The sequence below is a fragment of the Salvelinus fontinalis genome, chromosome 30 (assembly GCF_029448725.1).
Source record: "Salvelinus fontinalis isolate EN_2023a chromosome 30, ASM2944872v1, whole genome shotgun sequence".
NCBI classification, from domain to species: domain Eukaryota; kingdom Metazoa; phylum Chordata; class Actinopteri; order Salmoniformes; family Salmonidae; genus Salvelinus; species Salvelinus fontinalis.
In genome coordinates this window covers 32,282,441-32,404,336 of record NC_074694.1, presented here as the reverse complement: position 1 = coordinate 32,404,336, position 121,896 = coordinate 32,282,441, and the positions used below count along the sequence as shown (strand labels likewise).

Genomic DNA, 121,896 nt, shown 5'->3' with positions numbered 1-121,896 from the left:
ACTTCTTCACCCAAACTCTTTAAAGTTCAAAAGATAAGCCAGGGCTACCATAGTTCACACAACACTGACAACCCAAATCCTTTGTGCTCTGATTTAGGACTGGGAGTAGGGAGCCCAGGGACTGGGGAGGCCCTGGTAGCAGTAACCTGCCTGAGTAGTTTTAACTGTCTCATTCTCTATTGAGTGAGGAGGAGGTTTACAGCATGCAAATAGCTTCACTGGCCTCCTCTGTCCACTGCTCCTCTGCCTGTTGCTGAGAGACGAGCTAGAAGTCACCAGGCTCTCTGAGAGGATAACACAGGCCTTTAAAACAATATGGCCTCCCCCTCCTCTTTCTGCTCCGCCAACCCCCCTAGAGATAGGGAAAAGGGCAAAGGGAATGAAACAATTGTGTTAAATGTGGGGAGAGCTCCTGTTTCTGAGAGAGAGAGAGAGAGAGAGAGAGAGAGAGAGAGAGAGTGTGAGTGAGTGAGTGAGTGAGTGAGTGAGTGAGTGAGTGAGTGAGAGACAAAGTGAGAGAATGAGGGACAAACCCCACTACACAACATTAAACTAGTGGAAAGGAGGGCGGAAGTGGAGTATGACAAAAGGTTCAGAGAGAAAACAAGTGACATGATGAGAGGAGGAGGGCCTATAGTAGAGGGAGCTACAGAGTTAGAGGAACATATAGAGAGACGTACTATATGTGGGGGCCAGGCCGTGAAATGGAACCCTTTGCAGCTGTGATCAGCTCCAGGGTTCTGCTAACATAGCCTCCATTCCTCTCCATTCACCTGGGAGTATGACTCACTACAGAAGATGACAGAGATGACAGCTATTGAAAACCTAGCCCTGATCTGGAGCCTGTGGACGGCAGTGATCTTCGCAGCTGGAGTTGGTGAGGAACTTAATTTGATATCACCCTCCATTACAGGGGGGTGAGCCATAGACAGCTTTATGTATTTCTATGGGGTAAGCTTCACTTACTTTTTGACTTCTCTTCTAATCAGATGTTTGATGCTGAACATTAATCTGGTTTGCTTTGGATTAGAATGTATGTGTTTTTCCCCCCAATACTAAACAGAAAGGGATATAGGCTATCACATAAAACAATAATCTGTTTGTGAGATAACATGTGTGCTTGACTAACAAATACCTCTTCCAAATTGTACAGAATTGACAAATTAGCAATGGTATGATTAATCATGTTCATATTAATTGAATTGGTAATCAAGTGGCAATGGTCAATGTTGTTCCTCCAGATGAGCACCTTTGCCCCAAAGGAGCCCAGGTCCATCTGGCCAGTCTGCAATGCTATTGGCTGTCAGAGTCAGCGACATCATGGCTGGAGGCGAAGGGTATCTGTTGTCAGGTGAAGGGTGGGGATCTAGCCACAGTCCGAAGCACTGAAACTCAGACATTCATCCGCAACTCCTTCCCATCGTGAGTAAACAGTTTATGATCTTTCTAACAGATTTATACATTATATTCTGTCACCTGACTACACTAATTCACTTAATTCCCCACCATTCTCTCTTAAATATTTGGGTATACGGTACCAGTCAAAAGTTTGAACAGACCTACTCATTCAAGGGTTTTTCTTTATTTTTTACTATTGTCTACATTGTAGAATAATAGTGAAGACATCAAAACTATGAAATAATACATTGAATTATGTAGTAACCAAAAAAGTGTTAAATAAATCAAAAAATATTTTATATCTTATATTCTTCAAAGTAGCCACCCTATGCCTTGATGACAACTTTGCACACTCTTGGCATTCTCTCAACCAGCTTCATGAGGAATGATTTTCCAACAGTCTTGAAGGAGTTCCCACATATCCTGAGCACTTGTTGGCTGATTTTCCTTCACTCTGTTGTCCAACTCATCCCAAACTATCTCAATTGGGTTGAGGTCGGGTGATTGTGGAGGCCAGGTCATCTGATGCAGCATTCCGTTACTCTCCTTGGTCAAATAGCCCTTACACAGCCTGTTGAAAAACAAATGATAGTTCCACTAAGCGCAAACCACGTGGGATGCCGTATCCCTGCAGAATGCTTTGGTAGATATGCTGGTTAAGTGTGCCTTGAATTCTAAATAAATCACTGACAGTGTCACCATCAAAGCACCCCCACACCTCCTCCTCCATTCTTCACGGTGGGAAACACACATGTGGAGATCCTCTCACAAAGACACAACGGTTGAAACCAAAAATCTCAAATTTACTCATCAGACCAAAGGAAAGATTTCTACCAGTCTGATGTCCATTGCTCATGTTTCTTGGCCCAATCAAGTCTCTTCTTCTTATTAGTGTCCTTCAGTAGTGGTTTATTTGCAGCAATTCGACCATGAAGGCCTGATTCATGCAGTCTCCTCTGAACAGTTGATGTTGAGATGTGTCTGTTACATGAACTCTGTGAAGCATTTATTTGGGCTGCAATCTGAGGTGCAGTTAATTCTAATGAACTTATCCTCTTGCAGCAGAGGTAACTCTGTGTCTTCCTTTCCTGTGGTGGTCCTCATGAGAGACAGTTTCATCATGGCGCTTGATGGTTTTTGCAACTGCACTTGAAACTTTCAAAGTTCTTGAATTTTCCGGATTGACTGATCTTCATGTCTTAAAGTAATGATGGACTGTTGTTTTATCTTTGCTTACTTGAGCTGTTCTTGCCCTAATGTGGACTTGGTCTTTTACCAAATAGGCCTATCTTCTGTATACCACCCCTACCTTGTCATAACACAACTGATTGGCTCAAACGCATTAAGAAGGAAAGAAATTCCACAAATGAACTTTTAACAAGGTACACCTGTTAATTGAAATGCATTCCAGGTGACTACCTCATGAAGCTGGTTGAGAGAATGCCAAGAGTGTGCAACACTGTCATCAAGGCAAAGTGTGGCTTTTTTGAAGTATATTTTGATTTGTATATTTAGATTTTTGGTTACTACATGATTCCATGTGTGTTATTTCATAGTTTTGATGTCTTCACTATTATTCTACAATGTAGAAAATAGTAAAAAATTAAGAAAAACTTTTGAATGAGTAGGTGTGTCCAAACTTTTGACTGGTACTGTATGCATCTTTTTGTATAGAAAATCCACTGAGTGGGTCTGGCTGAGGGATGGCAGGGGAGAAGGGCCGGATAGAAGCGAGGGTTTGGGAACAGAAAGTCACCCTGGGTGGGACAGGGACAGGGAGAGCCTGGGGGGCTGTACCCAGATGGCCCTAGGTTCACCAGGACAGAGGAGGAAGACAGTGTGTGATGGACAGTACCTCTTCCTCTGTGATAAGGTGGTTACAGGTGAGACTACATGGAGAGTTTACTGCATTAATACGACATTGCAAACTATAATTCAGAATGAAATGTGTTTGTTTTCTTCATAGGGAGACCTAAGGGGTGTAACATTGTCACAAATGAACACATTATATTGCAGTGTGCTAATGGATGTGTGTATGTTTCCTCTGTTTCCTGTAGTTTCCCTGCCTTCGTTAGACAGCTACCTCACAGGTGTTCCTCTCATGTCGGGTGTGTACGCCAGGTCACAGCTACAAGTCCTCCCTACAGTCCCAGACCCTGACCAAAAAAGAGTGGAGGTGAGTGACATAATATTTCACACTGAGGGAACCGATTCGGATACTCTTTTTGTTGTTGATTGACCTACTGGACTGCATTCATATTAGGATGTCGTCAGATTTCAGGCCAATTATTATTATATATATATATTTTTTTTTTTCGGGGGGTGGATCAGCTTAATATTGCGGAAAGAATGTTGCTTCCAATGTAATTGTCTGCATCATTTCCAATCCCCCATATTTTCTTGGGTAAATATATATATCCATTCACGTATGCATACATATACACATATATACATACACATACCTACATAGACATACATACTTTTTTTAAAGAGTATACCTTTATTATTATTCCCCGCAAACCCTACCACCGATCCCCCAATTGGAGTAAACTGATAAACATTTCTGTTTTTACCTTCAATTTATACATCTTATACACATTTTACAGACACAGTCTACTTTATAATAGTTCTCTCTTGTTTGTTCTTAGTCCTTCCTCTATTTCTGTTGTCCATCGAGTTTGATTTCCACTTGTAACTGTGCTATTTCACAATAGCTCCGCACCTATACACATTTCACAGATCCCGTATGCCCTACATTGTTTATCTTGTTATTAGTCCCACCCTTCAGCTCCACTCAACCTTTCCCATCTATCTTCCAACATCATCCATTTCGGATTTTTATTTGCTATATATTTTTCAACTGTGCTGTGATGCTTCACAAAAGATTTGAATCTTCCTATTCTCATAGCTTCCACGGATTGTAAATTAAAAATAAACATTTTTGCTAAAATAATTATTATATTATTGATTGATTGACTATGGCTTTTCAAATCCCCCAGTATTGCTATCTGTAGCGTTAGTTCTACGCAAATGTTGCAATTCTTCAACCATTCCTGGACCTGTGACCAAAAACGACAATACCAAAATAAATGGTCTAATGACTCTGCCTCCTCACAGCAGAATCTACAGAGCTGGGAAGATTGTATCCCCCATATATATAACATTCTATTAGTTGCAAGAATTTTGTACAATAATTTAAATTGAAAAATTCGAAGTTTTGAATCCGGCGTTGTTTTGCGTATCAATTCATAAACCATGTGCCATGGAATGGGTACATCGAAAATCTCTTCCCAACTATTTTGCAATTTATATGGCACAGCTGTACGTTTTTTGGTCCTTAAATGAAATTGGTATATGTTTTTATTTATCACACTTTTCTTTAACCATTTATGTTCTTTAATATAAGGCCGACATACAAGTTCCTTACTTTTATCCCCTTCCACCTGCCTCTTCCATTTTTGTGGTAATGCCGCAATTAATTGGTTGTAATTTTGGGTAGAGCAGACATTTCCATATGTCTGTTTTAGCTGCATGTGTGACATTACTCCACCAGTCCTATTTATGATATCATTCACAAAAATTATACCTTTTTTAAACATTTCTTCGATAAATACATTTTTTTTTATCAATTACTATATTTGAATTTAACCACAAGATTTGTTGTACTATTTGTTCCGTCCTTTCAGGTGGATTAAACTGAAATTGCAACCAACTTTCTAAGGCTTGTTTAAAAAATAAAGATATTTTGGAAATTATTTCCTTTTCAAGCAACCGAAAGTGAGCAGGTGTAATCTGAATAAAGGGAAAAAGGCCCTTCTTGAACATAGGATGAGACATTCGTACCAATCTACTAGAGAACCAGTTTGGATTTAAGTATAACTTTTGTATGACTGATGCCTTTAGTGAGAGGTCTAATGCTTTAATATTTAATAATTTCTGCCCTCCGAATTCATATTCGTTATATAAATAGGCCCTTTTAATTTTATCTGGCTTGCCGTTCCAAATAAAATTGAATATTTTTTGTTCATATAATTTAAAAAGCAGGTCACTAGGTGTAGGCAAAACCATAAGCAAATAGGTAAACTGTGATATGATTAAAGAGTTAATCAGGGTGATTTTCCCACAAATAGACAGGTATTTTCCTTTCCATGGTAGCAAGATCTTATCTATTTTTGCTAACTTTCTATAAAAATTTATTGTAGTGAGATCATTTCTTTCTTTTGGGATTTGTATACCGAGTATGTCCACATCACCGTCAGACCATTTAATTGGTAAACTACATGGCAATGTAAAATGTGTATTTTTTAGTGATCCAATACGTAATATGGTACATTTATCATAATTTGGTTTTAATCCAGAGAGGATAGCAAATGTATCTAGATCCTCTAAGAGGCCGTGGAGAGTTTCTAGTTGTGGTTTTAAAAGAAAACATGAATCATCAGCGTACAATGACACCTTAGTTTTTAGGCCCTGGATTTCTAATCCCTTAATATTAATGTTTGTTCTAATTTTAACAGCTAACATTTCGATGGCAATAATAAATAGATATGCCGATAGTGGACAACCTTGTTTTACTCCTCTAGATAGTTTAAAACTTTCTGAGATGTAGCCATTATTTACTATTTTACACCTAGGGTTACTATACATTATTTTTACCCATTTTATAAGAGATTCCCCAAAATTGAAATATTCTAGGCATTTATATATAAACTCCAGTCGTACTTTATCAAAAGCCTTTTCAAAATCAGCTATGAAAACCAGGCCTGGTGTCCCCGATATTTCATAGTGTTCCATTGTTTCCAGTACTTGCCTTATATTATCTCCAATGTATCGTCCATGTAAAAAACCTGTCTGATTAGAATGAATAATATCTGACAAAACTTTTTTTATTCTATGCGCCAAGCATTTTGCTAGGATTTTTGCATCACAACACTGAAGTGTAAGAGGTCTCCAATTTTTTAAATGGACTGGATCTTTATATATACCACTTGGGTCCTGTTTCAGTAATAATGATATCACACCTTCTTGTTGCGTGTCTGATAATCTATCATTTATATAGGAGTGGTTAAAACAAGCTAATAATGGTCCTTTGAGTATATCAAAAAAATGTTTGTATACTTCCACTGGTATGCCATCCAGTCCTGGAGTTTTCCCATCCTTAAAGGCCCCAATTGCATCAAGTAGTTCCTCCTCTGTAATTAGGCCTTCACATGAGTCTTTCTGTACAGATGTTAATTTTACATTATTATTAGGGAAAAAATCCATACAATTAGTTTCAGTTAGTGGAGATGGAGGAGCCTGAAACGAAAATATATTCTTAAAGTACTTTACTTCCTCTTTCAAAATATCATTTGGTGAATCATGCGTGACTCCATCATTTGTAACAAGTTTTAATACGTTTTTTTTGGTAGCATTTCTATATTGACGATTGAAAAAGAATTTGGTGCATTTTTCCCCATATTCCATCCAGTTCGCTTTATTTTTGTAATATATTACACTGGATCTTTCTTGAATAAGTTCCTCCATTTCTTTTTGTTTTTCCTCTAACTTATTCTGTGCCTCTATGGTACCGTTTTTATTGTTATCTAACTGTACTGTTAGTCCTTCAATTTCCTTTGTTAATATGGACTCTTTTGATCGAAATTGCTTTTGTTTTATAGATGAGTACTGAATTGCATGGCCTCTAAAGGCACACTTAAAAGTGTCCCATACAATATGGGGATCTGCTGTACCTATGTTATGTCTAAAAAAGTCAGTTATAAATTCTTCTGTCCTAGTTCTAAACAATTTATCATCTAGTAGGCTTTGATTAAATTTCCAATATCCTCGCCCACGTGGAAATTCTGTAAGAGTAATATATATGCCAATTATGTGATGGTCCGACCGCATTCTGTCCCCTATCAAACACTTTTTAACTTTTGGTGCCAGAGAGAATGATATAAGAAAGTAGTCAAGGCGACTAGCTTGATTAAGCCTCCGCCATGTATATCTCACTAGGTCAGGGTATTTAAGTCTCCATATATCCACTAATTCCAATATATCCATGACATTCCTGATTTCCTTAAGTGCCTGAGGGTGATAGTTTGTAGTGTGATTTCCTTTCCGGTCCATAGAGGTATTTAAGACCGTATTAAAATCTCCCACTATAATAATAGAGTCTAGTGTTGCTTGTAGAGTTGATACATTCTTATATATATTGTCAAAGAAGCTTGGATCATCATTATTCGGACCGTATAGGTTAATAAGCCATATATGTTTATTGTCCAATAACATATTTAAAATAATCCATCTACCTTGAGGATCTGTTTGGACAAGTTGCACATTTGGATCAAAGTTATTATTAATTAAAACCATCACACCTTTTGAATTTCTTTGCCCATGGGAGAAATATATTTTGCCCCCCCAGTTCTTTTTCCACAAAACTTCATCTAAAACTGTCGAATGGGTTTCCTGTAAACAGTAGATATTATAATCCTTCTCTTTTAGCCAGGTAAATACTGATCGTCTTTTCTTATTATCTGCTAAGCCATTACAATTGTAACTGGCTATACTTATTTCACCACTTACCATAATGAGACACACCTTTCAATTATTTTTATCAAAATATATGTTTGTAAACGTCCTATTAAAAAGTAACATAATGATTGAGTGTCTATATAGTTGTACCATGACATTTGCATCTCCACTAAGCAAACCTCCAATTGGTCCCCACTATTCCACCCGCCAAAAGCCCCCATCTCGAGTTGGGTGGTCATGCCAATGCCCGGCAGACCACCCCCGACCCCCCGCATCGCACAGCCCCGGACCGACTGGGATCCATCCTTCGAAAAGTGCACACAGCACCATCCACCGAACCGAAGCAGATCCATTGCCAAATGCATTTCCATCGCCCTCACCTCGATTTTTATTACATATTGCTGTGAATCATCCTCTATAGTCCCTAACATCTTTTACTTCTTCCTTCGCAACAGTTGTGGGATACACACATACACCCACACACATTCAGCCCTTACCCCCACACAACCATAAGCTCACCCTCTCAACAATTGCACCATCCCAGAGCCCAACTCAAGATGGGTCATGATTTACAAATGTACTTGCAGTTGCAGCTGCATGAGAAGGCCTGCAAGACCGCGCAAAAAATGAGCATAAATGTAGAGATTTATTTACCATTGTCACATCCTAGATGATGGAGGTCAAATGTACACCTTCTTCCTGAAACACCCACAATACGGTCATCCATTTTGACCATGTTCCCAAGCATCTCCATGCAGTCCGATTGGTTTCGTGCCACCAGGGCCACAATAATATACCCCCTCTCTGAATGTCCGAGTGTGACCCCCTCCCCATGGGTTACTGCAGCTAGTGTTGCCAGCACTGCCACTGCCTGGGTGGGGGCACCCCACCGGAATCCCCACAGGCTAGGTACAAGGTCGTCAAGGTTCTCATTAGCAGCTTTGAGAATTTCCTTGTTTATTATGCTCTCCCTTTAGGGGGCTTTGGCTTTGCAGGACCAACCCTGCCAAGCAGGCTCAGAATCTTGAGGGGGCAGTGCTGCTCATCGTCCCTGTCCTCATTTTGGCTGCATACAGACCGTTTACAGCATGCACATAAAACAGTTAGGGACTTCTCCTTAGTATCTGGGCCATTCATGTGGGTGTCTAGGGTATAGGGCCATGGACCGTACCATTAAAATAGGATAATAAATAATTAGATATAATTTATTTTAAAAATGTAGTTCCCCATGATAGGACAATAAATAAATAAGACGTATAATTCATTATAAAAGTATATCCATCATTTGAACAACATTGAAAGCCCTCTCATACCCGGCCCACAGCAATACACTGGCTCTGGGATATGCAACTATTTCATTACTCACTCACTCAACTTTCCAAACATAACAATAAAAATAAACACACACCACACCATCCACACATACTGTGCCTTCTGTTTACTTAGTTTTTATCTTCACTATGTAGAAATAGTGCTTGTGTTCAATTAGTTATATGTGAAGATTTATAGAAAAGCTATATTTTGTATTGTATTGTTACAATCAGTAACCGGGCTTGAATTTTGTTTATTTTCCTCATCTATGAGAACTTTGTAATTTTTAAAATAACCATGGAGTAATCTTTGTGTCTCTGAACAACTGGTTATCAATATATAGTTTATCCACGACGAGAGCTACTCGTTTCGCTTTTAATCTATTTTCTTTGAAAATTGGATACAGAACTTTGCGCCGTTCTGCAATTTCTTTCGGAAACTGATCATTCATGCCAATTTTGGTCCCAGCAAGTCTTTTACCCAGGCTTTTAACCATTATTTTATCTTTAAATGAAGCAAATTTGGCAACGATTGGGCGTTCGTACCTCTGCCCTCTCTGTCCGAGGCGGTGTACACGTTCAAGTTGGATCTTATCGATAACTTCGGTGGAATCTGAAGCGCTGCAAAAAGGAACTCTCTAACTACAGATTCAGGAACCTCTCCTTCTTTCTCTTGGATACCTGTAAGTACCAAATTCTCTCTCATGGATCTAGTTTGTATGTCCAGTAAGCATTCTTTCAGAACGTTGTTCTCCTTTTTAAATTCATTCATTTCGGTTTCAATCTTATTGACCGTCACTTTTAGCGCGTGTGTTTCCTTCTCCAATGTTGCAGCTTTTTCATCACTCATCTCTAGGCTTGCCTTCAAGTCTTTTATATCTTTACTAACTAATTCAAGTATACCCAGTTTGTCATTTATTGATTTTAACAGATCGGTTTCGACCTTTACCATTGCTGGTGTTGAGAATATTAAATCATCCGTGTCGGTTGAGGAGTCACGTTTTCGTTTTTGATTCGGTTCCCCTGTCTTATTCTCCGTCATGTTTGGGTGTTGCTTGTTTTCGTAATATTTGTCGATAAATGTCTCTAGTTTTAGGATTTGTTTTGTGTTATTATCCAGATTGAAGGTTATCACCCACCAGATTATTTAGTGCTAATATTTTAGTCTAATTTAGCAGATATTTTGAATATTATGTTTCATCTTGAGGTGCTCTACATAACTTTGTTCAGTCCGCCATTACCTTTACGTCCGCCGTCTACGTCCTACGTCCTCCTAGATCAACCCAGGCAAAACTCTTGATATGGATGTCGCACTCATGGCATCACCTTGTGTCGGCTTTGACCACAGCCATGCTAAAATCCAATTTACAACCCCCTCCCCACCTTGTGTCTGATTACTTTATCATCCTCCCCTCAGATGCTGCTGTTTCCTGGGCTGTGGTTCAGCCATGCTGGCCAGGTGGTATCAGTGGAGATGGTCAGCCAGCCCAGAGAAGTGTCCACCTTGGTCAGAGTTCAGATCCTCCGGCCCTACTGCAGCCCCCACCATCACCTGGTGCCCCCAGGTAAAAAAAAAACACCACCTTACAGAGGAGGAAGTTTTTGGGGTAATTAAATATTATCAGTCTGGAAAAACACCAGAGCTTGATGGTATACCAGTAGAGGTATATCAGACCTTTGTTGATGTACTCATAGATACATTATTAGCATGTTTTAATTACTCCTATAAAAATGGTAGACTTTCAGGTACTCAATAAGATTATTTTATTTCATTACTACTGAAACAGGATCCAGGTGGTAAGTATAAAGATCCAGTCCATTTAAAAACTGGAGGCCTCTTACACTTCAATGTTGTGATGGGAAAATCCTGGTGAAATGCATAGCACATAGAACAAACAAGGTTTTACCAGATATTGTTCATCCTGATCATACAAGTTTTTTACATGGACGATATATTGGAGATAGTATACAACAATTACTTGAAACGATTGAACTTTATGAAACAGCAAAGATACCAGGCCTGGTCTTCATAGCAGATTTTGAAAAGGTGTTTGATAAAGTACTAGAATTTATATATACAGTGCCTTTGGAAATTATTCAGACCCCTTTACTTTTTCCAAATTTTGTTACGTTACAGCCTTAACCTAAAATGGATTTAAAAAAACGAATCTTCAGCAATCTACACACAATATCCCACAATGACAAAGCCAAAACAGTTTTTTTGAATTTTTTGCAAATGTATTTAAAGTTAAAAACAGAAATACCTTATTTACATAACTATTCAGACCCTTTGCTATGAGACTCAAAATTGAGCTCAGGTGCATCCTGTTGCAACTGAACAATCTTGAGATATTTCTACAACTTCATGGGAGTCCACCTGTGGTAAATTCAGTTGATTGGACATTATTTGGAAAGGCATACACCTGTCTATGTATGGTCCCACAGTTGACAGTGCATGTCAGAGCAAAAACCAAGCCATGAGATCGAAGGAATTGTCTGTAGAGCTCCGAGACAGGATTTTGTCGAGGCACAGATCTGGGTAAGGGTACCAAAAAATGTCTGCAGCATTGAAGGTCCCCAAGAACACAGTGGCCTCCATCATTCTTAAATGGAAGAAGTTTGGAACCATCAAGACTCCTAGAGCTGGCCGCCCTGCCAAACTGAGCAATCGGGGGAGAAGGGCCTTAGTCAGGGAGGTGACCATGGTCACTCTGACAAAGCTCTAGAGTTCCTCTGTGGAGATGGGAGAACCTTCCAGAATGACATCCATCTCTACAGCACTCCACCAATTTATGTTGGAGTGCATATGAAATGCATATGACAGTCCGTTTGGAGTTTGCCAAAAGGCACCTAAAGACTCTCAGACCATGAGAAACAAGATTATCTGGTCTGATGAAACCAAGATTGAACACTTTGGCCTGAATGCCAAGCGTCACGTCTGGAGGAAACCTGGCACCATCCGTACGATGAAGCATGGTGGTGGCAGTATCATGCTGTGGCGATGTTTTTCAGCAGCAGGGACTGAGAGACTAGTCAGGATCGAGGCAAAGATGAAGAGAGCAAAGTACAGAGAGAATCTGCTCCAGAGCGCTCAGGACCTCAGACTGTGGTGAAGGTTCCCCTTCCAATAGGACCAAGACCCCTAAGCACACAGCCAAGACAACACAGGAGTGGCTTCGGGACAAGTCCCTGAATGTCCTTGAGTGGCCCAGCCAGAGCCCGGACTTGAACCCGATTGAACATCTCTGGAGAGACAAGAGCCCAGAGCAGCGACACTCCCTATCCTACCTGACAGAGCTTGAGAGGATCTGCAGAGAAGAATGGGAGCAACTCCCCAAATATAGGTGTGCCAAACTTGTAGTGTCATACCCAAGAAGACTCAAGGCTGTAATCGCTGCCAAAGGTGATTCAACAAAGTACTGAGTAAAGGGTCTGAATACTTATGTAAATGTGATAGTTCCGATTATTTTCAATTTTTATAAATAAGCAAACATTTCGTGACGCCAAATTGTTGTGCAAAAAATCTTACACAGGGACATTCAAAGTCAATCTTAAATTAATCATTGTTTATTGTCAGCGCGCTGGAGAGGTTCCAACCAACTCAATGCACCATAGTACACATGTCAATCAGGAACTCTGCCTGGGCTGTACCAGCATTTGTCTTATATACAGCTGTACACAGACAAGTTATATTTGCATGATTTAGCATAACTAATTAATCATTACAGTTTTGTTTCATTCATGTGACCGACCAATGCTGTTTCATAACATGTGACAGAGCAACACCTCACAAGGCTTTTTCTCTCTAAGCTGAGACCTTGGAACTGAGATATCTTTCATTTCTTTCTCAAAACAAGGTCTGGGCATACTGCCAAATTGCAGCTCCTGATAAGTGAGGATAAGTGAGGATTTGATAAGTGAGGATTTGTACAGTCAGCCACTTGCATGAACACAGAAATAAAAACAGGGGATAAGAACTAAAGTGTCAATGTTTGCCGATGACTCAAGTTTTTTCTTAAGACCACAATCTGGATCCTCACACAGTCTCATTGAAGATCTTGATCACTTTTCTAGCCTCTCTGGACTAAAATGTAATTATGACAAGTGTACCACATTACGTATTGGATCGTTAAAAAACACAGTGTTTACACTACCTTGTAGTTTACCAATAAAATGGGCGGATGGTGAAGTAGACATACTTGGCATTCACATCTCAAAAAATATAAATTAATTGACCACAATCAATTTCAGTTGAAAGTTTGCAAAAACAGATACGATTCTGTAACCATGGACAGGTAAATACTTGTTGTTTATGGAAAAATCACATTGATTAACTATTTGATGTTATCACAGTTTACTTACTTACTAATGGCGCTGCCTACTCCAGACAACTCGTTTTTTAAATGATATGAGCAAAAAATATTTCATTTTATTTCGAATGCTAAGCCAGACAAAATTAAATGTGCCTATTTATATATGAGTTTAAAGCTTTAAATATTACAGCTTTAAACCTATCACTATACATGTGTGATACCCCAAAATGATTCTGTAGATTATTAAGAAAGGCTCATCCCTTGTTCAACATTTTTATTTTTGCCTTTATGCAGATTACAACTTCTCATTTACGACTAATTGAAAATTTAATTTTGTTTAAAGTATCTCCCTTTCTTTACCAAGCCATACAAAGCCGGTTACAATTTCAGGTTTATCCTCCAGAAAATATAGAATCAATATTACAACAAATATTATGTTTAAACTCAAACTTACTGTTTAATAAAAAATATTTTTTTTGAATTTTTTTAAATTATATTTATTAATGATATTATGAATAGAAACGGTGGAGTTAAGTCACATATGCCGCTATCGAAACTATATGTGAATGTCTGCTCAATTCAAATGTATAATCAACTGATTGCAGCATTGCCACCAAAATGGAGGAGGCAAGTGGAAGAGGGAGAAGGTAAGGAACTTGTTTGTCTGTCATATATTAAAGATACAAATAGGCTGAAAGAATTGGCATAAATAGAAATTTAAAGTTTAATTTGAGAACAAAAATATTGACAGCTGTGCCATACAGGTTGCAAAATAAATGGGAAGAGATTTTCGATGTACTGATTCAATGGCACATGGTCTATGAACTGATACAAAAAACAACACTTTAAGCAGCACTTCAAGTTTTTTAATTTAAATTATTATACAAAATTCTTGCCACCAACTGAAGGCTATATAATATGGCCATACAACAATCTCAGCTCTGTACATTTTTCTGCGATGAGACAGACTCACTAGATCATTTATTCTGGTATATGTAAAATGTACATGTAAAATGTATGTATGTATGTATTGCAGAAAAGCTGTAAAAAAACTAAAAGGATTTGTGTCCTCCGAAGAGGGGATGGGTTAATAAGAAAAAAGGAAAAAAGAAACACCACCTCAGGTTATTAATAAAGATTGTTGTTGTATCGGAAGACTTGCCCTGTGTGCGTTTGTGCTGATTCATTCCTGTTTGTTTTTGTGTTTCCCTGATGTATGATGATCGATCTTTCAGTATACATAACTGGTACTCACTCTCATTTCTCTCTCTCTTTCTCTCAATCCCTCTTGTTCTCTCTCCCTCGTTCTCTCTCTCTCCCTCGTTCTCTCGTTCTCTCTCTCTCTCTCTCTCTCTCTCTCTCTCTCTCTCTCTCTCTCTCTCTCTCTGTCTCTCGCTCTTTCTCTCACTCCCTCTTGTTCTCTCTCTCTCGCTCTCTCTCTTCCATCTCTCTCCCTTATCCATCTCTCACTCTCTGCAGGTTGCAGTTCTCTCCTGAACCCGTTCAGTTGTTGCTCTATCACCCCTCTGTGTAACACTACGGGAGGCTGTGCCCTGGGACAGTACTGGTGCCACCTGTTGGAGGCCTGTGTCCCTGTCACCAGCCCCTGCAGTCCCTACAACCAGTCCCCCTCTACAGGGGAGCGCAGCTACCCCCTGCCCCCCAGATACCCTGACATACCCCCCTTTTACCACCTGGTGGCAGACCTGCCCATGAGAGTGGCTCCTTGCTTAGAGCCTGCTCATATTAGTGTATGTGTGAGATGTTCTTATTTACCGAGGGTTTCTTATGTATAGTTCTTGTTTACATGCTTTATGCTTTGGATAAGTCGAATCAATGAAATTCAAATAACTTTGCTTCATTCTCTCTCTGTCAGATCCTGCCAGAGAGGGAGATCAGTGTTTACCCCGATGACATTCTGTCCATCCAACACACCGGGAGACCTGGAACCTTCCTGAGTTGCCGCGACAACGCCTCCTCATCCTCCTCCCCCTGGCGACAAAGCTACCTCTCCCTGCAAGGGGCGGAGTGGGGGGGCTGGTGGGAGGGGGGCCTCTCGTCCCCGCCGGATGGAGGGCAGTGGGTGGACGGGGTGGTGTGCGACCTACGGGTGCTGTACGTCGACACACTGCACGGGCATGGCTATATTTCAAGTACGGGCAAGAGTGAACTTAGTGGCTTCACTCACATTGGGAACATCAGTACGCCCATAAGTATGACCCCTGAAACCTCATCTCCTGCCCCAGCAAAAAGTCAAATTTCTGGCCTTTGTATGATCCATCCTCTGCCTGATGGAGACAACCAGATCCATATATTGGTTGACACTCCTATACTCATTGTGGTTAAAATATTCTCTGGAAAAGGGGCCACCAGCTCCTGGTTGGCTCCGGTGCTCCAGACAGGGGTCCCCTTCCTCCCGTCCTGCCCAGGAGAGTTACCTGACTCCTGGCCTGGTTGTGAGAGAGACTACCTTGACAGCTGGTTCTCCCACATGTCCCTGGTGCTACCCTCAGTGGGCGTCCACACCCTAAACGTCAGTGCTGTGAATGGAGTGAGTGAACAGAGTACCTGTGTACAGGTGTGTGTCTATGAGCCGGTGGCTGGGCTCAGTGTAGAGCCACATGGACATCTGAGGATGCTGGTGGACTTGTCACAGGTGAGTTAGCCCAACTTCATCAATAATATAAAGTTGTATTGTATTTTATAGTATTTATTTGAAAATCTGTGTTTTCTTTGTGCATCTTTGAAAATAATCAGATTTTCTTTTATTTATTTGTTCTGCTGATCACGTCCCTGCTACTGTATTGAAATTAGACATTGTCACCGTTACCTGTTTTTTCTAAGGCATTTACAGCCACGTCAGAGACTGGTTCCTCAGTAAAGTACACCTGGGTGATTGACGAGCTGGATAACTTTTCCTATGAGGGAGACACCTATAGTGTGATGTTCAAGAAGCCAGCTGAGTACAAACTGAAGGTACTAAGCTCATCCATTTCATATAATTTATATTAAGATAAAACAACCTTGTTTTTAATATAATACCCATATAACAGAGTAAAGTGGCCCATAGAGCCTCACTAATAACTTGTCTGTGTTCCTCCAGGTGACTGCAGCCAACCCTGTGAGCTCCCAGACCCTAGAGGTCACTCTGACTGCTGACACCATGACCCCTCTGGCAGACCCAGAATTTCTCTCTGTCAAGGAGGTTATCGCTGTGGCCGCACTGCGTCTCTACACTTTCAGGGTCAAAGTTGATGTCTCCCTAGGCGTCACTTTCAGGTTAGGGTCATTTTCTGTTTTCACAGAAGTATTCGCTTGGAGTGATATTACATCAATGAGGGTAGCATATCTGTTTACTCCATATTTTCTCATTAACTACTGCTGGAAGTGGTGTTGGAGGTCCAGGACGGGCACTCTTCCCTCTGGTCTAAGGAGATCCCAATGCCCCAGGGCAGTGAAGGGGACATTGCCCTACATAGAGTGCTATCTTTCGGATGAGACTTTAAAAAACCCTAAGCTAATGAATATTATTTCCTGTAGGTGGTCTTTTGGGGATGGCAGTGCCCAGGAAAACCACACCTTTCCTGCCCTGTCTGAGTCCCAGGACAGGCCAGTGGAGCGAGGAGTGAGACAGGTGTATGTGCAAGACTCTGTGAGCCACGTCTACCTACAGCCAGGTAAACATACCTCTACCAATGTGTAAATTATTGTAATTCATTCTAATAGTATAGATGCTTGCATATCACTCCTCTTTCCATTCAATACAATAGGGTATGTCTCCATCAATCTACAGTGCCTTCTGAAATATTCAGAGCCCTTGACTTTTTCCACCTTTTGTTAGGTTACAGCCTTATTCTAAAATGTATTAAATACATTTTTCCCCCTCATCAATCTACACACAATACACCATAATGACAAAGCAAAAACATTTTTTTAGATTTTTTTAATCATTTATATAAAAAAAACTGAAATATCACATTTACATAAGTAGTCAGAACCTTTACTCAGTACTTTGTTGAAGCACCTTCGGCAGCGATTACAGCCTTGAGTCTTCTTGGGTATGATGCTACAAGCTTGACACACCTGTATTTGGGGAGTTTCTCTCATTCTTCTCTGCAGATCCTCTCAAGCTGTGTCAGGTTGGATGGGGAGAGTTGCTGCACAGCTATTTGGTCCACTCAAGGACATTCAGAGACTTGTCATGAAGCCACTCCTGTGTTGTCTTGGCTGTGTGCTTAGGGTCATTGTCCTGTTAGAAGGTAAACCTTCGCCCCAGTCTGAGGTCCTGAGCGCACTGGAGCAGGTTTTCATCAAGGATCTCTCTGTGTTTTGCTCCGTTCATCGTTGCCTCGATCCTGAATAGTCTCCCAATCCTTGGCACTGAAAAACATCCCCACAGCATGATGCTGCCACCACCATGTTTCAACGTATGGGTGGTGCCAGATTTCCTCCAGACGTGACGCTTTGCACTCAGGCCAAAGAGTTCAATCTTGGTTTCATCAGATCAGATAATCTTTTTCTCATAGTTTGATAGTCTTTAGGTTCCTTTTGGTAAACTCCAAGCGGGCTGTACTGTGCTTTTTACTGAGGAGTGGCTTCGGTCTGGCCACTTTACCAAAAAGGCCTAATTGGTGCTGCAGAGATGGTTGTCCTTCTGGAAGGTTCTCCCCTCTCCACAGAGGAACTCTAGAGCTTTGGCAGAGTGACCATGGGGTTCTTGGTCACCTTCCTGACCAAGGCCCTTTTCCCCCCAATTGCTCAGTCTGTCCGGGCAGCCAGCTCTAGGAAGAGTCTTGGTGGTTCCAAACTTCTTCCATTTAAGAATGATGGAGGCCACTGTGTTCTTGGGGACCTTCAATGCTGCAGAAATGTTTTGGTACCCTTCCCCAGATCTGTGCCTCAACAAAGTCCTGTCTCGGAGCTCTACGGGCAATTCCTTCGATCTCATTGCTTGGTTTTTGCTCTGACATGCACTGTCAACTGTGGGACCTTATATAGACAGGTGTGTTCCTTTCCAAATCATGTCCAATCAATTGAATTTACCACAGGTTAACTCCGATCAAGTTGTAGAAACATCTCAAGGATGATCAATGGAAACAGGATGCACCTGAGCTCAATTTCGAGTGTCATAGCAAAGGGTCTGAATACTTACGTAAATAATTTATTTAGATTTTTATGTAACATTTGCAAAAATGTCTACAAACCTGTTTTTGCTTTGTCATTATGGGGTATTGTGTGTAGATTTGCTGAGGAAATTGTTTAATTTAATCAATTTTCGAATAAGGCTGTGACGTAACAAAATGTGGACAAAAGAAGCGGTCTAAATCCTGTATATCACTCCGTCTCTCACTCATACAGATGACTACACACTGACTGTACAGGTCTACAACCAATACGACAACATCAAGGGGGCCATATCACTGAAGGTACGGCCTCCATTGACTCGTATACTCATCTCTCCATCTCCTCCGGTTCCCCTGGTCAACCAGACCTTTCTTCTAGAAGCCACTTCACACCCATCTCACGACGGAATCCTTTACACTTGGAACTTTGGGGACGGTTCAAAAGAAGTCCAAGGATTCCACAGCAAAGTTAGCCATGTTGCTCGGACCACTGGGGTTTATAACATGACTGTGTGCGCTAACAACACCTTGACTGCACTGACAGCCTGGGTAGCTGTGGCAGTGGTGGAGAAGGTATCTGGTCTCCAGTTGAGCTGTAGTGGACCCAGTGAACTGAAGTCTGTAACTGAAATCAAGGGCAAAGTGGCTTCAGGTTCCAGTCTTCACTGGGACTGGACCTTTGGTGATGGGTCTGGACATAAAAACATCACAGACAACTCTGTATCCCATGTCTACGAGTCCCCAGGGAGTTACACGGTCAAAGTGACTGTGACTAACGCAGTCAGCCAGGCTAGCCAGTCCATCCGTCTGGAAATCTACAGGTTGGCCATCAGTGGAATTCTGCCATTGGAGTGTTCCGAGACAGAGAAAGAGATACAGCTCCAAGCACTAGTGAACGGAAATGTTTCCATGCTGACTTTCCATTGGAATTTCGGGGATGGATCACCTTTGTCAGTACAGAATGGAAATTCTGTTGTTACTCACACTTATTCAAACTCTGGGGTTTATAACGTTAACGTAACTGTTCTCAGTATAGTAGGATATGTCTTTTATGATGCCAACGTTTGCATTGAGGCCCCCATTACTGGGATAACCATCCACCCATCACAGGATGCTGTGGCAGTAGGAAAAGAGGTGTGTTTTAATGCAGTTGCTGCCCCCAAAAGACAGCCCACTGGATATCAGTTTCTGTGGTTCAATCATTCATCCAACAGCTCTCCTATAAGAGGACTGGCTCATCATTGCTTTGTGTATAAGGAGGAAGGGATCCATGATGTTTCAGTGATGGCAAGTAACAAAGTCAGCCAGAGCATAGCCAAAGCCACTGTTGCTGTGCAGCAGCCTGTGAGTAAACCATCCATAGCACACAGCAGTCAAAGCAACACACTGACTGTCAATGAGAAGATGACACTTTGGGTCAAGCGTTGCCCTGGGACCAATGTTTCTGTGCAGTGGGACTTTGGTGACGGCTCACCACTGGCAAAGAGTCAAAATGTTTCCCATGTCTTTACCTCTGCTGGCAGGTTTACAGTCAAGGCCACAGCTTCTAATGCAGTTAGCCTGGATTCTGTTAACCTGGAAGTGAACGTATTGCTTCCTGTGTCAGACCTGAAGCTAAAAATCAGCCAGCCATTTGCAGTAGTAGGGGAAAAGACTGTCATAACAGCCGTTGGCAATGTTTCAGGTAATGTCAATTTCTACTGGTCAGTGGATGGCACTGATACCACTGAGCTTGGGATGTCTCACTTTCAGTATGTGTTTCTTAAAGCAGGTGTGTATCAGGTCAAAGTCACAGCCCAGAACCTGGTGAGCCAACAGGAGGCAGCCATTTTGATTATAGTTTTAGAGAGAATACAAGGGCTTCAATTCTCAAGTCTGAGCCTGACATCCATTAGCTACATACCAACCAGAGAGAGTGTCTTGCTCACTGCGTCAGTAACACATGGCTCCAATGTCACTTACCATTGGCTAGCCAACCAGAGAGGTGTGACCCAAACTGGCAGTGTTGGTGAGCACTTTGTGTGGTCCACTGAAACTCCAGGTAATATATCTGTTGAGTTGACAGCTTCCAACGGACTTGGTAAGACGACCAGACGTGTTTCTCTAAAGGCAGTAGAGCGAGTTTCAGGGGCTAGAATGTCAACAGCTAGAGACACCATACCATTAGGGAAGTATATCAACATCTCTGTAACTGTGGAGACTGGATCTGACCTCCAGTATCTCTGGAATGTGAACTCAGACCTTTCCCCCTTACAGACTGATGTTCCTTTTCTTCTTTACATGTTTGAGACTCTGGGTTCTGGTTCTGTCAGTGTGTCGGTCCAGAATGTTCTCAGTTCAAGCAACGCCACCAAACATTTCATAGTTCAGGAGGAGGTTAGAGAGGCAGACTTTCAGGTAGGTGGCAAGACACATCCATTCTTTATAACGTCCAATAGTCAAGTTGCACTCTATGGATTTGTCAATAAAGGGAATGATCGGCACTGGGAGTGGAAAGTTGTTGGGTGTACTGGAGGTGCTGTGGTTTTGGACAACAATCAGTCAGTTATCTATACCTTTACAGATGTAGGGGTCTATAATGTCTCTCTGAACGTCTCTAATGATATTAGCTGGCAGGCAGTCTCACACAGAGCCACCATCCAGGATCCTATTCAGGGCTTGACTCTAAATCTTAGCAGGTCTACGGTCTGCACTGAAGATCATATTGCTTTTACACCATTCGTTTCCAAAGGAACCAATGTCAGCTTCTCTTTAGCCTTTGACGAAGTTGAGCCATCATATGACCTTGTTGAGGTAAGCTTCACCACCTCCACCCTCCCAGTTGGGTCTCACTCTGTCACAGCCCGAGCCTGGAACCAGGTGAGCAACTCCCAGGTGTCATTGACCGTCCAGGTGGTTGAGAGGATCGGGGGCCTACGACTGGTCAACTGCTGTTCCACTGCTCTAGAAGCTCTAAAGGAGGTCCCTTTCCAAGCAAATGTCATGAGTGGTTCTCCAACCGATTACACCTGGACGATCCAATTAGAAGGGATCCAGCCCTTACATGTCATTGGACAGGAAGTGATGTATATCTCACCCGGAAGTGGTTCGTTGTCTGTGGGTGTGATGGCTAGCAATGGCTTCTGCTCTGAAACCCTGAATGAGACAGCCATTGTTCAGTTACCCGTGAGGGAGGTCACGATTGTTTGTGATTCTACAGAAACCTTTAGAGGCTATAGTGTCAGATTCTCAGTCAGAGTAGATGGTGGCAGCAATTTGAGGTTTCAATGGGGCTTTGGAGACTCAAGTGAAGGAGTTGTCATCACAAAATCCAATACAGTGGACCACACATATCTCACTGCTGGAAAATATATTGTTCAAGTCACAGCTTTCAACAATGTCAGCCAGGTCTCCACACAACTGCTCACTGAGGTGAGAGAACTCCAGTGCTCACTCCCTCAGGTCACTTTAGTCCAGGGCCAATCCACAATCCTCAAGTCTAGATCCAGCTACTTTGAAGCAAGCATAGACATCAAAGGCTGCACCGCATACAAGACCATGTACCTATGGGAAGTGTTTAGGGGGAGTGGCTGTGGAGCTGACAAGACTGACAGCAATCTGGTAACCCAAAGCAGTGGGCACCCAGTAATCCAGAACAGCAGTGGACATCCAGTAACCCTGATTAACCTGGTGGGTGTGACTACACCACTGTTGTCCCTCCCTAAGCAGGCCCTGGAGGTGGGCCAGTACTGCCTGGGGTTCACTGTCTCTCTCCAGGGAACCCCTCTACGTCTGCACAGGACGTCCAGGCTGTCTGTGGTTCACAGCTCCCTGGTACCCATCATCAGGGGGGGATCACATAGACTGGTGTCAAGCCACAGTGACCTGATCCTGGATGGGTCAGAGTCCCATGATCCTGATGTGGATCTGGGAGAGGAAGGGGAGCTGAACTACCACTGGGAATTCATCACTGAGGTAATTTAAATCAGAATTAGGAACCCTTTATTTCTTTACTACTATTTAGGTAGAAAATGTTCACTTACATTTATGTTAACTTATATTGCTGTCTTACCTGGATGTTCTCATAATTGTACCAATGGTATCCGTTTCTGCCTGTAGAACCCTACTGAGTGGTTGTCCCAGGACCAGGATCAGCTTGTAGGGTATAACAGCAGCAGGTTGACTGTCCCCAGCAGGAAGCTACAGCCTGACAAGCTCTACCTCTTCACCCTCACTGTCCAAAAGGAAGGGAGGAGACCTATCTCTACTACACAGTCTGTGAGTCTCACATTATCTATACACACCACAATATCTTTATGCAACGAAGTTGGTTCAGCCAACCATGCACTGTAAATGGGTTGCTGTGAATTTGACAGTAGGCAGCTAGTGGTAAGTAAGTTACTGTATTTCATGCAATTTTCATATTGCAGTACAACTACTGTAATCTATATACAGTATCAAAGCAAGTACTGTGTAATGACACACAGTAAAATACTGTATAATTGACGTACTATACTGTATTAAATGAGATTGGTGCAAGCAGGTTGGCTGCTAGGTAATGTTTTACCTAGCAGTGTAAAACAATGACATGTTTTACACATTACAGCATATCAATTAATATTTGGTGTTTTATATCACTTGCACTTGTAGAGGCCTTAATGGTATTTTTATCTCAATATCAAATCATTTCTGGGTAACAATTAAGTACCCTACTGTGATTGTTTTCAATTAAAATTGTGAAAAGACACAAAAATAGAAAAATTGCTTCTTAGCAAAAAGCAATTTCTCAAGCAAGAATTTTGCTGGGACTGTCTGGGAGTGGTCTGAGTGGGGAGGGGGAGGGGAAAACTAGCCTTTATTGGCAGAGAGGTTTGGAACGCACTTTCTTATTGGTCTATTAACTAATTTACCAACTGGTGATATCATCCCACAAAAGGGCTTTTTCACACCATTATTCCAACCTCATAGTGTGGAAATATATATAAAACAGAAGAAAAATACATTATTTGACTGCACTGGGCCTTTAACAAAGGCTTCCAAACTGGAAGTGACTGCAGGGCAAAACAGACAAATGCTCAACCATTAAAAGTTTAAGACTAGCTGCCTCTCTAATCTGTCCTCTATACATTTTTAATTGATGGGGCACTACTACCACATACCAGTTAAACTGGTACAGCATTCTCACTAACGGGTGCAACAAATATAGCCTCTTACAAGGCACGCCTCAAAATATGTTAATGAGCCAGAGATAACAATACCATGCACCCGATAGTGGTCAAAATTACCATATAAAGTTTTCAGTTCCAGTGTGGTTGTGTTATCTTTATTTGATAGTATATTCATGTCAAATACTCCTCCATGCCTCTAGGTGGCGGTATCTAAAGTTGCAGTGCTTCCTGTAAGTGTGGAGTGTGTTTCCTGCAGTAGTCTCTCTTCTTTCCGTGTCAGCCAGAGTCGCCCCATTGTGCTCTCTGGTCGTTGTGATAAGTGTGGCAGCCATGTTCAGGTAAGTTCCCCTCTTCGTAGCTAATTGGCTGACCTAAACAACATTTACCGTTTGTGACAAATTATATAAAGTCAGGCACCATCAGCTGTCATGGCTGCTTTCTGTAGGGCTTATGACGGAAAGTTGATGTATGGTCTTTCTCTTTTCACAGTACAAATGGAGCGAAAAGGATCAGAACGGCAAGACCCTTGACCTGAACGAGGTGACCACTACGGGCAGTCTCTCTCCTGAACTGGTGGTCCGACCGGGGGTGCTGCAGGAGGGGTGTAACTATACCTTCACCCTAAATGTTACCCACCCTGCTGGGGGAAGATGGGGGTTTGCTAGCCTGACCCTCCTGCCCAACCCTCCACCCCATGGAGGGGTGTGTACTCTTACTCCAGGTCCTGGGGAGAACATACGCCTGCTGGAGACTGTGGTAACATACAACTGCTCAGGTAATAGAAAGAAAGACTCAAAGATACAATCAAATCTTCTTTTGGTGTCTTTGCCATGTTTTACTACGGTGTACCAGATGTTCTGTATCTACTCTATAGGTTGGCTGGATGAGGATAGTGAGTCCCCCCAGATTATCTATATTCTCCAGGTGGCGTCATCATGCCCAGGCTGGGGCCAAGCCTGTCCCCTTCTCACCCTCTACAGGGGTACCCAGCGTACATTTAGCAGCCTGGTTCCTCTGGGGGAGGTGGGGCCAGAGAAGGACTGGTCAATCATCTCTGTGATCCTGCAGGTAGAGGACCACCTGGGGTCAAAGGTCACAGCACTTAACAGGTGAACTGGAGATGAGTTTAAAACTGAGAATGCAGGGAAGAGGTTCCGACCTCAAGAGACCTATGGAGGTAAATTGTAAAAAAGACAATTTATGGATGCTTTTGTTTTTTCAGAACTATAACAGTGCTGAGACCTGTGGATGGAGATGGGATCACAGCGTGGCTGAGGAACAAGAGCCAAACCGAACTATCGGGTTTACTTCAACAGGGTAACCCACAGCAGCTCATTCCCTATTCCATCGCCCTCACCAGCCAGCTCAATCAGGTATGAACATTACCTTTGTCTTTACCTGGCTGTGTCTCTCGTCTCCTTAACGTCATCTTTCCTTTACCTGTCTATCTCTCTCCTCTCGGTCACAGGTGGATCAGACTTTGAGTGAGCAGGATCTCAGGGACAGGAGGGAGATCAGGGGCAATGTGACACAGGCGCTGGCCTCTCTGTCTGTGTACTCTCTACAGGATGCAGCCCAGATCAGCTTAGCCCTGGCCCAGTCCACTGTAGGTAACCTGGCCATAGTCTACACAGACAGAGTTTGTGCCATAAAAGCCTGGAAAAAAGAACCACAAATGATACAGATTTGTCCTCGATGCCTGAATGCCTCTGTGTGTTGTCTCTTGCAGGCAGTCCCAAGTGAGGTGGTGTGTGAGGGCTGTCAGGAGAATGTTCTAGAATCTGTGGGGAGAATGATCAGGGTTATGGAAGAGCAGACTGGACTAGGAGATGACACAGCCGTAGACACGGGCAGAAACATCCTCCATGTAATAGGTACTGTACCAACTTCTGACTGCGATCGACGGTTGGAAATGCAAGGATAAAAGGTGGAGGTTACATGCTCATAGAGCAAGGACAGGAATTAGTCCAAGATTTCTGACCAAAAACGGTTATTTCTCTCTCTGTCTCCAGGCAATTCGTTGGCTGCTGTGTCCGAGTCCAAGCTCGTCTCCTCTGGTCCTCACACTCACTCTAATGTATCTGAAACGGCAGTGTCAGCCCTGGACCATGCCAGGGCTCTCATGCGTATTCTGATGCGCTCGCGGCCACGCGACGAGGAACCCCTCTCTCTCTCTGCTCCACAGATCAGTGCCGTTGGTTACCATGGAAACCCCTCGGAACTCCTCTGCACCACTGATCCCTCGGTCAACACCCGCCAATCAAACCAGTCCAACAAATGGCAATTAAACCCTGACAAGCCAGAGTCATACCCAGCACATCCGCCCTGCCAGTTCCTCATTCCCTCCTCTCTCAGTGCCCAGCTCCAGCGTCAGGTCCAGGGATCTGAGGTGGTACAGATTCTCCTGGGTTTGGAAGGGGGGTCTGAGTTCTTCTCAGCAGCCAACCCACCCATTTCTACTTCTCTGGCTGCCATGGAGTTCACCACGCCCCAGGGACAGCCCATACCCATTGCTAACCTGGACACTGACAGATCTATCAGGGTTACTTTGCCCAAAATATACACTGTAGGAAGGATCGGCGCTGGGCATCGGGCTAGTGGTGGAAGTGGAAGTGGGTCTGGGTCTAGATCTGGTGGAATTGACAGAGACGAGGGAAGAGCCCCAATGGTTAACTTTACACTCCGAGCCAAAGGGTGGATGGATTTTGCAGTGAGGGCAATGAAGAATATGGATCCCAATGCTGGACTGTACATCTCCTTAAACTTCAGCCTGCTTCCAGGAGCTTCTCTGGTGGGCTCAGGACATGTGAGAATCACAGTGGCCACCCAGCCAGGTCATCCTGCCTCCCATGATTCCCTAGTCAGAGAGCTGACCCTCTCCCTCTCCAGCCAGTCATCCATGGAGGACACCATCTTCCTCTCTCCTCTGTAAGTGTTCTGTATCTAGACAGTTATGTTTTCCAAAACTTTTTACAAGTTGTTCACTTTTATACAGACATAATGTTGTGATGCCTGATTTTCTTCTATACATGACGTCTCAGTCATTTACTAACGCAGCTTGTTGTCTATTATTTCTCTTAATCTCCAGACTTAACAGCACAGTACAATCTCTCTTTGTGAACCTGACATCCAGTCTGAGTGGAGCTCCAGTCCAGGCCTCCGTGTGTGTGTTCAGCTCTCTTTGTCAGTACTACAGCCCGAGGAAGAGGCGCTGGAGCACTGAGGGCCTCCGGCCACTGGAGGGCAGCACCCTCCACTCAGCACACTGCCTCACGCAGCACCTCACCATGTTCGGGGCCAGTCTGTTTGTCCATCCAGACGCTGTGGTGCTACTGCCACCGGTATGTTTGGGATACTCCTCAGGTTAACACAAGAAATGGTATAGCTCATTAGTACACACTGGGAAAATACATGTTAGCAGCCTTAAATAGATGCACATACATGCTGAAAGTTAGAGGGACACAGAATTCCGAGACATGATCATACATTCAATATGGCCACCTGTTCACCCACCTTGGAACACAGCTTTGAATTGGAACCTCCTCTACTGATTTTACTCATTTTGTATTATATGTCCCCCTCCATCTCATCACCCCAGTCCAGTGGTCCAATGCATAATGTAGTAGTGGGGATTGTGTGTGCTGTCCTGGTTCTGATCCACTTCCTCCTGGGTCTGATCGCCCACAAACTGGACCACCTGGAGAGCCTGAGACTATGCCATGTACCACTGTGTGGCCGACCTGGACGCTACATCTACAGAGTCCTGGTCAAAACAGGCTGGCGTCGAGGAGCAGGTAAGGGACTCGCAGATCTTAGACGACTGGGTAGGTGTAAGCGACAGATCCACTTATTTTCTGTCATATTGCTGACAGTTTGACCTGTCCAGTCCTGTCCTAACATGTGGGAGTGAACGAGGGTAGAAGAGAGAGAACATCTGGCTGAGAAAGCATCTTGTTAAAGGGAAACGCAAACCTGGTTCACGCTTATTTGTAATTCCCATCAGGCACGACGGCCCACGTGGGCATCAGTCTGTACGGGGTGACTAAAAGCGGTTCACGCCACCTGCAGTGGGAGGGGGCGTTCCAACGAAGTGGTCTGGACCTGTTCCACCTGGAGACGGACAGCAACCTGGGAGAGGTGTGGAAGATACGCCTCTGGCATGACAACACAGGTAAACCATGACAACACAGGCAACTACTGTAGTCTCGCATTGCAAGACTTCGTAGTCTTGTATTCACTCGCCTACTGGAACACAAGGGAAGCAGGAGATTGAGGCTCCAGGTAGTAAGATTCCAAACAGGTAACACAACAATACCTGTTTGTGTGTATGTCTCCCAGGTCTGGACCCATCGTGGTACGTGCAGCATGTGGTGGTGTGGGACCCTCAGACAGACCACCTGTTCTACTTCCTGGTAGAAGACTGGCTGTCTGTGGAGAACGACAGGAACGAGGGAGGAGGGACAGTAGAGAAGGAGATGTTGGCCTCCTGTAAGTGCTACAACTCTCTTTATCTGTCTTTACACTCAGGGAGAGCACGATCGCCTCCAAAACAGATTTCTCTCTCTCTCTTCATCTATCTCTCAGGTCCTGAGGAGCTGTCTCAGTTCCAACGTGTTCTCTCCTCCCAGCTGGCGTTTGGAATGCTGGAGCGCCACCTGTGGCTCTCTCTGTGGGAACGCCCCGCCCACAGCCGCTTCATGCGGGGGCAGAGGGTGACGGTGTGTGCCCTCCTGCTACACCTCTACCTCGCACTAGGGGCATTGTGGTACGGAGCTGTGGGCACAGAGGGGCATAGGTGAGATGGCATTCTAACCAGAACATTCCAGGTGACAATAGTGTACACAATGGATGGTTCTTGTGAAAGTGCTCAGGTGGGAGTCAATCATTCTCGCACCGTTGACAACTCACTGAGCTGAACAACAACATTGATGTTTTGCCTGAGACTCTCTACAATTCTTTGTTACCTGTCCCACATACTCTGCATTAACTCTGTTAAGTGAAAGAATCAGCCATTTTAAGGGTGTTGTGTTTTAGTGTACCGGTTTCGGCCCGGTTGCTTGTAACCTGGGAAACGGTTGCAGTGGGGATGACTATTGCCATCCTGGTGTTTCCTCTCCAGTGTCTCCTCTGCTTCCTGTTGCGAAAGACTCACAGCCAGGTACCTCTCCTACATCTCTCTCTCCAACCATTTTTCTGTTGCCCCGTCAACAAAAATAATCCCATGACTGCCTATTAAACCACACATTGTTATCATTTCTATCAATAAAAAGCTTAGTCAATGTCAAGGTCAATGTGATAGTGTATTGTATATTTACTCTGTTGATTTGGAAAGTGCTTCCAAATCAACAGAGTAATGTGGAAAGTCCTTGACAGAGATGATGCTTGGTTCAGCTACACATGTTGGGTTGGGTTTCCCTTTCCCTGTGTGTGTTTCAGGTAGCGGTGGATATGTCAGTGCCTCCATCCCCTGTGTGTCAGTCAGTGGAGATGGGCGTCTATCTCGGCCAATCAGATCTTTCCTGCTCCTCCTTCCTGTCTTTGCCTGGAGGACCTGATCCGTCAGGCCTGGATGGAGACACACCCTCTTCTGTAAGAGTGCAAACTCTCACAGGTGTCAATGCATGCACATACACAGATACACAGCTCTTTCTGACTCTCTTGTGAAAGTTGTAAACTGAAAAGGCTGAAAGCTATCTTTTTCTTCTCTCTTAGCTGATGGGAAGCAAGGCATTCAACGCTGAGTTCTGGAATGCCACTAACCTGGCAGTGGAGAAGGATGGAGATGGCATGACCCTGTGGCCCTCCTGTGACAGCCTCACTGACCTCCCAGGGCCCTCCTGGGAAATAACCTCTGACCCCTTGGGATCATCCCTGGGTCATGCCCGTCTGCTGAAGAGGAAGAAAGCCCTGATGAAGCTATGCCTAGCCTCACCCTCCTCACCCCGATTTCTCATCTCCAACCCCCCACCCTCCTCTACTGCACCTGTGGGTCCATCCCAATCCCTGTCTGGCCTGCATCCAGACCAGAGACACAACCTGCAACCCAATGTCCTTACCCTGTCTGGTGTGTGTGTGTGTGGGGGTCCCATATGTGTTACTATGACTCCTGTGTGAATACGTCTAAAATGATTGTCTCTCATGGTGTTTCAGAGGAGGACCTGTTGAGGTCTATAGCAGCAGACACAGGAGTGTCCAACAGTCCCTCAACATCAGACAGCGGCCGCTACTCTCCCAGGACCACCTCTCTGTCCCACAGGTAAGACCTGCCTGACCAGTACACTCCAGACCTAAACCCCAGATAATACCATATCTAGCCCTGTCTACAGTATATGCTCCGAATATACAGTCCTCCTCCCCTCTTTCAGTGGAGATCAGTTGATCTGACTGGACTAGATAGCAGGGAACAACCAGTCATAGTAATTTGTATAGCACTGTTGCCTGTTGGCAAAGAATACTTCTGAGTCTTACTCATCTCTCTGTGGGTTTTAGCCAGAGCCAGGGTAGCTCCCGCAGTGGCTGGTCTGAGCTGAGTGTGGACAAACCACTCTATGGAACAGAGATCCACAACCTCCCCTGCTCTCCCATCTCTCTGTATGGGACAGGGCTGTTTAGGCCTTCCTCATCTCTCTCTGTCTACTCCATCGCCAGTACCTTCCTCCCCAGCCCCTCCCCTGACTCCACTGACTCTACCACACGCATAGGTGAGCCACTAACACTGACTTATCCTAACTTTGTTACAATTCCCTCCTCTTTATGCCAAATGTAGTACTATGTGGATGTGAGAGTTCACCATTTAAAACTTTCTAGGAATGATGTCTATTTTGCATGAAAATCCTCTGGACTATCTGAATATTCATATCAAACAACTTGATCATATTTTCAGACTATTAGAGCATAGTTTCTTCCATGTTTTTCACCCCCCCCAGGTGTGGCCCGTGGCAAGCCCAGCTGGCTGCTACCTCCCTGGGCACTGCAAGTAATTTACCCCCTGGTTGTGTTGTTGCTGGGGGCCTGCCTGGCTGTAGTAGGCCTCTATGGGAGTCACTTCTCTAGCTCAGTGGTCCTGATGTGGCTCATCTCAGCCCTGTCTGCCTTCCTCACCTCCGCTCTGCTGCTGGAGCCTCTCAAGGTAGCCAGATAGAGACATACACACGGGAGGCTCAATAGTCAATGCAACAAATTGTCAGCAATGAATGTTTTCACCATACCAGAGAGAGAGAGAGAGACAGAGATATGCAACCGTATGGCTTCTATATTTCCTGTAGACCCATGTGATTGTAAAACGTAAGTTGCTGGCTTTTAATCTATTGATATCTTTTCAGTCTAAGAGGAACTAGACAGTTATGCACCTTATAACCTTTACTAATGGTACTGGCAATTTAACCCTTGTATGTCCTCTCCTCAGGTGTGTGTGCAGGCCTTGTTCTATGCTATGGTGTTAAGGCCTGTAGACCCCGAGGTGAATGATCGGCTGGGGCAGGAGACCGTCATTAAGAGGGAGGGGGGCAAGCAAGGGGGCAAGGTGCACCCCCCTTGTGGGTTCGGCCTACTGCAAGCCAAGGAGGAGGCCAGGAAAGTGAGAGCGCTACGGTCCCTCATGAAGGTAAAACAGGAAACAAAAAAACAGCTCCCATACATCCTTATGTTAACCTCTGGAATAAACATATGTGGTGTACTGTTTATATTCCTAACCACTTAGTACCATTTGGTATTGTACTGGAATTAAAATAACATGCATCTTCATTCTTTATCTTCCCTTCTCCTCTCTTGTTCCTTCCCTCTATATACTCACTCTCTCTTTCATTTTCTCTCCTCTCTCCCCCCTTCCCAGCACTGTGTGTGCCACATGTTGTTCCTGTTGGTGGCGTTGATGGTGAACTACCAGGACAGTGTTCAGGAGACCCAGGGAAGACTGCTACACTCTGCCGTCAAACACTCACTGACCACCAACCTCAACACCATCACTGGGTAAGGGCTGCGTGTGTGGTGTGTGTGTGCATGTACCCTGTACTGATTTGTGTATTGGTGTGTGTGTGTGTGTGTGTGTGGGCTGTGTCCACATGTATCTCTCTGTGTTGGTTTCAGGTGGGAGGGGGCGTGGCAGTGGATGGACAACATCCTGGTGCCACACCTCCATCAGAACCCCGCCCTCCACCTGGTGGGGTTACCACGGATACGCTGTATACACACTCCAGACCATAATAATGGAGTCTTTCTGGGGAACAGCAGTTTTACCACACGCCAGCTTCTCTCTGGCCTACACAGAACACACTGGACCACAGCACAGTGAGTTACACACATCCGCACACAGACACACACCAGTTCCACACAAATTATCCTACATGATTCTTTGTACTCTTTTCTTCTCTCAGGTTAAAGGCTGTGTCCATTGACTTCACCCAGTACCACAGAGAGACTAGTCTGTTTGTGTGTGTGTCTGTTCTACTAGAGAAGACCCAGATACACACACTCATCTCCTCCCTCTCCATCCATCCTCTACTCATCCCCCCATCCTCCTCAGGACCAGACCTGCAGATTGCACTCATGGTAACATTTGATAAACAATTTGTTTGTATAAAACAACACTATTATTCCCATTCATTAAGGATTGTAAAAAATGTAAGATCGTCAATAGGTTCCGTTCTGAGACACTCCCCCCCCCCCCCCCCCCAGATGCTCCTGCTCCTCTCTGCCCTCCTCTTTCTGGGGGTGGAGCTATGGGCCATGGCTACTGACTGTGCCCAGTACGTGCGTCAGGGCTGGCGCTGGCTACAGTTCCTCCTCGCCTCTTTGTCCCTGGCGATGGCCGCGCTGCGATTCTGCTTCCTGTCCCAGGCTGCTTCCTGTCTGTCTCAGCACCACTCCAGACCAGACTCCTTCACTGAGTTCCACAGCGCCGCCCTGCTGGCCAGGAGGTCCACACAGATATCAGCCATACTGCTCACTCTGCTGGTACTCAAGGTACTGAACAACTTAAAGATAGTTCCTAACGAATGACATTATTTGAATAGTTCCTAAAAAATGACATTACTTGAATAGTTCCTAACTCCATGGGTTAGGAATCCACATTTTGTGCCACTACCATCAAAATGCAAAAATGTGTGTTTCAGATGGTGGGTACTCTGAGGTACGTGCGGAGGTGGGTGGTCTTTGGTCGAGTGCTTCAGCGGGCATGGAGAGAGATAGCTGCTGTGGCTCTACTACTGATCTTACTGCTGCTGCTCTTCTCTCACACTGGACACATGGTAGGAAATGGAAGGTTATGTAATGTAACCAAGGTTCTCTGCAGGAATATGCAAGACACAGCTCACTCTATGGGAATATGCATTTCCTATTCATGCATATATGTTTGTGTCTCAGCTCTTCTCCAGGTCTGTGGATGGGTTCCTGTCTGTGTACCAGGCTGGTGTGTCTGTGCTGTCTGTGCTGCGTGGTCGCCTGGTCCTGCAGAGGCTCAGCAGGGCTCACCCTGTCCTCGGACCCCTCTACGCCCTCTCTCTGCTGGGGCTGGGAGGTTGGCTGCTGGCCCGTCTCTCTGGAGCTGTTCTGCTCCGCACGTACAGGGTTGTGCAGGCTGAGATGTACAGGCCAGCCATGGAGCCCCAGGACTATGAGATGGTGGAGTTCTTCATCAAAAGACTGAAGCTCTGGATGGGACTCATTAAGGCCAAGGAGGTATGGAGGAAACTCATTCATTCATTTGATTAAACACAAATTGAAACTTCTGAAATCTCCCTCCCTCCCTTCTCTCCACAGTTCAGACACAGGGTGAAGTTTGAGGGCATGGTGGTGCCTCCCTCCAGATCATCCCAAGAATCCTGTCTCTCCACCCTCTCATCCTCCCTCTCCTCCCCCCATCCCCTGTCCTCCGCCCTCTCCCTGGGTTCCGAGGACTCGGGTATGTCCGACGCGCCGGGCTTAGACGTTCAGCTCAACCTGGACCGCCTGCTGTCTTGCGTCAACGGTCTGCTTTCACGTTTCGACCGCGTCAACCAGCTGACTGCAGATGTTCACAGTCTGGAGACCCAGCTAGAGGAGGTGCAGAGCAGGAGGAGGAAGACGAGGCCGCAGGGACTTGGAAGAGGAGAAGAGACAAGAGAAGGAAGAGCAGTAGGTAGAGGGGTGATGGGCAGGAGGACAGCTCTGCTACCCCCTCATTCTCGCATCTCCCTCCCTTCCTTTCCTCCTTCTTTCAACCCCATTACCCTTCTCTCCTGCCCTCCCTCCACCAATCCCTCCCTCCCTCGTGTTCACAGCTCCTACTCTGAGTCTGTCGTTCTCCAGCTTCACCCACACCCACCCAGGGACACTTACCTCTCTGAGGCAACCAAGCCCACACAAAGGAGCCCTGGCCTGGGCTTGGGCACCGGGCCTTCCGTGTGTCCTGGAGCCAGGCAGTTTCCTAGACGTCGAGCCTGGCACTCAGGGAGCTCTCACTCGGCTGATGCAGCTCAGAGGCCCCCCCAGGCCCCTGGTGGTGGTGGTAGTGGGGTCAACACGAAGGCCAGGCCCTGTAGCGAGGAGGGGGACAGGAGACGCGCCAGTGAGGGAGTGCCTGTGAAGAGACGGGCCTGGATCTCAGAGGGGCCTGAGACAGACATAGACTGAAACTGAGAGAGGGACTGAGACAGAGATTAAAGTGCCTATTACTGTGGATATACAGTATCTAGTGTATGAACCTCTAAGGTTCCAGCTGTGACTTGTGCAGTACTACTTCAAGAGACAAGTTTTCCCACTGTTGTCTACCACTTTACTAGTGCTTCTGCATTAGGTATTCTACATACGTATGCTGAGGTTGTATACCTTGTACTTCTTGTGTATCTACTGTATAGTAAACATTTAAACAGAGGATTATTTTGTAATCTCCAAGAACTGTGGAATATATTTTTCCTGCTGATTAATACCAGAAGTAACATTGGGTTTGGTGTTTAATATCCTCTATCTGTAACACGTAGTGACACACAGCATTAAATAATCACCAAGTTCCTTGTTTACATTGTGAATTTCCTCAAATGTCAAATCAAATCACATTTAATTTGTCACATGCTTTGTAAACAACAGGTGTAGACTAGCAGCGAAATGCTTACTTACGGAACCTTTTTCAACAAAAACATATAGTGACACGAGGAATAAATACACAGTAAATAACGAATGACAATGACGAGTAAAAATAACATGGCTATATACAGGGAGTACTAGTACCGAGTCGATATACAGGGGTACGAAGTAATTGAGCTAGCTACAGTATGTACATATAGGTAGGGTTAAAGTAAGTAGGAAACAGGACAGATAAGAGTAGCAGCAGCGGGTAGCCATTTGATTAGCTATTGAGCGGTCTTGTTAAGCAGTCTTATGGCTTGGGGCTAGAAGCTTTTCATGGCCTTGTTGGCACCAGACTGGATGCACTGGGTGTGGCATATCAAGAAGCTGATTAAAACCGCATGATCATTACACAGGGGCACCTTGTGCTGGGGACAATAAAAGGCCACTCTATAATGTGCCGTTTTGTCACAAAACACAATGCCAAAGATGTCTCAAGTTGAGGGGAGGGTGCACATGGCATGCTGACTGCAGGAATGTCCACCAGAGCTGTTGCCAGATCATTTAATGTTAATTTCTCTACGATAAGCCGCCTCCAACGTCATATTAGAGTTGGCAGTACATCCTTCCGGACTCACAACGGCAGACCACGTGGTTAGGTAGCCAAGCCGGGACCTCCACATCCGGCTTCTTGATCTGCGGGATAGTCGGGGGGGAGGGGTTCTGAGAAGTATTTCTGTCTGTAATACAAACCCATTCCGATTGGCTGGAAGTGGGTGGGCCTATGTGGGTGGGCCTTGGGTGGGCCTATGTGGGTGGGCCTTGGGTGGGCCTATGCCCTCCCAGGCACAGCAATGGCTGCGTCTCTGCCCAGTTATGTGAAATCCATAGATTAGGGCCTAATTTATTTATTTCAATTGACTAATTTCCATATATGAACTGTAACTCACTAAAACCTTTGAAATAGTTGCAAGCTAGCTTACAGAGTAATAAGTACAGCCCCTTCGATGTGGAAAGGTGGGTGCTTGTCCCTCCATCTCCTGTAATTCACAATCAACTCATTTGTCTTGCTGACGTTGAGGGAGAGGTTGTTGTCCTAGCACCACACTGCCAGGTCTCTGACCTCCTATAGGCTGCTTCATCGTCATCGGTGATCAGTCCTACCACCGTCGTGTCACCAGCAAACTTGATGAGGGTGTTGGAGTCGTGCGAGGCCATGCAGTCATTGGTGAACAGGGAGTACAGGAGGGGACTAAGCATACACCCCCAGTGTTGATGGTCAGCATGGCGTTGTGTTGTTGCCTACCTTCACCGCCTGGGGGCGGCCTGTCAGGAAGTCCAGGATTCAATTGTTGAGGGAGGTGTTCAGTCCCAGGGTCCTGAGATTGGTGATGAGCTTGGAGGAGACTATAGTGTTGCATGCTGAGCTGTAGTCAATGAACAGCATTCTTCATCCCTTTTGTCCAGGTGGGTGAGGGCAGTGTGGAGTGCAATAGAGATTGTTGATCTGTTGGGGTGGTGTGCGAATTGGAGTGGGTTCAGGGTGTCTGGGATGATGGTGTTGATGTGAGCCATGGCCAGCCTTTCAAAGCATTTCATGGCTATAGATGTGAGTGCTACAGGGCGATAGTCATTTAGGCAGGTTACCTAGGCGTTCTTGGGCACGGGGACTATGGTGGTCTGCTGAAACAAGTTTATATTACAGACCCGTTAAATGTCAGGGAAGACACTTGCCAGCACATGCTGTGAGTATGCATCCTGGTATTTAATCTGTCCCTGCGGCCTTACAAATGTTAACCTGTTTAAAGGTCTTACTCACATCGGCTACGGAAGGTGAGATCACCCAGTCATCTGGAACAGCTGGTGCTCTCATCATGGCTCAGTGTTGCTTGCCTCGAAGCGAGCATAGAAGGTATTTAGCTTGTCTGGTAGGCTTGCATAATGTGGGCTATCACTCTGTGTGCAATGGTGGCACTCCAAGTGCATCATCCAGTACGTTATTCCTACTATTCTCCTATATTTCCATCACATAACAGTTTAGAAGGAAGTGAAAATGTTGAATACTCTCACACTGTTGTATAGTATAGCCCCCTCAAACTCAACTCTGGACCTCGAAGCCAGTTCCACTGCGCTTTTTAATTAATCCCTTCAAAATCAGAGACTGACTTAGACCTGGTATAGCCTATGCTCCCATGTAGTTTATAGCAACGGTGTGACCAGAAGGTCTTGGAACTTTTACCAGACACTTTCTGGAACTGACCTGCTTGCCTAACCAGACGTCCTCCCCACAGGGTGCCGGTGATCAAGGCACCCTGTTGGGAGGACAACGAGAAGTCTTACCGAACTGGGGCTGTGGAGCTGAGGACAGGGAGCTGTGGAGCTGAGGACAGGGAGCTGTGCGAATCTGGATATCACTGGACAGATGTTAATTATTTTATTTTTGAGGGGATATGGTTCTGGTCGGGCCCTAGAAATCGAGAACATATGCCCACCCTCTCTGTATATTGTCTTGTCTGTCTTTTCCCCTCCCTATTTTGTCCCATAGTGGTAGAATCCTTTAAAGGAGTTGGCAGAGTAGAGCAAGGCCAAGTGTGGGTCCCATATTGTTTGCAGCACCAGAGTGAGAGTTCCCTTAGAATAACTGTCTTGTTGCAGTGACATATCTGTCAGATCTCCCCAAGGAGATGTGGGTGTGGAGTCAGGCGCAGGAGAAACAAGTTCCGAAGAAAAGGGCGTTTTATTAACCAGCTCAGAAATAACAGGACACCGAACTACAGCAGTAGCCACGAAACCCCACTCAGACACAGTCCAGGGAAAAACCACCTGTTAAACATGAACTAACGAAAACGCAACCCAAACTCACTGACAGTCAAACGAAAACAATCCCGCACAAAACCCCAAAGGAAATGTCGAGATAAATACCCCCCCTAATTAACCAAAATGAAACCAGCTGAAACACAAAACAGACATAACCAAAAGAAAAGGAAAAAGGATCGGTGGCAGCTAGTAGACCGGCGACGACGACCGCCGAGCGCCGTCCGTCCGAACAGGGAGAGGAGCCACCTTCGGTGGAAGTCGTGACAATATCAGAATATTTCAGTGTGCAGTGGAGTGAGATTGGTAGTGCCTTTCACCATGTTGTTGCAGTGCTATACCAGAATAATGCAGAGTTTTGCAGTGTGCCCCTTTCGATGCCCGATATTTACCTGAGGGAGTAAGGGGGAGGGTAACCTACCTGAGGGGAGGCTCTAATGTGTCGACACAATTCGGGAAATTGTACAGTCCGCTGTGGGAGGTCGGGAAACGGGGTCCAATCCATGTTAACCCATGAATTGAAAATAAAACTAAACTTGAGCATACTTACCTGTCCTGGTCATCTGTTGGGGTTGTGTGCAGGAGAACATTCAGTCCTGAATCAGTCCTGTGTTTGGGTGGACTTAATAGGGGTTCACACTTAACTGCGACAGAGATGTAAGTCATATAACATTGTTGGTGGTGTGTCACAAAGAACCAGGCATGGTCTTATGTAAATTACTTGTTCCACTACTATTCTACTAGTAACATGACTCACTAAGAACTAGAATACAACTCACACAGTATCTAGATCATGTGTGTGAAATGCTTGATAGTGTATGTGATGGAAATTGAGAGGTCTACTTTCTTGGGGACCGGAATATTGACTGTCTTTCATCAAGCTGTCCGCTCAAGAGGAAGCATCTCACTGTAACCAGTGCCTGTAATATGGTTCAGGTTATTAATCATCCTACCAGGGTGTTTACAAACACTACAGGAACTAGATCATCCACATGTTTTGATCAAATTTTTACTAATACTGTAAAACTTTGTTCTAAAGATATATCCGTACCCAAAGGATGCAGTGATCATAATATAGTGGTTATATCCAGGAAACCCAAGGCTCCAAAATTAGTGGATAAGAGATCATACAAAATATTTTTATGTGAATGACGTTAAAAATGTGTTTGTCCGCTGTGATTAATAAGGAGCATCCAGACACTGCACTTGATGCATTTATTTATGAAATTATTTATTAAATTCTTGATAAACATGCAGCTGTTAAGAAACTGACTGTTAGAACTGTTAAGGCTCCATGGATTGATGAGGAATTGAAAAACTGTATGGTTGAAAGAGGTGCGGCAAAAGGAGTGGCTATTAAGTCTGGCTGCACATCTGACTGACAGACACTGCAAATTGAGAAATTGTGTGACTAAACTGAACAAAAAGAAGAAACTGTATTATGAAGCCACGGTCAATGGTATAAAGAATGATGGAAGAAAACTTGAGTACTTTAAATCTAATTATGGGTAGAAAGACAAATTCATTTCCATCTTTCAGGAAATACCATCATATTCAAGCATAAAAAAATGACTAATGAAAGAAAAGCATTGTAAGTTTGAGTTTTGGAAAGTTAGTGTGGAGAGCTGGATTTTTGTTTTGTTATTGATCAATAAATGACAACCTCCTGGCGTTAACAACTTAGATGGAAAGCTACTGAGGATGATTTCAGTGCAGTCTATGATATTATTGACCATTCAACCTCTGCCATATCATGGATTCAGAGCTACAGTATCTAATACAACACAGAGGGTTTTCTTTAATGGAAGCTTCTCTAATGTTAAACATGTAAAGTGTGGTGTACCAGAGGGCAGTTCACTTGGCCATCTACTCTTTTCTATTTTTATCAAAGACCTACCACTGGCATTAAACAAAGCCTGTGCGTCCATGTATGCTGATGATTCAACCCTATACGTGTCAGCAACCATAGCTAGTGAAATCACAGCAACCCTAAACTAAGAGTTGCAGTCTGTTTTGGAATGGGTGGTCAGTAATAGACTGGTCCTGAACATCTCTAAATCTAAGAGCATTGTATTTTGTACTAATCATTCCCTAATTTATAGACCAGATTTGATTCTGGTAATGAATGGTGTGGTTGTTGAGCAAAATATATTGATTCAATGGTTGTAAAGATGGGGAAAGGTCTGTCTGTGACAAAGAGATGCTCTGCTTTTTTTTGGACACCACACAAAGCAAGTCCTGCATGCTCTAGTTTTATCTTATCTTGATTATTGTCCAGTCATATGGTCAAGTGATGCAAAGAATGACCTAGTTAAGCTGCAGCTGGCCCAGAACAGAGCAGCATATTTTGCTCTTCATTGTAATCAGAGGGCTAATATCAATACTATGCATGCCAGTCTCTCTTGGCTAAGAGTTGAGGAAAGACTGACTGCATCACTTATTTTTATAAGAAACATGAATGTGTTGGAATTTACAAATTGTTTGCATTAGTCAACAGCACTGACACACACTTACCCCATCAGAATTGCTACCAGGGGTCTTTTCACAGTACCCAGGTAGAGAACAAATTCAAGGAAATGTAAAGTATTTTTAGAGTCATGATTGAATGGAACTCCCATCTCACGTAGTGCAAGTGAACAGCAAACCTGGTTTCAGAAAATAAATAAAGCAATACCTCGCGGCGCAATGCCTCTCAATCAATCGAATGTTATTCATAAAGCCCTTTTTACATCAGCCAATGTAAAAAGGGCTTGTGACCTACTTTTGTGTGTATGCACTGACATGCATGTGATAGATACATGTACATACATACAATGTATTTAAATTGTAAAGTATTTTGTCTAATGTCTTTTTCGTTGTGTCAGACCCCAGTAAAACTAATGGGGCTAATGGGGATCCCCAGTAAGACTAGTTGTCACCACTGGTGTTGGCTAATGGGGATCCCCAGTAAGACTAGTTGTCACCACTGGTGTCGGCTAATGGGGATCCTAATAAAATCAAATAAGAAAACCTCACACAGCAAAAGCTGTTTAAGTCATGGTCTCTTCTCACTTAATTCCTCTCTCTCCTCCCTCTATTTCTCTCTCTCTCTCTCTCTTGTCAGAATGTGGTGAACTGTAACATTATCAAGCCAGTAATGGTCTTCCACATCCACAGACAGCCTGCACTCTCCCAGCCTCCATCTACATCCTGTAGGTGTGCGTGTGTAGAGCTGAAATAGCCCTGAAATGACTATAATATTGTTTTGACTAGTTCTCTCTCTCTGCCACCCATACAGTCCCCCTACAATGGCTGACACACTGATCTCCATCTGGTAACTCCAACCTGTGAATCCTGGGTGGTATCAGACAGTACTATTCCATCTTCAACAGAACCCAGAACATGGTGAGCATTGGCTAGATAAATCGAAGACTGATCAGCAATGGATATCCCGTAAATCCATATGAACAACATTGTGTCTCTCAAGTGCAATATCTATTCTAAAGCAAGTTTGGGATTGGAAGTGAGGCATAGGGCTTTATGTGTATAATTGATTATTAGTTCACCAAAAATTATAAACTAAGGCGTAGCATTATGAGTAGTTTGATGGTCTTCTGTTTGGTTCATACATACTTTGATTATGAATAAAGCATGCACTGCATGATCAAACCAAAAATAATGTGCACCCATTTCCTTTCCTATAGTGCCACCATGTGGCCAATCATGTAACTACTCAAAGGCCCTAAAGTCAGTGTTGCCAATTTAGCGACTTTATCTCTATATTTAGCTAGTTTCTCTGAACCCTGCAGCGACTTTTATTGGTAAAAAAAAGAGGCTAGCAACAAATTCAGCTACTTTCAGGCTGCCTTTGGGGTGTTTTGCCACCGAGAGTTTCTACGTTTACATTTTAGCCATTTAGCAGACGCTCTTATCCAGAGCGACAGACAGTTAGTTATTCATCTTAAGATAGCCAGGTGAGACAACCACATATCACAGGCATAGTAAGTACACTTTTCCTCAATAAAGTAGCTATCAACAAAGTCAGAGCTAGAAGTGTTGTATATATTTTTTTGTGGGGGGGGGGGTATTTAAGATACTCTTTGAAGAGGTAGGGTTTCAGGTGTTTTCGGAAGATGGGCAAGGACTCTGCCGTCCTAGCTTCAGAGGGAAGCTGGTTCCACCATTGGGGTAACAGGACAGAGAAGTGCTTGGACTGGGCTGAGAAGGAGCTGCCCTCACGTAGGGGTTGCTCAGGTTGGGGTGAAGGGTTTGAGCATGGGCTGAAGGTAGGGAGGGGCAGTTCCTCCATGGACGAGCACCATGGTCTTGTAGTGGATGCAAGCTTCAACTGGAAGCGAGTGAAGTGTGTGGAGGAACGGGGTGTCATGAAAGAACTTGGGAAGGTTGAAAACCAGGCAGGCTCCAGCGTTCTGGATAAGTTGCAGGGGTTTGATGGCACAAACAGGGAGGCCAGCCATCAGAGATTTGCACTAGTCCAGACGGGAGATGACAAGTGCCTGGATTAGGACCTGCACCGCTTTCTGTGTGAGGTAGGGTCATACTCTACGGATGTTGTGCATGAACCTGCATGAGCAAGTCACTGCTTTGATGTTTGCAGAGAACGACAGGGTGTTGTCCAGGGTCACGCCAAGGTTCTATGCACTCTGGGAGGGCGACACTGTGGCGTTGTCAATCGTGATGGAGACGTCTTTGAGCGGTGAAGCCTTCCCCGGGAGGAAGAGCAGCTCCGTCTTGTCGAGGTTGTGCTTGAGGTGGTGGGCAGAGATGCATGTCGCCACCTGGGTGTCAGAAGGGGGAAAAGGAGAAAAGTAGTTGAGTGTCATCCGCATAGCAATGGTAGGAGAGACCGTGTGAGGATATAATGGAGACGATTGACTTGCTGTATAGAGAGAAGATGAGGGCCTAGGACCAAGCCCTGGGGGACACCAGTAGTGAGAGTATGTAGTGCAGACACAGATCCTCTCCACATCACCTGGTTGGAGCAGCCTGCCAGGTAAGATGCAATCCAAGAGTGTGCAGAGCGTGACACTCTCATCCCTGAGGGTGGAGAGGAGGATCTGATGGTTCACGGTGTCAAAGGCAGAGGATAGATCTAGGAGGATAAGACCAGAGGTGAGAGAGTCAGCTTTGGCAGTGCGGAGAGCCTCCGTGACAAAGAGAAGAGCAGTCTCGGTTGAGTGACCTGTCTTGAAGCCTGATTGGTTAGAGTCAAGAAGATCGTTCTGAGAGAGATAACGAGAAAGTTGATCAGACAGCATGCTCAAGTGTCTTGGAAAGAAAGGAAAGGCATACAGGTCTATAGTTTTTGACGTCAGATGAGTCGAGTGTTGCTTGGGGGGGGTGACAGGCCATTTTGAAGTCAGAGGGGATGCAGCCAGTGGCCAGGGATGAGTTGATGAATGGGAGAATGTCTCCAGAGATGGTCTGGAGAAAGGAGGAGGGGATGGGGTCGAGCGAGCAGGTTGTTGGGCGGCCATACATCACTGTCACAGGATTTCATCTGGAGAGAGAGGGGGGGGGGGAGCAAGGTCAAGGCGTAGGGTAATTCTGTGTGAGTGGGACCAGTGGACTCAATAGGCTGAGTGAATGGCATCAATCTTCTTTTCAAAGTGGATGACGAAGTCGTCCACAGAGAGGGAGAAGGGAGGCGGTGGAGGATTAAGGAGGGAGGAGAAGTTGGAAAAGAGAGTTTCCTATTGTTGAAATTTAGATTGATAGAAAGTGGCTTTAGCAGCAGATACAGACAAAGAGAAGGTCAAGAGGGAGGGAAAGAATGATAGGTCCTCTGGAAATGTCGTTTTCCCCCCATTTTCACTTAGCTGCCCACAGCCCTGTTCTGTATGCTCGTAATGAGTCACTCAGCCGTGGAGCAGGAGAGGAGGGCCAAGCCGGCTGGGAGGAAAGGGGACAGTGCGAGTCATAGGATGCGGAAAGGGAGGAGAGTACGGTCAAAGAGGCAGAATCAGGAGACAGAAGGATTTAACAGGAGGGAGAAGGATTTAGCAGAAGGAAGAGATGATAGGATAGAAGAGAGTAGTGGGAGAGAGAGCGCGAAGATTGTGACGGCGCATTACCACATGGGTAGGGCTGAGTGGCTAGGGTTGGAGGAAAGGGAGACAAAAGGAAACAAAAGTGATCAGAGACCTGGAGGGGGGGGGGGTTGCAGGGAGTGTATTAGTAGTTGTATTGCCTGTCTTCTGAGTTGGAGGGGATTGGGAAAGGGTGAGGTCAAAAGAGGCAGAGGGGAAAGAGAAATTAATCGAAGGCAGAAGACAGGAGGTTGAAGTTGCCAAATACGAACAGCGATGAGCCATCGCCAGGAAATTAGCTTATTAAAGGTGTCAAGCTCATTGAGGAACTCTCCAAGGGCATCTGGTGAGCGATAGATGACAACAATGTTAAGCTTGAGTGGACAAGTGAAAATGATGGACAGGTGAGGGGGAGAAAATAATAAATCTACAGTTAGGAGAAATGAGTAGCCCTGTGCCATCCCCGCGACAACCATTTCCTCTTGGACTATGAGAGAAAACATAGTCAGATGAAGAGAGATCAGCTGGAGTAGCAGGGCCAAAAAGTAAAGAGACTGAAGGGCAGCATAGGCTGAACTCTGCGTTCTTGACCACAGATCGGCAGTTCCAAACGTTGCAAGAGACCCAGAATTCCACATGGGTTATGCGCACAGGTACACTAAATTAGAAGGGCTGCAGCCCAGGGTCGGGAGCGTCTATAAAGGTTACAGGAAGAGGAGCGAACAGGTATAGAAAACAGTTGCCAAAGCTACAAAAGAGCAGAAAATAACTAAGATACGCAAGTGAGAGTGGTGTGGAGCCTTCCTCGAACAACTACGCAGAATAACTCAGCGGAACCGTCTTTGATCGGCGGCGGTCTTAGTTGTATCTCTGTGCATTCAAATTGCCATTGATAAAACGCAATTGTGTTTGTTGTCTCTAGCGTATGTCTGCCTGCCCATACCATAACCCCACCGCCACCATGGGGCACTCTGTTTACAATGTTGACATCAGCAAACTGCTCGCCCACACGACACGTCGCCCACACGTCTTCCATCTGCCCAGTACAGTTGAAACTGGGATTCGTGAGGAGCACCCTTATTTGATGCCAGTGGCCATCAAAGGTGAGCATTTGCCCACTGAAGTTGGTTACCGAACTGCAGTCAGGTCAAGATCCTCATGAGGACACTGATGCTACAAATGAATCTCCCTGAGATGGTTTCTGACAGTTTGTGCAGAAATTCTTCAGTTGTGCAAATCCAGTTTCATCAGCTGTCCGTGTTGCTGCTCTCAAATGATCCCTCAGGTGAATAAACAGGATGTGGAGGTCCTAGGCTGGCATGGTTACACGTGGTCTGTGGCTGTGAGGCCGGCAGGACGTACTGCCAAATTCTCTAAAACAACGTTGGAGGCGGCTTATGGTAGAGAAATTAACATTAAATTATCTGGCAACAGCTCTGGTGTACATTCCTGCAGTCAGCATGCCAATTGCACACTCCCTAAACTTGAGACATTGGTGGCACTATGTTGTGTGACAAAAGTGCACTTTTTAGAGTGGGTTTTTATTGTCCCCAGCTCAAGGTGCACCTGTGTAATGATCATGGAGTTTAATCAGCTTCTTGATATGCCACACCTGTCACATGGATGGATTATCTAGGCAAAGTATAAATGTTTTCTAACAGGAATGTAAACAAATTTCTGCACACAACTGGTGTGAAATAAGCTTTTTGCACAAATCGAACATTTATGGGATCTTTTATTTCAGCTCATGAAACCGACGCTTTACATGTTGCATTTATATTTTTGTTCAGTGTACATTCAGAAATCCTTATTGATCATTCTGCACGTTATGAGCAGTCAGCAGTTCACACACCAAGTTGGCTACTGGGAAGAGAGGCAGCACCTGAAGATGACAGCCCTAGCTTGTAAAAAGATAGTGCTAGACAACAACAAATAAAGACAAATTATACTTATCACTTCAGGAGTGATATCAGGAGTCCTCCATCTATAGAACGAAGCACACAGAGATGGAGCCCGAGAAACTGGTTATGTACACTCAGAAGAGGTGAAACCACTCCCCTTCCAATACAACCACTGATTACCAAAACAAGGTCACAAATTGCCTTGCCCCTAATCCTGGTTGATGTGTAAACAATCAACTGCAAGTTATGAGCAGTCAGCAGTTCACACGCCAAGTAGGCTACGGGGAAGACAGGCATCACCTAAAGTACATGGCCCTAGCTAGAAAATAATTCAGTACTAGACAGCGGAGGCTGGTGCCTGGACCTATAGGAGACAGGATCATTGTAATGGCTGGAATGGAATTAATGTAACTGAGTCAAAAGTGGTTTCCATATGTTCGATAAGTTCCATTTATTCAATTTCAGCCATTACAATGAGCCCGTCCTCCTACAGCATCTCCCACCAGCCTCCCATGGTATTAGACAAGGACAAATGAAGACAAAATGTATACTTAGCACTCCTGGAGATATCAGGAGTCCTTTAGCTATAGAGCGAAGCTATAGAATGAAGCACCAAATTCTGACGCAAACGAGAGCGGGAGAAGCTGTCTGTGCAACGGAAGTCACACACACAGGCAAGGACGCACAAGTGGAGGAGATGTGCGGCGGGAGAGGGATCGAAAACGCTACGTCGGGGACCGCATCTGTACTGCACCAAGGCAAATTGGTGCTGTGACGTCGTCGCGGCAACGGCCAAACATAGTCTAGCGACTTCTAGCGTCAAAACAAGGAGCCAATAGCGATTCTCACAATCATAACAATAGTTGGCAACACTTCCCAAAGTCAGTGACAAAACTGTCATAGTTGGTTGGTCGGAGAGTTGCACTTGCCGTGTTAAACAAAGTAGGCAAACCTCCACTTAGCCAGCCAGCCCTTTGACAAGGCACATTGGATTAAGATGTTAAGACTCGCATGGGCACGGTCGTCGTCAAAAAATAGCCGCGTTGACCCAGCTCGCCTGCTAAGTATCGTTCTCCTGGGAGGTGACAACAAGCCGCACAGTCCAGAACAGAGTCGGGACATCAGCGGGCTCACACCACCCCCTGCCAGCGACAAGTCCCCCTCGCTGCTGAGTCCCAGGACGTCCCAATACTGCTTCAGGTAAAGTAGCTAATGAAAAGACACATAACATGACATCTTGCGACTGACTTGTCAAATTAATTGATTAATCGCTAACTAGCTAACGTCAGCTAGCTACAATAATGCAACGATTGATTAGCTGTGGATTACATCATTGTCTCGCGCCTGCCTGGGGAGCTAGCGGGTCGCCAAGTGGTCTTGTACGAGCTGTTAGCTAGCTAGCAGGCTAGATGCCATTCGTCCATTGGTTTAGCCAGCTAGCTATTTACCAAATTGTAAATAAACCTGATGATACTCTTTACAGTGTTGACACGGTTGCCAGTGAACACTCGACATAACACGGTGATGCTTTACGGTGTGTTCTGCAGTTTGGAGAACTAACTAACCATGCTAGCTAAAAGGCTAGTGTTTTTAGCATGCTTGACAGCCAGCATTGTCTGGTTTTGACAGCTGTCACTTGATAGGGCTCGTGCATGGAGGAAGTAGCTACTGTAGCTAACTAACTAGCTACAGTAGCTAACGATTATAGTAAGCTGCTACTGTCTAGCCAACATTGATATCATGCAGCACTCATACCATACATGCCAAGTATGCACGCAGTTTATCCAGCAATAACCTTTCTATAAACAAAACAACATGTGACTTAGCTAACATGAACAGGTTTGATGACATTGATAGCACACTCCACATAATGTTATTTTCAGTCAGTCATTTTGTTGTAGTTTACAAACAGTTTACCAACGATGATCAAAGTGCTACCTCTGTGTTTCACTTGAACCACCAGTATGACAAGCAGAGCCGGTCTGAGTATGGCGTCTGGGAGTGAGGGGCAGGGCAGCCCCCCGTCCACCCCCCAGAGACCCCCCAACCGCCTGGGACAGGAGAGGTCCCCTTACCTGCTGCAACACGCACACAACCCGGTGGACTGGTGGGTTAGACACACACATACACACACACACAATCCGTGGACTGGAGGGTTAGTCCACTTATTATTCTCCTTCACCAGTAGGCCTAATCTAAACCTAATGAACTACGCTGAACAGAAATATAAACACAACATGTAAAGCGTTGGTCCCATGTTTCATGAGCTGAACTATGATTTTTTTTCTCCCATACACACAAAAAGCTTATTTCTCCCAAAATGTGTGCTCACTTTTATATCCCTGTTAGTGAGCAGTTCTCCTTTTCCAAGATAATTCATCCACTTGACAGGTGTGGCATATCAAGAAGCTGATTAGACAGATCATTAAACATTTGCCCCTTGTGCTGGGGACAATAAAAGGCCACTTTAAAATGTGCACTTTTGTCACAACACAATGCCACAGATGTCTCAAGTTTTGAGGGAGCGTACAATTGGCAGGCTGACTGCAGGAATGTCCACCAGAGCTGTTGCCAGATAATTTTATGTTCATTTCTCTACCATAAACTGTCTCCAACGTCATTTTAGAGAATTTGGCAGTACGTCCAACTGACCTCACAACCGCAGACCACATGTGACCACATGTAACCACGCCAGCCCAGGACCTTCACATCCGGCTTCTTCACCTGTGGGATCCACTGAGGGTTGGGGGTGGTGCTGAGTAGTATTTGTGTCTGTAATAAAGCCATTTTGTGGGAGGAGAACATTCTGATTGGCTGGACCTGGCTCCCCAGTGGGTGGGCCTGGCTGCCAAGTGGGTGGCCCTGTGCCCTTCCAGGCTCACCAATGGCTGCACCCCTGCCCAGTCATGTGAAATCCATAGATTAGGGCCTGATGAATTTATTTCAGTTGACTGATTTCCTGATGAACTGTAATTCACCAAAGTCTTTGAAATTGTTGCATGTTGCGTTTTAATATTTTTGGTCAGTATGTGTAAACTAATATAAGATAGTGCCAGTTAAATACATGAATCTATCCCACCTCCCAGGTATCCATGGGGACAAGAGGCGTTTGACAAAGCCAGGAGTGAAGACAAGCCTATCTTCCTGTCAGTGGGCTACTCCACGTGTCACTGGTGCCATGTGATGGAGAGAGAGTCCTTCGAGGACGAGGAGATTGGAAAGACCCTCAGTGACAACTTTGTCTGTATTAAAGTTGACCGCGAAGAGAGACCTGATGTGGACAAAGTCTACATGACCTTCGTGCAGGTGTGTGTGGCTGTGTGTGTAAACATGTAGTAATCAAGTTCCCATATCTGCTGTGTTTGTTAATCTGTGTTGCTGTCCCTGGTCTCTAGGCAACCAGCGGAGGTGGTGGTTGGCCGATGAGTGTGTGGCTGACCCCTGACCTACGACCTTTCATTGGGGGCACCTACTTCCCCCCAAAGGACAGTGGCCGGAGACCTGGACTCAAAACTGTCTTGACCAGAATTATGGAGCAGGTAATAACAATGTCCAAGCTGTATTTGAACTCTACAAATACAGCACTTTACAAAGTTCATATGTGTGTATACAGTAGCCTACATGGATATGCCAAGTGGCTTGTGGGGTGTGTGAGTGGCAAAGATATTAGTGCTGTAGCAACCGTGTGTGTGTGTTCCGCTCTCTCTCAGTGGCAGGATAACCGTGAAGCGTTGGAGTCAAGTGGTGAGAGAGTTATAGAAGCTCTGAAGAAGGGAACCTCTATCGCAGCTAACCCCGGGGAAACCCCACCCCCAGCCCATGACGTAGCCAATCGCTGCTTCGTACAGCTCGCACACTCCTATGAGGAGGAATATGGAGGATTCAGGGATGCACCCAAGTTCCCCTCACCAGGTACATATGCACACAGGAGTTCTCCAGTTCTTTCTTTTTGTCTTTGCGTCTCTGTCTGTCTGACCGTTGCTCTCTCTCCTCTTTCTATCTCACGGTCTGTTTCTCTCTCTTTCCCCCTTTCTTTCTGCCTCTCTCTTTCTGTAGTGAATCTGATGTTCCTTATGTCGTTCTGGTCTGTGAACCGTTCGTCCACTGAGGGGTCCGAGGCGCTCCAGATGACCCTACACACACTCCGCATGATGGCCCTGGGGGGCATCCACGACCACGTGGCACAGGTAAACACTCTCATTCACACTAATGCGACTTTGCCATCGTTCCTAGGACATGCTACTCCACTACACACAGCACACCACAACACAGTTGGCATTAACAAGAGTAGAACGTTTATGTTGTATTTCTCATTCGTTTATTTCTTTCTTCTTTCTCTCTCTTTGCCTATCTTCCTCTCTCGCAGGGGTTCCATCGTTACTCTACTGACTCATCCTGGCATGTTCCCCACTTTGAGAAGATGCTTTATGACCAGGCCCAGCTGGCTGTGGCCTACATCAGCGCCTACCAGGTGTGTGCATGCGTGTGTTTGTGTGGCAGCCACATCTTTTAACCCCTGTCTCTACCATAATCGTTTTCCTGCCAAAAAAGTCGTAGTCAGCAGAATTAGCCTAGATTAATAAACTCTGTTAGGGGATGTCACATCATGTGAGGGGTATGTATAGCAATGCGAAACACTGCCACAAAGCGTGTAATATTTTACAGCGAGAGCTGAAGCGAACCTCTTCTTCCGCGGGAGGCTACAATAACTTAGTTTCCTGGGGAAGCTGTGAAGTGAGCTTTATCCCCCCCAGGGAAGCTGTGAAGTGAGCTTTAGCCCCCCAGGGAAGTTGTGAAGTGAGCTTTAGCCCCCCAGGGAAGCTGTGACGTGAGCTTTAGCCCCCCAGGGAAGCTGTGACGTGAGCTTTAGCCCCCCAGGGAAGCTGTGACGTGAGCTTTAGCCCCCCAGGGAAGCTGTGAAGTGAGCTTTAGCCCCCCAGGGAAGCTGTGAAGTGAGCTGTAGCATATTGTGTGATTGTTTGTGTGTCTGTATGCATAGCAATTATAAGGATACATATTTCGGTACATTTTGCTGCCAACTAACTGTCAAACAGTAAAATGATGCGACCAACAGAAAATACTACGCATGCATTCAAGAAATTGAAATTTTTCAATAAGAGCTTAATGAAAACATACAACAATAGCAAGCCTATCGTCTTACAGTCAAAAGGCTCTAGCCAATTATTGAACATGCACCTTCTGTAATGAAGCTAATAAAAGCAAGATGGCGCCGACAGAGACGGTCACCTCGCTTCTAGTCCTTAGGAAACTATGCAGTATTTCGTTTTTTTATGTATTGTGTCTTACATTGTTAGCCCAGAAAATCTTAAGTGTTATTACATACAGCTGGGAAGAACTATTGGATATCAGACTGACATCAACATGACGACCAGGAATACGACTTTCCCGAAGCATTTACATTTACATTTAAGTCATTTAGCAGACGCTCTTATCCAGAGCGACTTACAAATTGGAAAGTTCATACATATTCATCCTGGTCCCCCCGTGGGAATTGAACCCACAACCCTGGCGTTGCAAGCGCCATGCTCTACCAACTGAGCCACACGGGAAGCGCATCCTTTGTTCGCACCACCACCCAGGCCATTGGATCTCATTCCAGAGGTCAACCTAAAACAACGTCGCCGCAGAAGTGGTTGACGGAGCGGCCTCCTGGTCAGACTTCGGAGGCGTGCACCCACCTCTTCCGAGTATATTACTCTCCAATGTCCAGTCTCTAGATAACAAGGTAGATGAAATTAGGGCAAGGGTTGCTTTCCAGTGACATACTTTGTTTCAAGGAAACAGCTCAGCTCAGCATTCAACCCCATAATACCCACCAAGCTCATCATTAAGCTTGAGGCCCTGGCTCTCAACCCCGCCCTGTGCAATTGGGACTTTCTGACGGGCTTCCTCCAGGTGGTGAAGATAGGAAACAACATCTTCACTTCGCTGATCCTCAATACTTGGGCCCACAAGGATGCGTGCTCAGCCCCCTCCTGTACTCCCTTTTCCCCCATGACTGTGTGGCCACGCACGCCTCCAACTCAATCATCAAGTTTACAGACGACACAACAGTAGTGGTCTTGATTACCAACAATGTGACAAAACGTCCTACAGGGAGGAGGTGAGGACACTCGGCGTGTGTTGTCAGGAAAGCAATCTCTCACTCAACGTCAACAAAACAAAGAAGATGATCGTGGACTTCAGGAAACAGCAGAGGGAGCACCCCCCTATCCACATCAACGGGACCGCAGTGGAGAAGGTGGAAAGATTCTAGTTCCTCGGTGTACACTTCATGGACAAACTGAAATGGTCCACCCACACAGACAGCGTGGTGAAGAAGGTGGAACAGCGCCTCTTCAACCTCAGGAGGCTGAAGAAATTTGGCTTGTCGCCTAAAACCTTCACAAACTTTTACAGATGCACAATCGAGAGCATCCTGTTGGGCTGTATCACCGCCTGGTACGGAAACTGCACCGCCCACAACCGCAAGGCTCTCCAGAGGGTAGTGAGGTCTGTACAACGCTTCACCATGGGCATACTACCTGCTCTCCAGGACACATACAGCACCCAATGTCACAGGAAGGCCAACAAGATCATCAAGGACAACAACCACCCAAGCCACTGGCTGTTCACCCTGCTACCATCCAGAAGGCAAGGTCAGTACAGGTGCATCAAATCTGGGACCGAAAGACTGAAAAACAGCTTCTATCTCAAGGCCATCAGACTGTTAAACAGCCATCACTAACACAGATGCTGCTGCCTACATACAGACTTGAAATCATTGGCCCACTTTAATAAGAATGTAGTTTTCTAACCCAGCATTAGCCTGTGGTTGACCAATTAGAATTCCTTGCAATAAAACTGGACCAATGGCCAAATAACAAGTATCCTATTTCAGGTTCAATGTATAAACAATTTGGACCAATGAGAACTTGCCATGTAGCTATGAGTCCCGGGAATGTAATTCCTCCCATGTCTCTGACCCATTGATATTACAGAAAAAAACACTATTTCCATTTATCATTAGTACTCTATTGACCTCTTGTCCTCTGCGTTGTGTATTTATCTTCGAAATATTATTACACTCCCCCGTAGATCATTTTAAAAAGAAATATACTTAAAATGTATTTTTAGAAAACATTTTTTTTAAATAGACAGTAAAAAAACATTAGCAGTAAGCATAAAAACATTTCCATTAAACACCTTTGTAACGGCATTCTACGTCGTCCTCCTCCTCAGATGAGGAGAGGAGAGAGGGATCAGATGACCAATGTGCAGCGAGGTATGTAGACATAATGAATTTATTAGACACGACGAACACTGACACGAACTATACTTGAATATTTACAAAATAACAAACAAACAATGTAGACTGACCTGAACATGCAAACTACATATAACGAAGCACGCATGAACAGGAAAGAACGAACGAGACGAAACAGTACCGCGTGGTGCAATAAACACAGACACAGCGACAATCACCCACAAACAAACAGTGAGAACAGCCTACCTTAAATATGGTTCTCAATCAGAGGAACGTCAAACACCTGCCTCTAATTGAGAACCATATCAGGCACATTAAACCCAACATAGAAACACAGCACATAGAAATGCCCACCCAGCTCACGTCCTGACCAACAAAACAAAGGATTAACACAACAACTAGGGTCAGAACGTGACAACCTTGCATTTCTACAAAGCACAAAGGGCATTTTTTACTTGCTGTTACATTAAGAAATAGATTTCAACCAAAGTTCTATAAAAGGAGTATTAACAAGTGTAATGATGATGTCCCTTACGATTCCTACCACATCCTGTATTAGGAGGAAACCCACACAAAAAAGTAATTGTCTACAAGACAATAATATTCAATCATCCTATTGGCAAGGTAATCATTCACCAAGTCCTTTAAAAGTGACCAGCTTTTCCACACTGGTATCAGTCCCACATAGATAACTATTAGATATTATGTTCAGGCAGTCTGCCGGTAGTGAGGAATTATCTTTCCGTTCCACTGAACTTCTCTAATGTACACTTCACCGGTGATCTTGTATCATTTCAGGTACTGCCCCTGGGTCAAGGGATATTGCTGCAGCTTCAGACGGTAGATTCTCATAACCTGTAATGAAGGAAACAAAAAAGTGAAAGTAACTTTGTCCTGGTTTCAAGAGAGATTGATATTTCACATAGATTTCTCTCAGTAAGCATGTCCTGATTTTCAGGAAAACGTTGGACATTTCACCTAGATATCCCTAATATGATGACTGCGGTATACAACATAGAAGCTTATCAGGTTCTGATCATCTTACTATGCTTCTTCACCCGAGATTAGTAATTGGGGGCCAATCAGTTCTTTATTCTCCAGGCTCCACTTTGTCATCAAAATGGACAACCTTGCAAAGAGTGACATGTATCCATTGTGATTTTCCCTGGACTTTCACTGCTGACCTCGTTATGAGCAAAACCTGATAAGGACCTTCCCATTTTGGCCCTAATGTGTCTGTTACATATTTTTTTACCCCCACTGTCCTGGTTCTACATCATGTCCCCCCTTGGGAGTTATTCCCTACGCCTCTTTTGCTTGTCTGTCTGCTTCCCCTACTGCATTAGAGCGTTGTATGCAATAGTTAAGCATTGTGCCACTCAAAGTGAACGTCTGCTTTTCTCAAATCTAACGTGCCTGGTAGTGACATGGGTTGACCTGTGACGACCTCAAACGGACTCAACCCTGTGGGTTTGTTATGTGTTTACCGTAAACGACATAATACCGTAGGCAATGCATCCGGCCATGCCATTCCTTGATGCATCTTTGAAAGTCTCTTTCAAAACTCGATTTGTGCGTTCTACCTTGTGCGTTTTCCCACACAACGATAAACTATCTTGTCCACAACAATGTGTCCCAAAGGGTGGAGCTGTGTCATCAAGTAGGGTAGGAGTGCATTTGGCACGACACATCTCAGATTGTGTTTCCACACACCTTCTTGATTGAGTTTGCACCCTGCAGCCATCCATTCCCACACTTCATCTTTTGGTGCACTGCTTTGCATATCTCTAATGTGTTGCAATGTATCCAAGGTGTATTTCCTAATCAGTTTAGGTGACCGAGGTGTTCTCTTGGCAGCCGCCCTGGCAGCTTTGTCAGCCAACTCATTACCTTTACTCTTGTCTGTAAAGATTTTTCCATGTGCTTTCATTTTCAAAATTGCAACTTGTCCAGGTAACTGGAGACAATTCAGTAGAGCCATCACCTCTGGTCCATTCTTCACAGGAGCACTCAGTAATGTCATGAATCCTCTGTTTTTCCATATTTATCCAAACTCATGGGTAACACCAAAAACATACCTTGAGTCTGTGTAGATATTAGCTGTTTTTCCACCAATTCTGTCACCTGTGCTGATGTTCCTCCAGGTAACGTGCCTGTCACTATCACATTGTCCATTGTAGGAACTGCCCATCCTGCCTTCCTCACACCCTCCTCCACAATGCTTGAACCGTCTGTGTATAAGATAAACTCAGGGTTTTCCAACGGATGCCACTTAGTAAACCCATCAGAGAGCTGATCCAAAACCAAGTCACAACAGTCGTGTTCAAGTAATGTGGTATCTGTAGGATACATCAGAGTAGCTGGATCACATGGTGTGCCACGTTGTATGATGATGTTAGTAGCCTCCAACACAGGATGCGCATCCATAGCTTCCTTGCTAATGGGATATTGTTTTGTGCAAGGCGGGGCAACTCCTGTCAAGCACTCTGGTTCCATATCCAAAGTTCCAACCTCATTTTTCTTCGTAGTCCAAATAGGATGGTTCTGAACTGTAGATCCCTGCAGTTGACTAATTTGCCACGTCACCTTCCCTTCAGAGATGTTCAGTGTAGAGTCAAGTTACATAATAACGTTGAGGCCTAAAATAGGTTGTTCATCTGAGCCTATCCACGCCCCTTATTTTCAAAATGTTCTTACACTTGTTAAATATTATTGCACTGCCGAAACAAGAAGCACAAGCATTTCGCTACACTCGCAATAACATCTGCTCACCATGTGTATGTGACCAATCAAATTTGATTTGATTTGAAAACATTATTTTCAAACATTTACCAGAAAACAATTTGTGGAAAACACACTTCTAAACAGCGCACCTAATGCGAGCGTTTCCATGTGATAAAGATTCAAATCTCTGTTAGAAACTAATGGCAACAACTAGGATGGGTTGCTAATATGACTAGGATTCTGGACAACAAAAGAAAGTTGATATGAAAACCAATAGAACAGGATAGAAATGCTGGTTAACGGCTGGAGGAAGTCTTTATAAAATAGTTGCCTCCACATTTCTATGGTTGGATTTTGGCCAGGCTACTTTAAAGAAAGGTAAGACATGCCTCATTATCTGAAGTAAAGTAAACAGTTCAGTTTTCAAACAATTATACTGCCTCAAGCTCATTGTAAAGTGGTGGGTGATGCACTGAACCTGCCAACCATTGACTATAGCCTACACTATGCACAAGAATAGTGATTAGGATTCACACTTTTATGAGTTGAGATTGAGAAATAAAAATAGTAGCTGTTTTTAATCGTGGCCATCAAAACAGTTTTTAACCTATAGACCAATAAGCACGACCGGTCAAATGTATTTTCAGCGACTAACCGTTGTACCTAATAGCAATGTATAGGACCATAGACGTGTCCCTTACCTTGTTGGTGGTACAGTAGAATAAATCAACACTGTAGTATAGTAGAATACGCCAACAAGACTGTCCTCTTCACTGATGTATTTTTCATCTTGAAAAGGTAAGGATTCACTGTAAAGCCAGCCTCGATGCATAATATAGGGATATATAGGTCCTGTATTTGGGATGTGTGCGATCAAGTGCAAGAGGTTGTTTTTTTATAGAAGGTGTTCTACAGGGGTTGGCTCAGAATACAGTTGTGATATAGTTGCGTTATCGTTGCTATATGTTGTTGTGGGTGCAGGTCTCAGGAGACTGGTGCAATATTGTTAATTACAGAAGCGTATGGTTGGTTGGGTTCCGGTTGTGTAACAGTTGCAGTGTGATATGTTGTCTTCTCTGGGTGCAGGCCTGGTTGTGGAATGGTTCTAGTCTGCTTGTGTTATGGTTGCAGTGTGGTTTTGTGATATGTTGTCTTGTGTGGGTGCAGGTGTCGGGGGAGCAAGTCTTTGCTGACGTGGCCCGGGACATTCTCCTCTATGTCTCCAGAGACCTCAGTGACAAGGTGAGACATCTCCCTCCTACCTCATTAACACCTCTGTGTGTGCGTGCGTGCACATGCGCTCGTGCATTTGGGGGCATGTGTGTGAGGGCCAGCTATCGCACTCTTTTAAAAAATGGCCCTGAATTACTATCAAGGTCCACCTTTCTTCCTCTCCCTGCTCCCTGCCCTGGCAAGGCGGCGGCCATCTTAGTTTGATTAATGTCTCGACAGCCCAGAACAGAGCACACAATTAAAACCACACTCATTGAGATCATTCTATTCACCAAGATTTATTATGTAATTATACGGTAACGAATTACGCAAGGAAGGTAATTTACCACGGACACTGTTTCTTTTATACGGCTGCCTCGCACAGGGCTTTCCCTCGAAAGCTCAGAGTCATTGTCGCAGAGAGAATACAGAGAATGTGCAGACAATGGACAATAGATTTGGCCTGAATTTTCGAAGTTTTTAGTTAATTTACCTACTGTTACACAGAGTAGTTGCATGTTATCTACCTTTAATCTCATGTGCTGCGGGCAGTGGCAGGCACAAACAGCAGTTGATGACTGAACCTTGTTTTTTCCCCACACGATTGTTAGGTAATAAGTTAGGTAGTTTAGACAGCACTACAGCTAGCTAGCACTTCCACACTCCATTTCCCTAGGGGGCAGCAGCTACCTTGTCCAGATGCTGAGCCTGGTTGATAAGCACAACAGGTGCTGCCAATTAGGGTGGTCGTCGGTCAGAGTCCCAGCTTGCAAGCCGTGAGGCTGCTGGTTATGTTTGGTGGCCATGAGGCCTTTCGTTTGTTTTTGAGTCTTCAGTTTTGGCATTACTTTTTAGTGTTTTATTTATGTTTCGCCACAACAAATAATAATCCGCTTGGACAGGCCGATCAAGAGAGACAGAACTGGCCCTGGACCATTTGCTGTCTCCTGGGTACATGCATTCAACACCTGTTCGCATATGATTACTTTTCACATTTAATGCACACATTTATTCAGGTTACAGACAATGTAACTAGGCCTAGGACCCCTTGACAAAGCGAGTGCAACAATTTCCTTAGGTAAGTTTCTTGGTTTCGTAAGCCATTACATCAACAACAAAAAATATACATTCAATCCAAGGATCATGACCGGAACATTGGTTTAAGATTCATTACATTTATCATACAGAAAATGATATTAACACTTTGTTCTCTAAACACCCCTTCTCTCTCTCTTGGGCGTTTAGTCTGGGGGCTTCTACAGTGCTGAGGACGCAGACTCTCTCCCTGCTGCGGGAGGAAGTGAAAAGAGGGAGGGGGCGTTCTGTGTGTGGATGGGGTCAGAGGTCAGAGAACTACTTCCTGTCGTGGTGGAGGGAGCAACAGGGGGCGCTACAGAGGCTGACATCTTCATGCACCACTACGGTGTCAAAGAACAAGGCAACGTGGACATGGAACAGGTGTGTGTGCGCGCGCAAGCTCGTCGGTCCCCAAGATAGACCTTGTCCTAAGTATCTTTTAAATGACCATTAACATTTATCTACTGTGTGTCTCCTGTAATTATCTTCTGGGCGTGTCAGGACCCTCATGGGGAGCTGCAGGGCCAGAACGTGTTGATCGTGCGTTACTCTGTGGAGCTGACAGCTGCACGCTTTGGCCTCAGTGTAGCGAAGGTCTCTGAGCTACTGGCCTCCGCTAGAGCCAAGATGGCCGAAGTCAGGAAGAACCGTCCGGCCCCTCACCTCGACACCAAGATGCTGGCCTCCTGGAACGGTAAGAGCACACACCCACTGCACCCAGGTCTCCATCTGATGCGGGAGTGTATCAGTGTCTGTGAGGTAACGAAGCGATTTCAGGAACCCTTCCATTAAACCTCTCTCCTCCATCTAGTCCTTAATTAGTCAATCACTTCATTAATCAGCTGTCCCACAGTGCAGACAGCACTCTACTGGGCTTTGATGACTGGGCTGCTCCCTACCAACGCTTTGATACTGACATGAAAGATGGAGGGAGGGATAGAGGGAAGGAGAGAAAAGGAACCCAGCGACCAGGGGAACTTCAAAGCCTGGTAATCACCAAGTTTCTGCTGAACTGCCACCTCACGGAGGCACTGAGCTGCTCCAGAACAGAGCACACAATTAAAACCACACTCATTGAGATCATTCTATTCACCAAGATTTATTATGTAATTATACGGTAACGAATTACGCAAGGAAGGTAATTTACCTTAGAGAGATTATGATACAGCGTTCCAGTATGGGACGATACCACAGAATTCCATTGAAACCATGTTGCTGGCAGTTGCTTGACAATATTTTGGGTTTGGCAATATGACAATGGGCTTCATAACCCTTCTCTCCCTCCCCCTTTCTCTCCATCTCTCTCCTCCCATATCTTTCTTTCTTCCTCTCTCTCCAGGTCTGATGTTATCAGGCTTTGCGCGTGTCGGCGCTGTGCTGGATGACAAGTCTCTGCTGGAGAGAGCGGTGCAGGCCGCTGGCTTCCTAAAGGAGCACCTGTGGGACGCAGAACGACAGATCATGCTTCGCTCCTGTTACCGTGGAGACGAGATGGAGGTGGAGCAGGGGTAAGATGGGGTGATAATGATGAGAATGTTTAGGTGACAAATCATAACTTCAGTACTTGACATCAATGTGTGATTTGCGCAAACGTTTCAATTATATGCACATATCGGAAGTGAGCAATGGACTGAATTAAAGGTTACATTTACAAAATAATAATAATACAATGAATTGGGCGGGTAGGTGACAACACATGAGGACCTTTCACCAACATCAATTTCACCCCATGTTATATAAGTTTCACAATCTAAAACAGAAATAAAATTGTATTTATCACATGCTTCGTAAACAACCAGAGAAATGCTTACTTAAGGGCCCTTCCCAACAGAAATAATAGAAAAATAATAACACAACGAATAAATAACGGTAACATGGCTATATACACGGCGTACCAGTACCGAGTTGATGTGCAGGGGTACGAGGTAATTGAGGTAGATATAGTGTATGTACATATAGGTAGGGAAAAAGTGACTAAGCAACAGGATTAGGGATGCACCGATATATTACATTTTTGGACGATTCCGATATTTTCCTTGCCAAAAAGAACGATACCGATATTTAAAATGTTAGCGATGTTTTAAGCGTTCTGGTACAGTTGAATAGTTAACACACACACATGGACGCAGCGGTCTAAGGCACGGCATCTCAGTGCAAGAGGCGTCACTACAGTCCCTGGTTCGAATCCAGGTTGTATCACATCCTGCCGTGATTGGGAGTCCCATAGGGCGGCTCACAATTGTCCCAGCGTCGTCCGGGGTAGGCCGTCATTGTAAATAAGAATTTGTTCTCAACTGACTTGCCTAGTTAAATAAAGGTTACACACACACACCCAAAAATTATTTTGTTGGCATTTACGTATGTCCCAATTAGCAGTAAAACATAATCAAAACCTATTTATTTGACTCACTTGCTGTGCTGTTTTGTTGTTCAGTCGTTTCATTCTCAACCAGGATTTCTCTGAACGCCGTTTGGGTCTTTGCGTGTCAAAAAAGAAAACAATGACCAGTAGATAACACTATTTGACCAATCAGGACCTAAAAATGACTTCACGTCACATAATTTAATGCCTTCATACATTTTTTACTAAGTGTAATAACTATCACTTGTATTTCATGTCACAATGATTCATCGATACATATGCTATGATGCTGGTAAAGTTGTCTCGCGCACCTACAGTGCTGGTCATAAAAAAGTAAAGCTAGCTAGCCCATGGATGCAAACAATGTTGTTCCCCAAAAACATAGCTAAATGACATCTGTTTCAGTAGCTATAGCTAGCTAACTATATAACTAGGTGTCATCATCTAAAATAACCCACATTTATTTGATTAATGGTGTTCGGACCCATCTATGGGAAGCTAGCCACAATAAGGATTATCCACAATAGTGGACTTTGCGGTTAGCCTTCAAAATTAAACTATGGCATAATTCTACTTTTTGTATTCATTTGCATCACTGTCAATGACATACTTTTATTTTGAAGGCAAACCATAAATTACACTATTGTGCCTAATCCTTATTGTGGCTAGCTTTACAACACATAACCAAGTCCGGTCGAGCATCACTAGCCAGATGAAGCTAGCTGGCTGCTTATAACGTTAGCTTTGGGGACCAGGATTAAGTAGCTGGCTAGCTATTCATTTTCATGAACTGAATTTAAATTTCAATAGGCGAACAACAAGTGGCAACCTAGCTAATACTTACTCACAAAGATTCCTAAATCATTGCTAAGAATAATGAAAATGACTGCAGTTTCTACTGGTTATTGTTTTCAGGCTGGTTGTATTGGTGCTAGCTAGGTACCATGATAAAGCTAGCTACCCCAGAAGTTGCCGCAAACAAATTATGCTTTATTACCATCGTGGTATTGTAAAAACATCGTTCGTGGCCGGTTTTTGCAGACTTTTTATTACAGCTTTGACAGTGCTACTGTATCTTTTTTGACACGCAAAGACCCAAACGGCGTTCCATAGTGGGCATGCCTTGAAGCTAATAGCAATGAAGCTATTACTGTGTAATTCCGGTAGGGCAACATCTGAAAAATAGCACACTTGGTAGTGTATACTGGTGCTCGACCAGTCGGCGAAAGTCAACATCACCCACAAGAGAGAACGGTTGATTGTCAAGGGCAATGAATTCCATTATCTTGGCTTTAATGGGTTTCACCTTTGAGTTGTCTCGCTGAAATGTTCTTACTCTTTCAAATGACTTGTCAGGACCCGGTGCGAGAAACAGTCACTAATAATCGTCAGAACCCAGAAGATGAGGCAGACACAGCAGTACTAGAGATGGTGGTTTAATAAAATAACAAAATCTTCAGGCAAAGAAACTAAATCCACAATGTCCAAAAATAAAGCCAAGAGGCACAAAATGGAAATCCTCCAAAATACAAAAGAAACTCCACAAAGTGGTAAAAAACAGCAGGGAAAAACAAACCTCAAAAGACTACTCAAATAATACACAAGAACTAAACCAGAGAACCTCTGGAAAATCCAACGAGAGAAATATCTGTATAAAACAAGGCTGGGGCTGGGTGCTAACTTACAAACACTGAGCAAGGAACTGAGGAACACACAGGGTTTAAATACTAACAAGGGGATGACCTACAGGTGCAAACAATAATTAGAGCAAGAAAAACAAAAGGTACAAAAAAGGTGCAATGGGGACATCTAGTGACCAAAACCCGAACAGTCTTGGCCAAAACCTGACATGACTGCTTGACTTGTTGACTGCTCGACCCACACAGCAGACATTGTGGGCTAGGTTAGGAATGCTGTGTTGCATGTGTAGAGCAACATTTTACGTGACGTCATTACGTCGTGTACCTACGTTATTTAGGTATGCACGTCAGCTTTGACATTGGTTTTGCACATCGGCGTTAAACTAGACATGTTCACAGATATATCGTGCATCCCTAAACAGGATAGATAATAAACAGTAGCAGCAGCTAATGTGATGAGCCAAAAGAGTTAATGCAAAAAGGTTCAATGCAGATAGTTCGGATATCTTATTGGTTAACTATTTAACTAACTATTTAGCAGTCTTATGGCTTGGGGGTAGAAGATGTTCAGGGTCCTGCTGGTTCCAGATTTGGTGCATTGGTACAGCATGCCATGCGGTAGCAGAGAGAACAGTATATGACTTGGGTGGCTGGAGTCTTTGACAATTTTTAGGACCTTCCTCTGACACCACCTGGTATAGAGGTCCTGGATGGCAGGGAGCTCAGCCCCCAGTGATGTACGGGGTTGTAGGCACTACCCTCTGTTCCGCCTTGCGGTTGGATGGAAAGCAGTTTCCTGTAGTCCACAATCTGCTCCTTTGTCTTGCTGACGTTGATACACTTATTAATGAAGCCTGATGTGGTAAACATATTTCAGTCTGTGCTAGCGAAACAGTCCTGTAGCTTGTCATGGAAGTGGATATTGTATTATGTCCTTGATAATGTCCTTGGTTTATCCAAGTGTTGTGGTTGTTTCTGCCCCAGATGCCATGAGTGAGCGAATGTGTTCACAAACTGTGTAGGGCCCTATGAAATCCGTTTTTATTTCTATTTATGTTGTTTTGCCTGATTCTGTTTTTTCCCAAATTCTGTTTTCTCAGTTTAGTTTTTTTCAGGTTTTCGATCTCTAAAACACACTTTTTAAATAGAAAAACAAGTAAATTGGATGTTCAAGTCCACAACAATGTTTGAACCACATCAGGAGACTCCTTTTGAGGTCTGGGAAAAATCTAAGAAATGTTGGTTTTGGAGTGCGATTACCCTTTAATTCAAGTGTGCACTAGAGCCCTGCATGGACATGAATTTAAAGCCTGAGCCCCACCCATGCCCGGAAGGTTCATGGCCCTACCCTACCCAAGCTCGATTGCTTCTGCCAAATTTAAGGCCTGGCCCAACCCGACCTCAGAAATAACTTCTTTAGTAAAAACATTAGCTGCTCCTCTCTGTGTGTCACCCGCTCCTGGCTCGCAGCTCGCTCATGGAGTCTGTAAGTATCCATAGCAATGGCTCCGATTAGGCTGCTCTGCTAAATGAAGAGGCACGAGAGAGCAGTTAGCTGTTAGCTACTTTTCGTTACTCAGACATAACTCAAGGAACATTATTTTCTGTGAATTAATCTCTCCTGCCTTATATTTGACGAGGTTGAAGCACTTATGTCTGAGTCAGATACGACTGTACTGCGCAGCAGAGAATGGCTCGGCTTCAAAATGTTAGTGATCAATTTAGTGATACCTGAGCCCTGCCCGTACCCTAGTTATTGATGGAAAAACAGGCCCTACCCAGCCCTAACCTAATTTGCTGTTGGCTTTTCAGAAAGTTGCAGGGAATCACTAATCCGAATCACTAGGGAATCCGAATCACTAATGCATTTCGTTCATGTCATATGATAAACTTGGGCAAATTAATAACTTTTCTAATAAGTTCAATACATTTAGTTAATTTCCTACTAATTTCAATACATTTTCTAATATTGTTTAATTCCCTTTTAATGTCTGGATTCTGTGTTTCCTTCTGTGTTCTCCGCAACGCAGATTTTATAGGGCCCTAAATGTGGAAATGCCACTGAATCTGCAGAAAACCACGGCAGGAACCCCCACACGTGCGTGAACACATGCATACACACTCACTGGCCTGGTTCCAGTGGGCCCGTCTCATTCGTACTAGTCATTAGGGGTGTAACGATTCACCGATACGGTCCCCGGCTCAAATGTTTAAGATATTAGTGCATATGTCCACGGGACCCCAAACCTATCCAAATGTAGCATACATTGGTCAGGAAATCGATTTCAAACGTTACGAATCGCCTGGTTCGTCATTTTTTTTGTTGCTGCTCAAATTACTTGCTACTTTCCGTAAATATCTCATATTTTGTGACTTCACATTTTGCTTGCCGAACAACCCCAGGCAATATCAGTAGCCTAGTCAAACTGCGGGCTGTGTGCAGCTTTGCGCCCTGACCAACGAGAGGTAGGCCTACTTCTGATCTGGTACATCTGTGTGTCACCTTCAGCATTTAAATGTTTTGTGAAATTGCTTGCGCAATATTAGGCTTTATTAGTTGAGTGACAACCAATGTAATTTGCTAGGTTATTTTTATCATATACCAAACATCCCGCCGGAGACACGACTCTCATCAGGGTGAACATGCTGATCGGGACTTAGCCTACATTCGATTTTTATAAACATTTTTGGGTTGTTTAGCTTGAAACAATCAGTGTATATGGTCATTTTTACATATACAGGGTCAAGTTGATAATTTCGTAACGAGGACAGCAATCAGTTTCGCTACCCCTACTGCATGGTCGAAGCTGGAGAAGAAGAGAAGCTCACTCCCCTAGTCAGTCAACTTCCAAATGGTCTATACCATTCGATTATGAGACGGGGGTGAAATCCAAAATTGTGCTATATATTCATTGGCTATGTCATAGCAAATGTTCAAAGATAAATATTGATACATTACTAGCTCTAACACTTTTAATCTGCAAAAATGACTAATTAGTGAGTGATGATGATTTCAGATCAAAAGTGTGGGGGGGTCAATGTTAGCTCCCCCCCACACACACTTTTGATCTGAAATGGTCATACCAGTGAGCTGGTAGATGCCCAGTTTCCCTTATGGCTCAGACATATACATCATTTTACACACACACAAACAGACACACTCACACACAGACACACAGAGAAAAGTCAGCTCAGACAGATCCAGCTCAGAGATGCCCAACTCATGAGCTCCATCACTAGCAGAATTTAGTTAAGAATGGAAAATGAATGTGTTTGTTCAACAAATGTTAGTGCATCGAATCGTATCACATCGAACCCGAATCGCATCGATTCGTTCCTCTAATCCAGGCCTGGGCATTTACTTTCCATGGAGGGCCACGTTAGAATATATTTTTGCCATCGTGGGCCAGAATCATATTACAGGTTTGTACATCAGGTGTATGACTGTGTTGACAGATGTATCTACTGTAAATCACATCAAGCTTTGCTACTTACTTTACTTTTTTAACATGCACAGAAATAAACCACATCCATGTTCTCCTTATGGTAGGTATTTTCATTATTAAACATGCATTGAACTACACGGAGGAAAAGTAGACTGTGCATTCAGCACCACAGACAGAACTCCTGTTAACGGGTTGCACAAAAACAAGGAGAGAGCTCAACATTACATTTAAACTACTCAATCAGTGTGAAGAGTGTTAGTGGAATGTGATTCACATTTAACAAACAAAAAAACGTTTTTTTCCTTCACATTTTCAAACAGTCCATTTATATTTTCCAACAGGGCTATACATTTGGGTAGTTTTTTTTCTTCTCTCGCCTGAGGAGGCTTGTTTCACTGCCAAAAATAAAATTAAACCATCTAGTGAACAGCGAAATAACAATGTCAAATACAGGTAGTCAAATAATTCATATCCAATCAAATTAACCGTTCTCTCGCGGAAATTCCACTAACGGTCCGCATGTAGCCAAAAGTAGCTGCTGCTCATGTTGGTATCTGTACGGATGGCACAAAAGCCATGACAGGGAGACATAGTGGAGTGGTAACGCACGTGCAAGAAGTTGCTCATGACGCCACTTGGGTACACTGCAGCATCCACCGAGAGCTCTTGCTGCCAAGGGAATGCCTGACAGCTTGAAAGATATTTTGGACACTACAGTGAAAATGGTTAACTTAGTTAAAGCAAGGCCCCTGAACTCTCGTGTATTTTCTGCACTATGCAATGATATGGGCAGCGACCATGTAACGCATTTACAACATACAGAAAGAAGTGCACTGGTTATCAAGGGGCAAAGATTTGACAATTTTTTAAAATTGAGACGAACTTAAAGTTTTCTTTACTGACCATAATTTTCACTTGTCTGACCTCTTGCATGATGACGAGTTTCTCACACGACTGGCCTACAGTGCCTTGCAAAAGTATTCATCCCCCTTGCCGTTTTTCCTATTTTTTTGCATTTTAACCTAATCATTTAAAATGTATTTTTATTTGGATTTCATGTAATGGACATACACAACATAGTTCAAATTAGTGAAGTGAAATTAATTTTTTTAAACTGGAAAAACTGAAAAGTGGTGCGCGCATATGTATTCACCCCCTCTGCTATGAAGCCCCTAAATAAGATCTGGTGAAACCAATTACCTTCAGAAGTCACATAATTAGTTAAATAAATTCCACCTGTGTGCAATCTAAGTGTCACATGATCTCAGTATATATACACACCTGTTCTGAAAGGGCCCAGAGTCTGCAACACCACTAAGCAAGGGGCACCACCAAGGAAGCGGCACCATAAAGATCAAGGAGCTCTCCAAATAGGTCAGGGACAAAGTTGTGGAGAAGTACAGATCAGGGTTGGGTTATAAAAAAATATCAGAAACTTTGAACATCCCACAGAGCACCATTTAAATCCATTGTTAAAAAATGGAAAGAATATGGCACCACAGCAAACCTGCCAAGAGAGGGCCGCCCACCAAACTCACAGACCAGGCAAGGAGGGCATTAATCAGAGGCAACAAAGAGACCGCAGATAACCCTGAAGGAGCTACAAAGCACAACAGCGGAGATTGGAGTATCTGTCTATAGGACCACTTTAAGCCGTACACTCCACAGAGCTGGGCTTTACGGAGGAGTGGACAGAAAAAAGCCATTGCTTAAAGAAAAAATTAGCAAACACGTTTGGTGTTCGCCAAAAGGCATGTGGGAGACTCGCCAAACATTTGGAAGAAGGTTTTCTGGTCAGATGAGACTAAATTTGAGCTTTTTGGCCATCAAGGAAAATGCTATGTCTGGCTCAAACCCAACACCTCTCATCACCCCGAGAACACCATCCCTAAAGTGACCATCCCTAAAGTGAAGCATGGTGGTGGCAGCATCATGCTGTGGGGATGTTTTCATTGGCAGGGACTGGAAAACTGGTCAAAATTGAAAGAATGATGGATGGCACTAAATACAGGGACATCCTTGAGGGAAACCTGTTTCAGTCTTCCAGAGATTTGAGACAGGGATGGAGATTCACCTTCCAGCAGAACAATGACCCTAAGCATACTGCTAAAGCAACACTCGAGTGGTTTAAGGGGAAACATTTAAATGTCTTGTAATGGCCTAGTCAAAGCCCAGACCTCAATCCAATTGAGAATCTGTGGTATGACTTAAATATTGCTGTACACCAGCGGAACCCATCCAACTTGAAGGAGCTGGAACAGTTTTGCAAAAATCCCAGTGGCTAGATGTGCCAAGCTTATAGAGACATACCCCAAGAGACTTGCAGCAAAAGGTGGCTCTACAAAGTATTGACTTTGAGGGGGGTGAATAGTTATGCACCCTCAAGTTTTCCGTTTTTTGTGTGTTATTTCTTGTTTGTTTCACAATAAAAAATATTTTGCATCTTCAAACTAGTAGGCATGTTGTGTAAATCAAATGATACAAACCCCCCAAAAATCTGTTTTAATTTCAGGTTGTAAGGCAACAAAATAGGAAAAATGCCAAGGGGGTGAATACTTTCGCAAGCCACTGTATCTGGGTGATGTTTTTTCTTGCCTGAATGATCTGAATCGAAGATTACAGGGACTCTCCGAAACTTTATTCAATGTGCGGTAAGTTGGAGCTCTTCTCTGTCTGCGTTAACCTCTCTAGGGGGTGTGGGACGCTACCGTCCCACCTGGCCAACATCCGGTGAAATTGCAGAGCGCGAAATTCAAAAACAGAAATACTCATAATAAAAATTCATAAAACATACAAGTGTTATACATCGGCTTAAAGATTAACTTCTTGTTAATCCAACCGCGGTGTCAGATTTCAAAAAGGCTTTACGGCGAAAGCATACCATGCGATTATCTGAGGACAGCACCCAGCACACAAAACATTACATACAGTTACCAGCCAAGTAGATTAGTCAGAAATAGCAATAAAATTAATCACTTACCTTTGATGATCTTCGTATGGTTGCACTCACAAGACTCCCAGTTACACAATAAATGTTTGTTTTGTCGATAAAGTCCCTCTTTATATCCAAAAAACGTTTTGTTGGCGCGTTTTGTTCAGTAATCCAATGGCTCAAAGGCAGTCACAACAGGCAGACGAAAAATCCAAAATACTATCAGTAAAGTTCGTAGAAACATGTCAAACGATGTTTAGAATCAATTTTCAGGTTGTTTTTAGTCATAATAATCTATAATATTTCAACCGGACAATAGCTTCGTCAATATAAAAGAATAACAAGAAAGGCTCGCTCTCGGTCGAGCGCAGAAAACAGCTCTGGGGACTTCCTACTATCCACTGACTCAAAGTGGTCTTACTCCCTCATTTTTTCAGAATATAAGCCTGAAACAATTTCTAAAGACTGTTGACATCTAGTGGAAGCCATAGGAACTGCAATCTAGGTCCTAACTGTTGACATACTGTATAGGCAGGCAAGAGAAAGCACCCACATCAAAAATATCCCACTTCCTGGATGGATTTTACTCAGGTTTTTGCCTGCCATATCAGTTCTGTTATACTCACAGACATTATTTTAACAGTTTTGGAAACTTCAGACTGTTTTCTATCCAATACTACCATGTTTACCTCAGACCCCTTGTGAGACCATATGCTGACACATGCACATTTGTGGCCTGCTGGAGGTCATTTTGCAGGCCGCTGGCAATGCCCCTCCTTGCACAAAGGCGGAGGTAGCGGTCCTGCTGCTGGGTTGTTGCCCTCCTACGGCCTCCTCCACGTCTCCTGATGTACTGGCCTGTCTCCTGGTAGCGCCTGCATGCTCTGGACACTACGCTGACAGACACAGCAAACCTTTTTGCCACAGTTCGCATTGATGTGCCATCCTGGATGAACTGCACTACCTGAGCCACTTGTGTGGGTTGTAGACTCCGTCTCATGCTACCACTAGAGTGAGAGCACCGCCAGCATTCAAAAGTGACCAAAACATCAGCCAGGAAGCATAGGAACTGAGAAGTGGTCTGTGGTCACCACCTGCAGAATCACATCTGTTTTGGGGGGTGTCTTGCTAATTGCCTATAATTTCCACCTTTTGTCTATTCCATTTGCACAACAGCATGTGAAATTTATTGTCAATCAGTGTTGCTTCCTAAGTGGACAGTTTGATTTCACAGAAGTGTGATTGACTTGGAGTTACATTGTGTTGTTTAAGTGTTCCCTTTATTTTTTTGAGCAGTGTACATATCCTAGCTTCTGGGCCTGAGTAACAGGCAGTTTACTTGGGCATGCTTTTCATCCAAAGGTGTAAACAGTGCCCCCTACCCTAGTGAGGTTAACACGGACAACACAATCATTGTATGATTTTTTTGTGTGCAAATGAACTCAAGCTTACGGACATTGTCAAATGTGATATAGCAAAGCACCTGAGTGAGTTGGGTGCGCAATTACGCAGGTACTTTCCCAAATCGGATGACACAAACAACTGGATTCATTATCCCTTTCATGCCCTGCCTCCAGTCCACTTACCGATATCTGAACAAGAGAGCCTCATCAAAATTGCAGCAAGCGGTTCTGTGAAATTTGAATTTAATCAGAAGCCACTGGCAGATTTCTGGTACGTGCTGATCACGCTGTTAAGAAACTGATGCCCTTTGCAACCACATACCTATGTGAGAGTGGATTCTCGGCCCTCACTAGCATGAACTTAACAGGCACAGACTGTGTGTGGAAAATGATTTAAGACTGAGAATCTCTCCAGTACAGCCCAACATTGCAGAGTTATGTGTATCCTTTCAAGCACACCCTTCTTATTAAACTATGGTGAGTTATTCACAATTTTCGATGAACAAATAAGGTTTTATATGTAAGATGGTTAAATAAAGAGCAAAATTATTGAATATTATTATATTATTATTTGTGCCCTGGTCCTATAAAAGCTCTGTCACTTCCCACGAGCCGGGTTGTGACAACAACTCACACTCATTCTTATGTTTAATAAATGTATCGTATAGTGTGTGTGTGTGTGTGGCAGGCTTACAATGGCAAAAGAAAACAGCATTTGAGAGTGCATTGGCCCTGGTGCTAGAGGGGGTACGCAGCTGGAGATTGAATGTTTGAAGGGGTATGGGACTATAACAAGTTCGCGAACCACTGGACTAGAGCGGTGAAGTCAGGTATAGTTTCTGACATCACTATGCACAGGATTGCTGAGAGGTTAGAGTCAGTAAGAGATGATCTGTGCCTTGACTTGTTATATTTCATCACTGAAAATGTCTGTTCACATATGTAGGTTGACCCAAACAGTACAAACATCTTCTGAGCATGACTCCTAATCTTTGGAAAGTTTTGTTCATCGAGAGATGCATAGAGCCTCGTCAGTGACATTGTTTTGAATAGTTCTCCAATCACTGCATCAGACTGAAGATCGATAAGCTCAGGTTGCAGGTCAGTGGGAGCGTTATCCACATTGAAGGTGAAAGGAGAGGAAACCAACAGCATGTCATTTTCCAACACTTTGAAATCCTCAAAACGACGAGAAAACTCACCGTTCAAAGCACGCAGCAGCGATGTATACTTCTCCCGCTGGTCATCTGATAGGGAACAGACTAGTAGTGTTGGAAGGTGGATGTATACTTCTCCCACTGGTCATCTGATAGGGAACAGACTAGTAGTGTCGGAAGGTGGGTGAGATTGTTGGCTTCTACTTGGCGGGTCAGGAGGAGTAATTTTCCCTTTAAGGCTTTGACAAGGCTGTACATCTGATGTGCAAAAAGGCCCTTCCCTTGTAGTTTGGAATTCAGTCAATTCACGAGGGCCCTGATGTCCACGGTGAAGGTAAAATGAGCCAACCATTTTTTATCTTGCACTTGAGGGAAATCCACATTTTCTTTTCATTTGCAAAAATTCAGCAATACCTGACTTCAGGTCCCACATCCTTTTAAGCACCTTCCCCAAACTCAGCCATCTCACGTTTGTGTGGTAGGGGAGATCTGCATGACCCGATTGTCTCTTCCAACAGTGAAACAAATTGCCTGTGGTTTAAAGATTTTGCTCTTATGAAGTTTACCACTTTAGGGACTGTATCCACAACATGGCTTATTTTCAGAACACATTTACAGAGCACCTCCTGATGAATAATGCAATGCAGGGTTTAGCTCAGCTATTTGATCTTGTATCCTTTTCAAATGGCCAATGTTTTTTCCTGTCAAGTTTGGGGACCCATCAGTGGTCACACTAGATAACTTTTCAAAACTCAGTCACATCTTTGCCACACACTTATTAACCTCCTCCAATAAATCTTTCCCTGTGATTGTGCTCTTCATTGACTGCACTGAAGCAAGCTCCTCTGTAATTTCAAAGTCTGGGGTTATGCCTCGTAAGAATATCAACAACTGTGCCATGTCACGTGCATCACTGCTCTCATCCAGGGCCAAGGAGAAATAGGTGAAACCCTTTACCTTGTCTTTCAACTGTTGTTCCATATTTTCTGCGATGTCCTCAACACGCCGTGTCACTGTTCGTCTTGACAGGGAAACATTTTCAAACATCTCTTTCTTGTCGGGGCAAAGTATTGCTGCGGAGTGAATTAAACATTCTCTCAGCTTCTCTGCATGCTTTGTCTGGAAGTGTCGGGACAGTGACGCTCTCGTTGCACACTAAGAACACAGCTTTCCCTGATACCTCAATAAAGAAATATTTTGATGTCCACTATTGCTGGAACACCCTACATTCATTGTCTATTTTCCTTTTCTTTGAAATCTTTGAAAAACTCATTTTTGCGCAATTTCTAGCTGTCAGTCACTGTTTGTCCTCGTGCAGTTGTTATTTATACGTGCCTTCAAAATAAATGTCCCACAAGCGGTGGGAGTTAAATCATTACACAAAGGCGAGTATTCATAGGGCTTTTTAATTTGAATAACAAATACGTTTTGAAAACTTTACTATCGCAAATTCTTTATGTGATCTGAACATGATTCCGTGGGCCATATTGAATCAGGTCGCATACAGCCCCCGGGCCGGCCTTTGAACATAATCAAACCGAATCGTTTCAAACTAAAATGTATCGTTCCAGTATCATATCGGAGCCCATGTATCGAATCGTCTTGACAGGGAAAGATGCACGTCCCCACTAGTCATATTCCCATGCCATCCGCAGGTAGCAAGTTGTAGAATGTTTACCCAGGAGAATGCTTATCTGGGCCTTTTCTCTCTCCGAGAATAGGCTGGGCCTAGCTATATCTCTTGACATGCCAAGCACACACAGGACAAACTAAATTGTCTGAAGGGATGGCTAGGACGGTATAGAATTGGGTAATAGACCTAGAGGTGTTGTGGTGCTGTACTGCCTCAGTATGATGCAGTTGTTACTAGGGAGAGAACTTGCCCGGAGGAATACTGTGGTTTAGAACAAGTTTTGAGAGAGGAATTTGTGCAACACGGGTTAAGCTTTGCTCCTCCTATCATGCACCCCTAACATTGTATATTTTTGGTCGAGCCCTGCAAAAACACAAGCTGATTCAACTAATCAATGACTCTTTTCCTCTCTCCCGCTCTCTTTCTCCCACAATTCTCTCCTTTTCAGTTATTATTGAACCCAAATCCTCAAAAAATACTGGAATGCCATCAAAGTTAACATCCCACCCCAAACTCTATTTAATGAGTCAGATGGGAAATGCATCATCAGAGAGCTTTTCTCCCTTGTTCTATGTTTGAATTGTCTGCTACTAGGACTGCACAATGACTGTCAGTGACCTAGAGAAGGGTCTCTTTTGAGAACAGTAGACGCATTAAAGTAAATTCTCAGTTTGAAATCATAAAAGAGTGTGTGGGGGCCTCCCACGTGGCGCAGCGGTCTAAGGCACTGCATCGCAGGGCTTGAGGCGTCATTACAGACCCGGGTTCGATCCCAGGCTGTGTCACAGCCGGCCGTGACAGGGAGACCCATGAGGCGACACACAATTGGCCCAGCGTCGTTCGTGTTCGGGGATGGTTTGGCCGGCTGGGATTTCCTTGTCCCATCTAGCTCTAGCGATTCCTTGTGGCGGGGCGGACGCCTGCAACTGACTTCGATCGCCAGCTGGACGGTGTTTCCTCTGTCACATTGTTGTGGCTGGCTTCCTGGTTAAGCGAGCAGTGTGTCAAGAAAGGTCATGTTTTGGAGGACTCATGGCTCTCGACCTTCGCCTCTCCCGAGTCCGTAGGGGAGTTGCAGTGATGGGACAAGACTGTAACTATCAATTGAGGAGAAAAGGGGGTAAAAAGTTTTCAAATAAATAGGAGTATGTGTGTTCAAGTGAACCAAATACATACTCAGGGTCGTGTGTGTGCGTGTGTGTGTGTGTGTGTGTGTGTGTGTGTGTGTGTGTGTGTGTGTGTGTGTGTGTGTGTGTGTGTGTGTGTGTGTGTGTGTGTGTGTGTGTGTGTGTGTGTGTGTGTGTGTGTGTGTGTGTGTGTGTGTGTGTGTGTGTGTGTGTGTGAAGGCCTCTTCAGACTCTGAAAGGTTTTCCATCTAATTGACTGGAGCTAGATGACGTGGGTTTCCAAACAGTTTTTCTTGCTGACACAGGGGTGAGAGCAGAGACCCCCCTCCACCTTTCTCCACATCACCCGTCTCCTTTTTCATTAATCCCTCTCTCGCTCTCTCTCACCCCATTAATTTCACCATCTCTCCATCGCCTCTTCCTCTATCTACCTTACCTTCACACTTGGAGTAGATGACAGTCTGTTACTTGTGCATCCCAAATGGCTCTGGTCAAAAGTAGGTCACTACATAGAAAATAGGGTGCCATTTGGTATGTAGCTGTGAGTCTCCTAACAGTTCCTCTCACCCCTCTCCTCAGCCTGGGAAGTCCTGTTAGGTGAAGTGTTGGCTGACCCATGGAAAGATGGATATGCCTTCTCCATCGCCCACCTCACCCCGCCACCGTCCCCAGACACAGGGCTAGCTGCCCTCATGTCACCGTTTGTCCCCCACACTCACCTTGTCGGGGTGTCACCCTACGAGACAGGCTGGGAACCTAGGGGACACAGGGGCTGTGGGAGGAAGGTACTGGGGAGGTACTGGGGGTACGTGGTAGAGGGCAGGTGGGGGTGTTGGGGAGGGACTTACAGGAGCCTAGGAAATATAGTTCTGGAAGGGGGGTATAGTTTATATGAAGAGTTACTGTGGGTACTGGGGTTGAAATACAAGATGGTAAAATGTCTTCTTTTTGACTCACATAGACATTTGTTATACAGTTTATAAACAGTGTTTCCATACAACTAGTAGTTGATTTATCGATAATTTCTTGATTCATCAATCAATCCTTGATTCATACAGTGCATTCAGAAAGTATTCAGACCCCTTCACATTTTTCATATTTTGTTACGTTGCAACCTTATTATACAAATGATTTTTAAATGATTTTTCCTCAACAATCTACACACAATACCCCATAATGACAAAGCAAAAACAGGTTTTTAGAAATGTTTGCACGTTTATAAAAATGTTAAAAATGGAAATATCACATTTACATAAATATTCAGACCCTTTTCTCAGTACTTTGTTGAAGCACTTTTGGCAGCGATTACAGCCTCAAGTCTTCTTGGGTATGATGCTATAAGCTTGGCACACCTGTATTTGGGGAGTTTTTCCAATTCTTCTCTGCAGATCCTCTCAAGCTCTGTCAGGTTGGATGGGAGCGTTGCTGCGCAGCTATTTTCAGGTCTCTCCAACAGGGTCGTTGTCCTATTGGAAGGTGAACCTTTGCCCCAGTCTGAGGTCCTGAGTGTACTGGAGCAGGTTTTCATCAATGATCTCTCTGTACTTTGTTCAGTTCATCTCCCTCGATCCTGACTAGAATCCTAGTCCCTGCTGCTGAAATGCATCCGCACAGCATGATGCTGCCGCCACCATGCTTCACTATAGGGAGGGTGTCTGGTTTCCTCCAGACATGACGTTTGGCATTCAGGCCAAAGAGTTCAATCTTGTTTTCATCAGACCAGAGAATCTTGTTTTTGAGTCCTTTAGGTGCCTTTTGGCAAACTCCAAACGGCTGTCATGTGCCTTTTACTGAGGAGTGGCTTCCATCTGGCCACTCTACCATAAAGGCCTGATTGGTGAAGTGCAGAGATGGTTGTCCTTCTGGAAAGTTCTCCCATCCCTACAAGGGAACTCTTGAGCTCTGTCTGAGTGACCATTGTCACCTCCCTGACCAAGGCCCTTCTCCCCCGATTGCTCAGTTTAGAGAGTCTTGGTTTAGAGAGTCTTGGTGGCTCCAAACTTCTTCCATTTAAGAATGATGGAGGCCAACTTATATAGACAGGTGTGTGTGCCTTTCCACATCTTGTCCAGTCATTTGATTTTGACCACAGGTGGACTCCATTCAAGTTATAGAAACAGGATGCACCTGAACTCAATTTCGAGTCTCATAGCAAAAGGTCTGAATACTTATGTAAATGATGTATTTCAGTAAAAAAAAAAATATATACATTTGCAAAAAATTCTGTTATCGTGTGTAGATTGATGAGGAAAAATATGAATTTAATCCATTTTAGAATAAGGCTGCAACGTAACAAAATTTGGAAAAAGTCTAGGAGTCTGAATCCTTTCCGTATCTCTCCTTTTGTCTCTCAGCGCGTCACCCATTGCTGGTTTCCTGGACGACTATGCTTATGTTATCTGTGGTCTGCTGGACCTGTACGAGGCCACGCTGCAGCCAGAGTGGCTCCGCTGGGGGGAGGAGCTACAGGACCGACAGGACCTCCTCTTCTGGGACGCAGAGGGAGGGGGCTACTACTGCAGTGACCCCACAGATCCCACCGTACTGCTACGACTCAAACAGGGTGAGTTTCTTTCTCAATAATGTTGTGTAGAAAAGTAATGAAGAATGGCTCTTCGATATCACTTTAACTATAATTTATCAATACCCACTCAATATGTCATGTTTGCCAGGAGATGTTTTACTGTCCTGGAGAAGAAAATAAATGTTTGTAAGAGCACCAGGTCTTATGTTCTAAATGGCACAGCTCCAATCTCCAGTAATTGTACACACACACACACACAACTTTATTTTCGTAACATTTATGGACTTTAAAAAATAAAATACATTTTTATTTTTATTTTTAGTATTTCTTTGGGGGGGGTTAATTTTTAGCCTTTTTTTACCTCCCCAATTTCGTGATATTCAATTGGTAGTTAGTCTTGTCCCATCGCTGCAACTCCCGTACGGACTCGGGAGAGGCGAAGGTCGAGAGCCATGCGTCCACCGAAACACGACCCTGCCAAACCGCACTGTTTCTTGACACACTTCTCTTTTAACCCGGAAGCCAGCCGCACCAATGTGTCAGAGGAAACACCGTACAACTGGCGACGGAAGTCAACGTGCATGCGCCCGCCCCGCAACAAGAGGTTGCTAGAGTGTGATGGGACAAGGACATCCCAGCTGGCCAAACCTAATAGCATTTGAACAAATTCATGACATGAAAAGTCCTGACTTTTCAAAACAATTCTGGTTTTCCTACCTTGTCAGGACATTCGGGTGAATTGTTAGGACATTGAGGTACTGATACGGTAGGAAAACAAGTGTACATGCAGACAGACAGACAGACAGGCAGACAATAGCACAAACACTAGCACAAACAAACACACCACCTTTCTCATACCAAGGTAGAGAAAAAAGTAAAATAGAAAGATAAAAAAGCAAAAAAGATGAAATTATTTTTGTTTTAGCCTGTTGACAGATTAAAACTGACTCTTGTTTGCCTGTGTGCAACTCCACATTTGTATGCGTGTGTGTCGTGTGTGTTGGTGCGTGCATGCGCGTGTGTGTGTGTGTGTGTGTGTGTGTGTGTGTGATTAGACCAGACGTGCGAGGCCTTTTCTCATCTCTGAGGATTGACGGGACCATTATGTTGCTCGCAATGTGTTGAATTCAGCTCCATTAGTGATGCTACACCTGTGTGTGTGTGTGTGTGTGTGTGTGTGTGTGTGTGTGTGTGTGTGTGTGTGTGTGTGTGTGTGTGTTTTTCTGTCACAGGAAGATGGATTGCCCTACAGTCCAGTGCCACTGTGTATTTTACATTCCGACCCAAAGCTGTGTGTGTCTCACCCCGTTCCACCACTCTTTGCTATGTGTGTGTGTGTGTTTCATCTCAATCCACCGTTCCGTGTGTGTATGATTTCTGCCATGGGGCTCAGGGTGAGGAGAGATATGAAAAACTATTTAGTGAACCTTATGTGGTTATGCATGACTGTGTGTGCATAGGCCTCCTGCCTTGGGGATCACAGTATGAAATTAAATGTATAAAATGATTTAGTGGACTATAGCCTCTCGTGTGTGTGTGTTTGTCAGAAGCCATCTCCTATCTGTCTGTCTGAATCAAAAGCGGATGGCTTGTGTCAGTCATCACCATTACCCATCATCCCCCCCCACACACACAGACAGACATTCACACACACTCATGTGTTGGTAGACTGCTGAGAGTTAGCTGTGTAGCGTGAGGTCAGAGGTCATGCGAATTAAGGCTGGGAATTGCAAGGGACCTCATGATACGATATTATCACGAAACTTAGGTGCCGGTACATTTACATTTACATTTACATTTAAGTCATTTAGCAGACGCTCTTATCCAGAGCGACTTACAAATTGGTGCATTCACCTTATGACATCCAGTGGAGCAGCCACTTTACAATAGTGCATCTAAATCTTTTAAGGGGGGGGGGGGGGGGGTCAGAAGAATTGCTTTATCCTATCCTAGGTATTCCTTGAAGAGGTGGGGTTTCAGGTGTCTCCGGAAGGTGGTGATTGACTCCGCTGTCCTGGCGTCGTGAGGGAGTTTGTTCCACCATTGGGGTGCCAGAGCAGCGAACAGTTTTGACTGGGCTGAGCGGGAACTGTACTTCCTCAGTGGTAGGGAGGCGAGCAGGCCAGAGGTGGATGAACGCAGTGCCCTACGATATGTATTGGGTACGATATGTATTGGGATTCTATACTGTGATTTTATTGCGATTCGATGTTTCTAAAGGAGCCATCAGAAAACGAGTTTTGATCAGTCATGGAAATAAAAGTGCTGAAAACATTGGCTCCATATTTAAAAAGAAGCTAGAAAACAAGCTGGTGCTGGTACAGCAAAAATGATAATGCAATATTGTTGATACGATGTATCATAAAAAAATATTATCCTGATATGTAACTATCAAATTATTATTTTTTATCCCCGCCCATCACTAATGAGAAGAGCAGCGCTGTGATCTCATTGGCCACCAAAAGGAGATAAACACCAATCACTTAACAGGACTGAGTCATGAGGTCACCTGTCAGTCATTTCATGTCAACACACACGTAACATCTGACACACATTGATGCATATACATACGCACGCACACATACAGGCACACTACAGGCATAATCAGAACAAATGTTTTCCCCTGCAAACGTATGTAGATTAGCTTTTTCTCTTACTGCAGGAGTCACTTGTCAAAGGTATTTCATTTGAAAAAGTTGAAGTTGGCTCTGAGTCTGAATACAAAACAGTACACACTTTTTGATCTTTCACTAACATATGAAATTAGTGTCTTTTATGTCTCTCTGTTTCTCTCAGACCAGGATGGTGCAGAGCCCAGTGGTAACTCTGTGTCTGCCTTGAACCTACTGCGTCTGTCCCACTACACTGGTCGTAAGGACTGGTCACAGCGGTCACAACAGCTACTGGCTGCCTTTTCTGACCGGCTGACCAGAGTCCCCATAGCCCTGCCAGAGATGGTCAGGGGACTGATGGCTAACCACTACACACTCAAACAGGTAACACAAATTGTACGGTCCACACAGACACACACGCGAACTCAAAGTTGCATAGTTTGGAGTGGAACAAACTAAACTTTTATCATACGGCTGGATATTTGTGCTAAAAAAGGAGTTGAAAAAACATTTAGAGAGAAAGAAAAAAGGCAAGAACATTGGAAGTGTTCTGTCCATCATATTTCACCTGCGGAGGAGAAGTCACCGAGGGGGCGGAGATAACAAGCTGTGTGTGTGTGTGTGTGTGTATAAGTCAGATAGGGGGCGGATGATAACAAGCTGTGTGTGTGTGTGTGTGTGTATAAGTCAGATAGGGGGCGGATGATAACAAGCTAGGGATCAGATAAGGTTAGCTGAGTCCAGAACACACCTTCTCCTCCCTCGTTACTGCTACAACCACCACTCTGACCTCTAGCTCTACCTCTCTGGATCCTTCTCTCTTTTTCTCTCTCTCTCTTTTTCTCTTTCTCTCTCTAATCCTCTCTGTTCTATACCTCTATTGCTCGGTCGCTCAGTCTTTCTCTGTCTTAGTATATTTTCTTCATCATTCATTAATTCCTTCTCCCTTTAATCTTCTTTCACTCCTCTCTCTCCTCTCACTCTCTCTCTCTCTCTCCTCTCTCTCCCCTCTCTCCCCTCTCTCTCTCTCTCTTCCCTTCCTCCCTCTCTAGATAGTAATCTGTGGCCAGAGGGATGCACCGGACACCTCCAGTCTGCTAGCAACAGTCAACTCTCTGTTCCTTCCACACAAGGTAAGAAATAAGGGCTCAATCCATTATTAGGCCATTTTTTGCAGCAATCCACCAGTACAGTACATCCTGACCAACCTCTCTTAATTAGTTATTACTAGTTAGTTGTTACTTATTATAAACCGAGACGTTCAAGCCCTGGATGCTGATTGGCTGAAAGCTGTGGTATATCAGACAATATACCATGGGTATGACACAAAATAGCTTGTTTACTGTTCTAATTGCGGTGGTAACCTGTTTATAATAGTAATAAGGCACCTTGGGGTTTTGTGGTATATGGACTGTATCCAAGCACTCCACGTTGTGCATAGGAAAAGCCCTTAGCTGTGGTATATTTGCCATATACCACACCCCCTTGGGCTTTATTGCTTATTTAAATTATTTCTAAGTTATTTTGGAGTGACACATCCTCTTGTCCTTAAGTTTGTCTCATAATGAGTGTTACAGCAATCATACCAAAAGGTCAGGTTGTCAAATTCATCTCTCTCACACACACACACACACACACACACACACACACACACACACACACACACACACACACACACACACACACACACACACACACACACACACACACACACACACACACACACACACACACACACACACACACACACACACACACACACACATCAGGGCTGGTTGTGACAGTGCCTGGGGTGTTGGCTAACCTCGTGTTGTTTAAATGTCAGGCACAGTGGCCTCGCTGTATCGCGAGTGATTATTAAGGCCTACATGAATCCTAATGAAACTACTGATTTAGAGACTGACCGATAGTGGTTTTTCACATCCGATACCAATTTTTGGAGGTCAAATGGGGAAGAAAATAAAGGGCCTCATTGCCAAAATCCAGAAGTATCCCTTTAATGTATCAATTGCCCGTTACATAGCCTTATCATTTATATCCAGTGCTTGACTTGGGCAGGAGGTCACCGGAGCTGAGTAGCCTACCAGCACCTCAACTTTTCTACTGAGCTCATGTTCCTCATATAGAATATTAGTTCAAAGGTATTGTGGAGCTCTTGCACATATAAACAGTAGCCTACCAGTCCCCAAAATGAATAGGCTACCAGCACCTATTTCAGTCCTAGCTCCTAACTTTATTAATTTCATGTCATTAGGAGTTTTATCAATTTCTTTGTTGTCTTTTCTTTTGTTTGCATGTGAGCATGTCGGGTTTCTCTGTCCTGTCAATGCTGAGGTGATCACGCAACCTCAGCACGGATATAGAATAAGGCTCATTTGGGGATGTTTGATAGCTGAGTATTTCTTGTTGTCTTAACACACCACCACCAATGAGCCAATTTTTTAGCCTGCCTCTTAGAACCACAGTCCTGCTCAGCGGCGGCAATCAGAAATGTTTCACTGGGGGTAGCTGGGAGGTAACTTGGCCATTGCGTAGGGGTAGAGGGATGCAATACCACAGGACCCGTGGGCTCCGACAGATCATTGCGGCACAGTCTGCATTTTTCATTTTTCATGGCTACAAACCCAGACACTTAATGAATGAAAATATTTGTGTGAAGTAAGCGTATAAAGTCCTATATACAACTTAGCAAAACATTGATTTATTATATATGTATGTAGCCTACCCTACTATGTGAGAGAGATGCATGGAACAATTCCAATGCCTATAATGGAAAATAGAGAAATGTTTCATCTCCTTTCTTTGCCCGGCAAAAATTTGGCCTTAGGTCTGTATAAACACATTACATGTAATTTCTAGCCTATTACATTTTATATGACTGGAAACATCAGCAGAATCTTTTTAATACTACAGAAAATACAGGGTATAGCCTACCACTGACAGTCCACGTACTGCCACTGACAGGTCTGTGGGTTTGTTGTGTGAATGAATAGATTAATGAGTTTCTCTCTGCCTGTTTTTTTGCAATGCAGCAATGTATCCATTTAGCCAGTGTGATCACATCACACCATAGCTACACGTCGCTCTCACCATTCAAACTTCCACGACAGTTCATTGCCAACAGTGTGGCCTATTTTATATCTGTTCAGCAAGCAAGTGGATCGATCGACGCTTCGCTCCTCGAATAGTTCTAGGTTTCAAACTACAGTACCAGCCAAAAGTTTGGACACAACTATTCATTCAACGGTTTTTCTTTATTTTTACTATTTTCTGCATTGTAGAAATAATAGTGAACAGATAAAATATGAAATAACACATTTGGAATCATGTAGTAACCAAAAAAGTGTTAAACAAATCAAAATATATTTTATATTCTTCAAAGTAGCCACCCTTTGCCTTGATGACAGCTTTGCACACTCTTGGCATTCTCTCAACCAGCTTCATGAGGTAGTCACCTGGAATGCATTTCAATTAACAGGTGGGCCATGTTAATTTGTGGAATTTCTTTCCTCAATGCGTTTGAACCAATCTGTTGTGTTGTGACATGGTAGGGGTGCTATACGGAAGATAGCCCTATTTGATAAAATACCAAGTCCACATTATGGCAAGAACAGCTCAAATAAGCAAAGAAAATGACAGTCCATCCTCATCATCATCAGTCAATCTGTAAAATTTCAAGTTTTACAGTTTCAAAGAAAGTTTATTTTAAGTGCACAAAAATCATCAAGCGCTATGATGAAACTGGCTCTCATGAGGACCGCCACAGGAAAGGAAGACCCAGAGTTACCTCTTCTGCAGAGAATAAGTTCATTAGAGTTAACTGCACCTCAGATTGCAGCCCAAATAAATGCTTCACAGAGTTCAACTAATAGATACATCTCAACATCAACTGTTCAGAGGAGACTGCATGAATCAGGCCTTCATGGGCGAATTGTTGCAAAGAAACCACTACTTAAGGACACCAATGAGAAGAAGAGACTTGCTTAGGCAAAGAAACACAAGCAATGGACATTAGACCGCTGGAAATTGGTCCTTTGGTCTGATGAGTCCAAATTTTAGATTTTTGGTTCCAACCGCCGTGTCTTTGTGAGACGCAGAGTAGGTGAACGGATAATCTCCGCATGTGTGGTTCCCACCGTGAAGAATGGAGGAGGAGGTGTGAAGTTGTGGGGGTGCATTTCTGGTGACATTGTCTGTGATTTATTTAGAATTCAAGGCACACTTAACCATTATGGCTACCACAGCATTCTGCAGGGATACGCCATCCCATCGGGTTTGCTCTTAGTGGGACTATCATTTGTTTTTCAACAGGACAATGACCCAGGACACACCTCCAGGCTGTGTAAGGGTTATTTGACCTAGAAGGAGAGTGATGGTGCTGCATCCGATGACCTGGCCCCCACAATCTCCCTGACCTCAACCCTATTAAGATGGTTTGGGATGAGTTGAACCGCAGAATGAAGGAAAAGCCAACAAGTGCTCAGCATATGTGGGAACTCCTTTAAGACTGTTGGTGAAGCATTCCAGGTGAAACTAGTTGAGAGAATGCCAAGAGTGTGCAAAGCTGTCATCAAGGCAAAGGGTGACTACTTTGAAGAATCTCAAGTATAAAATATATTTTGACTTGTTTAACACTTTTTCTCCGTATGTGTTATTTCATAGTTTTGATGTCTTCACTATTGTTCTACAATGTAGAAAATAGTAAAAATAAAGAAAAACCCTTGAATGAGTAGGTGTGTCCAAGTTTTGGACTGGTACTGTATATTGCTGTTCATTGTCTATATATAGCATAGGCTACCTGTTTAAGAGAGAGGTGAGTTGCCAGAGGATATGCATCAATTACAAGAAGGGAGCCGTGAAATATCCGCCAGAGTTTAGGCTACCCTTATCAATAAGTGATTGCACAGATTAAAATGTAGGCCTGGTGCCAACGTAACCACCCATTGGTTCTCAAAAATGTGTCACCAGCAGATAGAATATGGACAGGCTGGACATGTGTTTCTATTCTCTAATGGTTGTCAATTTCATCTTCATATACAGTAGCCTAGGCCTATATCACAGCTGTCTCCATATCTCCCCTTAACGTTCCATGTCAATTTATATGATGGGCTGCGTTGATTTGGAGTTATCCTATAGTGTAGACTAGTTGTTGATATCCTATAGAAAGGATTTGAAGCTAAGATGAGGTTTTTAATACCTTTTTTCTTTGAGAAAGGAGAACTGTGATTTGAGGAAGATGCGCTGCAGGCGGCTTTGATTAATGGGTCCTTTTAGGTGGGTGGGTGTGCATGTATGAGTTTGCTAATTATCTCTGTCCATTCAAAAAGTTTCCTAAAATAAGTCGAGCCTGTCTGGACTTCATCTCTTTAATCAGGTAGAAAGAAAACTGCAGGCAGCAAGCGTCATGATGGTCGGCATGTGCGATTGAGGAATGATGACAGGTGCCAGTTTTGCATTTCCTCTCTTATTTAATGGGGAGCAAAAAATGAAACATGATTCATCCTGTAGGATGATTATCCTTATATTTTCAGTAGCATATTATTTTCCCAGTAGGCCTAGTATATGATGTTTCTCTCATTACGGCGTCCTCTCTAGACACTTTTTAACAACATACCCTAATGCCACTGAGAAAGACCGCGGCAATCTATACTCTGCGACCACTGACACTTATGCACACACACACACACACACACACACACACACACACACACACACACACACACACACACACACACACACACACACACACACACACACACACACACACACACACACACACACACACACACACACACACACACACAATACAATTATATTATCTTAATTGTGAGGTAGTCTGCTGCTGGTAGCAGTCATTTGTTTGGAAAGAAAATGCTATAATGCTAATTTATTTAACATTTTAAACATGTACCTTGGTGATATCTCATCAGTTCAATGGGGTAATGGGAACATGTAGGAGATCACAGCATAGAGATAGACAATACGGATTACCACCAGGACCAGTAATAGCCAGTACAAATGAACATGTAGAGAGAATCTCTGCAGCACTGGATAAGCCATGAGTAGAATGATGCCGCACGAGAAGAGAGAGAATGTAACAGGACACCGCTGGGATCCATATTCAAATGCACTAGAAGTTCTAGGAGAGAGCAATTTCAACTCTAGCTAAGAGGGTTAGGGATAACGTGGGACCTCGTGATGTTTCTGGGGCTTAAAATGGAGAGCAAAGAAAGAGGGATAGAAAATAGAAACCCTTGGTTGGGCCGATATCATGAATGGAAGGAGAGATGTTCTCATTTTTAACAAGCCTATATTGAGAGAAAGAAAGAGGATACCACAGACATGCATCTTCAGATGTAGACTTAACAGAAAGCCATTAGCAGTACCCTTGGACACACACCCCAGGAGAGAGAGCCTTGTGCGGGCCGAGAGCTGATAATCTAACAGTGGTTCCCAACCCTTTTCTGAATTTTGCTCTGGCCCAGAGTTCCCCGGAAGTTCCCCCTCATGTGCATTTTACCTGTAAGCCTTATGGTCTCATGAGTCTTCTCAAGTACCCCCTATGGATAGGCCAAGTACCCCAGGGGTCCTAGCACCCCTGGTTGGGAACCACTGATTTAATACACTAAAGACCCCCTGAGTACAATATCGCCCTCTAGAGGGAGAACTACTGTTCCCATAACATCTGAAAGGAGGGAGGGAGGGAGAGGAAAGGAGGGAGAGATGAAAGGAGGTTGAAAAGAGGGAGGATAAGGTGGAGGAGAAAGGGAGAAGAGAGCGTGAAGGACAGATGAGAAGAGGGCGGAGGAAATAAAATAACAAGGGAAGTGTTCTCCACGACACATTAGGCAGAGGGAGAGACGATGTAGTTTAATTCAATTCTAATCACGAAGTCATCTGTCGGTCAGGGCTGAGGCAAGGCAGGGTTAATTGAGGGGAATGAGCTGTGTACAGTTTGATGCATTTTAGCACAAGCACACGTACTTTGTTTATTCCATTTATATTCATTGCTGTAGTCTAGAGCCCTCAAACTCAACTCTGGATCTCGAAGATGGTTCCAGAGTGTTTTTTCATTGCAACCACCTGGTGTCCCAGGTTTAAAACAATGAATTATCAGGTAAAATAGAAAACCAGCAGGCTCTGGACCTCGAAGCGTAAGAGTTGAATATCCCTGCTCTAGAGTTTAGATGCTCACCTAACCCCCCCCCCCCCATATCAATTAATGCTTCAGACAATGATGTGTAAAATCGGCCTTGATTGTAATTGCTGTGTGCTAAATGTTGGTAGATGTTCTATTAACGGCCAATATGGGTTGATCATCAGGGTTGCTGGTTGTGCCTAACCTTTTTCTCACATAGGTTTTACGACGGTTACAAGTAAACACACATCACCTTTTAACAAATACCCAATCTCTGTTACACACGCCCTTTCGCTCTGGATCTCTTTCCTTTTCTCGCTCTTTCTTCTTTAGTCTAAAAATCACCTTCCTTTTCTCACCCTCTCTTTCTATCATAAGGGAATAGGGATTAGCAGTATTTTCCACTAGTGCCGGCTATCGGCTATACAGCCGATTACAGAGTATTTTTCACCCGGGTACGTTTTCCACTCAAATTTACTAGGCTAGTCAGGGGAAAAAAGTCTACTGAGCCCATTCCTGCTAGAATGCTGGAATATGCATATCGTTCAATCTATTGACAGGACAGGCGCCTGTCAGTCACAAAGTGAGCGATGACCGGGAAACACTGATGGTTTGACCGTCTGCTGTCAGTCCCGCCTCTCGGTACCTGGGTGTGGTTGCAGCTGTGGTCAAATTTCTACACGGAGGAAGATCGCATGAATTTGCACGTCCCGTATAATGTGTTAATGATGAGTTGAAATCCACATAGGCTATTGTTTTCTGGCACGTTCATTTATTTTATATAACGCGCTGTGTCCGACATTAACGATGGCTCGCTGGCCCGGGGCCACTAAATCATGTTGGGCCAGTGGAACTCGTCAGTCACTGGACCTCAAGAGGGTCAGTAACTTTTCAGTGCCTTTTTGCATTCCAGTTCAACATTTACCTGCTCTGTCGCAGTCTACCATTGAAGACTACACGCATAAATGTCATGCTGTTTGTATTTGAGAAATCTGATTGGCTGTTCATTCAAGCGCCACCACGCAACTTCTCAAGCAGTACTGATGTCTCACTGAGCGTATTTCTTTTAGGGAAAGTGATTTGAAGAAGTTAACCTCCAATAGTGAACATACTAGCAATATGCTAGCTTCTGTTGATAGTCTGCAGAACGAAAGCTTCAAAACAACACTGGGCATTCCTCTTGGCTAGCCTACTGTAACCATGTCATTTCTCTTTTGGTATATTTTTCATGGTTTGGGCTAGGCCCCTTAGTTCCAGTGAAGGCAAATCTTAACAGTACGCTACTGTAACAGTATAACTTTTATGCTGTCCCCTCGCCCCGGGCGCGAACCAGGGACCCTCTGCACACATCAACAACAGTTACCCACGAAGCGTCGTTACCCATCGCTCCACAAAGGCCACGGCTCTTGCAGAGCAAGGGGAACCACTACTTCAAGGTCTCAAAGCGAGTGATGTAACTGATTGAAACGCTATTAGCGCGCACCACCGCTAACTAGCTAGCCATTTCACATCCGTTACACTACAGCATACAATGCCATTCTAGACGATTCTGTGCTTCTAACTTTGTGGCAACAGTTTGGAGAAGACCCTTTCCTGTTTCAGCATGACAATGCCCCCGTGCACAAAGCGAGGTCCATACAGAAATGGTTTGTTGAGATTGGTATGGTAGAACTTAACTGTCCTGCACAGAGTCCTGACCTCAACCCCATCAAACACCTTGAGGATGTATTGGAACGGCGACTGCGAGCCAGGCCTAAGCGCCCACCATAAGTGCCGAACCTCTCTAATGTTCCTGTGGATGAATGGAAGCATTTACCCGCAGTAATGCTCCAACATCTAGTGGAAAGCCTTCCCAGAAGAGTGAGGCTCTTATAGCAGCAAACGGGGAACCAACTCCATGATTAATTCTCATGAATACAAAACAGGAATAGCTTATTTACATAAGGATTCAGACCTTTTGCTATGAGACTTGAAATTGACCTCAGGTGCATCCTGGTTCCATTGATCAAGAAAGCAAAGCAGACCTGAGCTTATAAATTAAAGTTATTTTTCAAAAAGATGATGATGTCTGGGGAGAGGGTAGACCTCTTTGCAGTCACTATGTCCCCTGCCGTGGAGAACACCCTCTCGCTAGGAACTGAAGTGTCAGGCACAGCCGGGTAGCTTCTAGCCATCATGGCAATGTGAGGGTATTTGCACTCATTGCTTTTCCACCATTGGATCATCATCCACTGGAATGCCGCTTGCTGCCTTGAAGGATGCCACCTCTTTGATGGTGTTTGCAAACGTCTTGCCTGTGTCCTTGCTCGCAAAGGTTTCCCCGAAAAGCTCCTTCATGGCTGAATTATTTTGCGGGGGAGATGCCTCTGAGTCTGTTCCTGTCGGCTCTGTGGCTTGACCCTGCAGAAAAAAATGACTAGATTTTTTAAAAACAAATTATTTATTTTCATATTTCATAGAACTATAATTGTGGCAATAACATTTAATAAAAGCCATTATTATTCCAAGTCAAAAATTGATGATTCTAATTGCAATAGCAATAGCATTGACTAAGATTAGACTGCACTATATTTATTATTTAAGTAATTCACTCTTTTTTTCTTCTTTTCTTTTACCTCTTCAGTGGCCACAATCTCAGTGGTGAGATCACTGTATGTCCTCTGGGGCAGGGCAGGGTATAGGTGAGACAGGGACTTGAACCTTGGATCCAGTGCAGTAGCTCTATGAAGGTAGTCCTGACCATTAGAGGGGTATCTAGGGTTCAGGTCCTCTCTAAGGGCAGCCTTGACATCTCTAGTGATGGTGCTGTCTTCCTCACTTGGGGCCTTTGATTGTAGAATCCTTGTTTTCAGAGGTAGGATCCTTGTTTTCAGAGGTAGGATCATCATCATCAGACAAGGTGACGATGTCTTTATGTTTTTTCAGGTTCTTGTCTGTCAGTGCAGAGTATACAGCTGCCTGCTGCTCAAGATGGTGCTCCAACATGTCATAAGTGGAGTTCCATCATGTTGTGACATGGTGTATGAGCTTGTGGGTCGGTAGCTGTAACGTTTCTTGCTTGGTCTTAAGCACGTGAGTGGCTGTTGTGCTTCGGTGGACAAAGGAAACCACCTTCCTGATCCTCTCAAGGAGGCAGTCCATCTGGTTCACTGAGATTCCCCTTTGGGATGCTATATTGATCACATGTGCAAAGCAAGCTGTCTGTGGCCCCAGTCCAGCCTCTATCACTGCATTTACTTGGTTCTTGGCATTATCTGTGGTGGTTGGGATATTGCTATTGGGCCTCTCTAGCTTCCACTCTGCTACTGCTCCTACCTGCTCCTAGCAGCACCTGCGCCAGATGTGTGCCTGTGTCACTCTCATAGAGGGGGCGTGTCTGTAGCACCGGACTTCACATCTCCCACTCCTCTGTGGTGTAGTGAGCAGTCACATTCACTTAGCTTTCTGTTGCCCTGGAGGTCCAGCCGTCTGTGGTAAGGGCAACAGAGAATGTCTTGGATAATTCGTCGACAATTTGGATATTTTCCTGTTCATAAAGATCTGGCACGATATCACATCAAAGTTTAATTGTCATGTGTGCAGAATACAACAGGTATAGACCTTACAGTGAGATGCTTACTTACAGGCTCTAACCAATAGTGCAAAAAAGGTATTAGGTGAACAATAGGTAGGTAAAGAAATAAAACAACACTAAAAAGACAGGCTATATACAGTAGTGAGGCTATAAAAGTAGCGAGGCTACATACAGACACCGGTTAGTCAGGCTGATTGAGGTAGTATGTACATGTAGATATGGTTATAGTGACTATGCATATATGATGAACAGAGAGTAGCAGTAGCGTAAAGAGGTGGTGGTGGGTGGCGGGACACAATGCAGATAGCCCGGGTAGCCATTTGATTATCTGTTCAGGAGTCTTATGGCTTGGGGGTAAACACTGTTGAGAAGGCTTTTTAGCCTAGTCTTGACTCTCCAGTACCGCTTGCCATGCGGTACTAGAGAGAACATTCTATGACTGGGGTCTTTGACAATGTTTTTGGGCCTTTCTCTGACACTGCCTGGTGTAGAGGTCCTGGATGGCAGGCAGCTTAGCCCCAGTGATGTAGTGGGCCATACGCACTACCCTCTGTAGTGCCTTGCGGTCAGAGGCCGAGCAATTGCCGTACCAGGCAGTGATGCAACCAGTCAGGATGCTCTCGATAGTCCGGGTAGCCATTTGATTATCTGTTCAGGAGTCTTATGGCTTGGGGGTAAACACTGTTGAGAAGGCTTTTTAGCCTAGTCTTGACTCTCCAGTACCGCTTGCCATGCGGTACTAGAGAGAACAGTCTATGACTGGGGTCTTTGACAATGTTTTTGGGCCTTTCTCTGACACTGCCTGGTGTAGAGGTCCTGGATGGCAGGCAGCTTAGCCCCAGTGATGTAGTGGGCCATACGCACTACCCTCTGTAGTGCCTTGCGGTCAGAGGCCGAGCAATTGCCGTACCAGGCAGTGATGCAACCAGTCAGGATGCTCTCGATGTTGCAGCTGTAGAACCTTTTGAGGATCTCAGGACCCATGCTAAATCTTTTTCGTTTCCTGAGGGGGAATAGGCTTGTTGTGCCCTCTTCACGACTGTCTTGGTGTGTTTGGACCATTCTAGTTTGTTGTTGATGTGGACACCAAAGAACTTGAAGCTCTCAACCTGCTCCACTACAGCCCCGTCGATGAGAATGGGGGCGTGCTCGGTCCATCTTCATACTGAAGTGGGGCGTGCTCGGTCCATCTTCATACTGAAGTGGGGGCGTGCTCGGTCCATCTTCATACTGAAGTGGAGGCGTGCTCGGTCCATCTTCATACTGAAGTGGGGGCGTGCTCGGTCCATCTTCATACTGAAGTGGGGGCGTGCTCGGTCCATCTTCATACTGAAGTGGGGGCGTGCTCGGTCCATCTTCATACTGAAGTGGGGGCGTGCTCGGTCCATCTTCATACTGAAGTGGGGGCGTGCTCGGTCCATCTTCATACTGAAGTGGGGGCGTGCTCGGTCCATCTTCATACTGAAGTGGGGGCGCCAGGGGATTTCGTAGCGTGGCTCAAGCACTTTCAGCATATTTTTAAACTTTTTGTTTTCCACAACAGAGTACGGCCTCATGTCTGCAGCGATAAACATCCCAATAGATTTGGTGATGGCTTCAGCCTGGTCTGACTGTCGCAGTGAGAAGTTGTCTCTTGGCTGAGTTGGCTCCCGTCACTGACACACCAGGGTGTTGACGCTTTAAACGTGTGGCTACGCTCGATGTATTTCCATGATCATACGGCTTTCTTGTGGCACAATGCCTACACACCGTAATGGTGTTGTCCACCACCCTTCATCCGCCATCATATTTGACAGGGAAGCCAAAATGCTCCTAAACATGAGACTTAAATGAAGCGGGAGGCTTTTCCAGTTCTTCAGCTCCTCCGCTAGCCATGGCTGTCACTGCTCTTTTCTTCTTTGCTTTTTGCAACGCGAGCATCCAGGATTGATTCGTTGGGATTCAACTGGCCCCATTCACGTGAACAGTACACACAACTGCTTTTTTAAATAATCAAGTCAACCTTCAGGCTTCAGAGTAAAACACAGCACTCATCTGTCTTGTCTTTATCTTTTCACTGCAGCTCTGCATCGAGATTTAGGGAATTATTACTTTAAAAAGTAACAGCGGCAGTTAAACTGTATTTCACACTATGATGGTTAAACTTTGCAATTGATCTGCGGTTACATGCGTACCGAACCGTGGGGGGAGATCCGTACGGGTCACGGATCAGCTACGGTCCGTTACACCTCTACTGTCTAACAATGATGAACAACCAACTTGACGGAGCTTGAAGAGTTTAAAAAAGAATCATGAGCAAATATTGTACAGCTGTGTCTTTCTGGGTAAGTCTCTAAGAGATTTGTACACCTGGATTGTACAATATTTGCTCATGATTCTTTTTTAAACTCTTCAAGCTCCGTCAAGTTGGTTGTTCATCATTGTTAGACAGTAGAGGTGTAACGGGCCGTAGCTGATCCGTACGGATCACCCCCCGCGGTTCGACACGCATGTGAAGCGCGGATCAATTGCCAAGTTCAACCAAAGTGTTGACAGTGGAGTAGTCAAATGCTGCTGTCTGTGTAGCAAAGCCCATGTTTAACACCTGCTTCATTCTTCAATCATACCTGGATTGTAGATAGCTGAAAAAATGCCTAAAGCCTTGAAGCCTAAAGGCCCAGACAGTCAAAATGAACTTTTCCCTGTGTTTTTCTATAATATTGGACAACAGCTGATGAAACTAACACTGTACAAGTGTGAACACATTTGATCAGTGTTAATTCCTGATAGTTGCTGTTTGAAAATACAATCTAGCATTAGAATGTACCAGAGTCCACCAAAAGAGAGCATGTTCAGCAAAACATATATTTGAACACCTCCCAGACCAGGGGAGCCTGGCTGGCTACTTTGTCTTGTGGAAAACATCTCAGTTAGACTGTATGTACCTCCACTTTAAACTATACCTTTTCTAGGAAGACTGCCTGCACTAGTACTGTCTGCAGAACACCATTAGACCTAGAGAAGAGCATGAGAAAGGTTACTCTGGGTTGTTTCCTAGGGAGTGTACTAAGTAGTGCAGCAGGGAGGGGATCGGGTATGTGGAGGGGTTGTTAGGGCCCTTAAATGTCTGTGGCAGGTGTTGAAGGGGCCCTTGGGGTACTTGAATTTGGGAGGGTTGTTGGGGGTGGTATTTGGGCGAGTCTGGGGATTCCTTTCAGGTGATTTGGGAAGGAGGGAAACGAGGGTAAGAAAGGCAACGAGCGGAATGGAGATAAGGGGAATGGAGAGATGAAACAGGAGAAGACTGGAGAGAAGATGAGAAGGCAAAATAAGGAGAGGACTCAGGAGGGGAAACAGAAAGAGAGGGATGAGAAGAGGACAGAGGTTTGTGGCCTATAACAGCCAGGCCTTTAGAATGGTCTGTAATAAACGCTGGAGACAAATTACTTCTCTAACAAGGCCTCTGAGACGCCAACAGAGTAAGGGGGAGGGAAAGAGGGGGCGAGATAAAGGGGGGAAATAGAGGGAATTAGTAAGATGGAGGGGGAAAGAGGGAGCAGGAGAGCTGAGAGAGGAGAGAGGAGGAGAGAGGAGCAGTGGTAACAACCCTGCTGTCGACACAGAGGATTACAGCAGATTTAACCAGCATAGAACAGTATGCCACCTTACACACTACTGCTTCCCTCTCTTTTAGCAACTCCCTTCACTTATTCCCGCTTTTCTCTCATTCGCTCTTCTCCCTTACATTCTCTCCTCCTTTTTCTCTTATCCTCCATCCTCCCTTCCTTCTTCCCCTCATGTCTTTTTCTGAGCTGTAGGTGTTCTCGGAGCTACCCAGCATGCAACAGCTTGACTCGTCCCCCACCTGCTCTCCTCCCTTCTTTCCTCTCCTCCTCCTGTCGTCCAGTTCTGTCGGGGGTTCTCATCGCCCACTCAGAGAGTGCGTGTGTGTGTGTTGGCCATTGTATTGCACTCTGTTAATCGCCTGCTGAGCCTATCGACCAGTCAGAGGCCAGACCATAGTTTGATTGACAGCTCTAGACATTCTAGCAGACGGATTCCATCTCAGGGAGCTGTCTGCAGCCTTCCCACATCTCCATTTCTCCTTCCTTCACGATTACACTCCAATCAACTCCTATCATCATCACTCTATCGTCACGTCTCCATCCATCTGTCCCTCAACTTCTCGTCTCCCGTAGGGAAAAGAAAGAGGGAGAAGTTGGGATGGATGAAGGGTGGGAGGGATGAGTGTGCATATGTGAAGTTTGCGAACTCAGTGTTTAAACTCCGATCAGTCTCTGTCAATATGACTCCAGTTCTAGTCCACGTCAGATCCTCTCTAGCCGTCTCTCTCCGTGGTTTCGTCTCCTGTTGTCTGTCCCTCCTCAACAAGGCTCTTATCCACACTGCAACTGTGTAAATAATACCCAGGCACACTGATAAGACACACACGCACCCTAGAGAATCAGAAATATGTAGCCAATCACATTTGTGCGTCGGAACAATACAAAGTGGGGATGTTGACTGATTGTAGAGGCTGATACACACACACCCACCCACTCTGGAGGATGTAACCTGTGTGTGTGTGCGTGCGTGTGTGTGTGTGTGCGCGTGCACGCTTTTGAACAATAGGGAGTGGAGATGTTTGTGGGGACTGATACACACACTCACTTAGGTAGCTAGTCAATTGCGCCGAGCAAGCATCCTCTCCCACAGTCTCCAGTTCCAGTGGACAAATCGTATTAATGGATTAAATCAGGGTTTGCCAAACTCGATCCTAGCCTCTGCACTACCCAGCTGATTCAAATAACCAACTCATTATCACACTTTGATTATTTGAATCAGATGCGTAGTGCTAGGACAAAAAACAAAATGTGCAGGACCGAGTTTGGGAAAGCATGGATTAAATAGCTTAATGCCATTGATTGGCCAGCGGGTCCGGACAAGACCGGTAGGCCCTGGGCGGCTTTCACCACTCGGTGTCCAGCTACTAATTCAACACTCTAATTTAGTGTGTACCTAATCTCGTCCACTAGCAAGCTCTCTCTCGGGTCGAACCGTCTGGTTTCACAGTTCCTCGGAACGAGACTTGACTGGAGGTGTGAGGCAGGAGCGGCTGAAACAACCACTGGTTTTAATTGGCTGATCTCTGTCAATTACCACCTAGCATAGCCCTTACAAACTCGCCCCTACAAAAAACAAACAAGAACAAACAAACAAAAAAAGTACAAGTCTTTAGAAATAGTTTTCACAGATAAACGTTATATGCACGAACTCAGAATCAATTGGGGCCCCCCCCCAAAAAAAGAATACGGTCAATGTGGTAGGACGTTTATTTTGATTTGCTGATTTTCTGCATTTTTAACAGTCCCATCTAATTCAGCTGTAGCGGGCTCTCTCCCTGTCCCGCCTCCATTTTAACCACACCCCTTTTCAAGTCCCACTTTGATGCGCAGTGTTACCAGGCTCTATGTGCCACCAATTAGTGTGTCCCCAGTTCCAAATCGTCCCGAGCATAAGACCGCCCTCGCAGCCTCTTCAGTCCTACACATACTCATTTTCAGTCTAGTGTGAAAGCAGTAGGTTGACGCAATCTGATCTTTTGGTAATTGTTGAGCTGTGGGTGATAACGCTAGTGGGACGTAGGTGGAATGAACTGGGACTTTTTAAACGGACTAATGTCCCAGTGGTATTTTAGCATTTAGAGAGAATAATAATTCCTCGTCAAGTGGCGTTATTTATTAGGAATAATCTCTTTTGACATTTAAATATGTGCGTCAGTCTTAATGATATGTTTTTATCGACGCTTAACTTCGTCACAAGTCGTTTTGAAGCGACGTAGGCTGTCAGTGGTTGGTTATACGGAACGCGGTAGGGCTTCCGATGTCTCCTCACCGTGTGATTTAGACGGTCTGTAGACTTGCTGATTGATCTCCTCATACACTCTGACAATATCCAGACCCCATGTCCACAACTATACCTCTCCCTCGGTCTCTCGCCTGGTCTCTCTCCCTCGTCCTCTCACCCTCTCCCTCGGTCTCTCGCCTGGTCTCTCTCCCTCGTCCTCTCACCCTCTCCCTCGGTCTCTCGCCTGGTCTCTCTCCCTCGTCCTCTCACCCTCTCCCTTGGTCTCTCGTCTGGTCTCTCTCCCTCGTTCTCTCACCCTCTCCCTCGGTCTCTCGCCTGGTCTCTCTCCCTCGTCCTCTCACCCTCTCCCTCGGTCTCTCGCCTGGTCTCTCTCCCTCGTCCTCTCACCCTCTCCCTCGGTCTCTCGCCTGGTCTCTCTCCCTCGTCCTCTCACCCTCTCTCTCGTTAAATATTACATGAACAAATGCATCTTGCGGTGATGTGAGCGGCTGACTGCATGTGTGTTTTGCATGTGTGCCCGCTCTGTTCGCCACACACGTCAGAGCGGTGTCTGTGTTGCCTGTGGGGATGTCCAGATGCCAGGTTGTTTCAGTGACTGAACAGGTCCTCGACTCTGTGGGTGTAAGTGAGAGAGAGAGAGAGAGAGAGAGAGAGAGTACATCTCTTCATGCATGGCTGCACAAAGCCCAGGATTTCAGAGCTGTTATGCTCATCACTCTTCCTCAGGTGTGTCAGAATTCGGGAGCTCATGAAGTGTGTGTGTGTGTGTGTGTGTGTGTGTGTGTGTGTGTGTGTGTGTGTGTGTGTGTGTGTGTGTGTGTGTGTGTGTGTGTGTGTGTGTGTGTGTGTGTGTGTGTGTGTGTGTGTGTGTCAGCAGGCAGTGGGCTCCTGTGTATATGTCTGTTTATTAGTGGCAGTGCAGGTAGGCTACACTATGTTAGTTGTATTACTCTCTGTGTCATAAGCCTGGGCCATCTGTTCTCTAGCGCGCGCACACACACACACACACACACGCACACAGGTGGGACAGCCCATAATATCGCTGCACTGTTTAAACTTCATGGAAGAAGTGGAGTTTGGCACAAATGCAACGCAGCGGTGTACGTGCCTGCGGTAGCAGGGTCAGTCAGAGTATGAGGGGACGAAGCCTGTGGGAGTTTAGCAATGCTGTTGTGTGCAGCCAACTGTGCCATCTGTGCTAACGAACTACAGACTCACTCACCTAGAACACTAACACACACACACACACACACACACACAGACTACGAATCCAACTATACACACACTCTCACATAGAGCCTTTGCCATGTATTGTCCCCAGGTGTATGACATGGTGTGCTGGATACAGATAGAAACATAACCTCCATAGGGAGGTTACTCACAAGTATGTATCTGACAAGTGACAGATAAGAAAGAAAGAGACCGAGAGAGAATAAGAGTGAGGAAGAGCGAAAGAAAGAAAAGAGGTGGGAGTGGAACAGAGAGAAAGAAAGAAAGAAGGAAAGGAGGGGAAGAAAGAGACTGAATGAGAGAGCGGAAGAGCCGAGTCCAGTAGAAGGGTTCAGCAGGCCGGGGAAATCCTCCGTTGGTATCCATGGCAACAGTCATGCTGTTCTGCCCACATTCCATCACACTTCTCGCCAGTGTTCCCCGAAGATAAATAAAAATCAAACATATTTTGGTGTTATGCCAAACAAAAGCTCTTTCTCTCGCTCTGTAAATATAGTTTCCTGCCACGTCTCAGTATTAAAGCCCACTGCTCACTAAACCTGGGGCCTTGTTCCAAGTTCACTACTAGCCCCTACTCCCGAGTTACTTCACACAGATCTGAGAGGATAAGCACTGAGAAGGACATTTTACTTAGAGGGAGAGTTAATTACAACATTTCTAATATCCATCCAATCCTGTCAGATCTGTGAAGTGCCAAGGGGTTAGGGGCTAGGGACTAGCAGTTGAAATGGAACCATCCCATTAGTGACATGACAGCAACAAGACACTCGATCCATGTAGATAAACTAGAGACCGACCGCAATTCCTCAGGTGAAAGGTCAGCAGCGGGTCACCCTCTCTCTCCTCCTCTTCTCATGAGTCCTCCTGTTCTCCATCCATCCCTCCCTCCCTCCATCTTTCTCTCCCCCACTCTTTGGGGAGCCAGATTGTCTGACAGGCTAAAGGAAGTGACACGCATTTGACAGGAAGCAGACTGAGGAACATTGATGTTCGGCCGCCTCTCAGTGACCACACACACACACACACACACACACACACACACACACACACACACACACACACACACACACACACAGTAGACACACACATTCTTTCTTACTGTAACTGGAGTGATGGGGGGGCATCGACCCTAGTCTTATGAAGTTATTTCGGGGAGAGGGGAAGGCTCAGGGAGGTGGAAAGGGGATCGATATGAATGTGGCGCTTCCTGATGAGAAGTCTGGAAAACAGCCCCCCCTACCTCCACACACATACACACACCCTAGTCTCACACACTGTGAGTCATGCACAGTGCAGAGCTGCCCTCGTCGATAAAAAGAGTGATTGTTGATGGAAAAAGCTACCTCCTTGTTATCATCACCCCCCCTTCTCTTTCCTGACAGGGCTACATTCTCGGAAGGGTAGGGTTAGGGTACAGTATTGTTCCCTGGGGTACTAAATATCAAAATACACAATGTACCTGCATAGGTACACAATCTCACATAGTACTGTTTGGTACCATTTATTGTACATGTGTGGATAATTTAGTATAATGGTACATTTCTGTACCCCATATTTTTCTGAAACATAATCTTCCGTGCGCTGTAGAATTGGCGCCTTTCCCTATGTTGCTGTGTGCACAATAGCAAAATGAACCAGCATATTGGGATTGAGAACAATACAGCGGAGGCAGCAGCGGCAGAGACGAGGAAACAGCCCTGGCCTTAAGCCCTATTTGGACGGGATTAGTTTTACTGTGGGTGGTCGGGTAATGTAATTATGTGCACAGAACACCACATCTGTAATTTTAGTTCTGTCCGAATCTGCCATGTCAGTAATTTGTACATGGTAGGAGAGTAACAATTCCGGCCAAAATAACATACTGTTTTTGGGAGTACTCCAAGGTCCTCTGATAATACTAGTCCCATGTGAATTGTCATCTCTGTGTTTTGAGAGAAATGTCTTGAGTTTGACAGGTTTTGCTCACGCGTTGAACAAGAAACAATAATTGATTCGATAAATTGATCGTGCTTCTCATAGCCTACAGTTGAAGTCGGAAGTTTACATACACCTTAGCCAAATACATTTAAACTCAGTTTTCACAATTCCTGACATTTAATCCTAGTAAAAATTCCCTGATCACCACTTTATTTTAAGAATGTGAAATGTCAGAATAGTAGTAGAGAGAATGATTTATTTCAGCTTTTATTTCTTTCATCACATTCCCAGTGGGTCAGAAGTTTACATACAATCAATTAGTATTTGGTAGCATTGCCTTTAAATTGTTTAACTTGGGTCAAACATTTCGGGTAGCCTTCCACAAGCTTCCCTGAATAAGTTGAGTGAATTTTGGCCCTCTCCTACGGACATAGCTGGTGTAACTGAGTCAGGTTTGTAGGCCTCCTTGCTCACACACGCTTTTTCAGTTCTGCCCACAAATTTTCAATGGGATTGAGGTCAGGGCTTTGTGATGGCCACTCCAATACCTTGACTTTGTTGTCCTTAAGCCATTTTGCCACAACTTTGGAAGTATGCTTGGGGTCATTGTTCATTTGGAAGACCCATTTGCGACCAAGCTTTAACTTCCTGACTGATGTCTTGAGATGTTGCTTCAATATATCCACATACATTTTTTCCTCATGATGCCATCTATTTTGTGAAGTGCACCAGTCCCTCCTGCAGCAAAGCACCCCCACAATATGATGCTGCCACCCCCGTGCTTCACAGTTGGGATGGTGTTCTTCTGCTTGCAAGCCTCCCCCCTTTTCCTCCAAACCTAATGATGGTCATTATGGCCAAACAGTTATATTTTTGTTTCATCAGACCAGTGGACATTTCTCCAAAAAGTACAATCTTTGTCCCCATGTGCATTTGCAAACCGTAGTCTGGCTTTTTTATGGCGGTTTTGGAGCAGTGGCTTCTTCCTTGCTGAGCGGCCTTTCAGGTTATGTTGATATAGGACTCATTTTACTATGGATATAGATACTTTTGTACCTGTTTCCTCCAGCATCTTCACAAGGTCCTTTGCTGTTGTTCTAAGATTGATTTGCACTTTAGGAGACAGAATGTGTCTTCTTCCTGAGCGGTATGATGGCTGCGTGGTCCCGTGGTGTTTATACTTGCGTACTATTGTTTGTACAGATGAACGTGGTACCTTCAGGCGTTTGGAAATTGCTCCCAAGGATGAACCAGACTTGTGGAGGTCTACAAAAAAGAATTTCTGAGGTCTTGGCTGTTTTTTGTTTTTTTCCCCATGATATCAAGAAAAGAGGCACTGAGTTTGAAGGTAGGCCTTGAAATACATCCACAGGTACACCTCCAATTGACTCAAATGATGTCAATTAGCCTATCAGAAGCTTCTAAACCCATGACATCATTTTCTGGAATTTTCCAAGCTGTTAAAAGGCACAGTCAACTTAGTGCATGTAAACTTCTGACCCACTGGAATTGTGATACAGTGAATACAACTGACCTAAACATTTGAAAATGATATATTCACTTTCGCATCCATAGTCTTAAAACACATCTAAAGTGCAAGTGCACTGTTTAGCTCACATCTGAAGGCTGGGGGACATTTAGAACAAAATATCCTAATGATTATGATCACACTTCCTCAATTCAAATATTATGGTGACACTATACCAAAGGTGGTTTGGTATGGTTTCTAAATTTGTGAAACGAGCTCAAGTTATCAATGTATCTCTCTTATCGCCTGGAAATATCTTCACGCCTAGAAAAAATCTTCAGAGTAACTATACATTTATTGGGGATAAAAGAAAGAATTATGTGTGGGGGTTCGTCCAACGGAATAACAGACGTTGTGGGGTAATAATTACAACGTTCTCTAGTAATACTAGTCCCATGCGAAGGGGAGCTAGTCTAATTGTCTAAGAAAATTGAGTAGAGAACAAACCCCAACTTAATTAGGTCTGTAATCAATAGCCTAACTGTTAAATATGCCTGGCTTTATACATCATCCTGTACAATGCCTTCGTAAAGTATTCAGATCCCTTGACTTTTTCTACATTTTGTTACGTTTCAGCCTTTTTCAAAAAATGTATTTTTTTTGTTCCTCATCAATCTACACACAATACCCGATAATGACGAAACAAAAATTATTTTTTTTACACATTTTTGGCTAATTTATTAAAAATAAAACACTGAAATATCACATTTACATAAGTATTCAGACCCTTTACTCAGTACTTTGTTGAAGCACCTTCTTACAGCCTCAAGTCTTCTTGGGTATGATGCTATAAGCTTGGCACACCTGTATTTGGGGAGTATGTCCCATTCTTTTGACTATTCTCCCAGTCCCTTCTGCCAGGTTTCCTTCAGAAGTGACGCTTGACATTCAGGCCAAAGAGTTTAATCTTGTTTTTATCAGACCAGAGAATCTTGTTTCTCATTGTCTGAGAGTCTTTAAGTGCCTTTTGGCAAACTCCAAGCAGGCTGTCCTGTGTCTTTTACTGAGGAGTGGCTTCCGTCTGGCCACTCTACCTTAAAGGCCTAATTGGTGGAGTCTTGCAGAGATAGTTGTCCTTCTGGAAGGTTCTCCCATCTCCACAGAGGAAATCTGGAGCTCTGTCAGAGTGACCATCGGGTTCTTGGTCACCTCCCTGACGAAGGCCCTTCTCCCCCGATTGCTCAGTTTGCCCGGGCGGCCAACTCTTGGAAGTGTCTTGGTAGTTCCAAAATTAATTGAATAATGATGGAGGCCACTGTGTTCTTGGGGACCTTCAATGCTGCAGAAATGTTTTGGTACCCTTCCCCAGATCTGTGCCTCGATACAATCCTGTCTCGGAGCTCTACGGACAATTCTTTCAACATCATGGATTGTTTTTTGTTCTGACATGCACTGGCAACTGTGGAACCTTATATAGACAGGTGTGTGCCTTTCCAAATCGTGTTCAATCAGAATTGTAGAATCAAGTTGTAGAAACATCTCAAGGATGATCAATGGAAACAGGATGCACCTGAGCTCAATTACGAGTCGCATAGCAAAGGGTCCGAATACTTGTGTAAATAAGGTATTTCTGTTTTTATTTTTCAATATATTTGCAAACATTTCTAAAAACCTGTTTTTGCTTTGTCATTAAGGGGTATTGTGTGTAGATTGATGAGGTAAAAATCAATTTTAGAATAAGGCTGTAACATAACTAAATGTGGAAAAAGTGAAGGGGTCTGAATACTTTCTGAATACACTGTATGTCTACAGAAATAAGACAGATCCTGCTTCTGTTGCCTGTTTCAGTGTTTGTTTAATTGCCTACTGATTCTGTGAGCACCGAGCCTCATGCAATGGCAAAATGTTGGATAAAGCAATTTCACAGATTTGGCTGTTTTTAATCTTTGCTTGGCTGTAATAACAGCGTCACCATTTTTTTCTCTCTCGTTAGAACAGACTGGTATTACTCATCATTTATTTAGTGTTCATGCTGTTCCAAACAGGCAGAAAAATCATATTGTTATCTAACAGCACCTGTTTGTCAAACATAATATGTACCCAGCTCTCACTTCTATACCCTCCTTTCTCTTGATCTCCATCTTATTGTTATTGTTTCAATTCGTATTATTATGGTCATCATTAGAATATTAAGTCATGTTTGTGTCATTAGTAGCCTTGTATAACCACCACCAGTAGGCCTAAGAGCACATACTGTTTAGAAATAATACTGTAACTTACTTAGGCCTATATATGCCATCAAATCCAATCACATTTTATTGGTCACATACAACAGGTTACAGTGAAATGCTTACTTGCGAGCCCCTAACCAACAATGACGTTTCAAAAAAAATACAGACAAGAATAAGAGATAAAAGTAACAAGTCATTAAAGAGCACGCAGCATTCGAGACATTCATGCTTTGAAATGAAATCAAGCATTTTAGTGTTAAAATTAAATAACAAAGGGAGCTTTGAATAATTAGCCTAAACAATAAATGAACTTTAATTCACAAATGCATAATACTGTTTTTAGTCTGCCGTAATAAAGACTTTATATATCTTATTTTTCTGTTAGAACAGACTCTGGTGCACTCTCGTATTTATTTAGTGTCGTTTACACTGTTTCAAATGGTCAGAAAATAATTCTATTGTTATCTATCAGCATGTTCTTTATCTCCAGTAGTTTCCACAACGAAGTCAAATGTCTTCCATAGATCTGACTTCCCCTTTCCCTCCAGAGCAACCAGTGAACATTCGCCCATTTCGAGTTTCTTTTTCACGTCGTACGCATCCATTTTGCTGTCGACGTTACCGTGTTCAGAGTTTGTTCTAACCAATATATTGATGTGATTATGATAGGCTATAGGTCAGGCCCCGTTGGTCACATGAATGCCATGCGTACACGTGTCACTGTCACGCTCCTGACCTATTTATGTTAGTTTTTGTGTGTTAGTTGGTCAGGACGTGAGGTTGGGTGGGCATTCTATGTTATCTGTTTCTATGTTGGTTTTGGTTTGCCTGGTATGGCTCTTGATTAGAGGCAGGTGGTTTGCGTTTGCCTCTAATTAAGAGTCATATTTAGGTAGGGCATTCTCACTGTTTGTTTGTGGGTGATTGTCTCCTGTGTCCGTATGTCTGTTCGTACCACATGGGACTGTAGCGTTTGTTTGTTTCGTTTCGTTTCGATGTCGTCTGTTTTCCTGTACGTAAGTTTATGTTTAGTTATGTAAGTTTATGTTCAGGTTGCGTCAACGTCGTTTTCTTATTTTGTAGTTTGGAAAGTGTTTTGTTTCGTTTCGTGTGCCATCGTAATTTATAATAAAGATGGCTTATTTCCCTGAGCCTGCGTTTTGGTCTGAAGATCCTTCTCTCCTCACCTCTTCCGAGGATGAGGAGAGCGTCACCCGTTACAGAATCACCCACCAAGCTAAGACCAAGCGGCAAGGGAAAACGAAACGGAGTAAGGGACAGGAGAGAAAGGAGCAATGGACATGGGACGATGTTTTGGATGGAAAGGGTTGCTACACTTGGGAGGAGATCCTGGCTGGGAGGGATCGCCTCCCATGGGAACAGGTGGAGGCATTGAGGAGAGCAGAGGCTACCTGGGAGAGGAACCGGAGCTATGAGGGAACGCGTCTGGCACGGAAGCCGAAAAAGCCCGTAAGTAATTCCCAAAAATTTCTTGGGGGGGGGCTAGGAGATAGTGGGCCAAGGGCAGGTAGGAGACCTGCGCCCACTTCCCAGGCTTACCGTGGAGAGCGGGAGTACGGGCAGGCGCCGTGTTACGCAGTAGAGCGCACGGTGTCTCCTGTACGAGTGCATAGCCCAGTGCGGGTTATTCCACCTCCCCGCACTGGTAGGGCTAGATTGGGTATTGAGCCAGGTGTCATGAGGCCGGCTCAACGCGTCTGGTCTCCAGTGCGTCTCCTCAGGCCGGCATACATGGCACCTGCTTTACGCATGGTTTCCCCAGTTCGCCTACATAGGCCGGTGCGGGTTATTCCACCTCCCCGCACTGGTCGGGCAACCGGGAGCATTCAACCAGGTAAGGTTGGGCAGGCTCAATGCTCAAGAGAGCCAGTACGCCTCCACGGTCCGGTATTTCCGGCACCACCTCCCCGCCCCAGCCTAGTACCTACAGTGTATACACTACGCACTAGGCTACCAGTGCGTATCCTGAGCCCTGTTCCTCCTCCACGCACTCTCCCTGTAGTGCGTGTATCTAGCCCGGTGCCTCCAGTTCCGGCACCACGCACTAAGCCACCTGTGCGTCTCCAGAGCCCTGAACACACTGTATCTTCTCCCCCTACTAATCCTGATGTGCTTGTCCTCAGCCCGGTGTCAACAGTGCCGGTACCACGCATCAGGGATAGAGTAGGCTTTGAGAATACAGTGTGCCCTGTCCCTGCTCCCCGCACTAGTAGGAAGGTGCTTATCATTAGCACGGTGCCTCCAGTTCCGGCACCACGCACCAGGTCTACAGTGCGCCATATCCGGCCAGAGCCATCCGTCTCCCCAGCGCCATCTGAGCCATCCGTCTCCCCAGCGCCATCTGAGCCATCCGTCTCCCCAGCGCCATCTGAGCCATCCGTCTCCCCAGCGCCATCTGAGCCATCCGTCTCCCCAGCGCCGTCTGAGCCATCCGTCTGCCAGGAGCCTCCAAAGCCGCCCGTCTGCCATGAGCCTGCAAAGCCGCCCGTCTGCCATGAGCCTACAGAGCCGTCAGCCAGACAGGAGCCGCTAGAGCCGTCAGCCAGACAGGAGCCGCTAGAGCCGTCAGCCAGACAGGATCTGCCAGAGCCGCCAACCAGACAGGATCTGCCAGAGCCGCCAACCAGACAGGATCTGCCAGAGTCGCCAACCAGACAGGATCTGCCAGAGTCGCCAACCAGACAGGATCTGCCAGAGCCGCCAATCAGACAGGATCTGCCAGAGCCGCCAACCAGACAGGATCTGCCAGAGCAGCCAGCGAGCCATGAGCAGCCAGAGCCGTCAGAGCGCCATGAGCAGCCAGAGCCGTCAGAGCGCCATGAGCAGCCAGAGCCGTCAGAGCGCCATGAGCAGCCAGAGCCGTCAGAGCGCCATGAGCAGCCAGAGCCGTCAGAGCGCCATGAGCGTCGAGAGCCGTCAGCCTGCCATGAGCGTCGAGAGCCGTCAGCCTGCCATGAGCGTCGAGAGCCGTCAGCCTGCCATGAGCGTCGAGAGCCGTCAGCCTGCCATGAGCGTCGAGAGCCGTCAGCCTGCCATGAGCGTCGAGAGCCGTCAGCCAGCCATGAGCGTCGAGATTCGTCAGTCAGCCATGAGCTGACCTTCAGCCTGAAAAGGCTAGATACCCAGAACTGCCCATCAGTCCAGAGCTGTCTCTCTGTCCGGAGCTGCCTTTCAGTCCGGAGTTGCCCCTCTATCCTGATCTCCCTCTCTATCTTTATCTACTTCTATATTCTTATCTATCCCTCTGTCTTGATTTATCTCTCTGTCCCGGTGTTGTCCTTATTAGATATGTTGTTAAGGGGATTTTGTGGGGGTCAAAAGAGGGTGGACATTCTTGGAGGGAGGAAGTTAGGATGGATTATGGTGGGGTGGGAACCGCGCCCGGAGCCTGAGCCACCACCGTGGTTAGATGCCCACCCAGACCCTCCCCTAGACTTTGTGCTGGTGCGTCCGGAGTTCGCACCTTGTGGGGGGGGTACTGTCACGTTCCTGACCTATTTATGTTAGTTTTTGTGTGTTAGTTGGTCAGGACGTGAGGTTGGGTGGGCATTCTATGTTATCTGTTTCTATGTTGGTTTTGGTTTGCCTGGTATGGCTCTTGATTAGAGGCAGGTGGTTTGCGTTTGCCTCTAATTAAGAGTCATATTTAGGTAGGGCATTCTCACTGTTTGTTTGTGGGTGATTGTCTCCTGTGTCCGTATGTCTGTTCGTACCACATGGGACTGTAGCGTTTGTTTGTTTCGTTTCGTTTCGATGTCGTCTGTTTTCCTGTACGTAAGTTTATGTTTAGTTATGTAAGTTTATGTTCAGGTTGCGTCAACGTCGTTTTCTTATTTTGTAGTTTGGAAAGTGTTTTGTTTCGTTTCGTGTGCCATCGTAATTTATAATAAAGATGGCTTATTTCCCTGAGCCTGCGTTTTGGTCTGAAGATCCTTCTCTCCTCACCTCTTCCGAGGATGAGGAGAGCGTCACCCGTTACAGTCACATAAAGAGGGCATGGGTTGAGGGAATAGGGAATGTTTTTCCTAAACAAATTAGGGATTTCGGTAACAGAACTTGTGTCAGAAACAAATAAGAAACTTGACTGTAATGATGTTGCACGGACAGCGCAATCAACACTTGCTGTGCTGCGGTGCTTTCTCGCTGCAGTAGGGAGGAGAGCGAGGCAACGTGTGCCAGTCACACAGGCACAAAGCTGTCATTTTTTCCAACACAGTGTGACCACCGGGCGCTTTCTTGAGTCATTTGTATGTCCTAATTATTTCATCAAACAGTGTGCTTAAAGCATCAGACAAGCTCAGTACATATGTAGTTGGTTTTATTCACACACACAGGGTGTGTCTGTCTATATATGGAAAAAATAAGTTTGACCAATCAATTGGATGACTCTCGGTCGGGATGACTCGGTGGACCAACATTCTTTTATGTCGGGTACAGCCCTACTGTATTGGCCCTTTAATAACTTCACCATGCTCAAATGGATATTCAGAATCTGCTTTTTTATTTTTACCTATCTACCAATCGGTGCCCTTTTTTGCGAGGCATTGGAAAGCCTCCCTGGTCTTTGTGGTTGAATCTGTGCTTCAAATGCACTACTTGATTGAGGGACCTTACAGAGAATTTTATGTGTGGGGTACAGCGAAGGGGTAGTCATTAATAAATCAAGTTAACCCCTATTATTGCACACAGAGTGAATCCATGCAACTCGTTATTTGATTTGTTAAGCACATTTTTACTCCTGAACTTATTTAGGCTTGCCATAACAAAGGGGTTGAATACTTGTTGACAGAAGGCCTTTTAGGTTTACATTTTTTATTAATTTGTCAAAAATTCTAAAAACAAAGTTCCACTTTGACATTATGGGTTATTGTGTGTAGCCTAGTGACACAAGATCTCAATTTAATACATTTTCAATTCAGGCTGTAACATAACAAAATGTGGAAAAAGTCAAGGGGTGTGAATACTTTCTGAAGGCACTGTATGACATTTCTTGTCATAAAGAGTTTTTAATTTAAATGATAAAATATTTGCTTAGGCACCCACTTGGTGAAGGCTAAAGGGGTTAAAGCCATTTAATGTAACAACCATGTCTCTGTCACTAGCAAACAGTCATGAGTGGTACTGGTAACAAAGAAATTCACTTGAAAGGCACCCTGGGAAATATGCAAGTAAGGTTTTATACACTACAGTGTAAGAACAACAACCCCAAAAATGTTTAGAGGTACATTTTTGCCACATAAAAGGAACGACTTTGTCACTTTGGTGGTAACCTAAAAATACAAGTGTTTACCTTTTCTAAAGGTACGCTTTTGTACCTATGGACTACGTGTGAGAAAGGTACTTTCTCGTCCCCCAAGGTACACTATTGCCTCTTTTAAGGTACAAACTGCAAGGGTACAATTATGTACCTATAACTAAAGGTACAATGGTTGTACCTAACAGGGTACCACAACAGTGACAAGTGTTTGTACCCTTTTAAGTACACTTGTGTGTACAAAATATACCATATATACTCTCTCTGCCTCTCTCTCTCTCTCTCTCTCTCTCCAGGTCCTGATGTTAGCTGATGGGGAGACAGAGGGCTATCTGTACCAGCGTCTACCCGTCCTCTCCTCCCTGACCTGCCAGGGTGGCAGTGCCACAGCATACGTGTGTGAAGACTTCACCTGTGCCCTGCCCGTCTCAGACCCACAGGAGCTACGCAGGCTACTGCTAGAGTAAAGAAGAGCGGGAGGGATGGCGAGAGAAATCGAGGGAGAGAGGACCAGATGAACCCTGTCCTAACCTGCTCCAGCTAACCCTGTTCTAACCCTGCCCCGCTCACCTCTACCTCTACCGTAGTTTAACCACCTGCACAGCAGGTATAACACATCCCTCTGTAACCTTACAGTAACCATACTCTCCCTGGCCCTTGCCATAAGGGCCAAGTCTAAATGCTCTGTAGATAGTGGGACCCACCACGTATATCAACATGTGGAGGCGCGTATCTCTAGGAGTCACAAGCCAGCAGTTCTAATAACAGCAGTTGTCTGCATAACTTAGTCACAGACCTACTAAAGCGATACGTATGTAGATGTAGATGTCAGTGGAGGCTGCTGAGGGGAGGACGGCTCATAGTAATGGCCGGATTGGAGTCAATGGTATCAAACGTGGTTTGATATCATTCCATTGACTCCATTCCGGCCATTATTAAGAGCCGTCCTCCCCTCAGCAGCCTCCACTGGTAGATGTTGATAGATAGTGTCCCAGGGATGCATTGAAGAATTGGACTGAAGATGTAGTAGAGAACTCTCTTTATGGATGAACTCATACAGAATGTTCTTCTCCTTTCCTGATATTATCACACAAGCTCTTGCATGGAGCAGACAGGAGAAGCGTGTGTGCGCGTGTGCGTGCTTAAATGCGCTATGAACTGCCCTTTTCTCTCCATAACTCACTCCCGTAGCCTGTTAATGCCCTCTAGCATGCTATGACGCCCAAACTATAGTATAAAGACCCATAGATGTATAGACTATGCATACGATGTATGGAACACTCTACAGCTCTAACTCTGCAAATAAACAGTACTTGAATACTCTTATTATTCTGTTCTGTGTTTACTAAATGTGTGGGATGATGGATCTTCAAGTGTAACTAGGGGGCCGTGATTCTGAAAGGTAAGTCTAAAGGCACCTTCTCTCCATATCCTACTCTCCTGACTCCCCACCTTGTCTGACTTTGGCTCTCTCAGTACTATACTGAAGTATGTGGTACCATACATTTCCATGTCCCCCTCTCCCCCCCATGTTTGATAATGGACCACTTAGCGTGATGTGTATACTGGAATGCCACTGTGTGAAGCGTCCCTAAGAAGCCCATACAGCCAATCTCTGCTCAACCAATGTAAACAGGAATGCAGCCTATGAGAAGAGTCCCCTGTCCATAATACTTATCTCCGTCCTGCGCCTCAGACTCCTGTACTATAAATACCCACACTGACACTGATACTGGTGTTTTCATCTCTCACTGTCTCACTGCTCTCTAGGATTCATACTGAGGAATGTAAACTGTGTGTGTGTGTGTGTGTGTGTGTGTGTGTGTGTGTGTGTGTGCGTGTGCGTGTGTGTGTGAGACAGATGGGTCCGGGGATGTTGGAGGCTGAAGCGAGGGAGCTCGTCTCTGGAGGTCCCGCTCTGGGCTTTGGAAGCGGCAGAAACGAAAGAACGGAAAAAAGACCGAAGGAAGGAAACAACAAGATGAGGAGAGGAAGGAAAACCAAATAAGCGAGAACCTTTGTGTCAAACAACCTCCATCTTCCTGTCCCCCTAGAGAGAGAGTAGGAGAATGAAAGAATGAGGGACAGAACGGTTCCACCGAGCCATCTACACTCGTTCACTTCTCATCCCTTCTTTCTCTCTGCCAAACCCCTCCCCAAGAGAGATGGCGTGGGCCACGAGAACGACGGAATGAAAGAACACATGCTGGCAGACGAGTGCATCTGTGGAGGAACAAGGGGAGGAGGATGGAGGGAGCAGAGGGATGGGAAAAGAGAGAGAGAGGGAGGGAGATGAGGGAGACCAGGATGAACAGAGAGCAAGGGATGCATAGCGAGAGAAGAATGGGGGGGCCCTGTGTTCTGTTCTAGGTATGTCGTGTCCTGACTTCACTTGTTACTTGTCAGATTGGCTTCTGTCACCCTTTTGTCACTTTGCCAACAAAAAAAATCCTCAAACGCCTGTTCTCCTCTCTGCCTCTCTCTCGCCATCCCCAGCCAATGGTTTGTGAGGCAGGTTAGGGATGCTTCTACCCTTCTGCAGTTCTTCCTCTGTACTGTATCTCTGTCTCCCTCCCATTCGCCTGTCATATTCAGCTCGCTCTCACACTCTTTTTGGAAGTGATCGCATATTGCAAATGCTTCTCTAGCTCCTTCTCTCATTCCCACCCACCCACCCCTCACTCTCCTTTCCTCCTGTTCCTCATCGAAAGAAACCTGCAGACAAAGAGAGATGCTGCTGTTGTTCCTTTCCTTTCCTCCTTAACTCCCTGCCCGTCCCTGTTATTGTGAGTTAATTGTTTTGTTGAGCTGCACCAGCTACATTTTAATTAGAGCCTAGATTAGTGTTTGACCCTGGCTCACCCGTAGCCTTGGTAATTATGAAACTGTAATCTACATGGCATGGATGAGTGGAGACAATTTACCTGCCCAAGACCAAGGGAGTGGCAGAGGGTGTGTTTTTGTGTGTGTGTGTGTGTGACCCGCTCCCTCAGTCTGCCAGGCTGATAATGAGGCCACAGGGGCCTGAGCGACATGCCAACCTGGAAAGAGAGAAAGAGGGAGGTGGAACGGAGAGATATAAAGTGCTGTGCAGAAGAGAACATAACAAGGATGAGAGGAGAGGTAGAAAAATGGGAAGGCAGAAAGGGAGGGAACAGAGCTCTATATTGAAGAAAATAAGATGATTGAATAAAGGGGAACAAAGGACAGAGAGCAGAAAGGATCTCTACTGTCTGTCGAAAGGAGAGGGGGGGAGGAGAGAATACTGTGGAGCTGTATACAGTAGAAAAACTAAACAGACCTACCACAAAGAGATGGAAGAAGGAGAGGAGTAGTTTTATCATATCCCAATCTCGTGATGGGACATTTTTGTCCGTCTGGAAATAAGTGAGAGAAATGTCTGTTCCATTTAAGGAAACATGGCCAATAACAGTAATGTTAAGTTGCTGGCTATGTGGGAACTTTTCCAGGAATCTTAATAAGAAAAGGTTACCTGAGGCCTTCCGATCACTGGGAGTCCTCATCAGACCTCTTATCCATGTGCGTGTGTGCGTGCTTTCACAGCAGAGCCAGGCAGAGTTGATGAGTGGTGTGTATTGATTTTCCTCTCTTGGAGGTCTGAGGCTTATCGGCCCAGTACCGGTGGGCTACCTGCTCCGTGTGAGTCACACACACACTAGTAACAGGCAGCAGGCACATCAATCACCTCACTTCCTCACACACACACTCACGCACACACACACCTGCATTTCTTTACGTATGCAACTTACAGTTACATGTGTGAGTAGGTACAAAAAGTATCACCCCATCAAAATTGGGGGTGGTGGTCATTTTGCATATATACAGTGCCTTTAGAAAGTATGCAAACTCCTTGACTTATTCCACATTTTGTTGTTACAGCTTGAATTCAAAATCTATAAAATATTTGTTGAAAATTAAATACAGAAATATCTAATTTACATAAGTATTCACACCCCTGAGTAAATATGTTGTTTTGTAGAAGCACATTTGTTGGCGATTACAGCTTTGAGTCAGTCGTCTTGAATATGTCTATATCAGCTTTGCATATCTGGATTTGCGGATTTTCTCCCATTCTTCCTTTCAGATTTTCTCTCGCTCTGTTAAGTTAGATGGGGAGCAGCCAGCTCTAGGCAGAGTCTGGGTAGTTCCATATTTCTTCCATTTCCCAATGATGGGATCATGTGCTCTTCGAAACTTTCAACACTCTAGCAATTGTTTTCTACAAACAAGAAAATGTTCACCCAGAAGCGGTGCTCCTAGTGGGCCCGGGGACTTTCATGCATGCAAACTTAAATTGTTTTACCTCATTTCTACCAGCATGTCACATGTGCAACCAGAGGGGGGGGGGGGGGGGGGGGGGGATCTAGACCACCTTTACTGCACACACAGAGGCGCATACAAAGCTCTCTCTCGCCCTCCATTTGGCAAATCTGACCATTATTCTATACCCATGATTACTGCTTGAAAAACTAAAGCAGGAAGTACCAGTGACTTGCTCAATAGGGAAGTGGTCAGATGACGTGGATGCTACACTACAGGACTGTTTTGCTAGCACAGACTGGAATAAGTTCCGTGATTCATCCAATGGCATTGAGTAGTATACCTCCTCAGTCACCGGCTTCATCAATAAGTGCTTCGATGACGTCGTCCCCACAGTGACCGTACGTACATATCCCAACCAGAAGCCATGGATTACAGGAAACATCCGTAATGAGCTAAAAGCTAGAGCTGCCGCTTTCAAGGAGCGGGACACTAATCTGTACACTTGTAAAAAATCCTGCTACGCCCTCAGACGAACCATCAAACAGGCAAAGCTTCAATACAGGACTAAGATTGAATCCTACTACACCGGCTCTCGTCGGATATGGCAGGGCTTGAAAACTATTACAGACTACAAAGGGAAACCCAGCCACGAGCTGCCCAGTGACGCAAGCCTACCAGATGAGCAAAATGCCTTTTATGTTCGCTTCGAGGCAAGTAACACTGAAGCATGCATGAGAGCACCAACCATTCCGGACGACTGTGTGATCACGCTCTTGGTAGCCGATGTGAGCAAGACCTTTAAACAGGTCAACATTCACAAAGCTGTGGGGCCAGACGGATTACCAGGACGTGTACTCAAAGCATGCGCAGACCAACTGGCAAGTGTCTTCACTGACATTTTCAACCTCTCCCTGACCGAGTCTGTAATACCTACATGTTTCCTGTGCTCAAGGAAGCGAAGGTAACCTGCCTAAATGATTACCGCCCTGAGGCACTCACATCCGTAGCCATGAAGTGTTTTGAAAGGCTGGTCATGGTTCTCATCAACACCATCATCCCGGAAACCCTAGACCCACTCCAATTCGCATACCGCCCCAACAGATCCACATATGACGCAATCTCAATCGCACTCCATACTGCCCTTTACCACCAGGACAAAAGGAACACATGTGTGAGAATGCTGCTCATTGACTACAGCTCAGCGTTAAACACCATAGTGCCCACGAAGCATATCAAGGACCATGGGACTAAACAACTCGCTCTGCAACTGGATCCTGGACTTCCTGACGGGGCGCCCCCAGATGGTAAGGGTAGGCAACAACACATCTGCCACACTGATCCTCAACACTAGGGCCCCCCAGGGGTGCGTGCTTAGTCCCCTCATGTACTCCCTGTTCACCCATGACTGCATGGTCAACCACGACTCCAACACCATCATTAAGTTTGCTGACGACACAACAGTGGTAGGCCTGATCACCGACAACAATGAGACAGCCTATAGGGAGGAGGTCAGAGACCTGGCAGTGTGGTACCAAGACAACAAGCTCCCCCTCAACCTGAGCAAGACAAAGGAGCTGATCGTGGTCTACAGGAAAAGGCGGGCCGAACAGACCCCTATTATCATCGACGAGGCTGTAGTGGAGCGGGTCGAGAGTTTCAAGTTCCTTGGTGTCCACATCACCAATGAGCTAACATGGTCCAAACACACCAAGACAGTTGTGAAGAGGGCACGACAACACCTTTTCCCCCTCAGGAGACTGAGAAGATTTTGCATGGGTACCCAGATCCTCAAAAAGTTCTACAGTTGCTCCATTGAGAACATTCTGACTGGTTGCATCACCGCCTGGTATGGCAAGTGCTCGGCATCTGACCGTAAGGCGCCACAGAGGGTAGTGCGTATGGTCCAGTACATCACTGGGGCCAAGCTTCCTGCCATCCAGGACCTATATATTAGGCGGTGTCAGAGGAAGACCCATAAAATTGTCAAAGACTCCAGTCACCCAAGTCATAGACTGTTCTCTCTGCTACCGCACGGCAAGCGGTACCGGAGTGCCAAGTCTAGGACCAAAAGGCTCCTTAACAGCTACTACCCCCAAGCCATAAGACTACTGAATAATTAATCAAATGGCCACCCAGCCTATTACATTGACACGCCCCCCCCCCCCCCCCCCCCCCCCTTTGTTTTTACAGTGCTGCTACTCGCTGTTTATTATCTATGCGCAGTTGCTTTAACCCTACCTACATGTACAAAGTAACTCGACTAAAGTGTACCCCCGCACATTGACTCGGTACCAGTCCACCGTGTATATAGCCTTGTTATTTTTATTGTAATATGTATTTTTTATTTTTTTACTATTATTACTTTTGTTTCTTTGGTAAATATTTTCTTAACTCTTTCTTGAACTGCACTGTTGGTTAAGTTCTTGTAAGTAAGCATTTGACTGTAAGGTCTACCTACACCTGTTGTATTCGGCACATGTGACAAATAACATTTTATTTGATACCCTTTCCCAGATATACACTACCAGTCAAAAGTTTAAGAATACCTACTCATTCAAGGGTTTTTATTAATTGTTACTATTTTCTACATTGTAAGTCCTTCAAAGTTCTTAAAATTTTCCGTATTGACTGATCTTCACGTCTTAAAATAATGATGGACTGTCATTTCTCTTTGTTTATTTCAGCTGTTCTTGCCATAATATGTACTTGGTCTTTTACCAAATCTTCTGTATACCACCCCTACCTTGTCATAATAGAACTGATTGGCTCAACCACATTAAGAAGGAAAGAATTTCCACAAATTTACTTTTAACAAGGCACACCTGTTAATTGAAATGCATTCCAGGTGACTAACTCATGAAGCTGGTTGAGAGAATGCTAAGAGTGTGAAAAGCTGCCCTCAAGGCAAATGGTGGCTATTTGAAGAATCTCAAATATAAAATATATTTTGATTTGTTTAACACTTTTTTGGTTGCTACATGATTCCATATGTATTATTTCATAGTGTTGATATCTTCACTATTATTCTACAGTGTAGGCAATAGTAAATATAAATTAAACCCTTGAATGAGTAGGTGTTATTTTTTGACCGGTAGTGTATGCAGCATCAAAATCCCAGAGATTTCCGGACAGTTCCTTGGACTTAGTGCATGTCAGAGCAAAAATTATACCATTATCAACTGTAGGACCTTTATATAGACAAGTGTGTTTCTTTCTAAATCATTGTCCAAACTCAGAACTCAAGTTCTGGTGACATCTCACCTGAGCTCAGTTAGAGTGTCATAGCAAAGGGGTGTGAATTCTTATGTAAATTAGATATTTCTGTATTTCATTTTCAATACATTTGGAAACATTTCTAAAAACGTGTTTTCACTATGTCATTATGGGAGATTGTGTGGAGATGGCTGAGAGAATTTTTTTTATGTAATCCATTTTTAATTCATGCTGTAATACAACAAAATGTGGAATAAGTCAAGGGGTATGAATACTTCCTGGAGGCACTGTAACTCGGTTATAGTATTCTGGGATGGAGGGATAGAGGGGAGATGAAGACAGATCTGTCCATCCATATTCATCAGCATCAGAGGAAAGGTCACAGAGACAGGGCCACGAACGCACACGCACAGAGACATACGTCCACTACACACCACTGCACTGAGGGACTGCACTGGACTGATATTGAAGCAGACAAGCCCAAATAGAGATCTAATAGCTGCTTATCCCACACCCTGGCTGCATCCCAAATGGCAACCTATTCCCTATACCGTGCACTTCTTTTGACCAGGGCCCATATATGTCTGGTCAAAAGTAGTACACTACAAAGGAAATATGGTGCCCGTTGGGACACAGTCCCTATCACTAAGTAGAGTCTTCTCTAGAGGACACTGATGGATAGAGGGAAAAGAGGAGTAGAGGCGGAGTACAGAGAGGGGGAGGAGAAAGAAGAAAGGGATTGAACACGGAGGACAGAGGCAAAGCAAGGGAGGGAGATGGGGAAAAACGATAATAGAGGGAAAGGGGAAAAGTGAAGGAGAGATGGGAAGGGTTTTACGTTTCTCCTCTACATCATGTTTACTGCTGTGGGATCCTGGAGTCCCTACATGGGAGATTGGAGAGAATATATCATGTGTTTTTATAGGCTCCATCAACATCTTATCACAGCCTGCTCGCATTCTATTGCCTTTTGCCTGCTGTTATGTCGGACTATAAAGATTGCATTGGACATACAGTAGCAGTGCCATTAAACAGTGTGGCAAAGCCCTCTTGGCCATAGAAGGAAAATGGTTTTCAGATTATAGATTATAACGCTTCTAAACTCAGCAAAAAAAGAAACGTCCTCTCACTGTCAACTGTGTTTATTTTCAGCAAACTTAACGTGTAAATATTTGTATGAACATAACAAGATTCAACAACTGACACATAAACTGAACAAGTTCCACACACATGTGATTAACATACATGGAATAATGTGTCCCTGAACAAAGGGGGGTCAAAATCAAAAGTAACAGTCAGTATCTGGTGTGGCCACCAGCTGCATTAAGTACTGCAGTGCATCTCCTCCTCATGGACTGGACCAGATTTGCCAGTTCTTGCTGTGAGACGTTACCCCACTCTTCCACCAAGGCACCTGCAAGTTCCCGAATATTTCTGTGGGGAATGGTTCGAACCCTCACCCTCCAATCTAACAGGTCCAGACGTGCGCAATGGGATTGAGATCCGGGCTCTTCGCTGGCCATGGCAGAACACTGACATTCCTGTCTTGCAGGAAATCAGGAGCAGTATGGCTGGTGGCATTGTCATGCTGGAGGGTCATGTCAGGATGAGCCTGCAGGAAGGGTACCACATGAGGGAGGAGGATGTCTTCCCTGTAACGCACAGCATTGAGATTGCCTGCAATGACAACAAGCTCAGTCCGATGATGCTGTGACACACCGCCCCAGACCATGACGGACCCTCCACCTCCAAATCGATCCCGCTTCAGAGTACAGGCCTCGGTGTAACGCTCATTCCTTCGACGATAACCGCGAATCCGACCATCACCTCTGGTGAGAGAGAACCGCGACTCGTCAGTGAAGAACACTTTTTGCCAGTCCTGTCTGGTCCAGCGACGGTTGGTTTGTGCCCATAGGCGACGTTGTTGCTGGTGATGTCTGGTGAGGACCTGCCTTACAACAGGCCTAGAAGCCCTCAGTCCAGCCTCTCTCAGCCTATTGCAGACAGTCTGAGAGCTGATGGAGGGATTGTGCGTTCCTGGTGTAACTCGGGCAGTTGTTGTTGACATCCTGTACCTGTCCCGCAGGTGTGATGTTCGGATGTACCGATCCTGTGCAGGTGTTGTTACACATGGTCTGCTATTGCGAGGGCGATCAGCTGTCCGTCCTGTCTCCCTGTAGCTCTGTCGTAGGCGTCTCACAGTACGAACATTGCAATTTATTGCCCTGGCTACATTTGCAGTCCTCATGCCTCCTTGCAGCATGCCTAAGGCACATTCACGCAGATGAGCAGGGACCCTGGGCATCTTTCTTTTGGTGTTTTTCAGAGTCAGTAGAAAGGCCTCTTAGTGTCCTAAGTATTCATAACTGTGACCTTAATTGACTACCGTCTGTAAGCTGTTAGTGTGTTAACGCCCGTTCCACAGGTGCATGTTCATTAATTGTTTATGGTTCATTGAACGAGCATGGGAAACAGTGTTTAAACCCTTTAAAAATAAACATCTGTGAAGGTATTTGTTTTTTTCTGAATGATCTTTGAAAGACAGGGTCCTGAAAAACGGACGTTTCTTGCTGAGTTTACATGTTTACTGTCAGAGTTGGCATTTCCGTTATATTAAATCTATGTAGCATTCTGTGTATCTCAGTCTTTATCATGGAGAAGGAGCCTAGCTGATATATGTGGTTGTTGAGATACAGATCCATGCGTGTAGCTGATCAATTCCCATTCTCCAGAGCTTCAGTCTCTTTCTTCCATGTGTCAGCCACTACCCTATCCCTGGTTACCTGAGTGGTTTAGCACTTACATATTGTGTGTGATTTCTTGTGCGTGCGTGTGTGTGTGTGTGTGTGTGTGTGTGTGTGTGTGTGTGTGTGCGTGTGCGTGTGCGCGTGCGTGTGTGTGTGCGTGTGTGTGCGTGTCAGTTACATCTCTACTAGTACCTCACCAGAGAGAAAGAACAGGAGGGAAAGAAAGAGAGAACCAAAAAATGCAGTAGACTACGTGTATGCTTTCTCTATCTCTTTCCTTCTCTTTCTCCCGCTCCTTTTGTTTCTTTCCCAGCTATAATATCTATGGAGTATTTCCAGGGCTAGTTTACATGTGGGAGAGGGGGATAACTAGAGCTGTTGAGGCTACTGGTGAAGAGAGAGACTACAGTGCCTTGCATAAGTATTCATCCACCTTGGCGTTTTTCCTATTTTGTTGCATTACAACCTGTAATTTAAATTGATTTTTATTTGGATTTCATGTAATGGACTTACAAAATATAGTCTAAATTGCTGAAGTTTAATTTGGGAAAAAAAATAAAAATATATATATATATATATAAAATAGAAAAGTGGTGTGTGCGTATGTATTCACCCCCTTTGTTATGAAGCCCCTAAATAAGATATGGGGCAACCAATTACCTTCAGAAGTCACATAATTAGTTAAATAGATTGCACACAGGTGGACTTTAAGTGTCACATGATCTGTCACATGATCTCAGTATATATACACCTGTTCTGAAAGGCCCCAGAGTCTGCAACACCAAGCAAGGGGCATCACCAAACAAGCGGCACCATGAAGACCAAGGAGCTCTCCAAACAGGTCAGGGACGAAGTTGTGGAGAAGTACAGATCAGGGTTGGGTTATAAAAAAATATCAGAAACTTTGAATATCCCACGGAGCACCATTCAATCCATTATAAAAATATGGAAAGAATATGGCAAGACAACAAACCTGCCAAGAGAGGACCGCCCACCAAAATTCACAGACCAGGCAAGGAGGGCATTACTCAGAGAGGCAACAAAGACACCAAAGATAACCCCGAAGGAGCTGCAAATCTCCACAGCAGAGATTGGAATATCTGTCCATAGGACCACTTTAAGCCGTACACTCCACAGAGCTGGGCTTTACGGAAGAGTGGACAGAAAAAAGCCATTGCTTAAAGAAAAAAATAAGCAAACATGTTTGGTGTTCGCCAAAAGGCATGTGGGAGACTCGCCAAACATTTGGAAGAAGGTACTCTGGTCAGATGAGACAAAAATTGAGCTTTTTGGCCATCAAGGAAAATGCTATGTCTGGCGCAAACCCAACACCTCTCATCCCCCCGAGAACCACTTCCCCACTGTGAAGCATGGTGGTGGCAGCATCATGCTGTGGGGATGTTTTCATCGGCAGGGACTGGGAAACTGGTCAGAATTGAAGGAATGATGGATGGCGCTAAATACAGGGAAATTCTTGAGGGAAACCTGTTTCAGTCTTCCAGAGATTTGAGACTGGGACGGAGGTTCACCTTCCAGCAGAACAGTGACCCTAAGCACACTACTAAAGCAACACTCGAGTGGTTTAAGGGGAAACATTTAAATGTATTGGAATGGCCTAGTCAAAGCCCAGACTTCAATCCAATTGAGTATCGGGGGTGTGACTTAAAGATTGCTGTACACCAGCGGAACCCATCCAACTTGAAGGAGCTGGAGCAGTTTTGCCTTGAAGAGTGGGCAAAAATCCTAGTGGCTAGATGTGCCAAGCTTATAGAGACATACCCAGACTTGTAGCTGTAATTGCTGCAAAAGGTGGCTCTACAAAGTATTGACTTTGGGAGGGTGAATAGTTTGTTTCACCCCAAAAAATATTTAGCATCTTCAAAGTGGTAGGCATGTTGTGTAAATCAAATGATACAAAAAAATACATTTTAATTCCAGGTTGAAATGCAACAAAATAGGAAAAATGCAAAAGGGGTTGAATACTTTCGCAAGCCACCGTAGTTCATCATCTTAGCCTAGTTATCTGAAAGGAAGAGAAATTGACCCCCCCTTCTCTCTCTCTCTCTCTCTCTCTCTCTCTCTCTCTCTCTCTCTCTCTCTCTCTCTCTCTCTCTCTCTCTCTCTCTCTCTCTCTCTCTCTCTCTCTCTCTCTCTCTCTCTCTCTCTCTCTCTCTCTCTTTCTTTCTTTCTGCCACAACTTTGCACCATAATCAGCAATATAAAATTCTCCATACAGTATATTGCTATATTGAACGAGATTGATATGACATTTTCTTTCATCAACCTCACTCCTATTGACTATTGAGTTTACATAAAGTTTTCTTGAATGAGTAAAAATGAAAACCCTAACCTTGTAACCACATTTATGACATAGTCACATTAAAAAATAACTATTTTCAAATGTCAATGGTTTATTTCAATAATCTATAATCAATTTCCCATTTCCAAAGCAAACGTCAAGGGTCACATTGGATGTGGCTTTCACAGAAAGGTAAGATAATATCAATTACTTTGGTTATCAATGGTAAAAACATACCATGGTACCACAGAGGCAAACTGATGACACACAACACACAGACACACATACAAACATGAACACAAAGGAGAACAGAGAACAAGCTGCCCAAAGGATGTAGCTTGTATGAGTGTCCCTCTGTCCCTTTGCTTGAATTTGCTGTGTGTGTGTTTGTGGGTCCCTCAGCTAGCCCTTGACATTTCCTTGACATTTGTTGACATTTCTAATGTGTTGCAGAGCCATGTACAGCAGAGGAACTAACTGTGAGTTCATCAAAAGTGGTCTGAGAATACTGATGACCAAATGTCACCAGGCCCTGACCATCTGGTGTGGCCCAGTTACAGAGGTGAAGGACTGGAGTCAATTTAGTCATTATACACTGAGTGTACAAAACATTAGCAACTACTTCCTAATATTGAGTTGCACCCCTTTTTGGCCTCAGAACCACCACAATTCGTTGGGGTATGAACTCTACAAGGTGTCGAAAGCATTCTACAGGGATGCTGGCCCATGTTGACTCCAATGCTTCCCACATTTGGGTCAAGTTGGCTGGATGTCCTTTGGGTGGTGGACCATTATTGATACACACGGGAAACTGTTGAGTGTGACAAACCCAGCAGCGTTGCAGTTCTTGACACTCAAACCAGTGCGCCTGTCACCTACTACCATACCGCGTTCAACGGCACATCAATTTTTCATCTTGCCCATCCTCCATCTGAATGGCACACACACACAATCCATGTCTCACTTGTCTCAAGGCTGAAAATCCTTCATTAACCCGTCTCCTCCCCTTCATCTACACTGATTCAAGGGGATTTAGCAGACATCAATAAGGGATCATAGCTTTCCCCTGGTCAGTCTATGTCATCATGGAAAGAGCAGGGGCGCTTAATGTTTTGTGCACTCAGTGTACAGTCATGCTGGGGATATGTTGTGGTCATTAACTGGTCATTATCATTGTCAGACAATAGATGGGGAAGCTGTCTCAAAAAGGATTGGATTTTAATGAAGGTTGAATCATGTGGTCGTCTTCATAGTCTTCTTCACTAGGTCTCACTTACTCTCTTGGTTTTTGTAGTTGTTTTTTCACCTGTCTCGGTCCAGCCTTTAGTGCAATGTGTCTTTGAGATTACAGTTAGTTAACTATTACGGTAAGCCTGCTTGAAAGAATATAGCATGGTGACACCATACAAGGCACAGTTTACAGTAATATCACCAGGAAGTCATCAGGAACTTTATACTTCACAGAGCAAAAATCAACGGGGCACACATTCTTTTGTAATGTTCTCTTTATTCATATCACGTCAATGAAATTACGACCAACTAGCTAGCCTTCTGATGGAAATTATATGAAGGAATTTTATCTTCAGATGCCGGGCCGGAGCGGACTGTTATTGTTAGCATATGGTAATGTATGAGTCACTCTCTCTGTAGGAGAAGACAAGACTGCCTAACTGACTAACTGGAGGTATTTATAGACTTCAGTCCTTCCCTGAACTCTTGCTCCCTACAAAACTATCATCTAATACCCATCCCTCCATCTTCAGAAGAGATGGGAGATAGGGAGAGAGATGGAGAGATGAGAACAGAAAGATAGAAATATGTTAGGCTTAGAACGAACAGGACAAGTTATCAAGTACACTGAGAGAGTGGATAAAGTCCACTTCTGGAACAGAATGAATACATTTTGGCTGGAATTCTTTCTGTTTTTCTGACTTTGAGGACATTTATGTCAGTCTTGCCTTTGTTT

General features: G+C 44.6%; 2 protein-coding genes across 2 annotated transcripts; both read left to right on the top strand.

The window, feature by feature from the left end:
* Window positions 1-521: 521 nt before the first annotated feature.
* pkd1b (polycystic kidney disease 1b) lies at window positions 522-34,792 on the top strand. Its single transcript, XM_055890510.1, has 38 exons — window positions 522-877; window positions 1,242-1,422; window positions 3,073-3,281; window positions 3,456-3,574; window positions 10,642-10,789; window positions 15,017-15,288; window positions 15,414-16,193; window positions 16,382-16,513; window positions 16,641-16,816; window positions 17,078-17,214; window positions 18,896-22,614; window positions 22,759-22,917; window positions 24,008-24,145; window positions 24,297-24,582; window positions 24,682-24,916; window positions 25,030-25,180; window positions 25,276-25,413; window positions 25,537-25,681; window positions 25,820-26,735; window positions 26,896-27,148; window positions 27,406-27,601; window positions 27,811-27,978; window positions 28,146-28,295; window positions 28,392-28,602; window positions 28,842-28,965; window positions 29,244-29,396; window positions 29,520-29,871; window positions 29,958-30,063; window positions 30,297-30,508; window positions 30,734-30,936; window positions 31,213-31,410; window positions 31,639-31,775; window positions 31,893-32,093; window positions 32,180-32,354; window positions 32,481-32,768; window positions 32,918-33,052; window positions 33,168-33,482; window positions 33,564-34,792. Exons 1-38 carry the CDS (start codon window positions 799-801, stop codon window positions 34,413-34,415), a joined length of 12,549 nt encoding a protein of 4,182 aa, XP_055746485.1. The 5' UTR covers window positions 522-798; the 3' UTR covers window positions 34,416-34,792.
* Window positions 34,793-46,247: 11,455 nt separating this feature from the next.
* spata20 (spermatogenesis associated 20) lies at window positions 46,248-108,713 on the top strand. Its single transcript, XM_055890509.1, has 15 exons — window positions 46,248-46,791; window positions 47,555-47,698; window positions 48,678-48,897; window positions 48,987-49,130; window positions 49,302-49,503; window positions 49,648-49,778; window positions 49,958-50,062; window positions 56,750-56,824; window positions 58,040-58,252; window positions 58,373-58,565; window positions 59,211-59,379; window positions 75,926-76,134; window positions 78,892-79,091; window positions 79,760-79,840; window positions 107,684-108,713. Exons 1-15 carry the CDS (start codon window positions 46,589-46,591, stop codon window positions 107,852-107,854), a joined length of 2,460 nt encoding a protein of 819 aa, XP_055746484.1. The 5' UTR covers window positions 46,248-46,588; the 3' UTR covers window positions 107,855-108,713.
* The last annotated feature ends 13,183 nt before the right edge of the window (window positions 108,714-121,896 follow it).

Coding starts and splice junctions, on each gene's coding strand:
- pkd1b (XM_055890510.1), top strand. CDS start 799: ATGACAGAGATGACAGCTATTGAAAACCTAGCCCTGATCTGGAGCCTG. Junction 878..1,241: donor GATCTTCGCAGCTGGAGTTG/GTGAGGAACTTA, acceptor TTGTTCCTCCAG/ATGAGCACCTTTGCCCCAAA. Junction 16,194..16,381: donor TGCTGGTGGACTTGTCACAG/GTGAGTTAGCCC, acceptor GTTTTTTCTAAG/GCATTTACAGCCACGTCAGA.
- spata20 (XM_055890509.1), top strand. CDS start 46,589: ATGTTAAGACTCGCATGGGCACGGTCGTCGTCAAAAAATAGCCGCGTT. Junction 76,135..78,891: donor ACTGCTACGACTCAAACAGG/GTGAGTTTCTTT, acceptor TGTTTCTCTCAG/ACCAGGATGGTGCAGAGCCC. Junction 79,092..79,759: donor ACCACTACACACTCAAACAG/GTAACACAAATT, acceptor CTCCCTCTCTAG/ATAGTAATCTGTGGCCAGAG.